The following is a 141987-nucleotide window of genomic DNA, read 5'->3' on the forward strand; positions in this document are numbered from 1 at the left end:
GCCAAAACACAATATAGGAGAAAAAATCACTCATAGTCATACAAAAAAAACTCCATACACCAGTGAAAATAGTTATAGTGTCAAACACACTACTCAATCTCAAGGGCAAAAAACATGTGCAAATTTATATCACAACGAAGAGACTACTTGCTTTTAAGGGTAACTCAAACACAAATCACCTCTTGGGTGAAAAATAAAATACTTGACTAAAGCTGGATATTGGGCACACTCCTACACTTTTTAGGTAGTGGGTCTACGCATTGCTCTAAAGTGATGAAAGTACAAGATGATAAACTAAAGAAATACTAGAGGGAAACAACTTTAACTGAAAGAAGGCGATTACGCAACATTCATGCTTTCAAATGAATCTAGGATGTGACCGTTTATTTGAAAAAACTTAGGGATAATATAATGGTATAACTAAAATAACTTAATAAATTTGACCAAGTATGAATTTTTGAGGTTGTCATAATTTTTTGGAGATGACAATGCGAAAGATACACAACCAAGAAGCAAAAATGTAAAAAATTAAAAACAACATCGAAGTAGGTTATCGATAACTTGAACAAACACAACATGGAACTATTAAGATTGATTGAAAATCTCTGATTAGAAGAGAGAGTTACATAAAAACTAGGATCTTGGGAGAAATTGAAACTCAATTCATGCAATGCAATTGAGAGATAATAGGAGAGAAAATAGGAAAAAGAGTGATTTTAGGCAAAACTGGCCTTTAATACTTATGATATCGATCTCCCATAATATAGTTCATAATCACCAACAGTTTATTGTTCAAGAAATTAGACTCAAAGAGCTTTAATCTGATACTTAACTTGACATAAAAAGTTTCGTTCTTGATTCTTTTATGACTACTTGTTCATTCTATAGCATGACCCTTAGCGACTCCAATGAGAATATTCCTTACATATAGATCAAATTGACATGAAAGTTACTCCAATGAAACTAGACTTTGATATATAGATTAGATTGACATGAAAGTTACTCCTTATAAAACTAGACGTTGATATATATATTAGATTGACATGAAAGTTACTCCTTCATAAAATATAGATTTTTTGAGAGAAATGTTTTTGATAGATTTCGTACTCTGCAATCTGGCCGTACTGAGTAGTCATTCGTCATTCTACTTTGGCCAGCATTACCATTGACTCTTACAATATTGATATCTCTCCCAGAAAACTCATATTGAGAGTTGGTTTGCTAGGTTAGAAAATAGATTTACATATCTTTCTTTTAGTATACAATTATCCATAGAAAATCTTATTCTTGATGGCAAACACCTAGAAAGTTGAAACTTTCTACTACTACTTGAACATCCTTTGCAGTCTAACCTTTGCTACATCAGATATCAATTTCTCATTGCCTAATTGAGTAGGAAAGCGGATTCAGATATCTTTTCAAAAATATATAATTTTCAATATGAAAACTTCATTATGATAGTGTGAACACCAATGAAACAATGGATACTCAGAAAAGAAAGGAAGAAAAAAGGTAGAAAATGAACTTAAACTATGAGAGTTGATAAATTAGAAAAGGCCCACTTTATCTCTATGGTTTGACAAACTCAATTCCTAGAACCCACACTAATAACATGTTAAATTTTTAGAAAAGAGAAATATTTCACTAACTTGTTATAATTTGAGTACAAGTAACCTCTTTTTATAATAGAGAAAACAAGTAGAATCCAATTACAATAAGCTACCCTTGTTCCAGTTACTCTCAAAGTTAAACACTAAAAGTTAAGTACAAGAACAATTGAACAAAATAACGTAAATAGAAGACTAACATGTTGACCGTAGGTTGACTCCCATGTTGCTTTTGATGATAACAAAACTTATTGATCTAACAATTTGCAAACCTAAGTATTTCAGATATTTCACCTTCAAGAGTCAATGCATATCAAGGTTTAAATCTTCAAAATGATCAAGCCTACACAAGACCTCAAGCATCATTGAAAGACATCTCTTGAAGAAGCACCCATAAGGAAGAAGACAACGAGAAGAGTAGAGTTCAAAAGTAAAAATTCAAATATCCAAAATTAGTAAAAAATGTAAGAGAGTATTCTAAACTCCCTTCTTTAAGCACAATTATGAAATTGGAGGCTTAGGTCATAAATTTCATATTAACATGTTTAGGAAAATCACAGGCATCACTTAGAACATGTTGGAGCACTTAGAGAAAATCATTCGCATGCTTTAAAAGTCAACATAGTTGAAATAACACTGGAATGATCGATCATCTAGAAGTGTGCAGGCAAGAAATATAAAGCATGATTGATCAACCATAGTCGATTAAAAAATCATCCAGCCATGGCCATTTCATGCTATAAAGCAAGATCGATCATCCCATTTGGATTGATCGATCAGGACAAATGCCATCTATAATAATAACCCACCATACAACACTTGCAAGCCACGAGGTACAACCACCAAGACCCAATTATGAAAATTTTAGCATTTATCGATCGACTTATCCAAGTGTTCATTATTTTATAATTGCAAGTGTTGGTTCTCAGTTTATACACATTAATACCTCTCGATAGGAAAATATTATAATAAAAAAATCAAAAGTGCAGTCAATGCTAAGGTGAATGTATGAGTAATTAAACAGTAAAACTGATATATTATTTTGTATTAAGTAGCACATAAAATCATTGTAATGCTAGTAATGCGAGGAAGCCTATGAGTTAAGCATTTAACATACAAATGTTGAACTACATACGACACGATAATCAGTTGGCACACTCTTAGCAATCAAAGGTAAAGTATTCAAAATCAGATATTCTAACTCAAGCACTGAAATATTCAACTCTATATTGAACTTAAGTTTTATCTACCTCACGAGCTTTTGAGGAGGTCCAAACTTGCAAACTTATTAAAAATCACTTCGGAGCTTTGAAATTCATTGGAGCCAAGAAGAAAACTCATTTGGGATGATTTTTTCTTAAATAGAAAACCTCCCAACATTCAAACAATATGACAATATGGCTAGCAATGCACTTTTTTGTTATGTCACAAAAGAGGTTAGAATCAATTAATAAATATGTAATAGATCTCCTTTTTGTTGGTGAACATGTAAGTAGGTTACTTACACATTTTATAGACCAACACTATCTAGAGTTGGGTCTCATAATCCCAGAAATTGAAAATTTTCGCATAAGGGGTTGACTCCATTGCTAGGGCTCATTTCTTTCTTTCTGCCATAAAATAGAAATTGGCTTCATTTGTGCTCAAAACTTACTTTTCTCAAGGATCGATTTCTATTTGTTCTATTTGGGTGGACTCTATCTTATGGGATGTAGTCTTGTTGTCTTTCTTTTCTCTAGTCTTCAGCCATATCCATATGGATTGACTCCTTTTTTGTTCTAACTTACTATTTTGTGTATTCAACCCCTTTTTAGCCTTTCGTGCCTCCTTGGAGTTGAATGTCCTTCTTCTCAGTCTGTGTGATTCTTTTTCTTTTTTTCATAGGCATCGAATCCTTTTGAACTAAAAATTTATTATCTTGATGGGATGAGTCCTTTTGCCATTGATTCTTGAATTGCTTTTGTTGATATAGTTGACTCCATTATATGGGTGGGGTCCTTTTGCCCAAATGACTGATTTGCCCTTTTTCTATAAACATTTCACACATATGCCACACTTAAATTCCCAGGTTTTTATCATCAAAGTTAGGGTATTTAGAGAAATCCTAGGACCTCATTCCAATAAAGACTCTCCCACACATACACACATCAAGTCATTGTTGTTTTTCTAAAACTGTGAATTTTCTCTATCTTCAACTCTAACTTCTATACTAAATCCTCCATCTCAGTTCTTCTAAAAACTCAATATCCTTGTTGGAAGATGGGCTCAAGCCCACAAGCTCAAGGCTAGAAGCCCACACATAAAAGGAATGGTAAAATGGTTATTTATGGTATGTTCCATAAGGATGGCATGGAGATGTAAATACATTGTCTTAGTATGTTTTTTAATCTATTGAGTTGTAATGCTAAGGGCTTTGTAACACTATAAATAAGAGCATTAGCTAAGAGGTAAGGGATTCAATCTTTCTCCTCTCTTTGGAAAAACGTCCAACCACCCTCTGTTCTTTGTTGACGCATTCTCTCCTTCCTTTAATCCAAACTCTCTTCTCAAACGTCCTTCTCCTTTCTCCATCTTCTCTCTCTTCTCTCCTTCTTCTTCCACGTTAACCTAGAGTCATTTTCATGGGGTCCTAACTTCTACATGGTATCAAATCTTGGAGGTTAGGATCCCTATTCAAGTAGTTATGTCATCCATTCAACAAGTTGTGTATAGAAGGAGTTCTGCCATGAAGAGATAGGTAAAATTTCCTTTTTTTTTTGCATATTCTCTCTTTATAGTTTCAATTTTTATTCCTCTCTTCTTGAATTATTGATTCATGTCAAGGCAAGATAATCTTCATAAACATTGTGAAGATCTATCATGTATGACTAAAAGGATATTGTAGTCTTGTTCATCTTGTAGCACAATTACATGATTTGTCAACGGTTTCTTTTTTTGGTTTGTTATTTGGATTCAGTTACCTTTATGCAATGGGAATCACACATTATTGATATGGGATTCCAACATATGTTGTTGTCAATTCTATAATCTAATGTTACTCATGGGACTATGTCATGTTGTTGGATGCCCGTTATATGTTTGATGAAATTCCAACATTCACTTATCCCTATTATTTGTTATGTTTGAACTACAACAATTGAATCTTTTGTTTTGTTGAAGTATTCCCATGAGTTGGAGTTTCTTTGCCAAGAAATTTCTCTCGGTTTACCAAGAAAGGCCTTGTCTAAAGTTGCTCTCGGTTTTGTGGTTGAGTTTGGATTAAGGATAAGAGTTGCATCTATTGTCTTCCCGATATTTTTTTTATAAATATAAGAGAAGTTGAGTAGTGGCTGGTTCTTGTTATCACTTGACAAAAACACCTATTTTTCCATGATTTAGTGCTTATTCTCGTGAAAATATTCTCTACTTAGTTTTGGTGGCTACATTGGTCTACGGGTGCTTCAAATTATGTTGTGTAATTGTTATTTGAGGCCCCTTTGACAATTGACCTTACTAGTTGATTTGCGTCAATATGGAGAGTGGACATATGAGTAATAAGAGTGACATACTTCGAATTACTACAATTCCACTAAGAGGTCTTTCCAATTAGCTCAGCTGGTCACAATCGGTACGGAGGGTTCTCATTACTCGTGACCTTCTCAATCATGTTATCAAAATCCCTCCTTCGATTGATGAAGAAGAGGAAGTCTACCATAAATGCGTAAAAAATGATAACATGTTTATCAGTTGGCATATTAATAGCATGCAAGAGCATGTTGTGGTCCACTTGGAAACTTCAAAGGCTATTTGGGACACATGTGCTAAGCTCTATTATAGTACCGCCTCCTTGCAAAGAGTATACGATGTTTTCCAAAGTATGTTGGCTACCAAACAAGGAGATAATATTCATGAGTTTCTGGCCCGATTTCGTGACCTCCTCCAAGAATGGAAAATTGCTCAACCATACTCTGTCGACATTGTTGTCCAAGAAAAACAGCGCGAGGCCTTGGCAGCGGCTATTTGCCTTACCAATATTAAGCCGTATCTAGAGGTGGCTAAGGCTCAGCTTCTTAGTTCCTCTGCTCTTCCCTCTTTTGATGACATAAGTGCTACGTTATTATGGATTCGTGATCCATCTCCTCCTTCTCCGATTGATGCTCCATCAACTATGTTCTCTGGTAATTGGGGTATGTCATCCCCATTTCGAGGACGTGGTAGAAATACAAGAGGAGGCCGCAATAGAGGTGGTCGAGTGGGTCCGACCCATCCTCGCACTGAGTCTCAATTGTGCACTTACTGTGGTGGTCAGAATCATCTTGTGGATTCATGCTGGAAACGCCATGGTAAGCCTGATTGGGTGACAGCCAATCCCGCCTCAGTTAATGTTGAGAAAAAAGAGGACAAGACTGATTCTCATTCCGAGAATGTGATTATCTCTTCGGAAGACTATGTTGTAATACAAAAGCTGAAATCCTTATTGGATCAGTCCTCTACTCCACCAGGCTCTACAGTTGCCACTACCATTGCCTCAGGTATGCTTTCTTCTACTTTAACCCCTTCCTCTTGGATCATTACTCCGGGGCTTCCGAACACTTGTCAGGTAACAAACACATGCTTCATTCATTGTCTCTATGTCTTCCTCATAAATTGGTCACTATTGATAATGGTTCCCAAACCAAGGTGCTTGGCAAGGGTTCCTCTTCTCTTACCATGTCTATTCCTCTCAAAGATGTATTATTTTTTCCTCAATTTCCGTTAAATTTGTTGTTCGTTAGTCAATTGATTAAACAATTGAATTGTTCTGCCACCTTCTCACCATCTTCGTGTATATTTCAGGATTTCACTACAAAACAGGTGATTGGTGGCGGCCATGAAAAAGGGGGTTTATATTTCACTCTTCCACCAGTAGCTGCTATTTCATCTACTACATCTGAGGCTCAAATGTGGCACAACTGGCTTGGTCATCCATCTATCTCATCATTTCGTTCTTTAGTTCCATCTCTTGAATCTTTGTCTAATTTTAATTGTGAGGCATGTCAATTAAGTAAGCATGTTAGGAGTACATATTCTTCTCGTCTTACAACTACTAGTACTGCTCCATTTGAATTAACACATTTTGATGTATGGGGCCCTTTAAAGGTCTCTAACATTTCTCAAGCTCAATATTTTGTTACTTTTGTGGATGATTTTACTCGAGTGACTTGGTTGTTTTTGTTTAAAGAACAATCAGAAATTCTTTCTATTTTTAAAAACTTTCATGTAATGGTTCTCACGCAATTTGGAAAAAAAAATATTCAAATCCGATAATGCTAAGGAATATTTGTCTAATGAGTTTAAATCATTTTGTGAGGGTAATGAGCTTCTTCATCAAACATCATGTGCCTATACCCCTCAACAAAATGGTGTTGCTGAAAGAAAGAATCGTCACCTCCTTGAGGTTGCTCGGGGCCTCCTCTACTCCATGAAGGTACCCTACTTTTATTGGCCTCATGCTATTCTTACATCATGCTTTCTCATCAATACTTAGAAATCAAACTCCGTATTCTATTTTGTTTCATGGTGAAGATCCATTTTCTCTTCCTCTTAAAGTATTTGGTTGCACATGTTTTGTTCATGATACTTCACCACATAAAAGTAAACTTGATCCTCGGTCTCTGAGGTGTATTTTTTTGGGGTATTCTCGAACTCAGAAATGATATATTTGTTATAATCCTACACTTTGAAGGTTGATGGTATCTTGGGATGTGACTTTCTTTGAAGACACTTCCTTCTACTCCTCACATGAGGCTCCTCTAGGCTTTACATCTACTCCTACCACTCCATGATCGCTTGTGCCTTTTCATGAAGATATTACTCAACCTCCTGAAGCACCGGTCGTCCCCTCACCTGTGAAGTTTTCTGATCCACCTGAGGTAAGTCTTTCTCCTCCTCCTATGTTTGGGCCTGAATCTGATACTCGGCCTATTGCATTACAAAAGGCAACCCATTCTTGCACTACGTCTCATCCAAGTACCAATTTTATGTCTTCTCATCACTTATCTTCTCAGTGTGTTCAGTTTCTTGCTTCTCTTTTGTCTGTTTCGATACCACAATCCTATCAGGAGGCCCTAAAGCATCCAGGATGGAAGGTGGCTATGGCTGAAGAAATGCATGCATTATATGAAAATCAAACATGGACATTGGCATCGCTCCCAAAAGGGAAAAGACCGGTTGGTTGCAGATGGGTTTTTTCAGTGAAACACAACCTAGATGGGTCGGTTGCTCGCCTTAAAGCACGCCTGGTTGCAAAAGGTTATACTCAGTGTTATGGGATAGATTATAAAGAGACTTTTTCTCCGTTGCTAAACTGAACTCGATACGTATAATCCTTTCTATTGATGCTAACTCATCTTGGCCAGTATATCAGCTTGATGTAAAAATGCATTTTTAAATGGTGATATATGCGAAGAAATTTATATTGTCCAACCACCAGGATATGTGATTGAGGGGGAGTCCGTATGCCGATTAATGAAATCTTTATATGGGCTTCAACAATCCCCTTGGGCTTGGTTTGATAAATTCAGTCAAGTTCTTCTACAATTTGGCTTTCATAGGAGCTCAGTTGATCACTCAATATATGTTAAAGATACTATCAAAGGGAAGATATTATTGGCCGTGTATGTTGATGATATTATCTTGACTGGAAATGATGCTCATAGTATACAAGAAGTGAAGAATATGATATGTAAAGAGTTCAAGACTAAAGATTTGGGTAAGCTCAAATATTTTTTGGGTATAGAAGTCCTTCAGTCAAATCATGGAATAGTATTGTCTCAAAGAAAATACGTCTTGGATCTTCTTGAAGAAACAGGAATGAAGGGTTGCAGACTAGTTGATACACCTATGGATGCGAATGAAAAATTGTGTGCCACAACTAGAGAAGATGTTGACACTGGAAAATATCAAAGACTTGTGGGAAAATTGATCTATCTCATGGTAACCAGGCCAGATATATCATATGTTGTGAGTGTGTTAAGCCAATTCATGCACAAACCACAAATTACTCACTGACAAGCATTGGAGAGAATACTACGATACTTAAAAGGTGCTCCAGGAAGATGATTGCTATATAAACAACATGGTCACTTAAATATAGAAGGCTTCTTAGATGCAGATTGGGCTGGATCACCCGATGATAGAAAATCTACATTTGGGTATTGTACCCTTGTTGGGGGAAACTTGGTCACATGGAAAAACAAAAAGCAAAACGTGGTTGCAAGATCTAGTGCTGAAGCAAAATACCGAGCTATGACCCATACTGTAAGTGAACTTTTATGGATAAAGACTCTTCTTACTGAATTGGGATTTTATAAAGGGGGTTATATGGGCCTACCTTGTGATAATCAAGCAGCTATTCACATTATGTCAAACCCAGTTTTCCATGAAAGAACTAAACATATTGAAGTGGATTGTCATTTTATACGGGAAAAGTTTCAAGAAGGAATAATTTCTCTTAAATATGTTTCATCTCAAGAGTAATTAGCTAATATCATCACCAAACCGGTAACGTCCCACGTTCTATCTTATATAGGTGGCAAGTTGAGTATTTATGATGTATTTTCTCCACCAGTTTGAGGGGAGTGTTGGAAGATGGGTTCAAGCCCACAAGCTCAAGGCTAGAAGCTCACATGTCAAAGGAGTGGCAAAATGGTTATTTATGGTATGTTCCATAAGGATGACATGGAGATGTAAATACATTGTCTTAGTATGTCTTTTAATCTATTAAGTTGTAACCCTAAGGGCTTTGTAATACTATAAATAAGAGCATTAGCTAAGAGGTAAGGGATTCAATCCTTCTCCTCTCTTTGGAAAAACATCCAGCCACCCTCTCTTCTCTCTTGACGCATTCTCTCTTTCCTTAATCCAAACTCTCTTCTCAAACGTCCTTCTCCTTTCTCCCTCTTCTCTCTATTCTCTCCTTCTTCTTCCACGTTAACCTAGAGTCATTCTCATGGGGTCCTAACTTCTACAATCCTCTAGTTGGTCCTAGAACAAAGTCCTTCGAATAATTAGATAAATGAAAGGAGTCAGTATACTTGATAAAAATAATAATGATATACATGAGATTTCTCTATTCTCAAAAAATACTAGTGAAAGTAAATTAAAAGTAGTGTTTGACTATTGACTTCAACTGAAAACTATTTCTTCAGTTTAGTTATGAAAGAAAAAAATGAATATGTTACAGGAGAATTTTAACGTTTTCAAAAGCCATCTGAATGGATACCCCAAGAGTACATGCACTATTTTTTCAATGATCAAACTAAATTTTTCAGCATGTTGAAATTGGGTTTTTGAAATGGGAAATAGTTGCATGCACTGGCTATTGTGATTTCTTGAGTCACATCGACACATGTTGATGTTGAGTCCGCCCTATTCCTATTAGACTCAAATGTATGGATGACCACGATTTTGTCTTAGAGAAATTGGGATCTCATTAATAGCTCTACCAATTACGATATAAGTGGAGGTTGCGTAAGATGACCAACAATAAGTAAACCATAAACATGAACAACTAATTGTGAGGAAAAAAAACACAGTCAAGATAAAGATACACACAATTTTTTGTAGTCAAAACAGATTAAAGGAACCCAACTGGGATTAGTCATCGACATTATAATGTTTACTTTCTAATTAAAGGCAAGTGGTCACAAATGCCAAATAATGCTAACGCCTCCTATTATAGTATATAATGGTTGATGAACTTGACAATTTTTTAAGTGGTAAACCACAAGAAAAGAGACTAGAGAGAAGAATAGCTTTGAAGTGCATTTTACCTATGCATAGCTTTTATAGTGATGAACGAGGGATTTTCAATGGTTGATGCAAAGAGAAACACATACATTAAGTTATGTGGTCCATTAGAGGGTAATGGTCCAACATATAAGGAGGAAGTATTGTCAACTAGGTCCCAACCAAGAAATCCCTACCAACGGGATTGTTGGAAAGATTAGTATTGTCGGCAGGATGTCCAACAACCTCATAACCGTTAACTTACTATTGTTTATTTTTTATTAAGTATGATTGTTTTATCCTTGTTTCATTTATTATGTAACTTCAAAAGTTTCCTAATGATAATTTTTCTACTACAAACTTAGATACTATAACTTCAAATATAGCATTTAGAAGTCACATTTCTCAAGATGACTAATTTGAAAATAAAACCAAAGAATCAATGCTTGAGAGATGATATCGATGGGTGTCCTAATCTATTGAGTCATTGTTGTTCCTTTGTTTGGGAAATTATAGTGGTGATTTTGAAAAAATTAATTAGTAGAGACCCCCATATTTTTGGCCTCCACCAATCATCTGTTTCATCGCTAGGTCTTTAAAAATACTAGAAAAAAGAAAATGGTGATAGAACAATTAAAATTCATAGTTAATTGGCTTACAAACAAAAGATTCAATGAAAGTTGAGGAACAAAGAGGACATCATTAAGGTGAAGGGTAGATGTAGCAGAGGTGGATCCCATTCCTTAGACCTTGGTTTGGGATCCATCTGCTATAGAAACAAATTTATCACATAGACATGGTGATAAAGATTTCAAAAGACTCACATTACAAAGGAAGTGGCATAAACCATACCTGAGTGTTGAATTTATGAAAAAGAGAAATACTTCATTGACTTCTTTAACTTATTATAATTAGAATACATGAACCTCTATTTATAATAAAGGAAGGTAGTAGAGTCCAATTACAATAAAACTACCTTTGTCCCAATTACACCCAAACTCTAACACTTAAAGATAAGTCCTAACATAATTAAATAACTGAATATAGATAATAGACAAATATAACTCAAACTTGAACTCTTCTAGGACGTGACCATAAGATAAAGATACATTTGTGAGTCCTTCTTGATCTTCCAACTTATGTGATAAGGATGCCAGCTCGTGGTAATCATGGTGGGTCCTACTTCTTATGGACTTGGGCCCATCTTGTGGTCCTTCCTTGGTCGTGTGACCCATCTTATAATACTTTTAGATATGTGGGGCTTCCTTGGTCGTGTGGGCTTCAGTCTATCTTCCAACACTCCCCCTCAAGCTGGGGGTGAGAGAACAACATGAACTCCCAACTTGCTGCAAAATATGTATAGAATCTTTTTGCATAAAATGGCACATATTCCAATATGCCTTCATCTTCCAACACTCCCCTTCACGTTGTTGCGTCCTTCCACGAGGCCCTACTGGCATAATATAAGTGAGACTAAAAATTACTTCTAGCCGGTAAGACATTGCTCTATACTCCAGTCCTAATGCTGGATGTAGGGCACACTCCAACTGTGTCTATCGGCATTGCTCTGAAGTGTCCACCACTGTGTCCCTCCACAGGACAACGACTCTCAAGTGGTTGGAGTAATAAAAGTCATTACAGGGGGTAGTGGGTTTATTTATAATGGTGTCCCAATCCGGACACCGACTCTCATGGTATTCCAACCGTGATATTTTTTAGAGTTAAATTTATTATGGTGTCCCAATCCGGGCACCGACTCTCATGGTGTCCCAACCGAGATATTTTTTGAGAGTCAAATAAATTATGGTATGAGAAAATGTACTAAAACCACCCTTCTTCAATAATAATGTCTCATCCAAAGAGACATAATAGCAACAGCTGTAATGAAACACGACCATCTTCCAACACATATAACACGAACCAAAATAATATACCTCGTAGAAGAACCCATGAAATAATCATAAACTGATATAAATATTTTTTCTTAGATGCAGAAGCTTCATCTTTTGTGCTCTCCCTTTCTTGAATATTTTTGTCACATAAACTTATCCACAACATAAGGAATAAAATACCTCTTTTTTGTACTTCTTCTACTTCTCCCCCTCAAGTTAAAAAGTAATGGCAGTGATCCCATCTTGAACCAAATATCATAGATGTATCAATAAACCCAAATAATAGAGATGTATAAATAAGCCCTCAAACCAGGGAGAAGTGAGATATTTTCTTGATATATCAACTCAAAAAGTGACGCAAAACAATTGGCATAAATTCGGATTTTTCAATACAACAGAATACCAGCATGACCTTTGATTCTTCCAATGCGAATATATCTTTAAATATAGATCAGATTGACATGAAACTTTATCTGAAACTAGAATTAAATACCTTTCATCCAAGTATAACTTCACTTTAAAAAATATAATTATCAGAAGATAAATAATCTGATATATTTTGGTCTCTGTCATCTGGCAGAACTAAGTATTGTTTCTCCTTTTTTTCTAGAAGGACCATTGACTATTCCAAGATCAATATCTCCTTATAAAAAAATCATACCGAGAATTGGTTGAATAGGTAAGAAAATAGACTTACATATATTTATTTTGATATATAATTATCCATATAAAGTATCTTTCTTGATATAAAAAAATACCTCAAAAGTTGAAGCTTTCTGCTGCTACTCGAACCTGTTTTTCAATCTGACCTTTGCTTCTTCCAATATCGATTTCTCTTTGTAGATAACTCAAATAAAAAATTGGTTGAATAGGTAAGTAATAGACTTACAAATATTTCTTTTTATATATATTTCTTCGTATAAAGTCTAGTTCTTGATAGCATAAAATACCTCAAAATTTGAAACTTTCTGCTACTGCTCGAACTTTTGCAATCTGATCTTCGCTCATTCAAATATTGATATCTCTCTGTAGATAAATCTGATTTGAAAAAATATTTTTTCCTTAGAAAGTAAACTCAAATATATTTTCATCAATATATAATTTTCAATATGAAAATCTCAGTATAGAGGTAAAAAAAATGTAAAGAAAACTACGGGTGTAGGGACTAAAAATAAAAAAATTACGAATCTTGACTTAGGGTTTAGGGTTTAGAGAAAATGATCTCATTATCTCTATGGGTTGTGGGTTGACCAAGTCAACTCACAGAACCCGCTCTAATACCATGTTGAATTTATGAAAAAGAGAAATACTTCATTGACTTCTTTAACTTATTATAATCAGAGTACATGAACCTCTATTTATAATAGAGGAAGGTAGTACAGTCCAATTACAATAAAACTACATTTGTCCTAATTACACCCAAACTCTAACACTTAAAGATAAGTCCTAGCATAAATAAATAATTGAATATAGATAAAAGACAAAAATAACTCAAACTAGAACTCTTCTAGGACGTGACCATAAGATAAGGATGCCTTTGTGAGTCCTTCTTGATCTTCTAACTTATGTGATAAGGATGCCAGCTCGTGGTAATCATGGTGGGTCCTACTTCTTATGAGCTTGGGCCCATCTTGTAGGCCTTCCTTGTTCATGTGGCCTATCTTATAATACTCTTAGATATGTGGGTCTTCCTTGGTCGTGTGGGCTTCGACTTATCTTCCAACACACAGGACTATAGTAGCAACAACAGTAGTGGAGGAGAGTTTGGGTGTGGGTACCGTCATAGTTTTCAACTTATGAAGCAACTCAAGGTCATCATCTGATATGGTTTTCTTCCTTTTTTTTGTGATTTGGTCTTCTCTTCACTTTTCTCACCATTATTGATTGAGGTTTGATTAACTATTACCCAATCTGGTTTGCCATGAACTTTCCAACATGTGTAAATTTGATGATTTATACCCCCACAGTAAGTGCACACTTGGTTATTAGTTCTTGAAGAGCTTGAACCAACTTTACCACTTCTTCCTCAGCCACCTCTAGAATTTCTCCCTCGGCCCTTGTTAGTTGAGTTTGTACCCCTATTATTAGAGTACATGGCTGATGATATCTCAACATGAGGAGTGGAAGATGGATTTGGACTTCGTAACAAAGCAACACTTCTATCATCAAAGGATGGAAGAATAGTTGAATTGAGAAACTGAGATTTAGCTACCTCTACATATGGTTTGATATTAGTCAAACAGATAGATGCTGCTAATGCTTCCCGTTGTTTCTCCTTAATCGAAATATCAGTAGAGTAAGGCTGACCAATCTTCCATTCCTGAATAAGTCCTCTAACTGAGTGAGATATTCATGCAAATTCTCCCCCTATTTTGTATTATACATTGTTTGAGAAATATCGTATAATTTATGCAAACTGTCTATGTTAGAGTATAGTTTTGCACAAGTATCCCATATTTGCTTAGCCATTTGAAGATAAACAACATTATTTGTAACATTTTCCTCCATACTATTGATCAATCAACTGATAACAAGTATATCTTCTTTGAGCCATTTATTGTAGGAACTATCTTCCTCATCTACGAGTGGAGATGGTTTGGTCAAGTCTCCTAAAAGATCCAAGGTAATAAGAAAACGCTTGACCGATCGAAACTAACTCAAATAGTTGGATAATCCTTTTAATGGAATTGTGGTAATCTTAAGTAAATCATATTTACTAGCCATATTCACAAAATCTTCAACCATCAATTGCTCAACTAACAACAAGCAAGATTTAACGACACTTGAAATATAACCGAAAGCTTTATGATATTCTCAAACTAAACTTTGCAATCGAGAGAGTGTTGAACTCACGCATGCATGTAGGATAGAATTAGGGAAAAAGAATCATACCACGTGTTGGCTATTCTTAACCAAGAAAGAATCTCCATAACAAGAAAGATATCAAATCATATCACCAAATCTTGCTCAAAATGAGGACCTATCCAAGGAAGGAAACATTCCTTCTTAAGCATATGCGTCACATGTATCATATGATATCATCCATTGAATTTCCTTTTACTCTTTCTTTATCTTAAGTAGGAAATCTATGAGTGTAACTCAGGATGGAACCTTTTGAACGTTGCTGAATTCAGAAACTTCCTCGCCAAAAAATTGAACACCCCTTCCTTGCATCAATGGAGAAGAAAAAATCCAGCCAAACAACAGCCTTCTAAGAGAGAGTCGATGATTATAATCTCAACATCGAGCATAATAGATCATGATTGCTGTAAAAAAATCGTCTAGGCTTTGTTCCAAATAAAATTTTCAAGGAAAAAATATAGCATCAAAACATATAAACAACCTCTAATCGGTATTTGCATGAATGAAGATAAACGAATAAAAATTCTTCAAGCTTCTTGACAAGTTTAATTATCAATAATCATCTTAAAAAAAAGAAGAAAGAAACTTATCTTGAATGAACACGAGGTGCTCAAACTGAGTACTTCAACCTTGATATGATGTTGATAAATTTATGATAACACCTTAACCAAGGGATCCTAAAATCATTGCTCTAATACCATGTTGATTTTAGGATCCCATGGTAATTAGATTAGGTCAAGGTAATCAAAGAGAAGAAGAAACAAATAAGAGGAAGAGATAAGTGAGAAAAAAGAAAGAAGAGAGAGGAGAGAGGGATGGCTTGCTTGAGAAGAGAGAAGTGGACATGGGGAATGAGAGGATTAGGATTGTGAGATCTTACCCTAATCCTCCCCCTTAAATTTTATTTATATGTGTAAAATAGTAACAATTACATCAATGCCCTTTACGCTAAATAGGGTGGAATAAGGACAAGAAACAAAGAACTTTTTCATCAATACCACTATACATAAATTTTATCTTGATCAATCAATGAGTTGTAAGTTTTTCAAATTGCCAAATAAGGACTAGTTTGGCTTAAGAAAGTTATAAATACCCCACCAAATGTGCCTTATAGAAGTTCATGAGCATCTATTTGCAAACCTACCATATTCAAAGCATCCAACACTTGACATTTATTGCAAAGTCTATTTTGAGAGAAAAAGATCCAACTACTTTTCAAAAATCCCATCTCACTCAAATTTCTCCTCGCACTATATTCAATCAAGCTCCAAATTCATTTCCATTCTCGCTTCAAAGTTGGACACTTAGAGATTCCAATGGAGAAGGTTGTCTCTACACCAAATACAAAGGGTGTAATCTTTTCTTCTTTTTTAGTTTTCATGTTTGTATTAGAAGGTTGATATAGGACCTTAATTCTAGATAGAAGAGCTTGTTAGAGCTAGAATCTAGCTAAATCTTAAGGGAGATTTGATGAATTTTTGGAAAAAAGAAATACTTCACTAACTTGATGTAATTTGAGTACAATGAACCCCTATTTATAATAAAGAAAAAAATTAAATCCAATTATAATTAAATTACCTTTGTCCTAGTTACACCCAAAATTAAACACTAAAAGATAAGCCCTAAAACAACTGAACATAAAAAAAATACTAACATAACTAAAACACTTTTAACTTCTTCTGTGAGACCTCCTCATATGACGCTTTTATATGACTTCACTATATAAATTTTGGCTATGTGAGACTTCTTACTGTAGGAGTCATGTAAAACTCTTCCATTTTTTCTCTTAAAAAAATTAATAGATCCACTAAGATAAATCAAATGACATCTACAACAATAATCCACAAGGGATTTAAGTACAACAATTGCTACGCATCATGAACTTGGGTTTTTGCAAAGGAATATAATTGAATGCACTAACTGTTGTGATTTCTTGAGTCACATTCCAACATGTATGGATAGTCGTGATTTTGTTTTAGGAGAAATTGAGATCTCACTAACAGCTCTTCCAATTACGAAATAAGTGGGGCATGTGCAAGATGACCTATCGGAAAAAAAACAACTAATTGTGATCAAACAAAAACCACCATCAAGATAAAAATATCCAAATTTTTTGTTGTGGTTACCAAAGACAAGAATGGCATTGAATGACATTTACCTATGCATGATTATAACTTTTATAATGGTGAAAGAGGGATTTTCCAATGATAGAAGCAAAGATTTTCCAATGATAGATGCAAAGAGAAATACATACATTAATATATGAGCTAAGTGAGGGGGTAAAGGTCTTGCATGAAAGGAGGAAGTATTGGCAAAGAGAAATACACACATCAACTTATGTGCTATGTTGGGGGGTAAATATCCTACATGTAAGAAACCACATAATTTTTATGCAAATGCCTAGAATAATGTCACTCTAACATGTATCAAACTCACTAAAAAATATTGTAAAATCCTTTAAAAAAGTCATACACCCAAAAAAAATTACTCATTCACCCTGGCATATATTCGAGTAATCAATTAATCGAGTACAAAATTATGCTTCCCATTTTGTTTTCATTTAATAAATAGTAACTTGAGAATCAAGTAAAATGAACTAAATACCGAATCAACAATTTTTTATTTTATTTTATTTCATTTAATAAACACTAATAGAGAAGTCGTGTAAATGGAAAAAATTGACACACCTAGCTATAACTAGAAAACTAATGGTAACTTAAATCTTAGTTGATGCAACTCAACCCCATCTAGAAAGTTAATAACAATGAGGAAACCCTAATGCTACTTGTTACAGCCTCGAGGCCTAAGATGATTTATTGCTTTAGACACCCATGTTTTTCTCTAAAAAAACGGCTCAAGTGTCACATTTGACCGAAGAGATAACTCTACCCACCTAAAGCATGCCCGACACTCAATGTTCCGACTCTAATTGATGCAAATAAGCCATTTTAAGTTGTCACAACAAGGAAAAATGACCTCTCATGGAAGGACAAATGATTTGGTCGTGGACAGCGTCCAACAAGACGAAAATGAGATTTGAAATTGTACCAGCCTATGTCAAGACAATTAACCTTGATTTCTCACAGTTCAAACTTGAAGATAATATGAATATAAACCAAAACAAATTATTTCTCCTATTTTTATTTATTACCCAATGCATTTATGTTGATGCTTATTTGAAAATTCTATCATTTTTATTAAAATTTAATGATAAAAATAATGACATCACCATAAATATGACGAAGTAAATGACATTTCTATAATACAAATCTAAAGTTCTAATTCCACCCTCATAGTCCTTTTGATCAATTGGCTTGGTTATGGTCCGGTTCGGCCTGGTTCAGTCGTTGGGTTGGTCCAGTTTAACGGTAGTTATTATCATGTACGTTTGCCGTTTGCTTTTGGACTCTGGAAATTTAATTTGATCTTTAAAGTTTTAATTCTTTTCATTAATTGTAAGACCTACACAAGGGAACAAAGCCAGAAGCAAGGTCCTCATGGCCTGAAGGTGTGAGGAGCTCTCTACACGATAAATGGTAAAGGTTCCATTTTGTCAAAACTGTAAAGAATAGAAAAATTATGCCCTATAATTTGATGTGCTGGTTCCTACTTCCTTTGGTCGAACTGAAATTCTATGCTTTTTCCACGTATCTGAATAGGGATAATTTTACTCTTACCTGCCCTAAATCCCTGTATGATTAGGGTTTCTTCTTCATCGTCTCTGTTCTCGAGTTTCCCCCCTTTTTTATTGTGTATTGTGGTAGCCACAACATATTCCTTGTCTATTCTGGTAATTGCTTCTGTATTTGTTCTGTTCTGTTCTTTTTTATTTATTTTTAAATGTTTGTTCTGCTGCTTTTTAAGGCATTATGTTCATCTGCTCTTGTGTATATGTACTCAGATCAGGGATGTTATTCGGTATACTTTTTATAACCCAGAAGCAGGTTTAGATCTCCAAGAACCGAGTTAATCTATTACGGTTTTCCTACCTAACCTGCTCTTAATTCTTCATATTATTTTTTGCTATTTGATTGTATTTTTGAAACGGCTGATGAATTCAGCTTCAATGTCGCAAAGGGGGATTTGAGTTTTTCAAGACTTTGCAAGTAAAGGATCTGTTGGATTTCAATCAACTTCTTTTTTTGCCACATGTTATTTATCTAAATTATGCAAATGAAAAAAAAATATTAGCTGCTTATGGTATGTCAGGCGTTTTTATTGCTAAGTTTGGTAGGTTACATGTGAATTTGGATCTATATGGTCAGATTTTAGGTAATGCTCTTGTTGGTGGATTTGTTTAATCATATATTGTTATAGCTTCTATTACCTTTTTGTCAGGACATGGTAACATTCAGTGCTTTTTCTCGTAAAAGCATGAAGATGTTAATTCAGGGGACCAAGTCTTTAGTAATGTAGTCATCTGTCTGGGGACTATTAGAAGCTAAAAATATGTAACATTGCTTCTAGATGAAACACAAAACAAACTGGGCTAGTGGGAGACTGGATTTTCAATCCGACCTGAGGTTTCAAGGGATTGTAAGCATGGATCCTTCAAATGGAAATATCTAGTTATTTGTTCTGAACTGTGGCTGTGAAAATGTGGGATTCCTTATTACTTTTGGTTGACAACCATGGATTTTGCTAATGGGGAAAGAGGCCTGATGATGATTCATTTACAGGATTCTTAATGTTTTCTTATTTGCTATGTTTTTCAGTTTCTTGTGGTGATTGTTACCGTTGCATGAGATCATTTATTCTTGATTTGAAAATCTTATACGCTTTGAACTTCTACAATCATTAAGTATTATAATCAATGTTCTGATTCCTATTTCTGTACTCATTGCAGACAAGTCTTCGGTACATACTTATGATATCTGACCCACCTCACTCATAGTTGAGCTACTTCTCCTAGAGTCCTCTATCCATTCTCATAGAATCCTTTATCCATTTATGACATCTGAGACAGAGAAACAAGGTTGAGGGGAATTTAAAATGTATTATTTACTACAGGAGGGTGCTATGGTAAGGTGTCTAATGCTGTCTAATGCAATGTTCTTTTCTGCATCTACAAACACATGATTTCCATTACTAAAACTGATACTTTTCTTTTCAGCATTGATGGGGATAGAATGCATCTATACACATGATAAAAAAGAGAAAGCTGAGATACCTTTGGTCCCACCAGGTTTTGGGTCCTCAACATCATTTGTCTTGAAGAAGGTCCGTGAGCGTATGACACCAAACATGGAGCCTTCACGCACTTCTAATTTGCAAATGGATAATGCGCATTGCAGCATAATCACTGATGATGTGAAGCTCGCAAGGACTCTTAGGCGTAAACCGTGGATAAACTACAGTGAATTTGGAAGTAGTTCAGAGGATGTATCAGATTCTGAACAGTTTGACCAGGTTAGTGATCTTTTTCAGTTTTGATGGCTATGGTGTGAAAATGACTTTGTAGACATATGTTGTCCTTTAGGTAAGAAATTTTATTTATGATTTCTTTTGGATTTAAAAAAAAATAAATAGAAATCAAGAAAAAAAAAAGGGTGAAAAGCATAATGAAGAAACATGGAATTGAAAATTTTTATTTGTTAGTGGGAATAATCCTGCTGGGATTACTAGGAAAAGTCGTGTTGTTAGTAATTGAAAAGGCCTTCTAACTTTGGATATTCATTTTTGGGATGGACCTTGGTCCAGCTTTAACATGGTAGCCAAGTAGGACATATGCTTTGTTGGGCCATGTCTTTGCTTTATGTAGTTCTATTTTGTTATGTTGTTCATGTCGCCTCTGGTTTGTTTGAGTAGGCCTGGATGTGAGGGTCAGTGTTAGAGAGAACAATGTCATATGCGTTAATATAAGAAAAAGTCATGCCGTTATAATTGAAAAAAAGACTTCCTAATTTTGGCTAGTCGGATGGACCTTGAACCCAATTTTTAAAATTGTTTGGTTTTTCCATTATGCATTCCTTTGAGATGAAAAATTTTAATTGAAAATATAAAATCTGTAACAAATTTTTATGTTATTTTATCTTCTTTAAAGAAAATCTACTAAGGGAAAAGAAGGAGAGAAGTTTTTATTTTCAAACTGATCTTTTCTTCAAATCGATTTTTTTTTTTTTTTTAAATTTATGATAGAACTACATTTTTAAGTGGATTCTCAAATATACAAGAGCAAGAGAAGTTTTGGTACTTCAAAGAGATTACTGATATCAACTACCCTGTTCATGCTTTTTCTTTTTTTTTGTTGTTGTTGCAGAATGCCCCTCCTGTAGGTTGCCTGCCGAAAGGTGTTATTCGTGGATGCCCAGAATGTGTCAACTGCCAAAAGGTGATATTGACATTGACACATCCACTAGTTCTCAAGTTGTCATGCTACACAAATTTGTTTGAGCTCTTCAATTCCTGTTTGTTTGGTATTTTCTTCATTTGAATGTATCTGATGATAATTGTACTTGGTGAAATCAGGTCACTGCCAAGTGGCGTCCAGAGGGTGCTCACCGGCCTACGCTTGATGAGGCTCCTGTATTTTATCCAAATGAAGAGGTTCTTTCTCCTACTGAGAGTGTTTTTTTCATTTGTTCCCATTTTTAGTAGCATATTTAATTTTTGTAATTATATAATTTCAGGAGTTCAGGGACACTCTAAAGTATATAATGAGTATTCGCTGCAGGGCAGAGCCTTACGGGATTTGCCGAATTGTTCCTCCCTCTTCCTGGACCCCCCCTTGTCCTCTAAAAGAAAAAACCATGTGGGAGAATGCTACATTTGCTACTCGAATCCAAAGAATAAACGAGCTTCAAAATCGAATTTCTGTCAAAAAGCTGTCCAGCTATAACAGAAATATGTTGAGGAAAAGGAGAAAACGCCTGAAAATGGGAGCTGAATGCAATGCAACTATGGAGGGCGTAAAAACTAATGACCTTGGTTACCATAATTCTGTTGAAAAGTTTGGATTTGAACCTGGTTTGCTATTCACTTTGGAAGCATTCCAGAAGTATGCTGATGAGTTCAAAGAGCAGTACTTTGGCCTGAAAGACTTCAAGTTGGATTCACAATGTGAGGGGGTTGAGCATAAAAAACAGTGGGAGCCATCTGTGGAGAATATTGAAGGTGAATACTGGAGGCTTGTTGAGAAGCCAACTGAAGAGATTGAAGTGAGCCCATCTGTTGACTTTTTTTTCCTTTTCATTTTTCATTTTTTTTCTTCTTTTCTTTGTCTATATGTTGACTTAAAAGGTCAAAATTGTGAATGTTGCTTGATTTCCATGTGATGTATGTTTTGATTAGTTATTCATAACTCTAAGAAAAAAGCTATTTCACCTAAAATGGTGGACTAGAAACCAAACAGATGAGAGTTGCTTACTTGATTAGAAGCTCAACTACAATCTTATGAATCTAGTTACACTTGGATAGGCTTTTCTAATTCATTTATTTGGTGAACCAATTTACATCTGCCTCTTATGAGAAATGGATTATTATGGCTATTTTCTTATCTAATTTAATTATGTGTCCGTATTTTCAGGTGCTTTATGGTGCAGACATTGAAACTGGCAAATTTGGTAGTGGTTTTCCCAAATCATTGTTGACGCAAGGGAGTGATGGCCTCGATGATCAATACGTAAAATCTGGTTGGAACTTGAATAATTTATCTAGACTTCCAGGTTCTCTACTTGCATTTGAAAGTGGTGATATCTCTGGTGTTCAAGTGCCATGGTTATATGTTGGAATGTGCTTCTCATCATTTTGTTGGGTAAGTTTGAGATAAAATGCCTAAATCATTTTATCAGTCACTCGGTCCATTTTATGTTAGATTGGTTTAAAGATAGGAATGCAAGATGGAATCATACTTAGCCACAAATTGGTACTACTGGTTTGATTACTGTACAACCTGTTATGTGTTTGGTAGGACTCCATTTGGGTATTGGCCTTGACTTTATGAGGTAGCATTGATTAGTTTGTGGGCTTATCTGTGTGTATTTAGTCAGCTGTGGAATTATTGGTATTATATTGGTGAAGTACCTCGCATTTTTGTATCAAAGCTTTCCGTCCCTTGTTTTGAATTACAAAAATGGTGGGACCTGTGGAAGTGACGGAAAAGGGCTTCTAAGCGCTAGAGTGAGAGACGTCTCAAAGAATAAACAGTTACTTGGTCTTCAGTGACAGCTGCCATCGAGTGTGTGGATGTTTGACGACAAAGTTTTGAAGTGGGGTGACATGTGATATTCCCAGTTGGGCACATTTAGATTTTTGGCATTGAGTTGGGTTAAGCCTAGTCTCACATTCCGAGATCTACAAATTCGGCAGCAGATGTGCTTGCCAAGCAGGGAGCATCCATTCAACATCTTGTTGTTAGGGATCTGCTCCCTCTTCCTTTGTAAATTTTCGCCTTTTAATGCAATACATCTTTTTCAAAAAAAAAAAAAAAAGTTGGGTTAAGCCTAGTATGATCTATGCTAAGGGCTTAGCTGCTTGTGTTAATCTTTTCCAAAAGTTCTCATATGATGGTTAGGTTCTGTCTCTCTTCTTCTTCTTCTTCTTCTTGGTGCCGTAGAAATTTACCGAAATAGAACTTGTTGGTGTGGCCTACTAAGTTACTGTATATGCTTATTCATGCACCTTCTTTTTGTGCTAGATTTGATGCCATCTATTTTGTATCACAGCATGTTGAAGACCATCACTTCTATTCTTTGAATTACATGCACTGGGGTGCTCCAAAATTGTGGTATGGCGTGCCAGGAAAATATGCCTTGAAGTTGGAAGAAGCTATGAAGAAGCATTTGCCTGACTTATTTGAAGAACAGCCTGACCTGCTTCATAAGCTTGTATGTGGTGACTTGTCTCTGTTCCTACAAGATGTCAATATAGTGCTTCCATTGTCAGAAAAATGTGTATTGGTTCATTTCTGATGTACATTAACAATAATTCACTCATGCTTTTTCTTGAATTTATTGCTATCCTGTTGTTCAGGTCACGCAATTATCACCTTCCATATTGAAATCTGAAGGTGTACCTGTTTGTCGGTGTGTTCAAAATCCGAGGGAGTTTGTTGTCACCTTCCCCAGGGCATATCACTCAGGATTCAATTGTGGATTTAACTGTGCAGAGGCAGTAAATGTAGCTCCTGTTGATTGGCTGCCTCATGGGCAAAGTGCTGCAGAGCTTTACAGGGAGCAGGGCCGGAAAACATCCGTATCACATGATAAGTTATTGCTTGGTGCAGCAAGGGAAGCAGTAAAGGCACAGTGGGAACTGTTACTGCTGGGAAAGAACACATTAAACAATTTGAGATGGATGGATGCCTGTGGAAAGGATGGTATTCTAGTGAAGGCACTCAAGGTACTCTTGCCATACAACTTTGTGTTTCTTGTGCTTGATACAAAGAGGCATAATAGAACACCGGTACCATACTTCGAAATTTATAATGCAGTCATGCGCCTGTGGCAATTTTAAAATTGTTCCTACCAGCTATTAGCCATAGAATAAATAATTTCCCAACTGTACTAGTCTGAATTATGTACAGATATGTGACTGACTTGATTGTATTATTGCTATAACCAATTTGGTTGTGGTTTTCAACCATGGCCTAGGCACAGCAGGACCTATAAGGCAAGTCAATATGTTCTTCTAGTTTATCTGTGTCCACTTGGTGTCCTGTTCATTGTCGATTCATTCCAGTTTTTCTATACTAAAAAATTAGTTGTAATATGACTTGTTGAATTCTGGAGCAAGATTTGTCTATCATATCTGAATTCTTGAGCAAGATTTGTCGGTCATTCTGACTCTTAGCTTTTCTCTTTGGATAGACCCGTGTTGAGATGGAACGTGTGCAAAGAGAATCTCTTTCCAGTCCTTCGCAATCAAGGAAGATGGATAGCAGTTTTGATGCTATGAGTGAGAGGGAATGCATTGTGTGTTTCTATGATTTGCATCTTTCTGCAGCAGGTTGTGCCTGTTCTTCTGATCGGTTTGTTTGCTTGAAACATACAAAGCAGCTTTGCCAATGTCCATGGAGCTCAAGGTTTTTCCTCTTTCGATATGAAATTAGTGAATTAAACATCTTGATGGAGGCTTTGTGTGGGAAACTTAGTGCAGTACATAAATGGGCATATCTAGATTTGGGACTCACATTAAGCTCCTTTGTCACGAAGGACAAATCACAAGAAGCGTCTCTCTCGATACAAGTATCGGGACAGAAAAGGCAAGAAGATGCATTAAATGCTTCAAATTTAATAGATAAAGGGCAAATGATACATAATGTGTTTAATCAAACTGATGCCCAGTTGTTGCAGAGAGGTATTCAACCTTGTCCATCTGTGTTACTTTCTAAAGAGGGACCATGTAATCAGACAAAAAATATGAAAGAAAAAGTCTGTACAATCAATCCACCTGGACTAGGTGGTATTTTACCTAAAATTAAGACAGAAGAGCAGGAATCCCCTAGCAATCAGCTGACTTTAGATGACAAATCTTTCTCAAAACCTTCTGAAAACGTTTCTATCACACTTGGATTAGCAACCTCATTATGTGGGGTCCAGCATTCGAGGAGCTCAGGTGCAACACAAATGAAAATGGTCACAGGTTCATCATTTGGAGTTGGTGATGTTATTATTCTTAGTGATGATGATGGTGAAAAACCAGTTTCAAAGGATCTAGATGTTTCCTTACGGGTAAAAGATGTGGATGATAAGGTGTCTCCCTGTAATGATCAGAAGCTAGTAGTTCTAAAAGTACCTGAGACTAGTGCTGCAGTGATGGGTGAGAAAGATGTCAGGATACTTCCGGTTGTGGAGAAGGAGAGTAATGTGCATCCATTGACCACAGAAGCTGAGGACTCCAGCAAAGCTAAGGTACCATTGGAGTATAACTTCATTATGCCAAATGGAACTTTTTTGAGAACTCCGCAAAACCTGTCTCATAATGTCACTTCAAAAGCAGTAACTTCTGATTTTGTCAGAGAGCCCTTGAATAATGAGATGAATTTTGTTGGTAGTCATTTTAAACATCCCTTATCACTTGGGACTGGAAAATCATATAGTGAGTGCAAAAATGAAAGGCTGGAACCAGGCTCTGGCTTGAGAGTTAAGGATGGTGCAGGGTCTTTAAGGGATTGTATATTAGGATCATCAAACAATGTAGAAAGAAATTTTCACCAAAAGGGTCCTCGAATAGCAAAGGTAGTGCGGAGGGTCAACTGTGTTGTAGAGCCCCTGGAGTTTGGGGTAGTGTTGTCTGGAAAGTTGTGGTCTAATTGCCAGGCCATATTTCCGAAAGGTAAGCCTCGTAGTGAGCTTAAAACATTTATGCACTGCAGGTATGTTTTAAATTCCTTCTATTTGATCATTTTAAAAATTTTCTTTTCTGTTTATGCAGGCTTCAGAAGTAGAGTTCAATACCTAAGTCTCATAGAGCCAACAAAGAAGTGTTATTATATATCAGAAATTCTTGATGCAGGGCTACTTGGGCCTCTATTTATGGTAAGTATATGCGTTACATGATTATCTTCTCTGCTTTTATATTATATTCAAAAAAATTGGCCAATATTCTCTTATTTAAAAACTAAGCTGCAAGTATAAAAAAAGATGGTGTAATTTTGTGTTTTGGTCATTTGATATGTACAAAACCAAGGAGGTAGTTAAGAGAAATTTGACAGTCATTTCATCATTTTGGTTTCTAGGTTACTGTAGAGCAGTGCCCCAGCGAGGTGTTTATACATGTCTCAGCTACTAAATGTTGGGATATGGTGAGAGAAAGAGTGAATCTTGAAATCAGGAAGCAACACAATTTGGGTAGAATTGGTCTCCCACCATTGCAGCCTCCAGGATGCATTGATGGACTAGAAATGTTTGGTCTCACTTCTCCAGTAATCATTCAGGTAATATTATGCAGTCTTATCAACAACTACCCTTGATCACTTTGTTGTAAGTATTGCTGTTGTTGTTTGTTATTCTTCATTATCTTCTGAGTGACAATATTGGCTACCTCAATGAATTGAGCCTTGAACTGTGAAAGTGGCTCTTCTCAACCTTTATTTCTGGCAGGCCATAGAGGAAATTGATCGGGATCACATCTGCTTGGATTACTGGAAATCCAGAGTGGAGAAGAGAAACTCTCAACCTTCCCCTTCGGTAATTTTATCCAATGATCTCAAACGGTGTTCTGAGGAGCCCAAGAGTAATCAAGCCTCAGCTTCTGATCCAGCAAAACAGTTATCACTAGGAGCTAAAACAGTGCTCAGAGGCCTGTTCAAAAAGGTCAACTTGGTAGAACTAAACACATTGCATAGTTTGCTGAGTGACGACAAAAGTAATTTTAATCGAGAAATAATCTGTGAACTTCTGGCAGAAGAATTCCATAACCAGCAAAAGTTAAATTCTTCAAAGCTGATTTAAAGGGTCCAGTGTTTAGTTCTCTATACTGATTCTGTAATGTGTATACTAATTGTCCCATACTGTCCTACCCTCGAATTCGCTCCAGGAGAATCCTTTGTCACAGACAAAATACTGCCTTCAAGATTTGAGGTGGCCCCTGGGGTTGTACAGGTTCAAAATAAGAAGATAGCAAAGATGAGAAGATGTATGCATTTCGTCCATTTTTTTTGGGAAAATCGGGAACCTGACCCTTTTGCATATATCGAGTATTGAAGTTATCTCATTGGAAGACCTGAGTGGATTTAAGCAACTCATTTTCAGTTCTCTGATTCAGCTCTTTTGACTGGCAAAACATCTTGGGTTGTTTGGTATTTTATCAAAATGTGAGGCTTAAGTCAAGTCTGCTATTCCTAATCTAGATATTGTAAGAAGAATTTGAGGCTACTTCTTTGTAACTATTTAATTTAGAATCTCTGGAAATTTCTATTGTTAAAGTCTTTGATTTCTTTCCATTTTAATAAGTTTCAAATGATTCTTATTTGTTTTATCAGCATTTAGAAGTCTCTTTAAGCTATCAACCAATTTCATAGTTTCACGATTGTTCTCATTTTCATTTCTCAGTCCATATCGAAGATACAACAGCGAAAAAGAAAAAAAGAAGAAGAAAAAGCAAAAGGGGAAACGAGAGTGATTGAGAACTGGTTCAATATACTTCGGCTTTTAATCTGAGTTCCAAATACTCTGAAAACCCATCTACGCCAGTTCTAAGGGAGATCATTTTGTTGCTTATTAATCTCTTTACATGTAGTTAGAACCAAAATTTGAACAACATTTGTCACCTTCTTATTGACTATTTGATGTATAATGGGGGAAACGAAAATACGAGTGACAATTTCACAGAATATAAGAACTGGACGAAGGTACAGCATAAAAATACAAAGAATTGGAGGTGACAATAGAATCAAGTAGGAATTGATGACTTTCACAATCCTGCGGATACCAGACCATGCAAGGTGACAATACCAATCACCACATTTTGATGGTCAGTTACAGGGAGGAACTGCACCGGTGATGGTGGCGACTCCATCTTCTCCATCGCCTCCACTGCCATTGCATCAGGTCCAATTGTTCTGGGGTTTCTGCAACGGAAAAAAACATCAACACAGAAGCCAGTCCTGGACTAAAATAATTTGGGTTCGGAAGTGCTTACCTGTTGCACATCTCTCCCACTGTTAGCTTGAATATTGCTTCACCACTGGCCTTGAGTGTTCGTCGTAAGTCACCATCTGTGAATGTTCCAATGAGACAATGGTTATCGTCTACGACCAGAAGACAGCCACACCCTTTGCTAGTTAGCTCCATGAGCTGATCCATTATCTGGTCTCCTTCCTTGCAAAGGGGGAGTTCCCCCTGCCTCTTCATAACATCCTTTACCTGCATAGACGTCAATTAATTGTAACGAATCTGATCTTAGTTTGAAAGTTACAGAGTGATTAATTCTGGTTATCCTTGACTGAAATACTTTAAGAAATCTCAAGCAGGAAAAGGATCCAGGTTCTCCATTAATGATGCCATTATAAATGCTACAAAAACAGAAAAATGGAAAAAGAAATAAAGGAGAACAGAAAGAGGTTGCAAGAAGAACAGGGAAATCTGAAAACAGGTTGGTTTTCAGTTAATAGACAGGATTTATAAACCTTTTGTCTTCAGAAAATGATGTTCATTTAAGTTTATGAATTGTTAATCGATCCAATTACAGGCTTGCAGCTCTCACACACCATAGAGCAAACAGATCACCAAAGGGAAAATTAGGAAAACAATTTAATAACCTCACAGAATTGAACGGAAAATTTTCTCTCTCGCGTGGGAATCAAAGTCCTATATCGCAATCGTAATTAGAAAAACATAAATGGGGAGCCCTCAAATTCAATTTAGAGATTGAGAGTAAGGTCTAAACTGTATAAAGATAAAGCAGACCCGTTTTCCGACATATCTAGGAACCAGAAAGACTCGCATTGGAATACAGAGACATCCAAATTCCTAATAGTTGAATTCAAACCATGTCATCATAGATGCGGAAGAGATTTCTTGTGAAGTTGTGAGACTTGACTAAATATCCAGTTCGGAAAAAGAATCAAAACATTAACCCCAAGCAAGTGGAGAATAAAAATAAAATCAAGAAAGAAAATTTCACCAACCTTGAAAATCAAGCTCTTCCCAATCCTCCCAGCGGGATGATTGGCCGCATAGTCTTCCTTTGTCAACTTCCTAGCCTCCATTAAGGCGATCGCCACGGTATCTCCAAAAACCATCTGAATCGCCGTGGAAGTGACGGGCGCCAGATTGAAAGGGCACAATTCCTTCTCCACCGGCAAATGCACATTCATATGGCACACATTCTCCAGCAAGTTGCCCATCACCGAGGTGATGGAGATCAAGAACACCCCTTTGGCCTTAGCGCAAGGGACCAATTTGATGAGTTCCTCGGTGTTTCCGGACTTGCTGAAAAGCACGAGAACGTCATTGGAAGAAAGAATACCGATATCCCCATGGAGCGCATCGACTGGAGAAAGGAAGGCGGAGGGAATGCCGAGCGAGACGAGGGTCTGGGAGATCTTCCTAGCGACGAAGCCGGATTTTCCGACCCCAGTGAAGAAAATGGTGCCGGAGGAGTTGAGGAGGGTTTGAGTGAATTCCAGGGTCTGAGAGAGGTCGAGGTTTTGGAAGAAGTAGTTAAGGTATTTTTGCTGGGACTGGAAGAGGTGGAGGAGATCGGTGGTGTTTATCACGGGCTGGGTCTTGGACGAGGACGACAAATGTGGGAGAGATCCCATCTTCTCCCTGGTTCTGAGATACACAAATGGGGAGAAGCAGAAGAAGAAACAGGAGAAAAGAAGAAAAGAAGGCTGAACAGTGTCGAGACTTCCACCGACAAAAGGCGTTTAATGATCGATTCCGAGTCCTGACTCGACATCCAACTATCCTGAGTCTTGACTCAATTGTATAACCTTCTACAAGGAGACCTGACAAAAAATATAAAATATTTACTAAAATATATTCATTTTGATTATATGTTCATAATTAAAAAATATAATAATCATAGACATCATTTTCTATAATTAATGATTTTTATTATTTATTATTATAGTTTTTAATTATTGATTCCTATTAATTATGTTTTAAAATTATAATATTATTAATAATTATCATTTTATTGTTACTAAAACTTAATTTTTTCATACTTATTTAGTTGTTATTATAAATTATTAGCTAAAAATAATGATAAAAAAACTTAATAGAACTAAAAATTTGCAAACTAAAGTATTTCAGATACTTTACATTCAAGAGTCAATGCATATCAAGGTCTAAAGCTTCAAAACGATCAAACATATTCAATACCTCAAGGAACATCGAAGGACATCTCTTGAAGAAGCACCCATGAAGAAGAAGATAACAAGAAGACTAGAGTTGAAGTGTCAATGTCATATATCAAAATTCAGTTACAAATATAAGAGAACTTCCCTAACTCCCTTCTTTAAAGTATAATGGTGTATATGCTACTTTAGGATATACATTGCCTATAGACATGTTAGAGCAAGTTTATAAATAATAACAATAACATGTTATATTGCTAGTCCATGATCGATCAATGAACTTTCCTAACGCCCTTCTTTAAAGTATAGTGGTGTACATGGAGTTTTAGAACATGTTAGAGTAGGACTAAATAATTCACATATTTCAAAAGTCAATTTAGTTGAACTGATATTGGAATGATCAATCAACCTTTGCCAATGATCGATCATCCAGGAGTGTGCAAGCCAAGATTATAAAGCATAATCGATCAACTTTAGTCGATTGATCGATCATCTAGAACATGGTCATATCATGCTATAAATCTCGATCGACCATCCCATTTGGATTAATTAACCAATATACTGTCTAGACAAGCAAGATTTACATGGAATGATCGATCATCCCATAAAATTGATCGATCAAATAGAATCTTGCCAATCAGGGACATACAACATGATCAATCATAGGAAATTTATTGATCAATTAGCAAATCCGTTGAGCCTTTATTCTCCATCTTGCAAAACATCTCAAAAGTGTTTTTTGAGTGAAAGAGAGCCTCAACCTTGCAAAATCATTTACTCTTTCTTCTTCATTTCCTTGCCTTTCTTATTAGACAAGCTCTCTTACTCCACATTATTCTGCAAAATAAGTTGAAACTTGGATCTCTCAAGGAGAAGGTACTCTACAAGTTTCGGGTGTAGGTTTTTCTTTATTTTATTTTTATTTTGAGAAAGGTTCATCTAGAACCTATTTAATCTAGATAGAAAGGGCCAATTAGAGCTAGAATCAAGCCAATCTCTTGGGGGAATTATATTTTTAAAAAGTGTGTATTGAGCAATACGTGACTTAAAGAGAGCCGAAATCTCTTTGTGCAAATTCCAGTTATTAGAGCTTTGAAATAGTGAAATTTTCCAAGCAAGGGTTCTTAAGCAGTGAATACCAACAAGGAAACATCGATAACCAAAATTCTCTTGTATCCTATGGCGTTTGAATGTTTACTTTTCATTGAAATTGCGATATTGCATGATTGTTTGTTTACAAGCCTTACTTTTTAATTTGAAACTCTCAATGCACCCCCCTCTTGAGAAGCCACGTGGGCCATTATACGGCTCCACTCAATAAAATTGATGTGAGGACAATCTTGCCTACCCAAGGCTTGATCCATTTTGCAAGGTTTATTTGCTTACTCTTACCCAATTCAAATGTCTCCAATACAAAGATTTAACAATGTAAGCACAATCAAATAGGTGTACCATTCCAACTACCTACTCGATGTTGTCAACAACTCAAGTAGTCCTTAATGACTTAATTTCAACTCAAGTAGTCCTTAATGACTTAATTTAAAAAGTATTAGCTCAAGGTAAATCTTGGATTGATTTTTTTAATTGGGATAAACACATAAAGTAACTCAATTAAACATATGATTTCAAAACATAGCTCACAAGTAATAATCTAACTTTAAGAAATGATTTCAAATCGTGTTGAATTTATGGAAAAGAAAAACTTCACTAACTTGTTATAATTTGTGTACAATGAACCTCTATTTATAATAGAGGAAACAAGTAAAATCCAATTACAATTAAACTACCCTTATCCAAGTTACACCCAAAGTTAAACACTAGACGATAAGTCCTTGGGTGATTTGTCTCTCTTTGCCTCTTACGCCGCCTTTGAATGAGCATGATTTTCCTTTGTAGAGAAGGGCTTTGGTATATCTTGGAATAATGCAACTTCTTGTACTTATCTTTGTATGTTCATGTTTCTTTGTTGCTTTTCTATATTTTCAAAATAAGTCATTAATGACTACTATGAGCTGTTTTCATTTTAAAGTCAAGTCATTAAGGAATATTTTAATCTATTCATTTACATTGGGAAGGTACTTAGGATTGATGTACCTACTTATTTTTGCTTCGATTTTTAAATTTGTCTATTGAGATGTAATTTACATGGGCTATATTATAAGCTAGAGTCCTTGTAATTGAGTCAAGCCTTGAGTAGGTAAGACTGACTTCATCCCAAAATTGTTTGAGAAAAGTTGTTGTGGCTGAGTAGAAGTTGAAAAGTTGTTTTTGCTACTAATACGAGCCATAGGACCTTTTATATGTAGGAGTTACTGAAAATTCCTTTGCGACTATGTTGGTGTTCCTTATGAGTTGCTAAAAATCCTTGTGGTGGTCTAAGTGTGTTGCCTAGTGAGCTGTTGGAGAATCCCTTTGTGGGTCTAGAATAATGTGCTTAGTTGTTGTAAATATAAGTGAAAGAGTGCTATTTAAAGTTGGTTAATATGGTCAATTGAGTGCCATAAGTTCCTGTGTGAGCAAAATTCTGATTGGCCTTATTGGTAATTTGTTGTCGACATTATAAGACAATCCAAGCTTAGTGGTTCCTCAAGGTGCTAATACACCTTGGGGGTTGGACTAGCAATCTGTACAAGGATTGTGAACCACTTAAAAATCTTGTGTGTGTTTTATATGTAAGTGCTTTCTTGAGTATCATCGATCATTGTGGATTAATGTAGTATGTAAAATTAAACATGCACTTTGAATTAATTAAAAACACATGAATTAAGAAAAAAGAATTAAAATTAAGAAACAACGTGAGTAACCTATTTACCATTTCACTCACCGAACATTACAAAAATTGCTTCTACATAGAATTACTCAGTTTTTGGAAAGTAATAGGACTCTAAAATCATTAGATTACTAGATGTAACATTATATTGACTTATCATTGAAGTTGACCTCACATGACTATATTCAGTAATAAAGTCCCACAACAATTTCGGGTCAAGGGATTCTCTACAGATATCCATTTGATTAATAATAAGTTCCTTCATTACTAGCTAATAATACTCGATGTTACTAGCTTTGTCTATAGCCATAATTTTGATTATAGTAATTTTCAACTATTTGGATGTTTATGCTATCCTTTCCATAAACCTTACAATACACACAAATTTCAACTCACTAGGATATAGTGATGTTCACAAAGGTTATAAGTGTTACAATTCCTCAAGAAAATTGTTATATCTAGTCACTTAAATTTTGATGAGGACATTTTTCGTTTCTAAGATATTAATATCTTTGGATACCCTCAACATCATATTATCCCATTCCTATTTGACAACATTGTGAACCCTAGAGAACGTAAACCTAGACGTGAGCTTGTAGACCACATGGATATTTCTCCAACTCTTAATTTATTAGCTCCCTCGATCTCAACTCACAAACAATCCTCTTATTGAAACCACTCAATCTAGGCCAAGAGAGTCTTCTCTAAATTTCCCATCTATGGCCTCTCGTAGTTCTTCATCATGCTCTGATCATTTTCACTTACAGATAAAGAAAAGTGAAGATTCTTATTGGGTTTTCTAAAGAAGACACATTTCACATAGATCCATTGTTTGTTATTCTTGTAGCATAAGCCCACTAGCAAGTTGTTGGGTCAACTACAATCTAACCTTTGACAATTAGACATACATAAATAAAAATTAGATAAAATTTTAAAAGAAACTATAAAGTAACACTAGAATTAGAGGGTTCTAGCATTACAAAAGGTAATCTATGGCTCTAAATAGGACCATATGCTTAGTTTGAAAGATTTAATTAAATGTTTATCAAATAAAATTTCTACCAAGTGAGGTAGACATTTCTCTATTCACTTTTACAAACAAGGGCATGTCTGCTTTACATTGATGACATTATTGCTACAAGTTCTAACTCCTTTTCTAAGATATCTCTAGCAGACTCGAACAACAATTTTCTACGAAAATTCTAGCTGAGATATTCTTTTAGGTATTATGTACTATATAAAACTTCCACAACTCATGTCTTTCATCAACACAATTAGTTATGCTATGAGCTTAGTTGCTCAATTCATGCACAACCTCTAGTGATTTTCATTGCCTTCTAGTCAAAAGAACTTTGTATAAAAGGTGCCAAGTTTGGTCTTATAATCAATAGGTATTTAAATAACGACAATCTATTGGATTCTCAAGTACTTGGTGGGGTCAACTGCACCCAACGACTAATTAAGAGGGCATCAACCATCTTGTTGGGTCAACTAATAAATATTGGATATATCATATATTAAGGATAAGTTCATGTATTGTGTTAAGCTCAAAAACAACTTCATACTGGCATTGAGAGGATTTTAACATTTGATCGAAAATGAAATTGGATGCATGAAAAATAAAATAAAAACAAAAAAAGTTTACATGGTTTGGCTCTGGAAACCTATTTCATGAATGTCAAGAGAGGGATAGACTTACTGAGTTAGATTATTTTTTAACCAATTAAATACCTATTTATAGGCAATAGAGAGATGATTTGAAACCTAAATCAAGGATATAAAATTTCTTCATTTAAACAATCAATTCCTTGAATGCCCTCTCGATTTAAGTCCATCATTGATTTTGCCAATTTATCGAATAAAAATAACCACAAAATTACAAAACAAATTCTTCTCTTAGTAGGGGCACGATAAGATAGAAGAATTCAACACATCATTGCAAGCCAACAATGTCACTAAATGAAGAGCTTCCTCAATAGCTGAGATTTTGAAAGATAATATATCAAGAAATTCTCTTATAATAACTTAGAAAGCTTGGAGGTTCACATAAATTTGTCAACAATTCATTTGGTGGATTTTTTTTCTAAAAATAGAAAATCCACTTCCAATGCTAGAATTAAAGTCATTAAAACTTTAATCTAAAAAGAAGTTTCCTAACAAGTGAATTTTGAGTTTTTCCCACCTCTCTTTGCCATCCTTTTCATCTTCCTTAAGTTTTGTCTTCTAAGTGTGTAGAGTAAAATTGCAAACTATAGACTCAAGATTCATGACAGATTCAATGAGGTAAAATTTAATCTTTAAACATTAAATTTTATTTTAATTTTATTTCACACATTTTCTAGGGAATTGTTTTTCAAATGAAGTAATTATTTGTGATAACGCGGTGCTACTGTAATAATATTACTAATAGGAGAAAACCAACACATGAGTACATTAGGTATATTAGGTATACCAAAAAACTCAATTTTAAATTCTTTTCAATTATAACTTTTAAAAATATTATGAGTTAAAAATTATTATGATAATAATTCTATATTATAAATTTACTTTTAAAACTTAAACTATTAAAAAATTATAAATGACTTTATTGATAATATTATATACTAATCCATTGACTTAAGGATAAACTATCCAAATACATTTAAGAATCTCATAATAATTGATATTTTTTTATAGAAATATTTGTTGGTCTCAAGATCTCTATTAAGATAATTTTGATGATAACAAACACTAGAGTTACTAATGTTGTTTGTTAAGTATATTGTGTAGTAACAAAATTCTTATAGGAATTTTTTTGGAAAAGAAGTATTCAACTCATACTAGAAAGTACACCATCCAATCAACCCAACAATATTGTTTAATTGAACATGGGAAATGAAGAATAATTTTTACAAATAGCCCAAAATAAAAGGCAAGAAGAATAACTCGAGCAAAAGGAGATAACCATATAGGAAGAAGTCAACCACTTCGACTAGAGAATTGAAGAATTGAAATACCAAAGGTTAAAGGAGTCATGCTCATGCATAAAAATCAAATACATCAGTGAAAAAGATGAAACCTTAAAGCAAAAAGAGAAAATGAGTGTTCGAGTATATGGAAAAAAAAGGAGCAAAAGGAGTCAACCTATGGAAGGATTCAAACCCTTGTCATGACAGAGAGAGTAAAGGAATCACATACAAAAAAATGAAAAGTTTGAAAGAAGAAGAGTAGAAGCCATTGGAAAGTGTAGAACCCACTTAGGAGGATTCAAATCCATGAGAGGATTCAAACCCATATGAGATAGAGAAGTCAAACTCATGGGAGGATTCGATCTGATCTATGTGAAACATAAAAAAAAAAAAACTAACATAAAAATTTGGAACAAAAAGGGATTTGACCCGTGCAAGGTGCCAAAGTAAGAGGAGTAGAACCTAGGGCATATGATTTGAATCCATGCTATAGAAATTAAAAATTTCTAAATGTCATACTCAAATCTAGAAGTTATTGAAGGTAATGGCTTGAATATTTTCCAATAAATGCTCATTAGATTTTATGTGAGGTTTTGTGGGGTACTTATAACTTCTCAAAGCCAAACTAACCGTTTTTTGCCCTTTTGAAAAAGTCAGTGTTTGGATTGATCAATCACTATAAAGTAATTGATCAATCAATCGTGTATAATGACTATTATTCTGTCGGGATGTGACTTATTGATTGATGGTATGATTGATCAAAATTTTCCCGTAGGGTTTGACATGTTAAGTTGATCGATCACTGCTAGTGTATGATCGATTTATCAGAATTCTCTATGGCAATGCATTAAAAGTATCATCGATCAATGAACTTTTTATGATCAATCATGATTTGTGTCCCTAACTTGCAAGATTTTGTCATGTGGGATGATTGATCATTCAATAAAATTTGTTTACTTGGACAATATTTATTGATCAGTCCAAGTGGGATGATCGATCATGCTTTATAGCATAAAAAAATCATGTTTTGAATGATTGATCAATCAACTTAGGTTGATCGATCATGTTTTTATAAACTTGGCTTGTGCACTTCTAGATGATCAATCATTGACAGAGGTTGATTGATCATTTCAATGCTAATTCATTTAAATTAATTTTAATAACATGAGAATGAATGATTCTGTGAGCTCTAACATGTTGAAAATATGTATATAATGTTTTGAAATATGTATTAATGCAATGTATGTCATAAAGCTTTATGTTTAATATTGTACTTCAAATTGAAGGAGTTTGGACAACTCTCTTTTAGATGGATTGAGTTTTGATATACATCAATGAATCCTAAACTCTAGGCTTCACTCACATTGTCTTTTTCTTCAAGGGTGATTCTTCAAGAGTAGACTTGTCATGATGCTTTAGGTCTTGAGTAGGCTCGATGCGTTTTGAAGCTTTAGACCTTGAAATGCATGTCTCTTAAAGGTAAAGTGTTTGAAATACTTATTTTTCAAATTGCCAACTCTATTAAGTTTTGTTATCATCAAAAGCAAGAAGAGAGTTAACCTATGGTCAACAATCTCTCCCTTTTGATGATGACAAAACCTAACATTGAAAAATTAAAATATACACAATCCCTAAGGATTGTAGCAAAGTTAAGAATGCAATTTTGGAATATGCTACCCCTTAATCTTTGCATAGTTCTTTTAGTCATTTTAATTTTCAAGTTTTCAATCTGTAGAATGCCTAATGGGTATAGGTCCATCTTTCCATCTTTTTCTCCCCTTTTGTCATTACTCAAAAATATTTCTAAATTAGACACAAGAGTAAGTTAAAAGTGTTGGCTCAAGGCCAATTCATATATAGATATGCAAATAGATACAACAGTGTACTAATTAAAAATACTTTTAACAAAAAAAATAAAAGTATCTAAGTAAATGTATGTACAAGGGAGGCAAAAGTATGGTCATAAGGACTAGAGAGATCTAGGCAAGTGACGGTAGACGGTTGAGGAGGGTCTCATGCATGCTCTCGATTCTCTATTGGTTCTCTCAAAATTTGATATGTCCAGCCTTCAACCTTTCTAGAGTAGTATGAATCGTCGCCAGAGTGGCCTAGACATTATCCACTGCGTCCTCAAGTGTTGAAAGTTAATTAGTGGAGGAAGATTTGGCTTTTCAGTTCTCCTCCTCTTCACTAACTCGAATTGTTGGCCTGAGGTTCTAGACTCATCTTGTCAGACATGATATTTTGAGGTGCCTCTCTCAAAATATTGTCCTTCTAAACCTATTGACCTCGCCATTTTGCAAAGCCAAACTTCCCAACCTTTGCTTCACCAATAAACATTTTCTTCGTAATATCCATGGATTCCTCATCAACTAAATCAACTTGACAATGTCAGAGGATAGACGTAATCTCTTGAACAAAGGGAAGGTCGTCTGCTCTAGAGCTAAAGGCTCTGTCTGCCATTCGACACACCATAAAATACCCAAAATTTAATTGCACCTTCTAAGTAATTGCCCTCATCCAAAAAATGTCGACAGTGGTGAGGTGCAAGTATGCCCCCTTCTTTTGATTAAGGACATGTGTCATAATCTCCATAACTACTCTCTGAGCCATCGTGAGGTCTTTGATCTTAATCACATATGAACTTCCTACCTACTACCCAAATACAGGATGACATCCTAAATGTGTTGATGGCGATCGGAGGGAAGATTGATCGACCAGTTATCCTTGACATACTAGGTCATCTCCATGAAGGTTGTGCGTAGGAAGTCATTCAGTTCCATATTGAATAGGTATGTTGGTCTTCTTCATATTGAAAGTTGTCCTCAAGTTGTTTGACTTGATTTCTTCTATCTCCAAGTTGGAGTAGAAGAGCTTAATGAGTTGTGGGTATAGGGGCTCTTCTCTTCCAAAATGCCCCTTGTAGGGTAAAAACATATCCTTGAACCATTTTATCTCCCTTTTACAAAAGGCCACGTCAACCTTACTAGGCTCCACTATGCTTTTAAAAGCGAAGCTTTGAAGATAATTACCCCTTTGAAGTCTTGTCCAGAAATGCTCCCTCCAATTGGGCATTTCCTCACAGATTTTTGGTTCCTTAGAAGGAGTACGCTTCCTTGTCATGAACTTGGTCCTCACCATTGTAGAAAGTTCAGTTTTGAGCAAAATTGAGGGTTTTAACCTTGGTTTTGAACGAAAATACATCAAAAAATGAAGTGGAAGAGGGAATAAGGCATAGGAGCTTGAGAAAAAGTTGGAATAGGGTTTTGGAATGATTTTATGTGAAGAGATTGGGTTAAAAATCGTTTGAAATTCTTCAACTTCTCATTTTGATTCGTGAAGAATCGATCATTCTATGTTGGTCGATTGATTAATCACTTAAGTTGATCGATCAATGACCTATGCAGAGTGACAAAAGTATAATATTTCATTTCCACTTCATTCTTATGATACTACTAACGTGGGATGTGTTATTTAAGCTCATATTTTTTCAGCCTAAGTAAATCAGGTGGGTTGCTCATGCCTAGTTCTCCTCAAAGCTTTGAGAAACGGTAAAATCCTAATGGCTTTGTAAAGATGTCTGCTAATTAATTTTCTATGGGAACAAATTCAATTTTAATAACCTTGGTTATAACAAACTCTCTGATAAAGTGGTCAAATCTCTATGTGTTTTGATCAAGAATGGAAAATTGAGTTCTTACTTAGATTTCTGGTGCTCATGTTATCACAATGGACTAGAATTTTTTTTTTCTCTAACCATAATCATCTAGTTGTTGTTTCATCCAAATAAGTTGAGTACAATAACCTCCACATGTAATGTACTCAGCTTTAGTGGTAGATAGTGTAATCGAATGTTGTTTCTTGGAAAACCAAAGGGTAAACATATTTCCAAGTACTTGGCAACTACCACTCGTACTCTTGTTGTCAATTTTGCAATCGAAAAAATCAGCATCAGAGTAACCTACTAGATCAATGGTTAAAGAGTTTGAGTACCAAAGACCTAAAGTGTTTCAAGTAGATAATAGAAAAAAAAAATTCATTGCCACCAAGTAAGATTCTCTAGGATCGGATTAAAATCTAGCACATAGATATACTGAGAACATTATATGTGATCTACTAGTTGAAAGGTAAAATAGGGATCCTATTATGCTTCTATACAATTTTTTAACTATGGCCCTACTGGAGTTGTCTGAGTCAAGTTTCAAGAAGGAACTTATGGGTGTACTTAATTGAGTTAAGATTTTCAATGTTGAATCTCTTAAGCAATCTCTTAGTGTATGTGAACTTATTTATGAATGTTTTGTTATCGGTTTGCATTACTTGAAGTCCAAGGAGGAATGTGAGTTCTCTCACTTTAGATTAAAATTTTAATGAACTTTAACTCTTATTGATGATGTGGCCATATTTATCCACATCTAAATCTTAAGGATATACTTCAAAATATACCATCGAGATTTCTACACTTGAAAACACATTATCTTTGTATTTCAAAGTTAACCAAAACCAAACATGCCAGTTGAATAGTATATAATTAGACCTAATGTCACAATTGGGTCTAATAAATTGGAAACATGTGAACAAAATTAAAACATTATGGTTTGACTTAGTCAAGACTACAAGCTTGCTTGTCACCCAAAAGGGGGAAGAGGCTGCCCTCTTCAATACAAATGAGGGAGGGGTAGAGAAGATGGTGAGAAACTAAAGGAGGGGTATATAAGCCTGCCTCTAATCTTTGTTTATAGATAGGAGAGGTACCCCCTCCCTCTCAATTGTTGGGCAAATCCCCTCTTCTACCTTAAAAAAGACAGCAGGAGTGGGTACAACCTATATGCTCCTTAAATCATTAGTGTGCAAAGCCTCCCATCTCTCTATAAAAAAGAGGCTAGAGTGAGGGAAGGATCACTCTTTCCCTCAAGTTTTAATTTTTATTCTGATTTTATTATGATGTATATGATGATGTTTGATTAATTCAACCACTGGTTTAATTTGTTATGGTTGGATTTAGGGTGACATTTGATGACATTTTTTTACTAAACTAAAGAGTGGATCCCACCTTTTAGCCCAATAACAAATTCACTAAAAGCTACCAGAAAAAAAAAACTCAATAAAAGTTTTTAGGGTAAATTTTCAAATATAACCCTCAAAGATATCATATTTCCAAATGTAACCTATGAGGCATGGAATTTCTTGAAAAACAAAGAAAATAGATATTACTTGAAAAGTATTTGTGTGACCATGAAACCTACATCTCACCTCTGCCGAATTGGAAAACACATCTGCAAAATAAGGAAAATCACAGTGCCGATTGCGTAGAGAGAGACGATATGCTTGTCGTCCTTCTCTGTGTTCTGTGCATGGTTCGAGGCGTGAAGAGGCCATATTGTCCCTCCGAATAAACTAAAGCTTTAGGCAGAAAGCGACCTCGAAGATGAAGTATTTGGCACTACGTCGAGGTCGTCCCTGTTGGTGCTGGTCACATTCCGAGTCTCTCAGAAAGATTTAGTGAGCAGTGGCCCTTCCTCTCGGCTGCAGATTCCATCGGATACGGGTTCACTGTGAGCAAATCCTCATGACGTCTGCATATATTCCATCCTCCTGACTTTTGTCTCCCCCTCCACACCGGAGTAAAAGAGGGAGAGGCCATGAAAGATCGCTTCGTTTCTTTCAACAAGACGTGCAACTAACTCCTTGAGAAATTGAAGAAGGTGGGTCCCCTTGCTATTGATGCTTTCGTCGAGCCAAATTTAAAATCCATGTAGCAGACGATTGAGTTACTCGATCGGCCAAGGGTAATCAGTGAAGACTTTTTGACAAACAGATTGTGTAACTCATTTGCTACCGCCATTAGTTGCAGGGGCATTTGCCATTTGGCGAAGAGGGTGAAGAAAATACGGACGGAAGATGACGATACGGGGGTCCTCCGACAAAGGGTACGGGGCTCTGTGGTGATTATTTCTCTGGATAGCCAATTACAGTCGCGGAAGAGTTAAAGCAAGGACGGAGACCTTGGCTGTGGTGGGCAGCTCTTTCTCCATGGAGATGCCAAATATACACGCCACTCTGTCCTCTACGAACTGGGGGTTTATCCTTTCACCGCATCTCAGAAAGAGTTTAGCTTCATTAACCACATTGAATTCTGCCAACAAAGATGTATCCTTCCGAAGCAGCCACATTGATGAAAATTCTCGTCTGCCATTGTTTCCCTGTTGGTTTGCTCTATTAATTAAGTGGAAACTTTATTATTTTAGGAAAGATGAATTAGGGAAAAATCATTGTATCGATATTGAAGAACCCACCATTCTGGGTGTTTCATCTGAGACTGAAGTCAATCGTATCCACAAGAACATACAGTAATATCTTTACTGTATTAAATGGAATTTCACAGAGGAAACAGATTTCATAAAATATTAGTAGGGGGATAGGATGGCCAGAGTGAGCTGAACTATGCATTTTCAGATAAGGCAAGTGACAAGCAACCTCTCTCTCTCTCGCTCTCTCTCTACTGAAGTCGATCATATCCACAACAACATACAGTAATATCTTGACTGTAATGGAATTTCACAGAGGAAACAGATTTCATAAAATATTAGTAAGGATAGGATGGCCAGAGTGAGATGAACTATGAATTTTCAGATAAGACAAGTGACAAGCCACCTCTCGCTCTCTCTCTCTCTCTCTTCCTTCAACACTCTACATACACTTTTTCATGATGTAAATGGAATATGAGGGGAAAGTGGAAGCACTTCTAACGGTTAACAAGCTTCCCCTACATTAGTTGTTTATAGCACTGAAGCGGAAAGGAAAGTTTTGATGTGCTAACTGAAAGCAAAGTTTTTGTGGACGTGCAGCTTCGTCCCACGAGTTGAACTTGTCCACGATGCTCTTTCATTCTTGGATTCAAAGGCCTGCCACTATCATTTGCAGATACATTCATTGGCACAAGTAAAATACAATAAAAAGTGCAAGTATACACCACATGAAGGCTACCTCTTTTATGTCCAAAGTTACATGGTGAGCAAGAAGATTTAGGCTTAAAGTTGAATCATTGATGTACTATCGTTTAAATTCTTACCCTTGTGTTTGTACTAATAAGCACAACATCATAACAAAGTAGCTTAAGGGGGCTGGTCAGGTCGGAGGGCCAACTTGGCCCAATCTAACTTGGACTTAAGAGTCACCAAACTCGATTCGAGTGACTAACTCAAGTTTTGAAAAGTGAGTAAGCTCAAAATTTTGGGTCAAAACACACCCTAATCTTAAACGGTACCGAGTAGGTTTTCAAGTTATTATTGTTATAAAGATTATTTCATAACTATTTTCATACCTATGAAATATTGGCTAAATATTGGCTATGAAATATACTCCAATAAAATATTATTTGACTTGTATGACTATATATCGCTACTTCAATGAGGATATACATACAAATACTATAACACCTACCTAAAATTTACTTTATTGATATAACTATTCCAATATTGTTTTTGCAAGGATCCTACATCATCAGATTAAGCTAGCACTAAATGAAGTTTAGAAGATTACAACAAAAAAAGGTATTCAAGGGATGTGAAAGATGTTTAGAATATACTCCTTTAAAGATGTAAAATATGTTACAAAGAAGTTTTTTGGGCTTGAGAATTGAAATTTATTGAAACAAAAAATGAAGTCTTTAAAAAGGAGGATTTTGCACCCTTTTCTCCTCATTTAGAACCCCTACATGAGGGAGGAGTGAGTGTAACCTACTTCCTTACTAGGTTTAAAAGAGGGGGGATGGGTATGCTATATATGATCCCTTGTTAGTTGTGTGAGGACTTAGGCAAAGCTTCCCCTACACAACTCACCCGATATCTAAACCTACTTAGAAGGTTAGTTAGGTCAATTGTGCAATCAATACTAATAACCAATTTGGTGAACCATGTTTTATTAACTCTAGGTTAAAGGTTTGTCAAGCCTAGTTGCGAACTGTTGAAAGACATAGACAAGATTGGGTGTTATTATTGTAAATATCCTAAGGTTTTTGTCTCTACTTCACTCTCTTTAGGGTGAAGAATATACTTGTAATATATTTTCTCTTGACATTTATAAATAAAGGCCAAGGGGGAGGGTTCACCTCACTTCACCTCACTTCACCTCACTTCACCTCACTTCCCTTCTTCTCCTTCTTCCATCCTCTCTTCTACACTTTAAGTTGAAGATCTTAATAGTACATCCTGAAATTAACATGGATTCGGAGAAGTGATTTCAGGTTGCAAGTAGTATCTCAACTCATAGATAACTTGCTAATATGTTTACAAAGTCAGTCAACTAAAAAATTCTCTCTTCTACATATACCGAGCAGGGGTTATACGATTTTTTTTACCACCAGTTTGAGGGGAAGTGTTGAAAGATATCACCAAGCTTGGGTGTCATTATTTTAAATATCTTAAGGTTTTTGTCTCTTCTTCACTCTCTTTAAGGTAAAGGGTATACTTATAATTTGTGTACTCTTGACATCTATAAATAAAGGCCAAAGGGGAGGGTTTAGATGTCTTCCATAACTCATATTGTTCCCTCTTTTCTCTCTCTCTCTCTCTCTCTCTCTCTCTCTCTCTCTCTCTCTCTCTCTCTCTCTCTCTCTCTCTCGCTCGCTCTCTCTCTCTCATCCGTCCTTACATCTCCTTCCCTAACTTCACCTCACTTCTTCCCTCTTCTCTCCTACACTCTAAGTTGAAGATCTTAATAGTATGAAATCCTCAAATTAACAAGGTCCTAAGTTCAATTGCACAATCCAATTCACATCTATTAACATTGCTAAAAAGGAATCATTCATGTAGATAAAAATGAAATTCACTCAAGACACCAACCAATAAATTTGTTGGTCTCAAGATATACATTGAGATAATTTTGAAGAAAAAAATACTTATTACTAATATACGTTGAGTATGTTGTGCAACTGACAACTCCCTTAAAATAAAGTTCTAGTAACTAATATGTTTGTTTGATTGACAAAAGATTATCTAAAAAATTCATACATCAAAAGAGAAAAAGTAGCTCATACTAAAAAGCACGCCATCCAAACAGTCTAGCGACACCATTTTATCGAACAAAAAAAAAAAAGGGGCCAACCTAGAAGAAGTAAAAAAGAGTAAAATAGGTAAGAGGAGGTGACTACATAGCAAGAAATTGGCCATTTCAATTAGAAAATTGAAGAATTTAAGTGTCGAATGTCAAAGATGTTGAGCCCAAAAGAGTCAAGTATATGGCAAAAAGGGAGCAAAGGAGTCGACTCTGGTTAACGAGTTAACCTCTTGTCATGATAGAGAGAAAAAAGTAGTTCATGGTCGAAAATAAAAAGTTTTTAAGGTGAATAATGAGTCAAACCCATAAGAGGAGTTGATCCTTTGTCATTGCAAAGAAGCAAAAGGAATCAACTACAGGTTATAGAAAGTTTTGAAGGTGAAAAAGAATCAAAACTATCATGAGAACTCGACCCATATAGATGTAGAAGTTAAGAGAGAAGCCAACCCCTAGCACTGAAGTCGACTCCTTTATGTGGCAACATGGAAACACTAGCTTCTAAACTTTAGTTTGAGCTTGTATTGTATCCAAATTTTTTGAGTGACCTACTGTTATGTTCAGAAGTAAAAATAGGATTTAATGTATATTGTTTTAAAAAATTGACCTATTTTGACCTAGTTTTGTTAAAAGACAAAAACATTACTTTCTTACTCGAATGGCTGGTTTTGTGAACATTGAAGAACCTTCAATTTAAGCCAAATTTGCCCCAAACTCTCCTAGCCAAAGCATTTTCCAAACCACCTAAGCCTTCACACATGATTTAATAAGATTTTTTCTTCTCCCAAGTTCCAAAGAAATTCAAAATATGTAGTTCTTTCTAATAAACTAAGTATTCTAACACCCGTTCTTTCAAATCTTGATTCAATATTTATATATCTATTTGTTAAACATGTGTCTAGTGATTTTAAGATCATATTTGATTCAAAAATTGTGTTTTAAGTGTTTGTGTGATTGACTTCCATTTGAAATAATTTTTTTTTATTTTAAATCTTTTAATGTGCAATTATTCTAATTTGGTGGGAGGTATGAAATGGGTTATTTAAAAGATTGAAATTTGGGGATAAGTTTTCAAATCCAAGTATATAAAAGCATGTACTTTGAGATTTGTTGATTATACTTGATACCATATACCAAACTATTGATATTACTCATTACAATTATTTATTAAATTTTTTATTACTCTTCTTGGGTTATTTTAAAATCAATCTTTACATTGAGTTGCTTTGTATATTTTCCCCAATTTGAAAAGTCAATGTCATCTTTGCATTGTGCATATATTTCAAATTTAGTCATTAAAAACTTTCTTGAGTTGTTGATAACTTGAGTACCTATTTGCTTGAACATAGATTGTTAACTTTTTATACTGAGAGGCAATTTACATTGAGTTATATTGTTATAAGCAAGTAAACCTTACAAATTAGGTCAAGCTGATAGACAAGACTATCCTTAAAATTAAATAAATTAAGAGAAGTTGTTGACGCTAAGTTATAGAAGTAGCAAAGTCATTATGGTTGAAGTATAAAAGTTGAAAAGTTGTGGTGGTTGAGGTGTTGAGATTGACAAGATGCATTAGCTACTCAAAATTGTGAAAGAGAAGTTGTTTGAATTGAAGTGTAAATTCTCATAAGTTGTCAGAGTTGTAGAAGTGAAGTAGGTGTGGCTAAAGAGTAGAAGTAGATAAGTGGCATTAGCTGTTGTAAGCCGTAAGCCCTTGTATAGGCAGGTTGTGTTGAAAATCCCTTTAAAAGTCTAGGAAGGTATGCCTAGTAAAATGCTGAAAAATACATTCACGCATCTTGGCTAGTGTGTCTAATGAGTTGGTGAAACATCCTTGTGTGGGTTGGGCTTGTATAACCTACCTACAAGTTGTTGGAAAATCCTTTTGCGAATCAAAGAAGATTGAATGCCTAGTTCGCTGTTGTAATCTAAGGGTGTGTTATTGTCTATTGGCTGTTATGGTCAATTGAGTGGCGTGAGACCCTATGTGAGTAGTATTATAATCGGTCTTAGAGGCAAATTGTTGTAGTTGTTGTAAAACAACTCAATCTTAATGAAACTCAAGGTGCTAAAACATCTCGAGGATGGCCTAACAATCGGCATAATGATTATGAACTACATAAAAAATTTGTGCGTAATTTGTATGAGATTTTTTTTTACATGTACCTCGATTTTTGTGAACAAACATAAATTTTATTGGTTTTTGTACAATGAATTTATTGAAATATAAATACACATATATAAAGACTAAACAAAAAAGAGATAAATTAAGAAAAAAAAATTAACAAACCTATTCACCCCTTCCTAGAGATTTGTTCTTAATAAGACCTAAAAATATTTACCTTTTTATGTTTTCTTAAAGCTCAACTAAGTTAGAACAAGTATTAGGTTCTTTACTTCAAAATCGTAAATGGCTTCGACAACCATAATGTTATTGGTTTGCATTAAAAAAATTGGGTTATGAGGTAACAACCAATTTTTTTTAAAAAAAAAGGAAAAAGCTTTATCTATCACATAAGCTGACAAACTTATTTACATCATATGTAAGTTTTTATGCATCTAGATGGATGAATAATTAAAGTGCAAAAAAGAATCTTGAATACATAGAGAGTATTAAAAGATATGAATATGCCGGAGTATCATTAATATAATTAGTTTATGTTTCATGTCTCTTCTTCATTCTTACTGGGATGAAGGGTAAATTTTAATATTATATTTTTATCAATTATAAATATAACTTAAGGGGGAGGGTTTGAAAAAATCCATTACCCTATTCTTCTTCCTATTTTCACCAAATTCGATACTCTTACTCGTTTCCTCACAAAACCTTCTTCTACTGTGATTATACATCATGAAATCCTAAGTTTCAAGACAGAGAGAAAAAAAAAAGGGTGAATAAACAGCCAGGAGCTGATCAGGTCCATTTTGTAGTTTGTAACTTTGTAGCTGAGAAGTCTGTGACAGACCGATACGTTACAAACGAAAAAACCACAGGCAATTGAATTCCAATTCCAACTTTCGTTCTGAAATCTCAAGCAACCGAGGGCACAACGACAAGACGTTTCCTTCACCTTTCTTTTCCTATAAAAAGGCGTCCGGGTGCTGCAGAATTGTTTGGGACATTTTTCCCCAAATTGTAATTTTAATTTTCCATTTTTGGCCCTTCTTCTGAAAAATCATTTCCGACAAGAAACCGATGCGACCACTCCGGTACGGACGTCATATCACTTCCGAAAAAAGAGAGAAAAAAGAATAAGAAAAGATGGGGGAAAACGGAGTGGGCGGGGGAGGGGGTGGGGGCCTAGGGGAGGCGGCCCCTCGGCCGGCAGCGATGCGGACGTGACGACGTTTTCCTTCCCAACCCCCCGCGTACGGACACCGACGCTACTTGTCGGCCCCTTCCCTTCCCGGCCGAAAGGCACCCGACATCGTCCTCACGGCCCACGTGAGACCGCACGACTGGTGGGCCCATCCGACCCCACTTACCCCGTCAACTCAAAGACCGGTCCAACTTGACCGTCAATTGCGGGATTCTCGTCCTCGCCGCTGCGATTCTCCTCTCCCTGGCTTGTTTTTCCCGCCTTAAAATCTCTCCTGTTCACAGAGACCAACCAAGCTTTTGGTATCGTAGACGAAGAACGTAGTCATCGAGCCTCCTCGAAGTGATTGGGATCGACGACGGACGGGCGGCGCTTTGATGAACAACTCGTCAAATAACAGTTTCTGCTGCTGTTCTCTTCCTTACTCTCGTTGAGGTTCAAACCCCCGATCGTCCAATGTCTCTTTGCGCCACCACGAAAAGCGTGAGAAAATTAAATGGGTGGTTCTGCTGGGAGGAGTCACGATGGCAATTTTGGACAGTCAGAAACAGTGAAATTTTGGTCTCAGAAATCGAAAACATGCCCGTAAAGGAACTGACTTTGGTCTTTGGTTTTCACTTCTATTACCTTGACGATGGCTCGTCTGGGGAAGCTGCTGCTGGAGTGCTCGACTTTGTGAGTTTAATTAATTAATTCTCACCTAAGACCATGAAAGGATCTGTAGAAAGGTTTCGTAATGAAGGAAAAGAAAGTAGTTGGTGCATGCTTAATCATCTTTGAACATTCGTGGTTATTTTTTCTGTAGCAAGTCCCGCTCTGGATGCAATAACACTTTGGATCCTCTGCAGAAGCTTTTATTTTCGCTGAAGAAGGTTGGCGACGGACTAATTAGTCAAAGTCACGACCTCCATTAATCTACCAAAATTGGCTGGAAGTCAATGAACGCATTGCGAATTCTTGTATATTTAATTAAATCCGATCGAAGAACGGCAAACTGTAGCAGATCATGGTTCTTTACCTGACTGGTTCATCTCCGATCTTTCGCAAAAACCCGAGTCACAGAATTCTGTTGAACTTCTCTTCTGCAGCCGATAATCCATGTCGCTTCAGAAGATCCGAAACAAATTTGGATGACACTTACGGACTGAAACATGATTTTGCAACAGAAGTATACAGATCAATCATATTCTTACCTTTATTCCTAAAATAATGAAACGCACTAGCTCCACTTATAATCTTATATTTCCAAAACTCGATAGCAATCAACACCTTCCTCCAATCGGAAGACCAGAGCAGGAAACACTTGAGCCTCTAACCTTGTCTCCAAACCAAAATGATTGATGTAAGGGCCCATTATTTGAGCCTCTAGTACAGTAATTATTCTCATCAGGACTGGATTTATATTTATCGATGCTTATACCAAACCTTACTCACCCAATACCACTTTAAGTAGGATCTGTGTCCACTGCTCGTTCTTCGTTCAAATGTGAAGATTATCACTGGTGCCATTGTAGCCATGCAAAAGCTATACTGGCCACAAGTGATCAAACAACCAAAGCTCGCCATGGAGGAGCTTCAATCGGCATAATGGAAGTTCTATGCCCGTCACTCGAAGCTTGCGAAAGGAAAAGCTTGTGGAATTACTCTTCCTCTTAGGCCACAAACATCGAAACGTACCCAATTTTTCATAAAAAGGAGCCAATCCGTTCACCCAACAGAAAGAACTGAAATACATTTGAAACTTCAAAGACATGATTAGATACTCGGGAAAGAGAGGAGTAAAAGAGGAGATCACCCAATCATCGTCCCACACTATTTCATCACATAGTCGGATTGTCGGCCAGATTGATTAGTAAATCGCTACTAAAGAATTCGGCTCATTATTTCATCCTCGAGTCCGTTTACTTGATAAAATAAAATCTCGAGTAATTCAGGTGTGTAGGTAGTAGTAGCCTTGATGAAAAATAGTGTCTTGTTGTCTGTTTCCTTGAATGGCCTTCTTTCATGGAAGATCTTACTAGATCTTACTAGATTCTACAGTTTCAAGGATAGTGTCAGACTGATCTCACCATTGCAGACATCAGTATATCTCTGTTGAAGAGCCATGTGATGTTGATAACACACAATACAGAAATGAGAGACGAAGAGATAGGGAAGAGGGCGTATCTCTTCTACCCAAGAAAAGGAAATAACAAGACCATTAGAGATAGAAGTGGAGGAGAATCCTGAATGTCTGCCAGACAACTCTAAACCTAATACTGAGTGTGGATCACCTCATTCTTCTCTGAAAGTCTCTTCTGAAGATGATAAAGAAAAAGCATCGATCGGCTGGGGGCCGGAAACAGAAGGCAATATATATACAAAGTGCAGCAGCAACATGGAGAAATGGAAACGCCATCAAATTGAGGGGCATAGGAAGGGAGAAGAGAGGTGGACTGACAGATGAACCTGGCTTGCTTCATCCTTTAATAAAATAAAGTGACTTTAGCCTCAGAGCAACAAAAAGGAAAGCTAGATCAGAAAGAGAGAAGAAAAGATTCACTGATCAGTTAAACTGAAATTCAATCCTTGGCATACATGAAATTTCAAGTACATTCTTATGTGAAATGGATGCCCAGTTGCCCAATGATTTAGAGAAAACTAGCTAGTACCATACTGATCACTTCCACAACAATTACTACAGCCTTTGCCAACGCTACTACTGGTTTCTTCACCTGCTCTCAGGCCAGCGCTAATGCTAGCTCTTTGTGAGAAGATGGTCAAGGAGAAGTTACAGAAGCACAAAAACAAGTAAAGTAATATAGAGAACAACATATGTACTGGAACCAGCAAATGTAGTGTTCTTCTGGGTTTCCCTGTCGACAGGAGTAAGAAGAGAAGAAAATAGGCAATTGTAAGGGAGTAAAGTAGAAGGCAGATAGAGAATCATGAAATGCAAAATTCTCCATGACGATCACGCTATATAATATGCATACCATAGCTCAGTAGTGATACCATCGATAATGCAGGTGGAAGTGTGTTGAGGCTAAGTTGCACCGGAGGGCGGAACGGGAACGGCCTCTGGCTGTGGGGGGCGTTTCCGCTTCTTCTTCTCGTAGCTGATCCCCCTGGCCTTGGCTTGACTCTCACGGACCTCGCGAAGGTAGAGTCGCACTGCGCGTGCGCCGAAGGGGTTGGCCTCAGGCTTCCCCCCATGCTCCTCGTAGGCCGCACGGAGCCGGCCGATGAGAGCATCGAGGCTGCCCCATGCCTGGCGGAGCGGGCACGGGCAGGGCGCCGGAGGATTGGGGTGGCCGAAGAAAGGGCAGATTTGGGTGTGGACTTTGGTCTTCCCGAATTGGTCGAGATACCGGAGGAATTCCAGGACGTGGGCACCGCTGCAGCGAGCAAGCGACAGCGGGGGACGGTGGTTCTTCAGGTACTGCCCGAAAGTGTTCCAATCACGACGCTTCTGCGACTCGTATCGGCTGGGAGTAGCCGGTGGCGAAGAGGAAGTAGCGGCAGTGGCGGTGGCGAGAGGGCTGTTTGTCGAGGTGCTTTCGCAATTGGAGCTTTCCGCGACCGTGATTGCATCCATTGGAATTGGATAAGCTCTCAGTTCTGTCTCACTCTTCTCTTCTCCTCAGTACTGTCTGTTGTCGGATATCGACGGGGGCTAGACCGATGGACGACGCTCTCGCTCGAGGATTTGATTATTCTTATTATGTTGCTACCGATATCGATAAGCAGCAAGCTTGCTCACTCTCGTTGCTCCTGATGCAGCGCTTGTTCGGCCGTCTTCCACTAGGGTTTGCTCCTGTTTTGTCTTTATTGGTCAACGTCAAAAGCTAAACCAGAGAGAGGAAGGGGTAGAGGGAGAGAGAGAAGGGGAACAAACCAGATATCTATGCACTTGAGTAACGAGATCGGCACCCTTATCTCCTTCTCAGCTCCCTTTTTCTTTCGAAAACACAGTTCGGTTGAAGAGATCAAGCTCCCGCTCGCTTGCTTCTTCTCTTGCTTCAGCCTTCTCCCTGCTAACCAGGTGCTGCTGTCGATGCTGACAGAGAGCAAATTAAAAGTCGCGATTTTTGGCAGAATTCTGGAGTTGGCTGTGCTGGCAAGAGAGGGAGAAAGCCAGAAGCGAAAAATGCTAAAGAGAGATGATGATCAGGTGACTCAATTCGAAGAGGAGAAAGAAGATCCTATATTTCTGCTTCGTGGGTTTATCTCAGTTGGGATGGAAGTTCGTAAATTTGGAGGGAGGCATGCTCTCAATCCAGGCCAAGATGATGAGTTTCTTTCTAAAACTGGAACAGCATTCCTTATAGAGAGAGAGACTTGTGAGCAGGCTAGATTCCAAAATCAGGAGAACAACTGAATTTCAGAGAGAGAGAGAGAGAGAGAGCTGTGGAGTGGGTGAATCCTTTTAGGGCTTTTATGAAATGGTAAGAGGCTGGCAGCAGGCACAAGTGACAGAGACAGAGAAAAGTCAGGGGTGAGAAATCAAGGGAATAACCTGATTTTTCTTTCTTCCTCATCCAGCACTTGTAATCACTGTTTATCCTCTTTCCCTTTACCCAAAATGCCATTGCTTAGTTTCTCTTTTCTCTTTCCCTTTTTATTTTTTATTCTTCTCTAGTTCTATTCAAACACAACTCATTACCTGGATGAGATTTCCTCCTCCATTAATGTCTGCTAGCTACTTAATTCTATTCAGGAAAAAAAAAAAGGGCAACTTTATTCTTTCGTAAGTGTTCAATCCCCACTGGGGGTGACGGAGGCTTAATTTCATCCCCAGAAAATGATTAATGTCATCAGTGAGCTCTGATCAGACCCAAATCTATCTCCTCTTTTCTATGCAAGAAGGAGAGTCACAAATCTCAGATATTGTAGGACCTGAGGAAACTGCTCCATTTCGACTTAACACCTGGAAATCACTGTAGACAGATCCATCTTGTTCTTTATTTATACATCCCCTTGTATCAAATATCTTAACCAGAACTTGACCCCATGAACTGTTTTATATTGATGGCTAGATCCACAAAAATGAAAGAAGCCTCTACCACCTGGAGTATTCGATAAAAAGACCAGACAAATCGTTGTGACTGTCTGATACATGACCTCACTTACTCCTAATCCTCCTTGTAACCTGGTAGACAAGTCTAAAGGCAGCAAAGGCTCAAAAGGACAAGAAGCTCACGAGTTGAGTTGAATGAGCCATGGCAATGGTTGCAGCTCTCCAGTTCAGTCCTCTCCAATTTCCCTTGTCTGTATCCCTTGTCTTCTTGCTAGAAAAGGGTTCATAGCATTCCAAAATAATTCAGGAGATTCCGTTCTGAAAAGAAACGGAATGATCACCTTAACCCCAAAATTACAGTAGATGTTGAAGCTGCATATGTTGCCGAATTTAGTGACTGCTCAAAGAGGGAAACTTCGCGGGACGATTAAAGTGACTAGAATTACAAATATGAATGGACTTGATTTGACTTAATTGCTTTACAACTCAAGCACATTTATAAACTAAGTCCAAAATAGGTGTTAGCTGATGAGTTTTCTTGACTTACCCGAATGACCCAGAAATTAAATAAACCCCATACCATAATTCAAGTCTCAGAAGAAAAAATGATCGGAATTTGAAGACGGGAAAAGCTAAAAAAACATGGCGTTCAGCAATCAGGGGTAAGAATATTTGTTGAAGAAGAAGGGAGGTAATTCCCCAAAACCTGTCTTGTTGATGATGGAGGAGTTGGATTAAAAATGAGTAAGGGATGTACGATCGGTTTCTGGTGAGACAAAAGAGAGCGGTGCCACACCAATAATGGTGGTTACTGTTGAGAAATAATATTAAGAAACAGCTTTTGATTAGATTTCCATTCGGAATTCGTTCCTGGGCGACTGTAGCAGGCTTTTATTATTAGCTTCTCCTAGAAAACAAGGGGTGGCTTGTAAATCCAGGGAACGACTGGGATAGTTGCGACCATTCGGGAAGAAAACAGAAAATGCGGTCAGTAGGCAAGAAAGAGCACGGCTGCCCGCATTTCTTTTTTCCTTGTTTTTTTTCTGGAGAAAAGCAAAACATCGTACAGATCTCTTGTCTCAACTCCTCAACCAGGCAGATCATGTGAACATTGACCCCTTCTGTATGGATTCATCGAATTCATCTACGAAGCTTCACATTTATCAAAAGTGTCTCACTGTTCATGATTTCTGTACCCAGAAACGGAAACCCTACTCTCTTCAACTCCGTCGTCTGCAAGCCTGTTACTGTGCATTTGGGTCTCACTTGGAAGAAGAGTCTGGAGCCTGGTTTGCTTCATAAAAAGACCCCCCTTCAAGCTGATCACTCCTCCCGTCAAGCTTTTCTCTGAACTTCTCAAACATTTCTGCTTCGAGTAGTGTTAAATGAAGAGATACTTCATGAAGAAAGATGTAAATTATTAACCAGCTTTTGAATCTTCTAATGAGGTGCAAAAGAAACCCTAGGCTTGTCATATTTTTCTTGTTGTGGTTGTAAAATGGCCAATCTTGCTTTTGTTGCTATATAATATGATATCTAGGTCAACCTCCTCACTACCTTAATTACATCTAGGCTTATGAAGGTTAAGTTTTTAAGAACTCTTGTATCACCTTGGATTTATTAGCTATGCTTCAGTATCCTATGTTTGCTTCACACCTCAAAAAGGATCATATGAATGAGACAAGAGATAAAGATGGAACAATCTTGAATTAATTAGATTGATTAAATTTGACTAATTCCATTATGGCATGATCCTTTAATAGTTTATGACTTAGTACATTGAAACATCATTAACATAAAATATCTCATTATATAACCTAAGTGAAAAGGGAGACACATCTATTTACCATTTCATTTTTTTAAAAATAAATATAAAGTTTAAATAATTTTGCACAAAATATATAATTATGTTAATTAAAGTATAAATGTAATTAAAATAAAAAATATAATAATATATTTAACATTTTTAATCAAATAAAAGTATTTTAAATTAATATGTCACTAACCATTTTTCAATAAACCCTTTAATAGACTTGATTTTTTTTTTATCAAGATGTGTGCATGTGATTGCAATTTGTTGATTGGACCCACTAATATTTTCTTCCTAGTTTCTAATATTTTTAATTGGGTGAACCATTTTCATTATTTTTCTCTTGGTACTCCCCCTTTGTAATGCTTATGAGATTAACTTTTATATGAAAATTAAGAGGAAGATACCCATTTGGGTCTTTATCATTTTCAAATTCACACTTGATTCCCTTGTTGATGTAGTTGTATACATAGTGGTAAGTAACATCAGTCGAGAAAGGGGAGAGGGAGGGGTGGAACCCCCATCTTCCATTGGCAATGGGCAAGGTGAGGGTCTTTCCCCTATTGACATCAAAAGGGGAAGGGTTGGGTTTCATCCCTACTCCCCCATTGTAAAGGGAAGGTTGGGGGAAAGTTGAACTAGCCTTGGTCATCTCACCCGGTTGGTTTTAATAAAATTGTTAAAATCTAATTATAATTATTAAATGATAGTAAAATCTAAAGATGAATGATTTACTTATACTAAATTGCTATTATATTAACATGAATAAATTTAATTTGATTTTTTGAAATAAATTTATTAAAATAATATATGTAACTTAAAAGAATTAAAATAATATTATTTTTTAGAATTTAAATTTAAATTATTTTAAATAAATAACCAAAAAATTATTTTTTGAATTTTTCATCTTTCAAAAATTCCTCAATTTTAATGAAATTTTAAAAATATTTTAATAAAAATAATAAATTTTAAAAGGAAAAAAATAAATTAAAAATTAAAAAATTAAAAATAAAAACTTTAAAATATAATAAAAATTATTTTAAATGGAAGAACATGATGTTGAAGCTAAAAGGTGTAGACACCTTTATAATATCTTAAAGTTTTATAAAAAATAATAAAATAAATATTAATTCATTAAAATTGCACCCAAAAAATTAATTAATTGGAATTTTAAATATATTAAATAATTTAAAATATAAAAAATATTATTTTAAATAATAAATGATTAAACCAAAAATAATTAATTTCACTCTTGAGAAAATTTCTTCCATTTTTTCTTGTGTTTCTTAGAACTTCAATTTATTTCAGTGTTTTAGCACAAAGATAATACTTTTATATTTATATAAAAATTCTTTATTTATATTTATCATTAATTATTATTTATAAAATTATAAAAATTTAATAATTTTGATGATTATTACATGCCTTAAGTGGTTTAAGAACTTTTTTGGGTTTTTTAAAAAAATTATATTACTTCTATAATACCATTTAATGTCCATTTTAACTTTGAATATGTATCAGTATTTTCTAGTAAATAAAAAAATACAATCCCATCATTTCTCTTGTTCCTTCCTTAAAAGCTATGTTAGGAATGGGCAATGATAGTTTTAACATTGAGGTAAAGGTAATTCTAGAGTTAGCAAGTCTAATTATAGCTTTAGAAAAGTTTTTTAGAAGTCCCAAGTAGTTGCAGTGAAATAAAATTCCAAAGAGGGAAGTAAAATAGGATATAATAACTATAATAATATTTTAATACAAAATTTATTATACTTTTAATAATAAATAATAATTTAAATTTAAGATAATTTCATTTTAATTATTTAAATATCAAAGTTAAATTATTTAAATGTATTGGCTTAAAGTTAATCGATCTATATTGATATAATAATTATTTCAATCATTTGACCTATAATTGATCTAATTATGGGAATTTTTATTTTTAAATGTATACAATTTATGAAATTATTTCAATTAAAGGGTGGTAAATTTCTAATATATTTATCAAGAACTTCATGATAATTTTTTTCTAAAATTAGTCAATACAATTAAGGCCCCATGATGAATAACCTCCATTATATGAAGTTTAGGTTTATATCGACTTTCAAATTTTTTTGCTAGATGATCCCTTCAAGTTGGGGCCAGACCACTACTTTTGTTTCCATTCACTCTTAAAATGATCAAAGCCTTGGTCATTGGTGAGGGGTGGGTTAAAAAATAATTTTTTATTAAATTATTGTAAAAAATAGTAATTTTAACATTGGAAAAGGGGATAAATTAAACAAGTCAAATCAATAGAAAGTCAAAAGTATAAAATAAATAATATTTATAATATTTATTTTTTAGTTTATTATATTATATGCATTATTATAATACTACTAAAATTATAATTATTATCATTGTGTATAGTTGTTATTATTATTATATTATTATTATTATTTTAGTAGAATTATAAAAAAATTATTGATCATATTATTACAATAAATAATTTATACACAATTACTATTATAATTTATTATTAGATTATTAATTTTTATTACTATATTTTTAGTAATATAATAATTTTAGAAAAAAAGATTAGACTTTTCTGATGCTTCACTTGAGCATGCATCGAAGCCACTGAAGAAAACAAAGAGGAATATGAAGATGGAGAAGTTGCGGGCCTGGGTGGCATTTAAGAGGAGGTGAATTGAGTATAAAATTAAAAATAACCGCTTAGGTGTAATTAAAAGCAAGTAATAAAAATTCTAAGCACATATACACAACCATAAAGAGGCAAAAATAAATAAAACAATTGTAGTCGATATTTCTCTAGTGGTAATCACTATCCTAGAACCCTTGAAAAAAATTACTAATTTACTCTATTAGAAAAATTATGAAAAGCTCAATTGGCTCTCTTTAAGCCAAGTGTAATACCCAAGTATATCTTCTCAATCTCTTCAAAAGAGATCTTAATATAACTAGATTGTGGCTCTACTGGACACTTTCCTTCTAGATTTAAGATTATATAAAACATTTTTCAAAATAAAGTGAAAATACAAAAGAGAAAAAAAAAAAGTTTACATTTTTGCAAAAACAACCCTATCCTAGCGAGATCCACGCTTCCAAACTCTAAGCTTGTGGAGCTTAATGAAACTAGGAATACCAAGAAATATGAAGAGAATTTGGAAATATAGGCATGTTTGATCTTTTTCTCATGCAAATGGGTAAAATTAGAAATTGAGACACAAAAACCTTTCTTCAAATGTTTGGTATGCCAATATATGCTCAGTCCATTCTCAAGGACAAGTTTGGGTCCCTATTTATACATTTCTTGGCGAAACTAGTCATTTCTTTACCATTGTTCAAAAGTCTACACATGGTTGTTGATTGATCAATCATCTCCCAATCACTATATTTTTTAGTTTTTATGGCCTTATGATCAATTATAACATCAATCAACCACTTTGCAACCTTTTGTAGATTTGATTGATTAATCATGCTTTTATACCCTTGATAGATCATACTTCAATTTTGCTTGGCAATATTTTGTAAAATCGATTATGTTAAGAGGATGATTGATCATGTTTTATAATTCTTTCCTAGCAACATTTTATATGATAGATCACGCTCCATAAAGGATGACTTACCATGCCTAGCTACTTTTAGGATTGTCACTCATGCTTCATAAAGAATGATTGATCATACATTGTAACTTAATGATTCAAAAATATTTATATGATATTTTTAAATATAGTTTTAGAAAAGATTGCATGTCCTCTGCTCCAAACATATTTTTACCTGAGAATTGGAATCTGGCTATCTATGCTTTGACATTGCTAGAGTTCTTGAGACTTTGTATGACACTTAGACTATAAATCTTCAAGTCCTTATGTTTCCACTTCATGTAGGTTTTTCTTTGCAGTAACATTTCTTCAATGATTTTTTGCTTTAGGTTTTAACTAGGCAACTTGATTTTTTCACTATCTTGTCTTGAGCTTTTGCCATAGACCACATAATTGTGTTGGGTGACATATGTCTAACATAAACCAATAACATCATTAGTATCACAATTTGATGCTACTCATTTTGTTATTAAAATAATGGACACTAACATCATTTTACTCATTGGTATAAAAATCTCCTTCTCTTTTATGATGACAAAATCTCTAGCTTGAAGTCTATACAAATAAAAACTCTTTGATGATAATTTTGGAAGTGTTATATTATTACCAATATATAATGTTTGTGTGCTTATTCCAAACTATATCAATCATAAGAAATGAAGCCCTAATTTTCTATCATTACAACATGAGAATTTAACTCCTTAAATATGGGTTTCCCCTAGATTTGTTTTTGCATGGTAACTTACTCCCCCTTGATCTACGCATTCATGGTACTTCATTTTATTTTATTGCTATTTAGTGTTGACTCCCCTTTTATCTATGCTATACTTTTTTCTCCCTTTTTGTCACCATGAAAAGGTTGGATACAACCAAACAGGTTTGGGATACATGTGTCAAATTGTACTCTAGCACATACAGTCTACAAAAGTTGTATGATGTCTTCCAAAGTATGTTTAATACTAAACAAATGAGACAATTTACATGAGTACTTGGGATTCAGAGGGGTTATTCTAGAATAGAAGGTAGCTCAACCTAACTTCATCGATGTCTCTATTCAAGACAAGCAGAATGACATCTTAGCAACCATTATCTATTTAGAAAATATTAAGCCTTATCTTGAAGTTGCTAAAACTCAACTCCTTGGCTCCTCCGCTATTCCCACATTTGATGATGTATGTGGCACCTTACTCCGCATTCTAGATTCTTCTTCCCCCTCTCCTACTTAAGTATCATCAGCCATGTACTTCGGTAATAGGGCACATCTTCTACCAACTGAGGTTGTGGTAGAAGTTATAGAGGAGGTCAAGGGAGAGGTGGAAGGACTAGTCCCCCTATAACAAACTATAAGGAATGCACTCACTGTGGGAGGTTCAACCACTCCATCGAACTGTTGGAAACTCCTTGACATGCTAGAATGGTCGATGGCTAATCAAGCCTCAGCTAGTGGCACAAAGGAGGACAAGTTTGCAGCATAGTCAGACAAAAAGACCTTCATTGATGATGAGTATGACCTATTCCACATGATGAAAACTCTTATGGTCTCTTCTCCGAGCTCCTCCACTATTATCGCTGCCACCACTGCTTCAGGCGTACTATCTGCCACTACCTCCTCTTCATCCTGGATTATTGACTCAAGGGCCTCCGAGCATCTCATAGGTAACAAAGGTCTACTATATTCTTTCTCTCCTAGCCTTTCCGATAAATTTGTTACCATAGCTAATGGATCCCAAACCAAAGATCTCGGGAAAGGATCCACCTTTTTTACCCCATCACTTCTACTTATAGATATCCTCTTTGTTCCTACCTTTCCCTTGAACCTATTGTCTGTCTGTCTGCTTACTAAACATTTTAACTGCTCCATCACCTTCTCACCCTCTTCTTGCGTGTTTCAGGATCTAACAACGAAGAGGGTGATTGGTGGAGGCCATGAACAAGGGGGCCTCTACTACCTGGACTTGCCTCAAATAAATGCAATCCCAACCAAGAACACCGAGGCAAGATTATGGCACAATCGGTTAGGACATCCCTCAACACTATCTCTTCACCTTCTCTTTTTAGCATTCAAAAATTTGTCAAATTTGAACTATGAAGTGTGCCAACTGAGCAAATACCAGAGGACCACATATTCACCTCAGATTAAACTAAAAGGTGATGGTCCTTTTTCCATGATCCACATAGATGTATAGAGACCATTGAGTGTCTCAAACATTTCCAGAGTTAAGTACTTTATCACATTTATTGATGATTTTACTCGTGTCATATAGATATTCCTCTATAAAGAGAGATCTAAAATTTTATCCATTTTTAAGTCCTTTCATGCTATGGTGGTCACTCAATTTGGTAAGAAAACAAAAGTACTCCACTTTGATAATGCCAAAGAATATCTTTCTGGTGACCTTGACTCCTTTCGTCACAAAAATGGCATTATCCATCAGATGTCTTGTGTCTACACCCCTCAACAAAAAGGTGTAGCGGAACAGAAGAACTGTCATCTCCTACAGGTAGCCTACAACTTATTATACTTCATGAAAGTACCAGACTTCTACTGGCCACCTGCCATACTTATTGTGTACTTTGTCATTAATAGGTTAACCCCATCTCTCCTAGGTCATAAATCTACATACTCGTTATTATTTTAAATGATGAACCTTTTTTGTTTCCATTGAGAGTCTTCGGGTGTGCATGTTTTGTTCATATTATATCATCTCAGCAAAGTAAACTTGATCCGAAATCTATCAAGTGTATCTTCTTAGGATACTCTCGCACACAGAAAGGTTATGTGTACTATAATCATACTCTCCAAAGGTTACTTGTGTCTAGGGATGTGACCTTCTTTGAAGACACTTCATACTACTTCGAAAATGATCCTCTAGGTCTCTCATTTGTACAAGCCTCTCCCTGATCGGTTGTGCCTCGTGCTACAGAAACTCTTCAACCCCCTGAAGCATTGGCTGATACCACACCTGCGAAGTTTATAGATCTCACTAAGGTAATTCCATCTCCACCTACTCATATTCCATTTGGACTACAATATGATACTTGGCATATCGCCTTAAGGAAAGAACTCAAGACTTGACCTAGGCCCTCTAATTCTCACCCCATATCTAATTTGGTGTCTCACCATCGTTTGTCTTCTTCATGTTGTTAATTTCTTGCATCTATCTCCTCCATCTCTATACCACAACCCTATCTGGAGGTTTTGAGGCATCCAAGATGGAAGACGACCATGGAAGAAAAAAATGCACGCACTATATGAGAATCTGACATGGGCTTTAGTTCCTCTTCCTTCAAGCAAGAAATCCGTTGGATGTAAGTGGGTATATGTTAAGGAATAATCCTACATAGATTAGTGAGATCAAAGATCTTTAGTTTCTTAGTTGGCAGAAGAGGTTTCCTAGGTTGGCTAGGCCTTAGACCCAATTTAACATGGTACCAGAGCTGGTACTCGTATGTGGGCCTCCACCCAAATTATCCACTTGCCTACATGTGAGGGCCTCCACCTAAATTATCCACGTGCCTACACGTGAGGGGGAGTTTTAAGAAATAGTCTCACATGGATTAGTCATATCAAAGATCTTGAGTTTATTAGTTAGCATAAGAGGTTTCCTAAGTTGGCTAGTCATTTTGGGATATGCCTTGGATCCAATTTAATAGTATATACAACTAAACATAATTCGAATGGATCAATTGCTCGCCTTAAAGTACGCCTCATTGCAAAAGGCTATACTCAATACTATGGAATTGATTATAAGTAAACATTCTCTTCGGTGGTAAAATTAAACTCGATACGTATATTGTTATCCCTTGCTGCTAATTCTTCCTGGCTGGTCTATCAGCTTGATGTGAAAAATGCTTTCCTAAATGGGGATATTAAAAAAAATTATATGCAACAGCTACTTGGATTTGTGGTTGAGGGGGAATCGGTATGTTGATTGAATAAATCTTTATTTGGTCTGAAACAATCTCCTCATGCATGGTTTGATAAATTTAGCCAATCACTTATTTACCTCTATGTGACAAGATCAGATATCTCATATGCAGTAAGTGTGGCAAGTCAATACATGCACAAATCGTAACTTACTCATTGGCATGCATTGAAAACAATATTTGAAAGGAACTCTAAGAAGAGGGTTTCTCTATGAAAACTATGGTCTCTTCAACATAGAAGGGTTCTCGGATGCAGACTGGGTTGAATCCCCAAATGACAAAAAATCCACGTTTGGGTATTGTACAATGGTTAAAGGAAACTTGGTTACATGGTGAAGTAAGAAGCACACACACAATCAGTGAGCTTCGATGGATCATGTCCCTTCTTATTGAACTGGGATTCTATGAAGGAGCTTCTATGGATCTATGTTGAGATAATCAAGCGGTGATCTATATTACTTAAAATCTAGTCTTCCATGAAAGAATACCACTTTATACGAGAAAATTTGTAAGCCGATATATTATTCCTCAAACATATCTCCTCACAAGGACAAGTCGTAGACATCCTCACAAAGCCTGTCACTCACAAAATCATGCCCATAATTTGTAGCAAGCTGGGCATTTATGATTTTTTCTCACCACCAGTTTGAGGGAGTGTTAGAAGATGGGCTCAAGCATACACGAGTATGGAGAAGCCCAAAGGGCTTATAGACTTTGTAACATCCTCTCAAAAACTATAAATAGAGGCGTTTGGCTTGGGATAGAGCATCAAGTCTCTCTCCCCTTCTCTCAATTCATCCAAACTCTCTTACCCTAAAGGCTCTCTCCTATCCTCTCTTTCACCTTTCTCTACCTGAATTTTCTCTCTTTGTCTCTTTTTCTCCTCTTCTCTCACTCTCTTACTTTTCTCGAGGTTCTAATCACGGGGTCCTAAATTTAACAAAGCCAAACAGACCTAGGATCGAGCCTAACTCAAACTGTTCACAAACTGGGTCAGTTCGATGCCACCCTTATGCATAGTCTTAGAGCAACAGTAAATTATAGAGCTACCACTACTCCACAAAGCCTACACAGAAGATATCCCCATTTGAATGTTGTTCACTTAGGTTTTGTTTGGAACCCCTAGAAAAGAAAAGGAGAAAGAAAGTGATTTTCTATTGTTTGGCAACAGAGAATCATGGAGAAAAAAAAATGAGAGAGATATATAGTTTCTCTCGTAGTTATAATATTTTTCATCTTAAAATGATGGAATTCTAAGAGAAAAGAAAATAAATATAAAGGGGTAGAGAAAATTTTATTGGGCTTATAAATAAAGGAGCGGTTTAGATAAAATAAAGGAGCAACTATAGATGAGATAGGAAAAACCGTTAGAATTCAAACAGAGGAATATCTACCCATTTTTCAGAATCATTCGCTATCACTAGAACTAAAACGTGGTCACGATTTGTCTAGAGTTTATGAATATCTGGTTTTCGAAACCATGTTGAGAGCATGCACATTTGCTTGGACAGGAAGTGTTTCCATTATGAGAAACTTTTAGTTTCCTTGGCATCGCCAATGAAGAGTCGGTGTCATGACCTAAAAGTTGGAGAAAAGTTTCTCCGACAAAGAAAGTGACCAGAACTTTCCATGGAAATGGGAATCAGTTTTCGACTAGGATTAGGTAAGTTAGGATTAGTGTTAAATCATGCTTAATAAAGTTAATGAAAAAGCAAATCTAACAAAATGGATCTAAAAGGCTTCATTCTTCAATCATTGCTAAAATTCCATCAAAGAGAAATTTTAAAAAATAAAAAAATAAAGATTTATCAAACGAATAAAGGAGCAACTGTAAATGAGACAAGAAAATAAGAACAAATATCTAAACTATCATCGGCCCCTCCAAGTTGGATAGATGGTGATTCTTTGTTTTGCCTTTTGTTTCTTCGTCTCTTTTCTAATGAATACTTCCTCAATCAGGCAACACTGATCATGTCTGCTTCACCAAATCCCTTCCCATGAAACCAATGAATATCTCCAGTCCACGCAGTCGACGACGTCATGAAATGTGCCTCCTTCCGATTGCCTATTTGGGTGAGATGGAATCACAGCCCTTTCCGTTGTTACCTCCCTTGGAAAGCTCACCCCTTCTTTCTACCTAACACAAGACCAGCACAGTGGTAACAATAAATATCATTTTAATCCTTCATGTATAGCCATGAATGGATGGATCAATCTAAAAAAATAGGCCTGTCTGAGAATGTTCCGAGTTTTGCTTTTTCAAACATGTGGCCTCTGTTGTAGGTTTATGTACAAAATGGAGGTAGAGAAGGTGGCATTGTAAGTGGGCACAAATGTCAACAGGAGAGAAGTGCATGCTTCTTCCTCATATGTGCATTACGAGGAAACTATAATAGATAAATATTAAATTTAGGATATGTAATCGATCCCTATACAAACTAGTTGATCTCTTTGGGTGGCAAGAAATAAGTTACATATGTGGGCATCCAAACAAGATAAAAGAAACATTTTTTTATTTTTTTCTTTTATCTTTCTTTTCTATTCTTTTCTAGTAGTTCCAAACAGACCTTTAATGGCTACATGGGTGGGTTTCGGGCAAGCTAGGGCATAACATTTCATGCACGATATCGAACCACCAAAAATCTGAAATGCAATAGACATTCTATAAGTATTATGTAACATCTTTTTTCATGGGCAGTAATACTTCATTAAACTGAGTGAAGTTTAATATTAAAATTACTACTCACTTAAGAGATTCATTGCTCAGCCTTACAAATTAATGGTCTCTCTTAACAATTATTTATGTAGTACTATTCCTGGCTAACTCTTCTTACATAGCAAAAAAAAAAAAAAACTGTATCTTATATTTGTTGAACTAGGTAGATTTGTTCTTGTCATTTTGCTTTATCTCTTTGATTCTCATTCTTTTATATGACATGCAACATAACATCCTATTTTCGATTGGCATGTTAAAAGCATTAAAATGTTCTCAAATAAAAAATAAAGAAAGGAAAAAAAAACTCTTCGTATTGAGCAAGTTTTTGAAGGATCTCCTGTTTCTTTGGCTTAACAGGAAGGAGAGTGTTAAAGAAACCTAAAGTTACTGTTCTTCTCTCCTCTTCCATGATCGCCATAAATTCTTTCTTACCTTTTGTTTTTGGTGGAGTTAGGGGTAGCTTTTTTTGTTTTTGCCAGAGCTACGGACAAAGAATATGTAAACTTCTGCAAGTTCCGGAAGCTACGTGGTATAATGGAGTGTGTTGTGGAGAAGATGACAAGCGGAGGATCCATCTTCCCATATGTCGCGAACCTTTCTTCCAAAACACATCTGGGAAGAACTTTCCTTCTCAAGCCCTCATGTTTGTTCCAGATTCAGGACTTTCAACTGGAAGCCTATTCCCTGTCTATTCAGAGCCACTTGTCCACCATTGGGCCCTTGCCGAAGAAACAGCCGAAGACCTGCAATGGATTCCCACTACGAACCACAAGTGAAACCCAGGGAAGAAAACATTTCTCAAGTCGACATCTGATTCCACGTCTGCCTTAGGCTGCCGAACCTCCTTTCAGGGCCTTCACAGGCACTAAATCTAACTGAAAAGGAAAATTTAACAAACACCTTCTGGCATGATCCGGTACCTTTTCTTGATCTATGAAACCTCTACTTGTAGCCTTTTAATGGAGGCTGCGGTGAAAACTGATGAGTTTTTTGCTTTTGGGTTTTAAGAGATTAGACTTGGGAATCTCAGAGGAGAGAGAGCCTCGAAAGGGTTGATTGCTCTTCATGATACTTTGAAAAGCAAAAAAGGGTTACCATAGAACAGCTCCAACTCAAATGGAAACACATCAAAAAGGAAGTTTGCTTTGTGGACCTTCCTCTGCTCAAACCTTAGATTATAGGGCTTGCAATAGTAAACTAACCAAAAGAGTCCATGTAAAAATGGACCTGGAACAACAACTTGTGTCTCAACTCCAAAATCTGTTATTCATTCTATTGTCTAGCAAATAGATCTAAGTAGTGACTAAACCATCATATTAGTCTAGTGATGACCTCCAACCTTTGGCAATTGGCTACTACATCCATGGCTCATTGCTCCTCATGATATCCAATTTCAATAAACAAGCCCACAATGAATCAAGTGCAACTAATGTTTCTTTTTCAGATACCTTTATACATTGATGATGCTCTCTTGTTAGGCAAGCAACATCAATTACTTTGGGTAAATATAATTCCCTCATGGTTTTGCCCATAATGTTTTTGAGTCATTGATGATTTCTTGCAACAATTAGGTCAAAAAATCTTATTCATTCATACAACTGATCAATTGTTACCCCTACTACAAAAAAAATTGACCTTAAAAGTACAAAGATTGTTCTTAAAACATATACCTTAAGCCAAATGTAATCCCCAATTATATAATTTGATCTCTCCCTAAGAGATTCAACAGAAACTAGATTGTCGATCTAGTTGACACCCCCTTTCTAGATTTCTGGCTCTAGAATACCAATTGTTTTAATGTTAACGTACCAGAGAACCTCTAATAAAGAAAGTTAAACATACAAAAGAATAAAAGTAAACTTACAACTTTCTTTTGGAAAGATAATTATTCTCCAAATATTTAAGTACGGGAGATGATGTAGAAGAGCTTGAGAATGCTAAGGGCTGAGAAACTTGAGAGAATGATGTTATTTTCCAAGACAAACAACTAGTTTTCTCTCAAATGAGTTTGTATGAAAATTTCAATTGAAAAGGCTTTTGAAGGGCATTGAATTGACAATAAATGCTCATTGTTTAGTCCAATATGAGTTCGGGGGTCTACTTATAAGTTTCCTTGTCATGCTAGAATTCTAACTCTTAGAAAATCGGACATGAAACTCCTTTAAGGTGGTAAAATTTTATTTTTCTACTTGCATCATTTTAGCCTTTAGATACTTGCCACATTATCATACTCTCAAATAAGTACTCCTAAGTTTACAAAAAGTAATAGGAATGTGCCCAACATCTAGCATGAGTTAATTCTATTATTCACCCAAGAGGTATTTTTTGAGCTACTCTGAGAAAGTGAGTAGACTCTGTGCCCACAATTGGGCTACTTTTCCGCCTTTGAAATTGTGTGGGAGTATTTTTTACTATGACCATTTGACTGGAGTATGGATGGAGTTTTGTCGTATGGTTAAGAATGATTTTTTCTCTCAGTGTTATTATTCTAATTGGGTTTCTTGACAAGAACAAAAAGATCATCAGAGGGGGTGTTGGAAGATATAATGGACTGTTATTTTATACAAGAAGACCTTATATACCATTTGCAGCAAGTTGGGCGTTTATAATGTTCTCTCACCTCCAGCTTGAGGGGGAGTGTTGGAAGATGGGCCCAAGCCCATACGACCAAGGAAGACCCACACATCCAAATGTGTTAGAAAATGGATTCAAGTCCACACATCCAAGAGAGGTGAATGATGGGCTCAAGCCCACAAACCAAGGAAGGTCCACATAGTGGTGGCATGAGGCTAAATAAAAAGTCATCTCATAAATATGACATTGATGTGATTAGTTTAAGTTTTAGGAGCATATTTGTAATATTGTATTTTGTTCATCTATAAATTGAACTTCAAGGGGAGAGTTTGGATACAAGTCCATAACCTCTTTCTTTTTCATGTTTTCTCCCAAATATGTTGTCTTTTTTTTTCCATGAGCTAATCAATGAAGCTCTGAAAATCAACAAATTTGAACACTTCAATTTTGAAATTCTAAACTTAATCTACTTTAATCAAGCTTAAATTGAGACAAACGTGAATTTTAGAAGTCATTTACCCTAAATCAGAATTGAAAACATCAATTTCATATGTTGAACCCAATTTATGCTTCTTTTCATACATAATCAAATTCGAAATATGAAATTTAAGAACCCAATTAGTTTTAATCCAAAACTTCAAACACCACTAAACACCCTCAAATCGAGCAGGATAAAATTTCAAAATCCTAACGATTTAAAATATGAGCTTAGAATGCTTCGGTTCAAGTTAAAACTCAAAATGATCATGTGACGAGCTATGAGAAGGGAAAGTATAACCGAAATTAGGAAAATCAACAAGAGAGATGGAGAAAATGAGAAGGGACAACTCAGTTTCAAACTTTAAATCCAGAGATAGAAAACGTATCATCTAACCTAAGGGAATCTAAGGCTTCTCATTTTGAAAATCAAACAAGGAGGAGCATGAAATTAGAAGGGGTCAAAGAGGAGGGAAAAGGGGGATGACATAGTTTATGACTTACCTGTTCTTCTTTTTTGTTTTCTTTTTCATGTAATTACCTAAATGCCCTTCCGTTTTCATCTTATTCCATTCATATCCTTTCAAGATATGACACCCTTCCCACTACAAAAAAAAAAAAAAAAAAAATAGAATAATTTAGTCCTCTCTGATTTTTTGTCAATAGAAAAATAACTGCTAGTTTGAGTTAGGAAAGCTATAAATACCCCCACCAACCCACGAGTAAACAGAGACATGGATTATTTATTGGCATATATTCGAGCCACAACTTTATCATGTAAATTCCCTTTCAAAAATGTTTTAGAGAGAGAAAGAGAGTGATCTTACATTTGAAAAACCGATAGTACTCGTCAAAAAAATAATATAATATTTATATGGTATTAAAATAATATTAATTATTTTTACTTTAATTAAAACTATATATTATATTAAAATAGGTTATAGTATACAAAAAATGAAATTACTCGAATAAATATTTATAGTAAGTATATTTATTGGTATTAAATTAGATTTGAGGAGTGACGCATCATGCATCCACCAACACTGGAACAAACCTGAAAGCGTCTCTTTCCTACGTGACCGATAAGTACGTGCATTCTGTCTGATTGGGTACTCCACCAAAGCTGGTAAAAGAAAAAGGAAAGAATTCTACTGTAGCAGCAAGCACAGCCGGCGTTGTTGATGACCATTCTTGTTGTTGATAAGCAAATTCTGACAAAGCACTGGCCAAAACCAACTTCTCTTCCTCATCTTCCCCGAATTTAAATCTGGATGAACGTCTCGTGCAAATGCTATGAAAAAAGCCAAACCAAAAAGCCATTTTTAGGCACTCCTCTTCTTCTCCCCTTTGTTGCTGAGAGGGACTGGAAATCCTATCGTCTGTAAGCGCTTCTGGAGGCTTCTAATTCACTTTTTTCTTTTTCGTATCTATAAAATGTAAGAAAGCACTGCTCTATCAGAGTCGGTTCATCTTCATATGCTTTTTGTGTAGGTCTAACGTGATATTCAGTTGGCGACGTATTTGTGGCCGAGTATCCGACGAGGTTTGATGTCATTTGTTAGTTGAAAAGAAGAAGAGAACCGTACTTTTTCTTGTTCGTTTTTTTCCTTTTCTCATTTTTTTTCTCTTGCTACCCACCACCGAGCGGATTCGAGGAGTCGGGAGAGCAAGAGAAACTACTCATTCAAGTAGCTGAAATTGGGAAAGTTTATCAGGCGAGATAAAAATCTTATCTGTCCTAGTTCTTTTCCTTGCTGTCAACTGGACACTTTAATCCCCTTGTGAAAGCTTTACGGTGATTCTAGATTGCTCTCAAATCTGCTCCATTTTTAGCTGTCAGACTCTGTAGTTTCTTCGTTCCGAGTGGGTATGCCTCTTTTTTTGTTTGCTCGAGTTTCTTTTGCCATTGTCGAACGGTTGGAACAACCCAGGATCAGTCTCTGAATGGTTTAAGTTGTTGATATTTGAACTCTTTTACCTTCAAACAGCATAAGGAATTGTCCAAATTATTTACAGATTATTTGTAAATATTTATCAGTAAGAGAGCGGGAGGGCATCATCGGCATAATCCAGTGGCAATGGTGACCGGAACAGTGGACCTTCGATCAGACACCGTCACAAAACCCACAGAAGCCATGCGAGCAGCAATGGCGAGCGCCGAAGTAGACGACGACGTCTTAGGCTCGGATCCTACTGCCTTCCGCCTCGAATCGGAAGTGGCGCGAATCATGCGAAAAGAAGCCGCTATTTTTGTTCCTTCCGGCACCATGGGTAACCTCATAAGCGTCCTCGTCCACTGCGAAACCAGAGGCAGCGAAGTAATTCTGGGAGACAAATCCCATATCCACGTTTATGAGAACGGAGGCATTTCCACAATTGGGGGTGTGCATCCAAGAACCGTCAAGAATAACCCAGACGGAACCATGGATTTTGACTTGATTGAAGCGGCCATTCGAAACCCTGAGGACGAGCTTTACTACCCGACCACCAGGCTCATCTGTTTGGAGAATTCGCAGGCCAAGTAAGAAAACTCACTACCTTCTGCTCCTGCAAATTGCTGAAATTATTTATTTATGGGACTGCGAATTCCTTAAAATAGTGCATGGACACCATTAACGTTCCTTTTTCTGAACTTTGGAATACAGAGTAGTAGTACCTTTCAATTTTCTATTTTTTAAACTAGGTGTGGGGTGCCCAACAGAGAATGTTTGCCTCTGCGTCCTTCAAGGGCTTTCCTTTTTCTCTTTTTATTGACCTGCTGTGAGGGTAAGAAGTTTTGGTCGAGCTGAATCATATGAATGATAAACATTGGGTGGAAATGATAATGGCATTTAAAAAGGATCCTTTGGTTTCAGGCAGTAAATTCACTGGAGCCATACAGATTCTGCTAGTCCTCTCTGGAAAAGTCTCTTTTCATTTCATTTCACTTCCCTGAAATTGTACTTGAGATCTTGCATTACAGACGTCACTCAGTGCATATTTAGTCTCAATGGCTGCCATAACCATTCATGTCATACTGATGCTAGCATTTCAAGTGCAGTTGTGGAGGTAGATGCATCTCTGTGCAATATACAGACAGAGTTGGAGCATTAGCTAAAAAGCATGGTTTAAAGCTACACATTGATGGAGCACGCATATTCAACGCAGCAGTTGTAAGCAACTGCTTTCTATGTTTTGATGATGGTTTGAATAATCTATAAGATGATCATCAAAATGAATTTGAACCCTTATTGCATACTTCACTGATTGCTGCATCCATAAGTATCTAAGTTTCTACAAAATTTTTATGCTAGGCCCTGAAGGTTCCTGTTCACAGATTAGTTCAGGCTGCTGATTCAGTTTCGGTATCTTCATTTCTCTCTTCGTGATTATTTCGACCATAGTTGATTTTCTAAATGAAAGAATTACCTACACAAGTTCTGTTTTTTTTTTTTTTTCTGGTATCTCATTTAGCACATTCTTTGCATCTGCTTCTTCGTGTGGGATTCACAACCAGGTCTGCTTGTCCAAAGGGATAGGTGCCCCAGTTGGATCCATCATTGTAGGCTCAAAAAGCTTCATTGCAAAGGTGCATGATTGTTAGATTGCTTGTATTAACTAAGTTTCCTTTAACAAACGTTTTTATTTTTTTCATAGAATTTATCTCTCTATTACTTCCCAACTTCAGGCTAAGAGACTAAGGAAAACTTTAGGTGGAGGAATGAGACAGATTGGAATACTCTGTGCAGCTGCATATGTTGCATTGCAGGAGAACGTTGCAAAACTCCAAGATGATCACAGGAAAGCAAAGGCTTTAGCAGGTTCTCTCCATTCCTTTCACTTGCTCCAAGTCCAGAAGCTAAAAGTTTTTTTTATCTGTCAATACATTGGCAATTCCTTTACAATCTCTATTGACTTCATTTGCCCTTCTGGTGCATGAAGATGAAATAGCTTTTGCCTTGATCCACATATATCAATGCCCTAACTGTCATTAGTTATTAGACTGTTCCATGAGCACTGTCAATATGCGATTCAAGTGACTAAATATAAATTTCTGCTGCCCGACATGTTGCAGATGGACTGAGTCAAATCCATGGACTTAAATTGGATACTTCAAGTGTGGAGACCAATATGGTTAGTATCATTAAGGGTAGAGCTTCTAGAAACCAGTGCGATTTTCAGCTTGTCAAAATCTTGCTCCTGCTGAATCAACTGGATGAGTTTCTCAGACATCCAATATGCACTTAGAACTTTAACTTATCCCTGTATTACATATAAATTAAAATTGAATGGTTACGTAGGTATTCTTTGATGTCGTGGATGGTTCAACCGTCAAGCTGGAAAGGCTTTGCAAGATTTTGGAAGAGAATGGTATACTAGTGATGATTGCAAGCTCGTCAAGGTGAACTCATACTGGTCTTTCCATGCAAGTCGATTCTGTTTCTAGTGAATCGCTATATCGTACATAACTTATCATATACCTAAAAGAGGTTTTTGTTCCTTCAGCATTAGGATGGTTCTTCACCATCAAATCTCAGACACTGATGTCCAATACACACTGTCATGCATCCAGGTGACTGCAGCTTCTACTCATGCGCCCCTTCCTCTGGACTTCTGATCTCTATCCCAAACATCTGATTATTCGTCTTTATTTTGCAGCAAGGTGTTCTGCAACTCCAAGCTGAAGCTTACAACAAATGAAGGCACAGTGTGAGCGACTAAATTTCATTCTAAATAAGCAAATTCTAAATAAGCAATCTGTTGCAGTCTCTGTTGCAAAAGGATAACAGAGATATTTATGGTGTAAAAGCTTTCTTAGTCAAAGAAGTATCTGTGCTGAGTCCATATTTTTGGAATCAGCCACTAAAATTTGAAGATCTTAAGCATAATTAACTTGAATTGGCGATGGACTTGCATAAACCCACTGACCACCATTATCCATTTGCTTCTTCTTTGGAAGCTACTGATAAAGCCCTTGAATTGTCAAAGCCTGATCACAGATGTTGGATGGAAATGTGAAGGGCCATCAAGTGAAAAAAACAACAATGAGAGAGTTCTTTAGAACATCAAATTTGAAGCTTCCATGGAAACGTAAAAACAGTTGAGGACAAAAAAAGTCGTCAGAAACTTCATTTGTTAATGAAAGCCTTAAAAGATTCACATTTTTCTCATTTACTTATTGTACGCATCATGGCCATGTATTTTGCCTCAAGACTTTGTTTGTTACTTTTCCAAGTGATTAAATTTTCTTCTACAGTTGTACAATAACCAGAAGTCGATTTTCTATCATTAGGTGAACCAATCCAATTTGTATATGCAAAACCTTCAACATCGATATAACCATGACATTTATATAATAATATTTTATTTAGATTTTTCTTTAAATACCATAGAATCCTCTCCAATGAGACTGACAAGGTTGATGCATAAATTGATTGATGACACTTAAAAAATAAGAGATATTTGGTCTCATAATTGTAAGATAAATTAGTTTTCTAACCAACTATTGGAATCTATCAACATCAACATTATCACCCGATTCAACACAACGGTTAACATTGAGTACTATAGGTATATCGGCCAGTTTACGCCCAAGCATTCTAGTTCCTTTTAATAGATCAAGAAGATGCTTCATTTGAGACCAAATAATGTTGTAACTGGTTTGAAGAACTTCTATACCTAGAAAATATTTGAGTAACCCTAGGTTTTTTGTTTGAAAATCCTTATTCAATTTTTTTTTTCACTTGCTGAATCCCCATAGTGTCACTTCCTAGTTCGTATGATAAGAATATCATCAACACAAACAACTTTAAGAATCATTACCTGTTGTAGTTGTTTTTGTAAAGACTGAGTGATCACTTTCACATCTTCTGAACCCAAGGTGGATACAACTGTAGAAAATTTGTTAAATTAGGCACGAAGAGACTATTTCAACCTATAAATAGCCTAATTCAGACAACATACTTTCTTCCCTGCAACTACATAACCAAGTGGTTTTGAATCATATAAACCCCATAAATCACCATTCAAAAAAGTATTTTTAACATCTAACGAGTAGATAGACCATTTAAAATTGGTTGCTAGAGAGATAAGAACTTGTATCAAATTGAACTTGGCCACTATAAAGAAGGTTTCATCATATTCTATACCGTGAGATAATTTATATCTTTTAGCAACTAGCCTTGCCTTGTATCAAGCCACTATATTGTCAAAGTTATATTTTAGTATAAACACCCATTTGCAATTAGTTGTCTTCTTGGATGGGGAAAGAGAGGACAAGTCCCAAGTATGATTTTTATACATTGCTTGTATTTCTTTATCCATGGCAACTTTTTACCTTGGATCTTTTGAGGCCTTTTCATAAGTAGAAGGTATGATAGAAGATTATATAGTAGGTAAGAAGGAAGCACAACTCAAAGACAACCAATGAGTGAATAAAAAATGTGCAATAGGGTGAGAAGCACTTGAACAGGGTTATTTGCAAAGAGCAGTAGGTTTAATGTCATAAGAAGGTCCATCACAATAACAGAAGGTGGAAGTTAGAGTACCTCGGGAACATTTTGAGACTCTACAAGTGAGTGATCAACAATGGAAGAGACAAAAGCCTCGATGTTGATGTATATGGCAGTTCTTCTTATGGAATATTGTGATCCAATGAGACAACCAGTCTGGGCATCACTGCAGAAAATGGAAATACAAGAAGGGAACTAAATGAAAAATATGGTTGATCTTCAAACAATGTGACATCAATAGAAAGAAAGGTTTTCCTCATGATAGGGGAGTAACATACATACCCCTTCTGGTTTTTAGAATAATCTAAAAAGATACACTTGATAGTCTTAGATTGAACTTATTTTGGTGAGGACCCAAAGTATGCACAAATAATATGCATCCAAACACACGAGAACTTAGGGAAAAGGGGATGCATCAGTAGACAATTTTGAGAATAGTGTATCATATAACTCACTAGAAGGCATACGATTAATCAGAAAACGAGTTGTAAGTATAACATATGACAAATAATATCGTGGGACATTCATGGATAACATGAGTACTCTGGCAACTTTGCTAAGGTGTCTATTCTTCCTTTCTAAAACACCATTCTATTAAGGTGTGTAAGAACATGATGATTGATAAATAATGTCCTTCTGTTGACAAAGAACTTGAAACTGAGATGAAAATATTCTTTAGCATTATCAGACCTAAAAACTTGAGTTTTCTTTTGAGAATATTTTTCAACCATAGTATAAAAAAATTAAAGATAGAAAACACTTCAAAACTATCTTTCATCAAATATAACTAAGTAACTCTAGTATAATCATCCTTAAATATCACAAAATACTTTTGACTGTGAAATATTCAAGACATTCACAAGTCCCCAAATATCATAATGAACTAAAGCAAAAGAACTAGAAGACACATTGTTTTGCCTGGGTTGAAAAACAAATATGTGATGTCTCTTAAATTCACAAAACTCATAAGTTAATTTATAAATGGATTTAACTAAAGGAACTAATGTTTTTAAACTCAATAACGATGTATGACCCAATCGGTTATGTCATTGTATTGCTTCTTCATTTGTTATTGCTACAAGTATTAGAATGGAAGGATCTAGAAAGTAGAGACCTCCTCTCTTATGATTGCCACCAATCACTTATTTCTTCTTGATGTCCTAAAAAGCACAATGAGAATAGAAAAAAAGTGATAAAAAATTAGTTTTTTGTTTAGTTGCCTAACAAACATAAGACTCGTTGGAAAGTGAGAGAGAAGAGAATATAGAAGAAGTATCGATACCTTGAACCTTTGTTTGGGACCTATCTGTAATAGATACAAAATGGTCCATAGTATAAGGAGACAAAGAGGATAAATTTTCAACTTTACTAGTAAGGTGTTCAAGGTTCTGGAATCAAATGTTTTAAGTTTCTATACAAAACCATAGTCCACCTCTGTAAGGACCATCTTCTCTTTAGGAGGATCTAAGGACACTTCATTGTTGGTTGTTGTTGTAGAAGAAGACGTTTGATTATCCCTGAACAAATTTGGTTTACCATATAAATTCCTGCACTTGTCTACCAAGTGGTTGTTTAAACTACAAAAAGTGTACTTTCTGTTTTGACCAAGATTTCTAGAATTATAAGTGGAATCACCACTACCTCTTCTTCTACCTTTACCACATGATCTGCCATCTCTTCCACGTCCTCTTCCATTGTTTCTATTCCCCCTTCCTTGGAAGAATGCAGAATTTAGGACTCCATAATGATATCGAGCCAAAGAGGGAGAGGAGAAGAAGAACAAAAGAAGAGAAGAAGAGAGAAATAAGAGAGTTTCAAGATGATGCCCTTGTGCATCAATTAATATCACCATAAAAATTATCAAAATTTTATTAAGAACTCAATGAGAAACATAAAATTATTTTTATATAAAAAATTTAAATACTAATTTTATATCATTTTTCATATAAACTTATGCAAACAAGTATCATTATTTTGAATTAAGATCAATTAATTTTTATAATCCAGCATTTTAAATAATCTTAATTAAATTATATTATAACATAGTTTGAGCATAATAAACCATGATAAAGACATTCATAATCATAATTAAAATCATAGTTAAAATTATTACAATAACAAAAATAAAAATCTTCTAGAAAAAAATTAACTTTTATTATTCCCAAAAATAGTTAGTATTTTTGAATAATAATGGTTATTTTTAAATTTTATTTACTTATTTTATTTTATTTTATTTTTTGTTTGAAAGATTTGAAGTGCATTCAAATGCCCCATGGACGTATGTGAGCGATTTTGGAAGAAAGATCAGAGAAAACCAAAAACTGGACACTCGTCTTCTTCGCCCGAGAGACATTCCAGAACGTGAGGAAGCGCTGTAGAAACCAAGCTTTTAGTGGTTCGTAATTCACCAACCCAACCATTCCTCCTTGCTTTTGATTTTTGCTTCTTCTGTTTTTTTTTTCGTCTCTCGTATCTATAAAATGCTAGAAATAATTGACCTCTCAGAACCATAGCTTCAGCGACGCCTTTAGGCCATAATTATTAAGCAACGCTTATGGCTGAGCAGCCGCGTCCGGACTCGTTTCGAGTCCACCGCTCTCGATAGATGGGAGGTGAATTTGTTTTTGGAGATTCTGGGTTTTTGCTTTTGCTTTTTCTCTTTTTTATTTAATTCATGCTCTTGTCGTGTCGTGTTGTCTTTTTCTCGTATTTTTTTCCTTTTGTCTTTTCGATTTTGCTGCCGACCACCCCCAGCCGATTCGATGAGTCGGTAGAGCAAGAGCAACAACTTGTTCAAGTGAAGTAGCTGAGCTGCTGAAATTGGGAAAGTTCATCTGGCGATATAGAAATCTTATCTGTTCCAAATCTTTTCCTTGCTGTCAACCGGACACTTTTACCTCTCTGTAATTTCTTCGCCCCAGTCGTATGCATTTCTTCTTCTTTCTTGATTATTAGTGCCGACGACCGATTGATTGGATTCTGGACTAGGCATATATGTTAAACTTTTGCATTTTCCATTGCTGCTTTTGCCATGCATATGTCGTCCATTGAAATGAACGCTGTTGGAGACTCAAGTGTTTGAGTCTGCGTTTTGATACTTTACTTTCTTGTTAATGCTAAGTACTTGTCGAACGCTTGGAACAACCCCAGCATCACTCTCTGAATTGTTGAAATTGTTTAAATTGCCCAAATTACTTATAGATTTATTGTTAACATTCTTTTAGTAGGAAAGCGAGAGAATATCTTCAGGACAATCGAGTGGCAATGGTGAGCAGGACAGTAGACCTCCGATCAGACACGGTCACAAAACCCACAGAATCCATGAGAGCAGCTATGGCGAGCGCCGAAGTGGACGACGACGTCATAGGCTCAGATCCTACTGCCTCCCGCCTCGAGTCGGAAGTGGCGCGAATCATGCAGAAAGAAGCCGCTCTTTTTGTTCCTTCCGGCACCATGGGCAACCTCATAAGCGTCCTCGTCCACTGCGAAACCAGAGGCAGTGAAGTAATTCTTGGAGACGATTCCCATATCCACATTTATGAGAACGGAGGCATTTCCACAATTGGCGGTGTGCACCCAAGAACCGTCAAGAATAACCCAGACGGAACCATGGATATTGACTTGATTGAAGCGGCCATTCGAAACCCTGAGCACGAGCTTCACTACCCGACGACCAGGCTCATCTGTTTGGAGAATACGCAGGCCAAGTAAGAAAATTCACTACCTTGTACTCCAGCAAATTGCTAAATTATTTGTTTATGGGATTGCGTAATTTCTTGAAAGGTTGTGCATGGGCCATGGACATTTCTTTTCTGAACTTTTCTATTTTTTTAAGCTCGGCAGGGAGTAACCATCACAGAGTATTTCTGTCTGCATCCTTTTTTTCAATAGTCAGACTATTCACGTATTTGAATATGCTGCTGTCAGTAGTTATCTAGTCAAACTACACCCAGCCAAGAGTTGAATGCGCAAAAGATTATATCTGCTCTGCTTTCCAACTCAGAAAAGACTTCCAGATTTACAATAACATGCTGCTTCTCTGAATCTTTAGTGTACAGTATGTTGTGGCATAAACAGCTTTCACTTTAGGTTCTGTTTGTCAAGAATTATTGCCAAGGCAATGCAATTGCAGATAGAGGGCTGAGGATCAATGTTGTTTCATATCCAGCTACTTTAATAAATTATAATCTGTGGTTTCCTTCCTTTTGCTTTTTTGTTGAAGAATAGGTATAAAAGAGTCTTACCTCTCATAGCAAGAAGTCTCTTAACTCTCATGGGAAGGAATTCTCACAAAAGAGGTTTCAGTTTAAAGGTGTTTCAGTTATGTTGATATTCTATTTATGTACAATTATTCAATTCTTTTAGGGCATATCTTTTAGTATTTGATTTTGGGTATAATTGGGACAATGGTAGTTTAATTGTAATCTAGTTCAACTTGTTTCCTCTATTATAAATAGAGGTTCATTGTACTTAGTTATAATCAAGTCAATGAATTAATTTTCTGTTAAGAAATTTAAGCAGGGTCTATAAATTGATACAAAGTCAATTTACAGAGTTGACTTGTTCCTCTCTCCTGGTTTTTAGTGTTGTTTATTTTTTCAGCTTTTGCCTTTCCTTAGTTTATTTTTTGTTTTGTTTTTCCCTAATTTATTTTTCCTTTTGCTTTCGTCGTTGGAATGGTATCTCTATTCCCTTTTTGACTCCGCAATACCTGAACCCCACTTACTTGCAATTGTCTGAGTTCAAATTCTATTCAACGTTTATGTCATGCTTATTGCTTCTTGAGTAAATTCATCTAACAGCAGCAAGACTTACTTATACTTCATGGGCCTATGTGCATTCCGTTTCTTCTTTTTGGCCTTTCGACTTGTCGTTACTCTTTGTTTCATGTCGATTGATATAGTTGTATACTGTTTGCTTCGAGAAGATGAGTGTGTCGTTACTCTTTGTTTCGTGTCGATTGATACAGTTGTATACTGTTTGCTTCGAGAAGACGAGTGCACTGGTCCTTTTTTTCTGGCAGAAACAACTGTCACTAAACAAAAAACTCTTCATCTTTCATTAATTCAAGACTGCCATTCTGTCTCCAAGCAGCTGGTGGATCCTACTTGCTGATAAAACTTCATAGTTGAATTCTGGTAAACTTGTGGTTGTGGATCCTAGTACTCATGGCAGATATGGGAAGCTTTAAGCCATCAGCTCGGTTCTGCAATTGCATTCAACCCAATAGCTTAAGCTCCACTGGCTGAAATCCTGTTTCCAGAAACGACATCCCACTGGCTCAACTTACATTCCTCAAACAAATCCCACACTTCCTCTGTAGATGTTCTTCTGATTCCTCTATCTCTTCTGATTAAACAAAAAGACTGGTTTCGCTTTAACTTTTTTGCTTTTTTTACATTCCTCTTTGGCTCATTCTGACTATGAACCAAAAAAAATCTTGCAACTTAGCATTTTCCTTAGCTTCTTGTTGTATCATCTTTGATTTTTGAACCACCATATCCATTAAAAGTTCTTGCTCAATAAGAACCTTGCCAACAGACTCTTCTTTCTGCAATTCCTCTTGTTCTGCTGTTGTTTTTAATGCTTCTGCCTCTGCTAATCTTGTGCTTAGGTTCTCACAAATCTCTTTGATAATCAAAAGAGATCTATACCGTTTTTCTGACAAGCTGAGCAAACGAGAATGAAATTCTCTCGCTTCTGTAGCTAAGATGGATTTCTCTCCTTTCTCTGCTACCCCTCGTACACTTGAAGTGGACAAAGGACTACAGATGCAGAATATGCCATCATCTCAGATCAAGCTCTTGCAACAGCTTTTTGAGCAAATCTTCAGTGCTGCTTTGATCAAGATTCTTTTTCATGGCTGACTTGCTTCATGACCTAATAAAGCCCCTACACGAGTTGATAAGAATACAAGAGCATCAAACCATAGCGCCTGGCAATATAATTCTGCATCTCTAGGTCCGAGATCTTGAAAATCTCCATTCTTTGTCAGTTGATGGCCTTGGAATTCTTGCTTGACCAGTCCAGAAGTGGAGTGAAAGGATCGATACAGACGGAGACACTGAAAGGAAAGGAAGGGATGATTTTAAGACAAAAGCTCAAGAGAGCATATTACAAAGGAGGGAAGCCTTCCCAAACAATGAGAGATTGCTGGAAAGTTCCGAATTTTGCCAATTTATCAGCCAAAGAGTTGGCTGATCTAGGAATGAGGTTCCAATTACAATGTGTAGAAGATACAATGTCAGCAATACTATCAGTGATGGGCCAGTGGCGCCAAGGGGTGAAGTTGTCTTTGGAACACCAACTAATAACCGTCTTTAAGTTGCCTTCAATGATTAACTTGCATGGAGATGATCCCTAAAGATTTGGAGGCCAAACAGTAGAGCACTAACTTCAGCAGCATTACAATCGGCAATGCCCACCATACCAGCATAAGAAAGAATAGAGTCTCCATTGTGACCTCTGAACACACCACCTGCTCCAGCTGTCCCGGGACATCTGATAGCACTACCATCAAAATTCAGCTTTATGCAATCGCAAGGGGGAGGATCCCAGATAGTCATACTCGGAGTTCTGCTGGGACCCCAATAGAGTGGCAAAATCTTCTTTGTATGAAGCCAGCTCGAGATGAGGCCAACGGCATGAGAAGCCGTATTGTCTGGGGTGTTAGCTTTGGAGTTGAATCTCTGGTTATTCTGCTCGAGCCAAATGCACCATGGAACATGCACAAGATAGGCCGAAAGAATTAACTTGTCCAGCCGAATCCTTCGAACCATCTCAAAGGTGCCAAAGAGGTCCTGATGTAGCTCCACTTGGAGCCCAATTTTCTGAAAGATCTTCATCCAAACTTGCCACGAAAATCCACAGTGTAAGAGGACATGTTGGACTGTCTCTTCGCACTCACCACAAAGGGGACAAGAAAGATCGGGGGCAGTGAAGCCTTTTCTATGAAGGTTGTCTGAAGTAAGAATCAGTTCTCTGATAGTTGACTACACGAAAAAATTGATTTTGCTTGGCACTAAGAGTTTCTAAGTCAGATTCGCCTTGTGCTCATGAATATCATGAATATTGTAGCCTTGCTTTCTGATATGAGAGTAAGCCGAAGTGATAGTGAATCGGCTATTATTATTGGGCTTCCAAATCAGCTTATCAATTGAGTGCTCTCGGATAATAGTATTGATGAGTTTGGTAAGGAGAGAGCAAAAAACCAACGATTCCTCATCATTTAATCCCCGACGAAACGGGAGACTCTACGAGTGATCACTCCATGAATCAGCCACAGAGCAAGAGAGGTCGCTTGCCACCCTATGCAGCCCCAGGAAGTCCTCCGAGAGGGATCGGGGGCTACACCATTCGTCCGACCAAAAGAGAAGGGTCCTTCTATTGCCTGTGTAAAACGATGTAGCATCTCTGAATACTAGAAGGAGCTTGAAAACTGATTTCCATATCGGGGATAGGAGGCGAGCAACGCCACCCTCTCTCCACCAGGCACCCGAAAACTAAAGGTAGAATTTCACCATATTCCTCCATAAATTGTTATGCTTGTTGTTGAAATTCCAAATTCATTTGAGCATAAGAGCTTTGTTCATTTCTCTTGTAGGCCGGATGGAAAGAAAGGGATGATAAGCGGATTTTTTTTTTCAAGAAGCAAGTGGAGAGCATACCATGACATTGGACATGGTCAGACTCTAAATAGCAGCAATAACGTGCGTTCAGTACCTGTTCTTGCTTGACTACTTTGAACAAGAAGTCCTTGTTGGTAAAGAACTCTGAAGAACTGGAGAAGGATTCTAACTGGGTAGCCTTCCTGGTTTTCCAAGTCAAATCCTTGTTGGACTTAGACCGGGAATAACAGCTTTGGTTGAAGCCAGGTCATTGAGGGAGAAGGACTATATGAGCATCTTTACTGATTTTTCTGAATTGAGTCCTCGTTGGAAAAGGATTTCAGAGATTATTTGGAGTGAGACACTATCAATCTCATGGTATCTATTGTATTTATTCTCATTTTTCTCTGAATTCTATGGTTATCCTATTGCTGTTTGAAGGCTTAACTTCCTTGCTGGTTTTTATTGGTTGATTTAAGGGCCTATCTTATTGATGTATCTTGCTTGCTGCTCGCTTACTTGCTACCTTATTCGAGCATCTTTCCTGCTTGCTTGCTGCCTTGTTCACTACATATGCTGGCCATGAGAAAGCTCAGATGAGATCTGGCAATGAGGCATGAAGACTGCTAGGAGTATTCAGACATCCAGTCATTAATCACCCATTCTGCCACAAATACAAAAGACCAGGAGAATTTTCCAGCACTTGCTGTTCCAAGTGGGTCAAGGAATCCTCCATTTGGGGTCTTCAAAGAATTAAAGCATGTCAAGTCTGCTGCAGGAATGTGCAACATAGAATCTTCCGGCAAGCGTCTCAGCACCCATCGGCACGAGTATCTGCTGTTCTGTTACTGCAATTGCTTGCATAATTATTGAGTAGCTTGCTATCTGAATTTTAAGGCTGCCGACTGCTACTTCCTTGAGCATATCCATTACTAATCTGACCTGAGTGTTCCATGATGTTGAGAAAATCCAGGTTACCAATCTGGTCTTCAGTCTTGCTTGTCTGCATCGGTTGCATATTTTCTTCATCATCAACTCCGAAAAATTTTGGTCAACCTCCAAAAATTCCCTTGAGGTCATACTTGGTCCAAATGGTTTGTTAAGTTATTTCAGTTCTATCTTTACAGTCTCCTTTTTATTATGGTGGTAGTTATTTTCTCTTACTTTCATCCCACAATAACCTCTTTACTCAGTTACCTTTTTCCAACCATCCTTTTTTTTACTCTTGCTTACGCCTTTGGGACAACCTCTTTGTGTGTTGCTTTGGTTGGTTCTTTTTATATATAGGTGTTTTTAAGTTAATTAAGACTTTTTTTATTGGTAAAGTTAAGGTGGTCTTATTTTTGTCCTTTGAGTGACAGACATTTACCCCTTTTAGTGATTATTATCACTATTTTGTTCAATATCCTTTGAGGTTGGTTTTAACTCTTTTTTTAATCATTCTATTTTTTATTTTTTGAGAGTCTATGTTCAATTAAGTACTTATCCTTGGACACTCTAATGGAGGAGATATTTATGACAATTATTTTTTTATTCAAGCCGGGATCATTGTCGACATCTCCCAGCTTGAGGGTGAGAATAGAAGGAGAAGTATGAAAGATTCTACAAGCTGAATCAAGCCTAGTCACTTTATTTACTCTATTGATTTGATGTACGTCTTTTTTAAAAAACTTATATAAGTAAGAATTTGTGAGTGTTGTAGTAAGTTGCGCCTCCTTCCTATTTATTTTCATTACGTGTAAGAATTCCTTTTGAAAGTTGAGTGTTGCAGTGGTTGTGTCTCCTTCCGGAATTGAAGTATGGGTGTTGCTATCATTAGAAGAAGTACAATCTACAATGAAGAATTTTACGAGTTGTAGTAATCAAATTGTATGCGACCAGAATATCTATGTTAGGTGGAGTGCAATATGAAGAATTCTCCTTGAAGACCAAGAATATTTTTCATTGTAAGTTAAACTCATAAACTCCAGTTAGAGGGGGAAGGTTGAAGAATAGGTATAGAAGAGTCTTACATGCCTCTCACCGCAATAAGTCTCACATAGTTAGAATTAATATGGTGGAGTCTAAAAGGAGTCTCATGGGAAGAGAGATCTCACAGAACAGGTTCAGTTTAAAGGCGTTTCAATTATGTTAGTCTATAATTTATGTTCAGTTGTTCTAGAGTTTATCTTTTAGTGTTTGACTTTGAGTGTAACTGGGACAAGGTTAGTTTAATTATAATCTGATTCTTTTTGTTTCCTCTATTATAAATAGAAGCTCATTGTACTCAATTATAATCAAGTCAATGAATTATTTTTCTTTTCTAGAAATTCAACACTTTTGATAGTGTTTCTCAAAATTTTGCACTTAAAAAGAGCTTCACTGAGTTGTATGGTTACTCTTAATTTATTTATGCATTGACCAGCTGTGTAAATATGAAGTTTTAGTAAGAGTAGAATCATATGAATGACAAACTTTAGGGGAAAGCAATAAATGATAATGCCATGTAAAAAAGGAATCTTGGGTTAAATTACTTGGAGACATACCTGTTCTACTAGTCCTCTCTTGAAAATTCTTTGTTCTTTTAACTTCCCTGAAAATGTACTAGAGTTAGGATTGCCATAACCCCTTGTATCATTTCTTACACTTCTCTCCAAATGCAGCTGTGGAGGGAGATGCATCTCTGTGCAATATACAGATAGAGTTGGAGCATTAGCTAAAAAGCATGGTTTGAAGCTACACATTGATGGGGCTCGCATATTCAATGCTGCAGTTGTAAGCTACTCCTTTCTCTGTTTTGATGATGGTTTGAATAATTTCTAAGATGATTATGAAGAGGAATTCTATCTAACTTTTACAAATTTTAACTCTAGGCTCTGAATGTTCCTGTTCACAGACTAGTCCAAGCTGCTGATTCAGTTTCGGTATCTTCCTTTCTCTGTTCCTGGATATTTCAATCGTTGATTATTTTCCAAATAAAGTATCACCTGATAAATATAAAAAATTATTGGTTTTATTTCTGGTATCTCATTACTATCATTCTGTGCATCTGCTTCTATGTATTCACATCCAGATATGCTTGTCCAAAGGCTTAGGTGCTCCAGTTGGATCTATCATTGTAGGCTCTAAAAGCTTCATCACAAAGGTACAGGAATGTTGGACATCTTGTCGTCACTGATTGTCCTTTCACAAAACCTTTCTTTTCTTCACAAAACTTACTTCTCTGTTACTCTCCACGTCAGGCTAAGAGGTTAAAGAAAACTTTAGGTGGTGGAATGAGACAGGTAGGAGTACTATGTGCTGCTGCATATGTTGCATTGCAGGAGAACATTTCTAAACTCCACGACGATCACAGAAGAGCAAAGGTTTTAGCAGGTCCTACTTTCACTTGCTCCTACTCCAGATGCTAAAGTTCTCTGTCTACACATTAGCAAGTCCTTTGCTGTCTCGATTTACTAATTTTGTCCTTCTCTGGCATGAAGATGAAATTGCTGTTGTCTTGATTATTGCTTAAACTGAAACTGATATGAGTTCACTAAGCTATTAGTTGTTAGATTGTTAAAAAAAAAAAAAAATACATGAATTGGGTAAGCACTATCAACATTCAATTCAAGTGACTAGAAATAAATGTTTGCTGCCGGACCTGTTGCAGATGGACTGAATCAAATCCAAGGACTAAAAATGGACCCATCCACTGTCGAGACCAATATGGTTAGTATCATTATGCTGCTCACCAGGCTTACTACAAGCTTGTGTACTTGATTGTTTCATTTAGAGCTTGTACAGGGTGCCATTTTCAGTCTGTCCTGAATCTTGCTCCAGTTGAATCAACTGGATGTGTTATCCATATATTACATATAAATTACAATTAAGGAGTACACAGGTATTTTTTGATATCGTGGATGGTTCAACTATCAAGGTGGAACAGCTTTGCAAGGTTTTAGAAGAGCATGGTATACTAGTGATACCTGTGAGCTCATCCAGGTGAGCTCCTTAAACTGGTCTTTGTTTGAATAAACATATCCTTTCACATCTTTAAAAGAGATTGTTGTTGTTTCAGCATTAGGATTGTTCTTCACCACCAAATCTCAGACAGCGATGTCCAATACACACTGTCATGCATTCAGGTGACAGCAATATCTACTCTCATTCTCCCCTTCCCTTCCACTGGATCCAAGTATCTGACAATTTGTTTGAATTTTGCAGCAAAGTGTTCTGCAACTCCAAGCCGTTTCATCCTAGCAATGTTTATAGTGTAAAGCTTTCTTAGTCAAAGAAGTATCTGTTGTGTGTCATTGTAGCCTTAAGCACTAAAGTTGATACCTACTTTTCCCTGTTAGAATAATTGACTCAAATGAATGGTGGACTTGCCCCATTTGTGAGCACCATCAACACTAGGGGAGCAGTTCAAAAGCCTTAAAACTAGGCCAAGCTATATTGTTCTATCCGCAAGGGGGAGTCTCAATCCAATAAATTGAAAACATATTTGAACAATATCAAGATTTAAGGGGTCTTAACTCAAATCCAACCTGATTTTAAACCAACGAAACATTTTTAATCTTCAACTTGATTTTATCGTTTCTTTGTGTTTTTATTAGCATAACTTGGGTGGTTCATCAATGTGCTTAAAAAAAAAAGGTTCTTTTAAAAGCATTGTCCAAATAATAACCAAAACCCAATCCAACAGTCATGAACACACACTTAGGGTTGCAAAATCCACTAACATTGCAAGCGAGAGGGGGGTTAATTCATAATCCAAATCTACCCAAATCTGAAAAAAAAAGAAAAAAAACGAATCTAATCAATAAATTAATGGATTGAATTGGTAGGTGGATTAAAAAAATTCATTTGCACATCAAATGGATGAGTTATTGGATGTGTCAGAAAGAGAATTTGATCCAAACTAATTTGGTTAGAAAATTAAAATTACAAGAAAATATGTATTAGATATATTACAGGAATTGATTTGTTGGGTGCTAAACTTGTAGACACTCCTATGAAAATCAACCGTAATCTCCATGATACATAGTCTTACTCTTAAGGATATAACATATATAGACATGCTGAGTAGGTAATTTGATTTATGTTACAATTATTATGTTAGATATATCCTTTGTTGTAAGAGTTGTGAGCCAATTCATGGAAAATCTTTAGAAAATACATTTAAAAATTATTCGAAGGATTTTAAAATATTTGAAAGGTGCACCTGGAAAAAGGTCCATTGTATACTCAAGATAGGAAAATTGATGTGCTTGGATATTCTGATGCAAATTATGTCGAGTGTAAGATGGATATACGTTCTACGTCAAGTTATTGTTACTTTGTTGGAAGTAACTTGGTATGTTGGAAAAGTAAGAAACGGATAGTTATAGCTAGGTCCGGTGTATAGAACAATGATTCATACGATTAGTGAACTTATGTAAATTTAAGTTTGTTCTTGAATTTGGTTTCTATATATCAAAACCTATAATTATTAAGTGTGACAATCAGGTTGTTATCTTCATTACAAGCTAAGCATGTATTCCACGAGAAAACTAAACAAATAGCAACTGATTATCATTTTATTAGAGTTGTAATTATGCAAAGTAAGGTGGAAACTCCAGATGTGAAATTTTCATACCAGTTGGGAGATACATTTACAAGCATTTGGGAAGACATGAAGAAGTGATCTTCTATAACAAGTTGGGTTTGTTCGATATTTACTCTCCAACTTGATGGGGAGTTTTAGGGGCATGTTGGTTATTTTTTATTTATGTTAGCTAGGTATTGTTTTTTTATTTTTATATTTCAAGTCTCATTAAAAAAAAAGGATGAATTTTAGGAGACATAAACATTTCTAGGAGCATTTCTATTATTTATATAATTCTCACTTAAACCCTAAAATAAAAGAGGAAGCTCATGCTTTTCTACATGAGTAGCTTGCTGCCAAGATTGCTTTATCCCTCTTTTTCACTCTTCTTTCTCTCATTTTCTCCCTCAAATCTCTTTCTTTTCAGCTATTCGATTACCACTCAAGTTATAACCACAAGGGTTTTAAGAGTAGGCATACCCCCATAAGCTTCAAGTGTATTTTATTTTATAGGAAGAACAACAACTTCAAGTGACTCCGAGTAGAATCACCTATATGATTAAATCTAATAGTACTCTACAATCACCCCAAATTTAAAAATAAGTTAATTAATTAATTAAATGTTTGACAAAAAGACAACTCCAATCCATAGTATATAACATACTCCAATTTTCACCCAATCTGATCTATATAGAAATGGATCAAATGTAAATTCAAAATCACCCAATGCTACTATACAGAATATCTATAGACAAATAAAAATTAATTAAATGTTTGACAAAAAAAAAAAAGACAACTCCAATCCATAGTATATAACATACTCCAATTTTCACCCAATCTGATCTATATAGAAATGGATCAAATGTAAATTCAAAATCACCCAATGCTACTATACAGAATATCTATAGGCAAATAAAAAATATTAATTCAATTAACCTGATCAATCCATAATAATAGTGTTGGGGTCATAGGGGATCCAACCCCATTTCTAGGCCTACTCAACATAGTGTAGTTGAGGCAAATCAGGATTACTCAAATCGTCCAAGTGAAACCTTGTTAAGCCAAGCCTTTGCATGATACAAGGCTTAATCAAGGAAGACAAGGGGAAGCCTCCCCCTAGCTCCATTTGCCCAGACCCTACTTCCTCCCATCAAGGAGGGAAGGGCTCCCCCCACCCTCTGCTCCACTTCTTCCTATACATCTCTATAAGGATTGTATTTAAAATTTACCAAAAGAATCAAAAAGAGGGAGGGGAAAGAACAGCCAAAATCCAATTAACTACGAAATTGAGGATCAAATAAAAGAATATATAAATATGAATTACGAAGGTACAAGAGAACCAAGTACAGAACATATTCACATGGAGAAGCCAAACCCAGGAAATCACCCGATCACTGACCACAAATAATCTACAGAAGAACCTTAAAGAAACTGTTGTCGTCGAGCACAGCTGCACAGGGCAGCGTAGGCAATCCCCCTTCGAAACTTACAAGACATGAAGAACCTGCCGCAGTGGATCTGCTCGTGATAACCAACAGCCTCATAGAATACACAAAATATTAACTGGATATCTCACATCAGTAAACCTCCCGACCCTTTTCATGACGACTTTGTCTTCCCTGTAATCCCCTCCCGCTGGTTGCGGAAATGGCTCAGAATCTGCTGTGCCTGCACCATAATGTTACTAGAGAGTCGGTGTTTTTTTACCATTATCCAGATACATATTATTATATAGCTTTCTGCACGTCATCTCCACAAGCAATGTATAAAAAACTTTGCATGAAACCTAACAATGGCGTCATTACAGTCCCTACTACAGACAGCCCTTTAAAAAGAGACATTTTACAAGATTATAACAGATTTCCTTTTTTTTTCCCAAAAAAATCATCAGGTTCCATGCTGCAGGGGCAAACTTTTAGACATTTACCCATCTAGAACTCCCAATTTTTTTGGTAAACAACGGAAAAGGAGCAACCGGCACTGCAGATTTATATACCATGTATATACATAATCAATATCTTGGAACCTTTGAGAGAAGACTTCAAAATCATGAAACCCAGTATCTATGTTACTGTTTTTACATCACCCACAAAAACAAAAGCCTGTCGAATCCAAACTTCAAGACAATTTTTAATCTCCTATTGTCTTTCTTGTCATAATGGCACTCAATAGTACCTCTAACAATTCTCTCCTCCATTCTCAAACACATGGTTGCAATTTATCTCCACCATAATTATTGGATTTAAAGAAGTTCAAGTTGTATCAAGACATTATACTCAATTCATTTTAAGTCCTTGTCTTTCTTCTCTATATTTCGTTTGATGCCATGTTTCCATGTTTCTCCAATCTCTCTTTTGACAATCAAACAAATGCAAAGAAACCATGAGCCTGACAATTAATATTAGACAGAAACTTTTGCCATGTCTTTTCTTTCTTGAGCACAATAAATTTAAACTTGTTAAGAAATAGTCCCACATGGATTAGTGAGTACAAAGATCTTGAGTTTATTAGTTGGGAAAGAGGTTTCCTAAGTTGACTAGTCATTTTGGGATAGGGCCTTGGACCTAATTTAACATGGTATCAGAGCAGGTACTCATATGTGGGCCTACACCTAAAAACTATCTACTTGTAGACCAACAAAAGAGGGCCTACACCTAAAACTATCCACTTGTAGAGCCACCTACTCCTAAATTATCCACTTGTAAAGTCACAAAATATGGTCGACACGTGAGGGGGAGTGTTAAGAAATAGTCTCACATGGATTAGTGAGTACAAAGATCTTGAGTTTATTAGTTGGTAAAGAGGTTTCCTAAGTTGACTAGTCATTTTGGGATAGGACCTTGGACCCAATTTAACAAAACTACTCACGCACAATTAAGTACACTATTCAGTTAAGGTGGCCAAAAGTACAAGAAAAGGAACCCGGTGCAGTAGGATGTAGAAAACAATGGAACTACAAGAAAGATCCTATATAAAATATAAAAGCATTATCCAACTGAGAGAGAATTTCCACAACAAGCTCTTGACAGGAATCACCATTCTGAGTCAAGGAGTCAAAAAAGTAAATCTGCACTCTTGTAAGTGTGCAAACAAATTCCTATATAACTCCTCAATCCCTGTGTCTCTACAAAAAGCACCTCAGAGGGGTCTTCTTCTCGAAACCTTACTGATAATGACCACCAAATCACCAATCTTAGAGCCAAAATGAAGCCACCAACATCTGCTTATTTTTAATAATGGAATCAAGCAGATGGTTAAGCTCAAAGAGTACTGTCTCAGGCTAAAGTGTGAAGAGTTGCATTCTCAATGGCTCAATTTGTGGGTCTCTTTATAGGGATTGACAAGGGAGAATAACCAACGATTTTATTCAACCTTCCCCGAAGGGATTTTTTCCAAAGTGCTGAAGGAGATTAGGAGACAAAAAAGAATTGAACACCAAACTTGCAAAGTAAGACACTCCTAAGTTGGAAGATGAATAGGCTAAGAATAAGAAGGTGAGTAACACTTTCTTCCTCCTGAACCTGCAGATTGAGTTCTCAATGGTTTCTCTTTATTTTATATAAGTTGGTCAATGATACCTTTTGTGGCACATCAGCTGAAAAGTTTGATTTGTGGGGACAGAATAGTCCAGGAGACTACCACAGCAGGCTTCATACCTTGGTCAAAGCCAGACAAACAGATGTACGAGGAGAAAACCATGTATGTCCTGTAAGGGCTTCCCTTCTAGACCATACTTCTCTACTCCAATAACATAAATGCTAACAAGGAGAAAGAAGGTGTTACACCCCGTTGCCTTGGTCAGTCAAAACCCACCCATATTGAGGCTCAACACCCATGATCCTCCCCAAAACATAGCAACTCTTGAATAAAATTTGAGTCTCCAACAATTCTGAGACATGGCAGAGGTCAGGCAGAGTCTGGGGGAGCTCCTGTCCTACTCCAAACACAATGCTTAAATCTGGCTTTCGAGTAGGACTTCTACAGAGTAATGTCATATACAGGTTTTGATCAAGAGGAAACAAAAATGGTCCCAATATTAACAATAAGCAAATATTAAGTTTCACCCAAATCCCAATTTTTTATTTCAAGCCTCTATTACTATTTGCACAGAAGAGTTTGATCTCTTGTCTAATTGTTCAAGCCCATAATGTCATTGTGCTTTAGCATGCAAACAGACAAAATATTACTAAAGTTTTGTCCAAACCAATTCTGCCATATCTGGTAATACATCCAACTAAAGTTTTTGCTAATTTAGGCATTTTTATCATTTTTGTCTCATGACACATGGAAAAAAACCAAAAACATTTTTTTGGAAATTAGCTCACCCACAAAGTTCCAGGTTCACTTTGGCTTGTGCTAGGATAAGAAGTTATTCAACTTCTCGGGAGCAAAAGGGTAAAAAGGAGTACAAACTTAACGTGTTTTAGCTCTTTAATAAACTAGTACCACGCTTTTTATCAATTGCACCTAGCTGTGTGTAAAGGATATAGTTTTTAGTTGCAACTGCCTCTGCCTGGATGTTCATTGTAATGTTCTTTTGTCTCATTCCCCTAGTCTATGAGATTCATCATTCAAAAAAAATAATAATGAATAATAATAAAAATAAGGATTTGCATCCAAGTCACTATAAGAATTAAAGAGTAAACTAGAACACAAGCATACCTTTTCCCTTGCTCTTGGAGTGCCTGACTGAGATAAAGCAACCAAAGGTGGCACAGCACCCTCTTGCAGTACCAAAGTACAAAACTTCTTGCTGTTAATGCATAACTGCAACAATGCCGAAGCAGCATTTTCTTGGCCTCGTTGAGAACCCATATCCACAACCTCAACCAAAAGAGGGATTCCACCTTCCCTTGTAATAGCTGTTCTACCTTCTGAAACTGTTGCTAAGTTTGCCAAAAGAGCCAAAGCTTTGTCAGTCATTCCCTTGGCTGGATCAATTAGCTCAACCAGATACTTCACTGCACCTGCTTGGACTATTCGAGCCTTGTTTTCATGAAAGATGGAAAGGTTGAATAATGCAGTTGCAGCATCTTTCTTCCCTCTAAGGGTTCCACTACCCAGAAGATCAACTAATGCCTTTACAGCCCCAGACCTGCCAATTCTAATTTTGTATTCTTCCAAGACAGAAAGGCTAAACAAAGTAGCAGCTGCATTCTCTTTGGCCTCTGGACCTCCGGACTTTAAAACATGGATGAGTGGGTCAATAGCTTCAGCTTCTGCAATGGCGGTTTTATTGTTATCATTAATAGACAGGTTTAAGAGAGCTGTAACAGCATTTTCCTGGGTAATTTCAGAGCACAGCAAAGAAACCAATGGCCCAATGGCCCCACATTTAGCAAGTATTATGCGGTTTTCCATATTATGCTTTGCAAGAAGCCGCATCTCTGCTGCTGCTGCCGTTTGGGCTTCATTGGAATGGCTAGTTAGATCCTCAACAAGTTTCTGAGCATGTGCATAAGTGGTGACATCATCAAATCCCAAGTCTGATAATGAAGAAATATTTCGATTGAAGATCCCATTCTTTTTCCCATTTTCTGCTGGTGTTCTTGCCTTTCGGTTGTGATTCTGGTTCATCGAAAGCAATCGAGAGAAACTTGAATCTTTATCTGAATAAGAAGCAGTACAACCTGACGTGGCTTCCTCTGACGCCTCATGTATATTGTCGTGTTTACTTGATTCCCTGGACACAAAATCTTCTGTAGTAGAAATGACACTTGAAACAGATTCACACCAGCTATGATTACAAGACCTCTCAAATGATGGTTCCCTTTCTGAGGTTACTTCATTCACTACTGCATTCTGGGGGGTACCCTCAAAAAGACCTTTTTCTACCAAGTTGGAACCCTGTTCACTGTTTCTTGATGAAACTGCAACCCCCTGACTCTCCACCACATGTCCAACTTCAACGGATATTCTTGAAGTGACATCACTTTGCAAAGAACCACGACAACTGTCAACGTGGCTCAAGCCATCAGCAGCTTCTTCTGATACTACCTGAGAAAAGTTATCATGGGATCCAACAGACCTGACCCACCTTATGTTATGGTCTTCACACCAGCTCGTGATCAGAGCTTTAACTGTGTAATTCGGAATCAGATTAGTATGAGATAGAGTTTGCCGACTTTTTGGACAAATTCTTAACCCTTGATCAAGCCATTTCTGGATGAATACTCTCTCATATGTTTGTCCAGAGGCTACAATGACAGGATCCTCCATCAGTTTCAATGAGAGTGGGCAGCGGAAATATGAAGGAATAACTATCCCATTAACTGTTTGAAAATGCTCGAGTTTAACAATGCCCATCCGTATGTGTGACACTAGGTCAATTATCTTATTGATGTGGGACACCTCTCCATTATTTTTCTTCAATTCAGACTTCAAAATTTCTTTTTCCAAAGCAATGCTTTCTGACAGAAGTTCCTGGTTTGATGTCAAAGACAGTGATTCAGCAATCTTTAGTAAAAGATTGGTTTCAGGAATGAGATTTTCTCTTTGATCTCTCAATGCTTCTTCTATGAATTCTGAAAGCCTCTCCTCTTGATCTAGACATTTAAGTTCCTGTATACAGAGCTAAAGTGATAAATGCAAGCATCAGTCAAATACTAACTCCATATGACAAAACTGTAAGCGACACAGAGAGTGAAGGGGGAGGGGGGAGGGAGCCGGTGAACTACTCAAGAAGACCTGTTCTGAAAGGTAAAGCACTTGTTCTTAGTTCTGAAAAGAGAAATGACATGTGGATGGTTTTCAGGATAGGGATGGCCAAGTGAATAAGAAACAGATGCTATCCACAGGACTTGCAAAATGAATATACACAGATGCTGGTATCTGAAACGCTAAATTGAAGTTATTCGAAATTACCATAAATTCTTTTAAAATAAAAGGTTCTACTAGATAAAGACAAAGGAACTTAATAGGATTAGTTATAAGTCATATATTAACTTAACTAGAAACAGTAAAAGTCAAGCTGGCCAAACAAAAAACTGACGACAGACAAATGATGGGCATGAGTATGGTGCACCCAATAAGAAGATTCTAAGGGTAGGTTGACAGGAAAGAGAAAAAGCACATCTTTATATTGTCATCCGATATTCTTTACTTACCATCCTTAAAAATATGGAGTTAATATCACTTATTTAATATTTTCAACAAATCTTAGATATTCAAATACCTGAATGCATGTTAAGTGCGATGCACAAGAAATTGGTGGTAGTAATCTAGTCAACGCATAGCATATCTGCAGTGAAGACCTCTGGACCTTCTCCACGAATGGTGTACACTGCAAAACCTGGACAAATACAAAAAGTGACAACCCAATAAGGATACCTATCAGACCAAAATTCTTCAAACATGAAGGTTTCGACAAATTCCTATTCCAGTAATTGAATGTATTAAGAAAAAGTTCACAGTTAGAACAAACGTGAAGATGTCACTCACAGTGCATATCCTGCTCATCTTTGGGCCCCATCTCTCCATGAACTCTCTAGCCTTATTGACAGCAAGATCCAACTCCTCAAACTCTCTTACTAACGACTCATCAGAAGTCATGTTGGAAGTAGCAACATCATGAAGCAAAGGCTTTAGAAGCTTAAGTGCTGAAACTATATCTCTGTAATCTTTTTGAACTGGGAAAGACTTCATGTCCTGGCATGCAACTAAGTGAATGAACCGAGAAATGCTGTTTATTAGACCTCCAAAAGTTTTGATACCCATTACCCCTGTTTTGACAAAAGATATTTTCTAAATCAGTACTCTCCATACAAAGTCCAAATATTTTTCTCAATTGAAGTTTCAGGGTACCAAGAAAAAATGTTTGTTATGTCAAGAACAACAAAATATTCAGAAGCAAATTGGTTTTCTTTTTCTTCTCTAAATAAACACTGATCAAACAAAGTAAAATGAACAGCATTTATTTATGCATGTCAAATGACATAAGTAAACATGTTTAAAAGATATAAGATAAACGGTTAGTTTTACCCATATGCAAACATCATGTCCACTAGAGATAAACCCATCTTTTCTCCAGTGGAACATAGGACCATTTTCAGAACACTCCCTTTCAAGTAAAATTTCTCACAGAGAACTCTTGACGACCTGATTTACAGCCTTTCTGGATGAATTTACACAAAGCTGACTAAAACGACTCGATCATTTCCTTTCAGCATGAAATTGGAAAAGGAAAACAAAAAAATACAGAACTAGGAAAGAAGATTCCAACTAAGCATTTTTTGTTGAACCAGTAGCAAGTGACATGTACAAAAAACATTAGATGGTCAGGCTCAGTCCATCCACGTGTACACAGGGCAGAGCTCCAAAACCCGCCCAAACCTAGGAAATGCAACTCATACGCCCAACATCCATGAGTAAACCTCAAAACACTGACAACTCAAGCACCAAGAACACTCAAGAATGCAAACACAACTAGCTATCTCCACACACACACGCACAAAAAAAAAAAGAAAAAGAGAAAAAAAAAACCAAAATCAATACCACTATCTTCGCTCAAGTTTGTTGCTGTAGACGGATGCTGATGAAACCCAAGACCTGCACGCGTCAGGTCGAAAACAGCTTGATCCCCCCGCATCACCATATGCGCTTCGGACGCTCTAGGCCTTTCACGGCTCCGTTAGAGAGAATTGCAAAACAGGCAAAAAGAAAAGTTGGGAGGTGGAAGGTGGATTCCGTCTCCTTTTCTTTTTCTTCCTCTTTGATTGGATTTGCCGGGTTTGTGATTTAATTAAGAAACAAAGATTTGCAGATAAGAAGCAAGTAATCCGTGCGATCGTTCGAGGGAATCCCTTCTTTTCACAGAAGTGAGAAATCCCTCTAGATCACAGCCCGAGCCATATTCTGACATAAAGACTAATCTGTCCTCCTCCGAGCTGTCCAGTAAGGCCTCAGCCAAAGCCAAAACGGACAGCAGCCTTCGCTGTCGCTCTCCTGTAATTCTCATTCACAAGCGGTGCTGTTTACGGTGGGGGGGCAAAAAATCAGTAGGAATCTTAATGCAGGTACTGGGCAGACGGCATCTTAATTTCATTAAGAAGCATTAGTTCAAGCATCTAGGAGACAGCCGACGGGTGGCAATGGCATCCCAGTTTTATTAAGATTTAAGAAAAATAATTATCTCACGCATTTAATAGACTGCGCGATTGGATGTTTCTAGCTCTACACACTTTTAGAATTTTAAATACGTTTATGCTCATCTTTTCATAATAGAATCTCCAACTGGCGCCACTCAGACTGGATTGGTGACAGAAATCAAGCTCAATTTACAAATAAAAACACCATTGGAGTTCTGGACACCAGTGGATAAAAGATAAAAATAAACCTTAAAAACGGGTAGTTGTTTCAGACATTGATGAAGCTTCATAAGGAAAAAAAACGAGAGAGAAAATCGTACAGACCCATTTGTCCAATCTGAACCAGTTATTCACGATTCAAGAGGTGAAAATTAAAAAGTTTAAACAGACGCAGGAAAGGTGAAGCGACTCAATTTACAGGGGAAAAGAGAGAAGAAAAAGCTACCTCTTACCGGGTCTTGAGCTCAATAATGCAAAGGGCCTTTTAAATTGAATGCAAAAACCATGCCCACAAGGTTAAAGCGGAAGAAGCCAAACGGGTCAAAATCATTAGACATCAAATCTCTTTGCATGGGGCACACTTTGCATTCTTAAATGTTTTCCCACATAACGTGGATATTGAAAAGTCAGCAGTTTTGACCGACGAGAAAATGACGAACTCGTTGATTTCAAGTCCACCGGGGACTCGGGGGCGGCATCGAGCCGAGCCGAGCCCAAACTTATTTATATTCGAATTAAATTTGATTTAAATATTTTAAATTCAAACTCGAGCGTAAAATTGTTATCAAACTCGAACCTAATAATTTTAACCGAGAGCTCGAGCTCTAACATTCATTTAAAACTTTTTAAAAAACACAAGTCTCAGGTTCATGCTCTAATATACATTTAAAAATTTTTAAAAAATACATATCAAATAAATTATATATAAAATCATATATATATTATACATAAAATTAGGAATGACCTCTATTTGGCATAGGGGTGGCATCAAATCCAATTAAGTCTGAACCTTGTTCAAGCCGATCTTGATTTAAATATTTTGAACTCGAGCTCGACCGACCCTAGCCTCAAACCTAAAATTGTAATCGAACTCAAGCCTAATAATTTTAACTGAGTTCGAACTTAACCTACATTTAATACTATATATATAATATGTGTCAGATAAATTATATATAAAACTTTGCATACATTTTAAAAAAAGAATGATAGGGGAGGTTCAAGATTGAATTTCAATAATGGATTTAAACACACCAATATTAATTTTTTTACGCCAAATATTGTCTAGCTTATTTTGTAATTTTTGAATCTGGCCATAAATTTACAATGCCCTCCTTAGTGCCCCTAGTTGAAAATTTATATTTTAGGAAAAACTAGAAATATTTTTCCTATGATGCATATTTCTAAAAAAAACCTTTAAATAAAATCCTATTACTATTAGTGACTTATTAGAAAATTAAAAGAAATATTTTAAAATTTTCTTAGGAAAGTTAAATGGACCTCTTATTACCTCTTATAGGGAAATAAATAAAAATTAATAATCAATTTAATATATTAATATACTTATCGATAAATTTTTAATCAAATAAAATATCAAACACAAAATTGCTATGAAAATTACCTCATGCCAAAAGTATTACACCATAACTGTCAAATACTTATTCAAAAAATTTCTATACGGTTTTCTAGCCCATCTTGGCAAGAAAATCTTACTTAGAAAATTATATGATTTTTTTAATAATAATATTCAATTAGAAAAATATTTACAAAAAATATGAGACACTAATAGTCCCTTGAAACTTATTTCTACTAAAATGTATTTTTAATTTCTTCAAAAGCCATGAGGAAGGAGAGTTTAAGAAAAAAAAAAAATTTCACTTTATGATTTTGTACGTGCGAAATCATCTTCGTGCGCGCAAGGAGAAGGGGGGAGTAATTTCTCCCCCCTTAACTTAGGTATTATGCTGGTTTGGTTTTCCGTTGAGAAGAGGAACAACGTCGAGGGGAAATTTCGTCAACGGAAACAAAGGCGAAGGCAAACGAGGGGGAAAAAATCGAGCGGCGGTCACAGAATCGATGGCGATGGAAAGGCAGAAAGCGGCCGACAAGGAGGCAGCCACAGCAGCTGCCGGAGGGGCTCGGTGGTGACAAGGGGAGGAAGATTTTTTTCCCCCTCGCTCCGCTCAGTGCTCCGGTCCCGACTCCCCCAAATATGAGCCGCTTGTTAAATTAATGAGCCGGCTCACAAGCTTTCAAATCGAACCTTGATTCGGTCGAGTTCAGCTCGTTAATTTAAACGAGTCGATCCCGGATCTTGAACTCGGCTCGAGATTCGAGTATATCGAATCGAGCCGCTCACGAGCTGGCTCGATTCGAAGCCACCCCTATAGAGGAGTTCTTATGAAAAACTAAAAAAAAAAAAAAAAACTCACCAAATTATAATTTTTTGCCTTCTTGTTACAATGGTTTGATTCCTCAAGGCGTCGGATCTTAATTTTTTTAAAAAAATAAGATTATTGAGCAGTTCTCCAAGTTTCTTTAAAAAATAGGGTTTATATTATCCGATTAGCTAGATAAGCTTAAACAAACTAAGCTAAAGCAAAACCAGTCAAACCACGACTGATAATTAATCCAGTTGAAGAAGCCAATTCAACACAGAAGCAGGAGCAGAAGGAATTGAAGATGCAGGCAATGGGGCGAAGCAAAACAAACCGTAAACCGTTGAAAACGTCTTCATCATTCAAAAGCAAATAGATGTAAATACGATGAGTGAACTGTATCATTCTGGAATTTCTGGATTAAACAGCTGTAAGAGAAGGAAAGAACAAAAAATTACATATAAAAACGTAAATACGGACATGAATGTACAGAAAAAAACTTTACAAGAATATTCTGTCCAGCGACAGAATATGTGACCCAACATTGACCCTTGTGTCTCTTCCATCCAATCTCTCGCCTGAAGGAACCATTTCTCACAGCTCTGTTTACCCTGCACAGACAAAATCTCCAGTGTCGGCACTCTACGCCCATATCCCTCCCTTTGTCTATTCCCTGCGCGTAATACAATAATCCTATACAGATGAAACAAATCATGACACATGCAGATCCTGTCCAAATCAACAATGGTTGGAGAAACGGTTCCACTTGCTCCCTATCATCGTCTTCAACCAGGTTGGCACACCAAAAATCCATTCTCGGTCGTCATGGATTAGGGTTTGCTTCTGGTGTTGGTTGGAGAGATACAGATGAAATGGGTTGTTGAGCCATTTTAAGATTAAGTTGCTCAATAATTTTCAATATAAATAGGCTGAATTTGACTTTTTTATGCTTTTCTATTAGATTAGAATATCTTGCCCAGAAGCAGAAGCAAAGGAGAAAAGAAAAACAAATTCAACTTACCAGTTCTGATTGGGATCTGGTGGAAATGGGAAAAGTCAGCATCATTTTCTTATCATCTCAGGAATGAGGGTCCCCCATGTTGGCAAATAGGGGTTTCGTATACTTCAGTCTCGTCAATGAGGTGTTTCTCGTTTTGGTGGGATTGACTTTGGACCCAATTTCACATAGTATCAGAAGAAATATTTAGATGTTAACTTTCACCCAAATTATCCATACGTAGAACCACAAAAGGAATGTTAAAAAATAGTCTCACATAGATTAATGAGTACAAAAATCTTAAGTCTATTAGTTGAGAACAAAAACCTCCAACTTCACACCATATACTATTTACATTGAAGATAAAACGATTCGATTTTGTTTACCTTTCGTTGTGAGAATTCAAATATCAACAGCTATACATTTTCTTCTTTAATGGTTTCCAAGTAAACTAGGAATGGCTGCAAACTCTTTGGCACGAGGCGAACCAGTTGAGCAGGCTTCAAACTCCCTGCAAATCGACAATACATACACTCCCCTAGTGTTGAGGTGGAATTATACCGTGTAGAGTTTTATAACTTGACTGATCTTGGTACGACAAACAGGACATCCCCAACCTTTGGCTTTGATATCGTTCAGACAAGACATGCAGCCAACAACATGGCCACATGGAACACAGGCCCCTTCTTTTGGGGCATCCAAACAAATCACACACCAGGCGGATGAGTCATCAGTGTCTTCTTCACCTCCGACTTGCTTTGTTTCTTCCGGTGGCATGGCTAAATCAATGGGGCTTGAATCTATAGTAGGATAGTGAACAGGGCCGTCAAATTGGATATTGTCTGGAACAGGTGGAGCAGAAGGAGTGGCTTCCACCGGAGGTGGAACATGAGGAGTTGGTACGGCCGTTGGCTGGCCACCCTGAGCAGACTGAGCCAAACTGTCATTTGGTTGTACTTCTGGGACATCCCATCCATTATATGCATTGCTACCGCTTGCCGGCTCATCCATCCAACCACTGGAACTACTCAATTTTGATGGAGGTGAAGGAGCCTCTGGGGTCCAACCATGGTGATCCACATCGGCAGTGGAGCTACCCCAACCATTTGTGCCACTTACTTCGGAGCCTAGAGGTCTCTCCTGTCTAGCTTGCTGCAAAGAAGCATTCATGGCCATTGTTAGGTCTGAATCCTCAAAAGAAACTGGTGCCCTCGCAGGGACTGGAGTAGGTACATTCGGCTGCAGAGAGAGAGATACCATTAAAACAGGTAAGATCAAATATTGCATCAGAAAATTGCTGGAAAAATCAAGTTAAAATGTTCATTGCTAAATACAAACACCATAACTAAAAGAATTCAAACATTAATCTTTATTACCTGAACCATTCCAATACAGGCACTATAAAACCAATGCAGTTGCTGCTTGTCACCCTCATTTGCCGACAAAAACTTGAACTTCGTTTCTACAAGTGATGCAGATAAACCATATATAGAAGTAATAGAAAAGTAAGTAACAGATGATAGTCACATGTAATTGCATGTTTCATAGAATTACGATTGTTGAACAAACTAGTACTCTTTTAGCACAGAACATTTCCTAGGTCGAGTTTTGTGGTTTGCACCAAGATAAAGTTAATTAACCTTTTAAGGCAAAACAACTAACAGTTCACCAATGATAGAAGAGTAAATGTAGATCATGTTGGAGATGTACATATAGATGCCACATAATGCCAGAATAAGGTCTTTATTAAGAAAAGACAAAACACATGGAAAACTTTTGAAAATCCATACATCAGAAAGCCAGCCAATGCTTTGGAGAGCCTAGGATGATGAACCGCTTTCTCTCAGAAAAACAGCAATTAAGAACAAGAACAGATTGTTGAACTAACTTACTCGTGGACTTGTCAACAATGACTAATGCAGGGTCTGAATGGTTAAAATTTGGTTCTTCAATTTTGGACTTCCAAAGTTGAATAACTGTACGCGGTTGAGCCATCTGTTAATCATCACAATCACTTTATGAACAAACAAATGTGGGTAAATTTTATAGGAAAGATCAATGTCTCTTTCCCATTGGTAGCCACATACACAACTAACAGTTTGCATTTTGGATTCAATTCAGGAACATAATATCGAAAAATGTATCTATTCCCACCTAGATTTTACTCAAAAATAATATGTAGAAAACCATAAGGGATTTATCTTCAAAAGCCAATCTTGCTTCAGGGGTACATATATCAATGGGCCCTGCAGCCTTCAACATTCAGCAGCTATTTTGTCTCCTCGGTAATTACCTATTAATACATTCTTTGAAAGCATAATAACTTATGAATACAATTCAATACCCTCACTAATAACCTGTAAATACTATTTCATCTCCTCGCTAAAAACCCATAAATAGAAGATTTGAATTGGAATCGTTCACCAATAAGTAACTATTTGTTACACATTTCATGCAATCCAAAATAACAAGAAAATCCCTATGCTACAGTAGAGAGAATTTTAGAAATGTTAGAGTTGAATGGTGTTATTACCTGATGTACTAAAAGCATTGCATGTACAAATTATTATGTATTTTTACCTAATGGAAGCAAAAGATCACACCTTTGTCATGTTTAAAACTTTTAAAGCTAAAGTAGAAACCAATTTTTGTGCCTCAAAGTCCCTTATTACTGCAAATCTGTTTATACTTAAAAGTGATACTATATTGCAGGTTCAGGTGAGACTAGGTTACATATGTATGTAATAATATATCACGATTCAAACTAATATAAGGTTACTGCACATAACTACCCTTGTCCCAGTTAGAACCAAGTTAACCACTAAAAGATAAGTCCTAGAAAAATCGAACAACTAAACATAAAAAAAGACTAATATAACTAAAACACCGTTAACTGAGACTATTTTGTAAGACCTCCTTCCATGAGACTCCTCTCCACCATATTAATTCTAGCTCTATGAGACTTCTTGCTGTAAAAATCATGTAAGTCTTCCATACCTACTCTTTAACACTACCCATCAAGCTGGAGTTTATAACTTCAGCTTGAAAGAAAAAGGATTGTCGGTCTTCAATCTTTTTTTGCTGAAAAAATTCTTCATAGATGTAAAATCTTCATCTTTCGTTCTCCTCCTTTCTTGAATATTTTGGTATTACAAAAATTACCATGTGGAATAAAATATTTTTTTTCTTAAACTTCTTCTCTTTCTCACCCTCAAGTTGGGGATAAAAAGGACAAAGACCTAGCTTGGACAAAACACAGTATGGGAGAAGAAAATCACTCCTAGCCATATGACAAAACTCCATACACCAGTCAAAGTAGTCATAGTTTGAAACATACTCCGCTCAATTTCAAAGGCAAAAAAATGTCCCCATTTTAGGGCACAACTAAGAGACTATTCACTTTTAAAGAGTAGTTTAAACACAAATCACTTCTTGGGTGAAGAATAAAGAACTTGATTCGAGCTAGATGTTGGGTACACTCCTATATTTTTTAGGTAGTGGGTTTAGGCATTGCCCTGAAGTGATGAAAACACAAGATGATAAATTGAATAAGTACTAGAGGAAAACAACTTTAACTGGAAGGAGGCGACAATGCAACTCTCATACTTCCAAAAGAATCTACAATGTGACCTTTTTTTATAGAAAAAATAGTGGAGACTATTAATGGTAGAATTGTAAACATAACAAACAAGTTGGATAGTGTGTGACATCAAAGAAATTTCTGGGAGGTGAGAATATTTTTTGGAGATCACACTACAAAAGATACACAACCAAGTACCAAAAACGCAAAAAAATTGAAAACATCATCAAGATATTGCACACCTTGAACGAGCACATCACGCAGTGATTAAGTTTGACCAAAGCTCTTTGACTAGAAGATAAATTGCCTAAAAACTACGACTCTAGGAGAAAAGGAAACTCAATTCAAGTCAATGCATGGAGAGATAATAGGAGAGAAAATAGGAAAATGGGATATTTTTGGTAAAATTGACCTTTGGTAGTTTTGATATCAATATCTCATAAAATGTAGTTTAGAATTACAAATAGTTTGTTGCTTAGAAAACTAGATTCAAAAATCTTTAATTTGATATCAAATTTGACGTAAAAGCTTTGTACTTGAATCTAGTAGGACCGCTTGATTTGCTTCATTTTGTAGCATGACCCTTACCGAATCCACTGGGAATATCTCCTTACGTATAGATCAGATTGACATGAAAATAGCTCCTTTTGAATGTAGACTTAGGTATCTTTCATTCAAGTATAACATTTCTTCATGAAATATGCTTCTTTTGATAGAAAGAATCTGGTAGATTTCAGGTTCTACAATCTAACTGAACTACATACCCTTTCTTCTTTGGCTAGTATGACCATTGACTCTTCCGATATTTATATCTCCATCTAGAAAACTCAAATTGAGAATTGGTTTGATAGGTTAGAAACTAGATTTATAGATATTTCTTTTGACGTATAATTCTCCATATAAAGTCTCATTCTTGATGGCACAAAACGCCTCGAAAATTGAAGTTTTTACTGCTACTTGAACCTCTCTTGTTGTCTGACCTTTGTTGCTTCAAATATCAATTTCTCTTTGTTGAAGAGAAGATATGAAAGTCTCTTACATGACTCTAATAATAAGCAGTCTCACAGAGCTAGAATTAATAAGGTGGAGTCTTACATGTGTCTCACAAAAGGTGGTCTCACAGGAGAGCCTCAGTTTAAAGATGTTTTAGTTATGTTAGTTTTCTATTTATGTTGAGTTATTTAATTATGCTAGGACTTATCTTTAAGTGTTAGAGTTTGGGTGTAATTGGGACAAGGGTAGTTTAGTTGTGATTGGACTCTACTACTTTCCTCTATTATAAATAGGGGTTCATATACTCTAATTACATCAAGTCAATGAAGTTTATCTCTTTTCCATAAATTCAACATGGTATCAAAGCAGTTTTGCGAGTTGACTCGGTCAACCCACAGAGATAATATGATCCTTTTCTGATCTATTATCTCTAGCAGTTCAAGTTCGTATCTATCTTCTTCTTTTTTTCTCTTTTCAATCCCTATACCCATTGTTTGCTTTACGTTTTCACCTCTATACTAAGCGAAGAACGGAGGCACTGAGCAAGAGGGGAGGCACTGCTCGTCTTCCCTGACATTGCTTCCCTCCGACTTTGTCAAATATTCCCAAAATGCATTGCTAACGGATTTATCTCTAGATGGAAACTTTTGCTGGATCGAATCGGTCTGACGCACTATAGAGAATCTTCTGATGTCTAGCTATTATCCTACTGTCTGTTTCAGAAACCAACCTTTGCACTGTTGCTTCATTCCTGCCGATCTGGCCAGTTACAGAATGATCTCCTTGCTGTCATTGCTGCGTTATTGCCTCTGCCAAGAATAAATATGCAAACAAAAATTTGCCGACGCTACTGATTTCTCGGTTGATGGATGGAATTATTTCCCGCCGTGTGAAAATATCTATTGCCGTTTTTGGACGTCTCCATAGCTGGATTAATCTCTATTATTCAGGCTTCATCACGTTGTTGATTTCCCGGGAGTTGGTTTTTTTCGGAAACTCCTCCATTGTGCATCTCTAGTTTCCTACTTGATTGTCGGTGTTGTTTCTTATTACGGGAAACTTTCTGGCTCGTCTCCATCGCCCGTTAACACCAGCTTCGTTGCAGTCCATTAAAGATTTTGAATTTCCTGTAGTCGCAGCCATTTCGGAAACTCTCTGCTAGATTGATTTTTCATTCGGAAAGGTCAACCCACTCGAGTTAATTACTGCTGAGTTGATTACTCTACTAGACCTGTTGGATAAGATCTTATTTCTATCGTTGCTGCTATTTTTTTCAGAAATCACAGAGCTATCCCTACAGCTCATCCTGCTCTGCTCGGCAATCACCAGGAGCCGCTTTGGGAGGACGAAGACACTGGTCCAGCCTGCCAAGTTCCATTTCTGACTTGTCTTCCGTTTCTAGCTCGCTGGTTCATCGCCAGCTATTCGGAAGCCAGCGCCGCGGGACGACTCTGTTGTTTAGTGCCGTGAGGAATAAGACGCACTTTTGCTGAATTAAAGTTTCCCTAAGTTGGAACGAGCGGAACAACCGAAGATTCAACTCCAAAGCTAGTACCCCAGACAACACGGCTTCTCATGTCGTCGGCCTCATCTCGAGTTGGCTTCATACAAAGAAGGATTTTGCCACTCTTTCAAGGGTTTCCCTTCGGAAAAATTGGAATTTGATCCCTCACATGTCTAGCCCTAGCAGAGCTCCTAGAATGGCTATCTGGGATCCTCCCCCTTGTGACTGCATAAAGCTGAATTTTGATGGTAGTCCTATTAGATGTCCTGGTCTAACAGGAGCAGGTGGTATATTCAAAGATCACTATGGAGACCCCATTCTTTCTTATGTTGGTCCGGTGGGCATTGCCGATTCTAATACTGCTGGTTAGTGCTCTATTGTTCGACCTCCAAATCTTCAGAGATCATCTCCATGGCAAGTTAATCATTGAAGGCGACTCGAAGACGGTTATTAGTTGGTGTTCCAAAGACAGCCTCCCCCCTTGGCGCCACTGGCCCATCACTGATAGTATTGCTGACATTGTATCTTATTTGCATTGTCAGTGGAATCTCATTCCTAGATCAGCCAACTCTTTGGCTGATAAATTGGCTAAATTCAGAACTTCCCAGCAATCTGTCATTGTATGGGAAGGATTCCCTCCTTTGTAATTTGCTCTTTTGAGCTTTTGTCTTAATAAAAATCCGCATCATTTAAAAAAAAAACAAGTTTCCCTAAGTTAGGAAACTGGTTTTAATTGAGCGTTGAGCCCAACTCGGACCAGACAGTATCGGGTCAACTCAGTGAGCCAACTCAGGTCCAGGTCAACCTGACTCAGCCCACTTATTTTCTGCCTCAGTTATACGGGTTTAGGTCCCGAGTTCTATACATATTTCTTCTGCGACTCAATTATATTAGTCTACTATTTGACTAGGTTCGACTTGGTTCTCTATCTCCAACTGGATTATTAGCTTAGATTATTACTCGGTTCCAACATATTATTTGGTACAACTTCCTTACTTCCTGATGAACTCGCTGCGAATTATTTCATGTGTCCTTATTACTCTTAAGGACTTTCATTATTTACCGGTTATCTACTGCTATACTATTGCAAATTTGGTACATGTTATTTGGGCATTGGCCCATTTCTGTTGCTGCTATTGTGTCTCTTTGATTGAGACATTATTTTTGAAAAAGAACTCCTCGGTTGCTTGCCTTGGGTTCATTATTTGCTGATTGTTGTCGAAATAGGTTCGTTTGATGCGGAATTTGAATTTCTTAGAAAAATAAAGCACATGGTGGCCTCAGCATCTTATCTTCCTCTTTACCCATTACCCATTACCCATCAGTTATTTGGCAACCTTCCTCCTACCATCCTTTATTTGACTCTCACATGCCCCTTTGGGCCAACATGCCCCTTTGGGCCAACCTCTTGTGTGTTGCTTCGATTGGTTTACCTTTATATATATCTATATATATATATATATATATATATATATATATACGTGGGTCTTTTATCTTCATATTGTGAATGACAGGCATTACCCACTTTGTTCAAAATCCTTTGAGTTTGGTTTCGACTTATGTTTTATCACCCATTTCTACCTTTGAGAGTCGGTGTCTGGTGTTGGAACACCGTGATGGAGGAGCTTATTACTACATATATGTTATTTGGTTCAAGCTGGGATCATTGCCATTACCCCCCAGCTTGAGGGGGAGAAGTAGAAGAAGAAGAAGTACAAGAAAGAGGTATTTTATTCCATATGTTGTGGTAATTTTAATGTGACAAAAATATTCAAGAAAGGGGGAGCACAAAAGATGTAGTTTTTGCATCTAAGAAGAAATTTTTGCAACAAAGAAAATTGAAGACCGAGAATCCTTTTCATTGCAAGCTAAAGTTATAAACTCCAGCTTGAGGGGGAGTGTTGAAGAGAAGATATGAAAGCCTCTTACATACTCTCACAGTAAGCAGTCTGACAAAGCTAGAATTAATATGGTGGAGTTTTACAAGAGTCTCACAAAAGGCGGTCTCACAGGAGAGTCTCAGTGTAAAGGTGTTTTAGTTATATTTTTATTTTATTTATGTTGAGTTATTTAATTATGCTAAGACTTATCTTTAAGTGTTAGAATTTGGGTGTAATTGGGACAAAGGTAGTTTAATTGTAATTGGAGTCTACTACTTTCCTCTATTATAAATAGGGGTTCGTGTACTCTGATTACATCAAGTCAATGAAGTTTATCTCTTTTCCATAAATTCAACACTCTTTGTAGAAAACTCCAATTTCCAAAATTCTTTTTGCATTGGAAAGACTAAAAGATCTTTCCGTCAATACATAATTTGCAATATGAGAATTTCAGTACGGAGGTACAAATGCCAAGGAAACAACGGGTATTAGGATAGGGAAGAAAGAAAAAGGTAGAATACGAATCTAAATTACTGCAGATGATAAATCAGAAAAGGATCGCATTATCTCTATGGATTGATTGAGTTAACTCACAAGACCCGCCCTAATGCCATGTTAAATTTTTGGAAAAGAGAAATACTTCAATGACTTGTTTTTAATTTGAGTACAATGAACCTTTATTTATAATAGAGGAAATAAGTAGAATCAGATTACAATTAAACTACCCCTATGTCCAACTCACATCTTAAGTCAAACACTAAAGGATAAGTCATAAAACAATTGCCCAACTAAACATAAATAGAAGACTAATATAACTAAAACACCTTTAACCGATACTCTTCTGTGAGACCTCCTTCTATGATACTCCTCTCCATCATATCAAATTTGGCTCGTGAGAGCCATATAAGACTCTTCCATACTTGTTCTTCAACAGATTTTTTTGCTTAAAACTTTTGACCATAACCTAGCATTATAAGTTGGCTAGGTCCCATCGGGATTATATTTTTTCCTAAAATAGCCACTTTCAACCGATAGGTATAGAACCTTGAGGCAAATCCACTAATACCCAAGTACTGTTTGACATTATAGAATCCATTTTATAGTTTTTTTTTTTTTTTTTGAGAAGAAAAAAAAAAAAACCATAACAGAGAATCCATTTTATAGTTAATGGCTTTTTTCAGAAAAGCTAAATCTCTAGATGTGATTGTCTCACTATAAGTCTTAGCAACATCATCAATGTTCAACACTATAGGTATTTTATGTAGTATTGTTTCTCAGTTTCTCTATCTCCTTCTACTAGAAAACTATAGATTAAATGGAGATAAAATCTGAACCTCAAGTTTTCTCTTTTCTTACTCTTGACTTTTTTGGGTTCCAGAAGTTTATTAGTATCATCTCCTACTTATATAGAAGTAGCCTTAGTAGATTTACTAGATTCACCATCATTGACATCCAATATAAATTTATTTTCTAGAAACTCATCATCTTTAAATTCAAAAATCTTAATGAATACTTTGTCATCGATATGGCTTCTTCAGAATCAAACGTGACATCACTCAAAAACATAAACCAAAGATCTTGTGAAACTATATCAAATTGACAGGCTAACAAAGATGAAGTTTCTCCTCACCCCCTTGAAGATCTCATACATACTAGACCCAATACTAAGGTAGAACAAAAGAAATAGGAGGAAGACAACTTATTGTGTAAAAGCCACATCTTAAAAGTCATTTCAGATCGACTCTTTTAACAAATGAAGTCAGAAAAAGAAATATGAGATCCTCTGGAATTCAAATACAAGATAGAAGAACAAGGTACAAATAAATATCATATCTCTAAGTAATTCAAGAGACATGAGAAAACAAGAGAAGAATTCGCAATATTTGGCAACCACCTGCACAACAATTATTTCATTCTAAGGTCTATGATAAATTGGGCTTTTTCCCACCCAAAATAACTAGCTAATGTTGAGAAACCTCTCTGCAGATAATAAGCATGGGGTCTTCCAAATCTTCAGCTAAAAAGGGATATTTACCCCATTACACCCCCTGTCATGTCCAGGTTCAACCAAACAAACAAAATTCAGGTTCAGCCCTGAGACATGGAATATTAAGGTTGGGATATAGAACAGAAACAAAATTGGACTTGCACTTGCCTTGGAACATGACAAATTAAGCTGGCTCTTGTACTACATTGTAGATTACTTCACATCTACAATGGAATATTCAGGCCCCCATTATGATTCTTAAGACATGGATAAACTTGGTGAAGGTCCCGAAACCTGCTCCACTACTATGATAAGTTGGGCTGGTTCAATTCTAAACTGACTAGTCAATCTCAGGTAGCCTAGCCCCCATCAAATAAGACAAGGATCTTCCGACTCATGGCCAATGTGGGACTTTTACTAATTGACTATCTGATTAAGCAGACATATTTAGTATCACATTAAATACGCAAAGATCCATTTGGTAGTTTCTTATCTACAAAAAGTGAAAGCATTCACTTAAATACCATAATGAATGTTCCAAAACAGACTTCTAGACACTAATTTAAAACAAGGCCATAAATCCTTCTCTAGCTAGCACATTCAAGCACCATTTTAGGCAATAAAATTGGTTATGGCAATAACTGTCTAAAATAGCTCTTGGTAAAACCGTACAATGGCTATTATGTAGAAAGATGTAAGACATTAGATCATGGTAATACCTCTAGTCCTGAATATATAACTAGCTCAAATTTGTTTGGCATCCGAGGATTACGAGATCCACAAGGAATGACCACAGCCCAACTGCAAGTATCCAAATATTTATTAGGTCCACCAATGAAAAAATAGTCTTCACATAACTTGTGTTTCCAAATAGCTCCAAATAAGCATAACTTTGTCTGATGAAGCTATTGAACACATTAAACAGTGAAGAAGAGAAAAAAGTGCACGTAGATTACCCACATTCTTTTGGAAACCCACTGAGGGACCAATGCTCCTAGAAAACCTGGCAAATTAAGCTCCCGGAGCCAACCAGAGAAATGACATATGTGAACCTGAGATATCAAGAATAAAAGAAGAATAAGTATCTTTGAATACAGCGTAACCCGTCCAACACAATAAAGCAGCAATAGTGGAATTTATAATTATCCTTGGAAGAGTTTCAGATCATTCACATACCTCAATGGCACGAACAACATTCACATGCCCCTTTGCTCTAGCCAAATCAAGAGGATTTTGACAATCATCATTCATGACAGTGGCATTTGCTGAAATATTTAACATTAACAGTTTGTTACTGAACAACATTGTGAACAAAAAGGATGAAATCCCCATTTGTCCCCCAATAAATCATGTAAGAGAACACTCTTTACCAAAGTCGTTATAGAGCCTTTTCAGAACAAGCAGTCTCAGGGCATTCTAGAAATTTGAAAGCTCTACTGAGTTTCCAGTGATCTGGGGAACTTTCAGAAAGAAAAACAATATAGTATACAGCCTCACAATGAGTGTAATGTGCACATGCATTCAGACATGCATGTATATGGGGGACCTTTAACTCCACCAAGCATAAAAGGTGTTCATAATACAAAAACTTCCAGAAAAAGATATAAGAGTATAAACATCCACCAACAAGTTTTCTCTATGAGTATAGTTGTTCATGTGATGAGACATCCATTTATATGCAGGACCTCAACTCCAAAAAGCATAAAAGATTTTCATATTGCATATAAGAACTTCTTTCCTATCAGCAGCTTGTCACTTAGTTTTGCCAGCAATTGATTGAGTCAGCAATACAATTTTTTGTATAGTTACTTATTAGCAAGCCATTTCTTGTAATAACTAATAACAATGTAATAAGCATAACAAGTAATCCCTTTTCAAAAAAAAACAAAAAAAGCATAACAAGTAATCACAGAAAACAGAGAAAAAGAAAAATAAGAACCAGCAACATTTTATCTAAAAAATTTAGAATGAGAAAAATTTTAATGTCCTTTTTGCTTATTCAGATCTCCCCGTATTTTAACATATTTGGAAGTCTAACAAAGACAATGTGAAACCGACACCAGAAAAACACACTTCAGCCACTATGTCTGCAATGAGTTATACCTCCATGAGAAAGAAGTAATTTCACAGTCTGCTCAAGGCCTCTTTTGGCAGCATGGTGTAATGGTGTGCCAGCATGAGAACCTGCAGCACACAATAACATCTATCAGAGACAGTAACTTATTAATAGTACACCTCCAATGCTTCGTTTATATTAAAAAAAAAAAAAAAATCCAAACGCATTGTTGACTAACCAAGAAAATGTCTGAGTACATCACAAAACAGATCCACAAAAATATCTAGGACTGATAGAGTTGCATCGCATCAAACTTCAAAGTTAATTAGACCATCAATCCACAACCAACTCCAATGATAAATATTTAACTGTCAATCAAACTCGCAAGGATTTTGAGAAGGCTTGCATCAATTTGACAGCAAGCACAAAACCTTGTGAGGCACTAAAATATGACTCCAGATCCTTGTTGAGTGTAAGAAAAATAAAAAAAGACACATAGGAGATCACTTTTTTGTTTCATACTAGAGGGATAAATAATGAATGAAGTTTTGTTCTTTCAATGTTTTTTAGGAAATCAGTTTTCTACCATTTGACAACTAATTGAGAAACATTAAGAGGATAGCATTCCAAATAATTCAGATCAGAAACTATAACTATTCCAACACAATTAGTACAGGCAATTTCTCTGGATTTAAGCTGCACCAAGCTTAGGCCCATGTTGGAACATATCATGAATGATCCAACTGCTCATATACACAGACATACCCTTGGTACGTGTCTTTGTGGAAGACATAATGTTCACCAATAAATTTAGAGACAAATTCAAAAGAATAATAATATATAAATTTAGAGAACATATAAACAGAAAGCCAAAAATATAGACGGGCCTAGAATTCAAGGGATCCAAATTTTGAAGGTACCCCAAGCTGACAAAATTCATGAGACAAGAGTTTGGTACAAGTTGAGAACCAAGGTCAACAAGTTTCTTTAGACTGCCCAGGCACAAATTTTCAGGAAGGGTATCAAGAAGGATGCCGCTCATCCCTGCAATACTACATGACCCACATATGCCAATAAAGTGGACCAAAAAATCTGAGAGATAGTCAAGTATTGAAATATATGTAAAAAAGCAGTATTTTAGTCTTTCCCCATGCTGGTATGTCCCTCATAGGATAGTTGTTAGCTTGTCTTTATGTTAGATTTATATGGTTAAAATTTCAGGTCATTCTGAGTTGTAATTAGGGAGATATCAGTAAGTGTCGAGAGGCATATATGTTTTTTTTTGTAATCTTTTTCACTTAAATGAGTTTATAAGAGTAATTAAGGTTGACCTAAGACCTGACGGCTACTGCTCTCTTAACGTAGCCTTTTCTAGCTTCTTCTCGTCTTTCTCCTTTCCCTTTATTCTTCTATCTCTCCTTGTTTCTCAAATTTTACATGGTATCAGAGCAATTGATCTGATTGTTGTGGGATTTCAAGTAAGAATCTTCTCCTCCTCAAGTTTACACATGTTAGACATTTAAATGGTACAGCACAAGAGAGTAGGCTTAGTCAGTTTCACTTGATGGGCCACCAAGTAGTTGAAAAGACAAAGACAAAATAAACCAGGTGGTGAGAAACGTCTGAAGAAGCCAGCCTAACGAAGGATCAAGAAAATGATAAATTAAAATGTAGAAATTGGGTCCAAATAATTGACCATGACATAGTTGGTCAGGGACTAATGACAGCAATGAGAATTATGAGATCTGAGAATAAAGTCCCACATCCAGTTTTTTATGTAAGAAAAAATATTGTAAAGATGTGTTTATATTAGAGACGGAGAGGGAGAATTTGGTGAAGCGAGGTTTATTGAGAAATGAAAAATCAGAGCATTAAACACAACACCTCATGCTAAGAACACTCTACCCACCCACCCCTGTTTCTTCCCCCCCTTCGGCCATTAAGCAAAATGCTCAATCCACACAAACACGATTTCATTTGTAGTTTTTTCCACCCAGATCATTCCATTTCCACTTGATCCGCATGTACATCAAAGACACTGAACCCAAAAATGAAAAAAGGAACAGTAGTTTAATCGACTTTAGTTACCAAAATTCCATGTGAACTAAACAAGGCAGCAGATATGCACATTAGATGCACGGTTCTAAACAAACAAAATAAGGGAAAATTTAATGAAACATGCAAATTTTAACTTCAGTAGTAGGTTTCGTACCTGGCCGGTAAGCGTTTATGTTTGCACCAAGTTCAATTAGAGTCTTCGCCACATGCATGTAATCAGGTTTCATGCATGCTACAATAAGAGGAGTCTTTCCTTCCTTATCAATCCACTACATAGATTATAAAACGTCAAATATCGTCCAGAACAATATTTTTTACATAAATAACAAACTGACTTAATTAAGCTTCTCACCGGAACTACTGCAGATAATACATGCTACTAACACTTAAGGAATTGACAGTCTAATCGAATAGAAACTTTTAGAACATGCTATCATCCGGAAAGCGAGTAAATACCTCTAGTCCAGCACCTTCGCTATAGAGTGATCGGATCCCTTCTATGTTCCCGTAGCTCACCTGGTGATAAAGTAGCTCCTCTTTGGACTGATTTAGCCCCATTTTCAGCAAAACTGAAATCGAACTACAGAATTCAGGGATAACTATCCCTCAAACAGAAAAAATCTTCGACAGGATGCAAATAAAAACTTTTGAGCTTTGACCATAAACTTCACGACAAGCACAACAGCATTTAATCGAGAAAACAAAACACCACAAAGATACGTTTCCAGTCCCCGAAATTCGGACTTTCTAGGCCAATCACCAAATCAAAAGATACGCAACTCAACCAGGCCAAAAAAACTTAAAATCTGAGTGACAAAGGGTACCGTACTATAAACGCACAAAAAATAGCTCAACGAATAACACAAATTGCGTCTCTAACCCGGAATCAAGTCAAACGCTCTTAATCCTAACGTCGAAAAGAGGGCCTGAAATAAAACCAAACTCATAAATGAACGACTGCACAAAGAATATGCAAGTTAAACAAAAACAGCATTACTCTACTAGACGACTCCTGGAGCTCGAGAGAGGGAGGCCCTCCGTGAATCAAAATTTATTTACAAAACCCAGTTCTCGGTTAAGAAAAGAAAGACAAGCCGCTTCACAGAATGCAGCAGCAGATGAATTTCCTTCTCCTACAAGAAAAAAAAATTCACCGGAAGCTTCGAGGAAATCGAACAGAACTTCTCAAATTAAAAACGTTTCGTGTATAGGAAGGCTTACAGAAAGTAGTGTCGGAGCAAATGCCCCAAATCTAGAATTTTGACGTCCGTAAGAAGCGGAAATTGGACATTACTGCAACTTATTAATCCTTTTTTTTGTAAAACAATAAAGATGTTAAAGCTGTAGCCCGTAACTTTCAAACGTTAACTTTTCACCGGTTACAACCAATCAACCATCAATCTATTTGCCGTATAATTCAAACACGATAATACGAAATATTTCCATGAACAAATGTGTAGTCAACAAATTTAACAGAAACTGCACAAAAAGACACTCGGGGAAGGAGACAGGGGAGGCGAACCGCTGAAATCTACAATCGGAAATGGTAACATACTAATATCCAATTCAACTCTATTAGGCATATATCTCAAAGGAAATTTAGAACTTACATGACAGTCTCTAAAAATTAAAGAAAATCCTAGGTAACAATAGAAAGTAAAGGAATGAATTGAATGATGGTTATGTATATGTAATGGATTTGACTTTTTTGTTATGTCTTTTTTAAATTTTAATATTTTAATATTAATATTGTTCCACATAAATTTTATCATAAGGATTCTCTAAGATAAGGTTCATGGGATAGTTCAAATTTATCTTTGCAATTCTTCATATTTTCCATATAATACGATAGCTATAAATTATCATCTATCCTATTCAATTATATAAATGATCATATGCACAGGGACCAGTTGGTTTCCCAATCGTGTTCAGGTTTTTTTCAGGTTTAGGTTTCAGAGTAAGGGTTTGGGGTTGGGTTCAAGTTTTGGAAAAACTCGTCCCTGACTTGACCCATGTCCGCCCCAAATTACGACATTAGTTGTTCATTTTGATTTAGATTTACATCAAATGCATGTGAAAATCGTATTCCTTAATGGAGACTTAAAGGAAGAGGATTATATGAAATAACCAGAAGGCTTTACCTCCTGTGATGGTGGTCATTTGGTTTACAAGCTTAAGAAATCCTTAGATGAATTAATACAAGCATCCCGTAAATGGTATTTGAAATTTCATAATATTATCTCTTTATTCAATTTTGTTAAAAAATTTATGCTCCAATGTTTATACTACAAGGTTATTGAGAGTAAAATCATGTGTTTGGTTTTATAAGTGGATAATATTTTGATTACAACCAATGATATGACTTTGTTGAATATAAGGTGAAAGTTTGTCTCATGCAACTTTGATATGAAAGATATAGGCAAAACATCTTATGTGTCATTGACATTAAAACTCCACAAAGAAAAATCACATGGTATCTTGGGATTGTCTTCAGAAGCCTATATCACTAAAATACTTTGGAGATTTAGGATGTAAAATTGTTCACCAAGTGTAGCACCACATATTATTAAAGGTGACCAGTTTAATTTGTACCAATGTTCTTAAAATGACCTTGAAAGGGAACGAACATTTCTTATGCTTTAAAACTTGCAAGTCTTATATGTCTAGGTCTATACTGGACCGGGCATTGCATTTATAGTAGGAATGTTAGGTAGATATTAGATTAACCCTAGTATGGATCACTAGAGAAGATTGCAAGGAAAATCATGCGACATCTCAAAGAGACCAAGAACTTCAATCTTATGTATAGATGATTTGACAACTTGGAGATGTTGGATATTTAGACTCGAACTTCAGTGGGTCTGTTGACTTCCATTCAAGTTGATCAATTTGTTAATAATGTTGAAAAAAATTGCAAACAAACCCGTTTTGTATGATCCATAAGGGTATTTGCATAGCTAGAATTTTGATTGTCAAACACTATAGATGCAGTAGCAATCTCATCCGCAATGTTGCTCTCCAAGTGACCACCATCAATTTTGTAAGCTGCACCTGAGGTGGTCAAATTAGAGGGAGGCCGAGAGGGGACACAAATTGAGAGGAAGTGAGGAGCCTCTTTCTCTCCTCTTCCTATTTTTTGAAGAAAAAAAAGGTAATTAAATAATTATATATATTTTTTATTAAGATGTATTAACGGTGTTAACTTAATTATCCATTGGATTTAAATTACAAGGCCATATACCAAAAATATTTATCTAGCTGACTAAAACAATCAGTGTAATTAATTTAGGTTTAATCAGACATGATATGCCTCTACTAGCTCTAAAAGCACAAAAATTAGATCGGTAAGAAACTCAATTAACCAGGTCGGTTTTGCCAGTTCTGTGAAACTCGATAGCTAACAAAAATCCTGCGAGCAGAAGAGTTCTAAACTGAAAAGCATGGTATAGGAGAAAAGATAGAAACAGGAAGGTGAAAAAACAGGATTAAACTACTGGATGCTCTCTCTCAGACAGTGCCTTCGTCTAGTAATGAAACAAGTTCCTTCTTTTTGAGCTTGGAATACCCTTTCAAGCCCCTAGATTTTGCAAGATCCTTCAATTCTGATAGTTTCAGTGAGCTCAGGTTGGTAGGCAATGATGCTGATGATTGTTCTATACTCCCATCATGGGTTTCATCAACATCAGAAGTGACAGAAAGCTCATCCACTTCATCATCCATATCAGAAACCTCTTCATCATTCACACCTTGGAACTCATCCACTTCATTGTTCACGTCTAGGGAAACAGGTGCTGGATCCAGCTCCATTCTTACAGTCTTCTTTTTATTTCCCTGGGACTTGGAAGGAGTGAGTAGACTTTCTTCAGTGGAATAAATTGGTTGGTATCTTACTCGGGGAACTGGAGATTTACGCCGGAAATTTGAAGCAGGTCTACCAAAAGATGTGCCTCTTGGTTCTTGCACCTCATCCCTTGCAATAGAATTTGAACTTAAGAAGTCTGAACTTTGGCCATCATCGAATGAGCTGTTTGTGTCCTGCTGATCAAGATTATAATCTTCTGATCCAGATCTAGTTTTCCCTTGATCAACCGAGTGTTTCCGTAAGAGCTTGAGAAGTGAATCAACAGTTCCTCGCTCTCCTTGTCCCTGCAAGGCTTCAATCTTCTTCTCTTCTTTAATGGCAGCCCTTTCTCGAAGCTGCGCCTGGACCTTTCTGAACAGTTCTACAATTTCTTTCTCTCGTGGTCCTGGAGTAGCCGTAGCTTGAAACCTTGGACTACCAGACAGAGAAAGTAAAGGCCCATTTTTTGATGTTAGAAGTTCTGTCTCTTCAAGGTTATCAGAGTTATCTCTATCATCATTTTGCCTATTCTTGCCTCGAGAGAACCCAAGCCCTCGTTTGCTTTGCCTAGAGAAATCAGGGTTTCTTTTTGGGCCTCCTGAAGTTGCCATACATGTCAATGATGCCCTTTTGGAACAGCCAACATAGCTTCCTCTCAACAAGATCTTGACTCTTGAAAAAGGTTTCACGCTGCCATGACAGGAATGAGATTGTAAAGCTGCTGCTCCAGAAATTCCAGATCCAGGAAGATATCTCCCTTCAGGTAGACCATGCCCTGCATGAACAGCCCATATCTCATGCATCCAAAATTTGATGCTCATTTGGAATAAAAGCATACATCATAAATTTATTTTTACTGCTCACTCAATTTTTATGAAAATTCTAAAAAATGCACTTGTCTAACACCTTCAGAAAGTTACATCTATTAGGGATTATGTCAAGAGTCCAGAAGTTTTTTTCATTAAGAGAATAACTATATAAAAAATAAAAGTCCTATATTTTTTTATCCAACCTCTTAAAACTGGTTAACATATCATCTTTACAAGCTTAAACAATGCCAAATTGTCAGTTATTCTTCTTCTTCTTTCATTTTTGTAAGAAACAGCGTACAACAAGAGAAACATAAGACAGGTGAGGAATTCATAGCAATAGATTAGTAGCTACAGCATTAAGCCAAGACTCAAAAAGAAATGAACAAATACCAATAAATCTTCAAAAAACTTGCCGGTCTACATTTCATAAGAGCTACAATCAGAATCCAGATTTAAGATCTCTCTTGAGGAGACAGAGCCGAGGAGCCAAGGAGCCAGGGTTTGAACAGAGACATTCTAAACAAAGGAAATCTCCCACCAGTTCTTCCAGATAGCAGTACTTTACTGATAAATGAAATCAGGAGGGCAACTTTCCCAAGACAGAATGAGTTCACTATTTAGGCTCTTAACTAACTCCACCGGCTGACTTGACCTTGCATGCAAAAGTCTACTGGTTCTGCGAATTCCAGTGGCACCAGGGAGGAGTAACAGTTAGAGAATTCTTCCAAGGGATTATCCTTTCCAACAACAAGCGGTGACCAACTAACTTGGAGATCAAATCCTTAACAGTAGCAAAAAGCATAGATGGAAACTAAGGTGACATAAACGTGAGCCCTAATCCTAAGCACATTAGCACAGTGCACAAAAAAATGATCAATAATCTATTCTGATTGCACAATTTAATATCATGCCTTCTACCTGACTCACTAGCTGATGGAGAATTGTTATTTTTCCATTGACAGCACACCAAAAAAAATATAGGAATTTGGGTGAGAGTCTCTCAAAAGAAAGGAAGTTGGTCAAAACCTTGGAACAGGGTTAACATTTTGAAAATGCAGTGGCAGTATTATTTCCATTTGGAGTCCATTTCCAGACAATTTTCTAATCCAATTGATCACAAGAATAACATGTACCAAGCAAGGAAAGCTAACAACAGCCAGCAGAGGCTTCCCAATGCATGAGATTTCTTAGAAATTCAGGTTTCACCTCTGATGGAAGAAAGAATCATGCACATAACTAAGCAGAAGATCCACGTCATAGGCCAAAACATAAAGAGTAGGAAACTCATCCTCTAGGAGAGGACTTGCCTGATCAGAGACCAGAGCCAGAATTAAAATTAGACAAACACCAGGCAAGGAGCACTTCAGTTTACATATGGGTCTCCAAATAGAGGATTGGTGCCATAGTACTTGCAGAGACGATTTTCCTCTACGAGGCAAATTTCTCCACTCTAAAGTGCCAAAACTATTTAGCAAAAAAATGCCAAATTCATTTCTCATAGTCCACTTAATCCCATGATCCCCCTGATTTTGGAGCAGACAAACTTCTTCCCAGCTAACAAGATGATATTTTGACCTGTGTGGACGAACCGCTTAACACCAAATGTCAATCAATTGCCTCCATTTTATTGGCCACAATCTTAATCCTCGTCAAATCCACCCTAGCTAGCTGATGTAGATTAGTTAATCATATTTTCTTAGTCCTAGTATGCAAAGAACTAGAAAGCAACCTTCTTTTTATTCAGAAGGTAACTCCATGTAGGTAGAGTACAACCAGATTGGCTCTGGTGCTGGGAGCAAAAAAAACCAAAGACACCACTTAAAATGAGCAATATATCATGAGTTCGTCCACTTCCATTCGAATACCTTGATACTCAGGAGAGCAAGAAGTCACAAGACGCATAGCACGTAACATACCCTCTACCTCACCAAACAACAAAACTACTCGAAGAACTCAGGGACGCGCCTCCGGCCATTTGCACACTAAGAGAACCCCAGGAAGCCACGAAAGTAATAAACTTGTACATTATTCAGCTTGTGGATTGTAGAAAGAACTCGTAGCTAACACAAGTTCTCATGACCAAGTTTCTCCGAGTGACAACATTAAAGATAGCAGAAGTAGACCAAGGAATGTCTAGTAGTTTAAGATGCCATTAATGGTGAGAAGTGATGTAGTTGAAAGCAACGATGGCAGGATTAATATCGCATAGAGGTAATCGAGAAAGAAACAAAAGGTTAAAAAGAAGGGGATAAGAAGAGCTAACCTGCAACATTGCTGGAGAGAAGACGTAGTCCGCTCGACATCGCTCGAACTGGGTACAGGGTTTTAGTGGCGGTTGTGCATTTTAATGGGTTCTCTGGTTTCTCCCTCCTCGTGTCTGTTTATAATCGATAAGGGCCTTTTAGGTTTCATCATTTCCGTCACCTCCCCGGAAAATCGCTTATTCAGATACATCCTCAGACAAATTTTATTTATAGTCACACCCCTGAAAATCTAGGGACGTTTGTGTACTTTAATGAGATGTAGAAAACATAACACTCACTAGTGACAAATTCTTAATGATTATAATTAATCAGGTTTATAATTTATTGCTAAAGTAAAGAATCACTCAACAAGATGTTTGAGGTTAAATTATTCCGTTATAAATACGTGAAACTTGGCAAAAAGCCAAGGTTGATAAAGCCAACAGTATTGCTAGATTTAGGATCCCATGATAATACCGTAAATAATCAGCACAAGAGAAAGAAGAAACCGAAGGTGAGGTAAAAGAGGGAGAAGAGGAACGAGAGGAAGGAGAGAGAGAGAGAGAGAGCGAAGAAGAGAGTCTGAAATTGAGAGAGAGTTTGAGAGAGGACGGAAGGAGGATTAGGTTAAGTGACATGCCTAATCCTCCCCCTTAATGTATTTATAATAATGAGTAACTCACTTTATAATTACATCGATACCCTTTTCAATTATATTACAAATGTAATATATTTACAATGTGTCCTTTAAATAAGTAGGGTATAAATTACATTACTTTAATATTGAGAAATTTTGGATTACTCATAAGGCACAGGAGGTTGGTGAATAGGCAAATGAGTGTGCCATTGTGTATGGTGTTCAAGGAGTTACATCTAGGTATGTTAAGGGGTTGGGTTTACCTTAACCGACTGTAGTTAAGATGGCTCGATCATCTTCATCTTAGTCGATTGCACATGTGGAGGAGGAGTTGTAGTGGACTAAAGAGGCGTTGACCCAAGGTCAAGAGCAGCTTTGAGTGTTGTGTTGCAATGTGATTGGATAATTTATGAAATAACCACGAAAATAAGATAAAAATCATCAAGGATAAGATGAATTACTTCTTTCAACGGATATAGAGTCAGAGTCGTCCACCTTTAGATACTCCTGTAAACAAAGTATAATTTTTTTATTATTTTTGTATAATTTGTAAAAAAATTGGGGATTTTATTGTATATATTCTCTTTTATATACATTTGATTTTTATAATTCAATTGAATATTTTTATTCTCATAATTATATTATATTTATATTGAATTGGGAAATATCGATTTTAAAAGTAAAATTCTAATTTTTTATGCTTTTCCTAGTGAAATTTAAATTTTCGTTGAGAAAGCAGCATTGCGCTTTGCCAGTGAATTTGTAAATTCACTAGCAAAAGTTTTACCAATGAAAACGTGCTAGCGAATTCTGCCAGTGGATTTTTCGCCGAAAGAAGTCCATTTTTTTGTAGTGCCACATAAGATCAACAACTTAAAAACCGAGGGTTTGTTCTATGTACACTTTTTTGTAATTACCATGAAAGAAGGTGTTTATAACATCTAGCTGATTAATCTCCCAATTAAAAACTATTGCAAGAGAAAGTGGGAGATACACCATCACTATATTGACTATTGGAATGGAATGTTTCATCATAGTCAAGGCCAAGTTTCTAATTATACCCCTTGGTTCTAATCTACTTTGTAATTTTCAACTAAGACACCAAAGTTTACACTTTCAATCAACAATCTTCTAGGTGTAATTATGATGAGGCATGAACACATTTACAATTGTGAACAACTTCTCAATAATGAATGGTTTCAAATATTTTTAATGTGATACTAACCTATAGTGTTGTGGATTGATGTAAAACCACTCTTTAATCATGTACCTTTTTGCTAGGCATTCATACTCCTTTTGGGAGATTCAAAATTGTAGGTTTGGGAATAGCAAGAGCCTTTCAAAGGGTAGAAATGCTTAGGACTAAGGAGCCTATCAAGCTATTATAGTAGTGAAAAAGAGCAAATAGAAGTACTTGGGGCTCTTTCGAACATGCTAGCACCCTCTTCTATCAGACTCCAGAAATTTTAATATTATTTCTACCTGAACTAATATTTTCTCTTATGTGGGAAGTTCAAGTTGACTGTGTAATGCAACTGCAAGAAGCTTGTTGACAGAAACAGTGAATGTGAATGCAACGGTGGAAATTGTTTACAGAAGTAATAGGTTTCTTTTCATGGTAAACCTCCAAAGAAACATCTTTTCAGTATCCTGGACCACATGATATTTTGCCGTTAAAACACTCTTCAATCTCTCTCACCTGCCATAAACAGAACACAGCCAGAAAAGTGAAGTGCTCTGAGCCTGTTCCAGGACACTACCTACCTGAGGCTTCAATAACTAAAATAACACTGGGGAGATATGCTTCAAAGTACAATCTCATCTTCAGTCAGTCTCAAAGAACCTCACATCCTGAATGTCCTCCTTATCGAAAACCCACAAAGGAAAAAGTAATATCAAAGTGCCATTTATTTTCACCACCCCTTTTTCTTGTATCTTCTTTGCCGTCTTAAAAGTCTTATGCTTTGTGATTCTTTGCCATCTCATCAACATCTAACTCCACCGCTAACACTGGTGAATCTTTGTACATCCCAAAACGACTGATGTATGCGTGTGAGAAGTAAAGGCAGCAAAATTCAGAAATCCTGATGAGGAGAAAAAACTGACAGCAGTTTGTAAAACAAATTAGAGCTGTGCCAAATTACCTGTTTTGTACAGGACCGTGATCGACAGCTGTTCGTAATGAATATATGACTCTACCAACAATATCCGCCAGACACACAGGCCCGAATGTTCGACTATCCCTAGCTTCCTGCTAAAAAATATAAAAAAGGTCTTGTCATATGGCAGAAGAAAAATCAATTTAGCCTCAAAAACATTTGAGATTAGATACATTCCAATTGAGACCAATTGGGAACAACACAAAGAGAGTAAGGACACGTTTGGACATCTAAACATAATCAACCTGATTTTAATGTGGACTAGAACAAGTCAACCAGTTAAATAAAACAATCACAAATATATGAAGATGTGAGCAGAAGAGATACCTTTGGTTTCAATGACTCATTGTCAGACAACACCCAACATTCGTCCTTCTGAAGAACAAAAGGCTCATCTTTCTCATCATTAGATACCATTTCATACCCTTCAACAGCAACCAGCCTTCTAACAAGACAGTCATCTGCTTTCTCAGGGTCCTTCATAACAACAATGTCTCCAACAAAAACATTCCTGTCACAGAACTGCAACCATAAGTGCCAACCAGACTAAGAAAAAAATGAGGGTGAAAGTGATATTGAACTTTGAAAAATGGTGAGCAACTGGATTTAATAAAATCTTTCACAGGCCTGCAGACCTTCATGTTAGGGACAAGAGTTTGCCCGGTGAACTTTTTTTTTTCTTTTTCTTTTCATTTTGAATGACGGAAAATGAACCATTTTGACAATCAAATTGTGATCCAGCTCACATTATTAAAAAGCTACTAAATATTTTTGTAATAGCAAAAAACTCTTTTTATCACAACAGACAACCAGAAGAAATACAATATTGCAAGACAACCACATAAACCGATATAATTTTTTTAAATGATGAACCAATATAGTAGGAGGGGTGGCAGTACGTTGGATCCACATAAGGCAATTTTCGAACAAGAAGAGTTCCACCCTGGGCTGCTACTGTTGGCGCCATCTCTTCACCTCTGTTCCAATGCAGGTACGTCAATTTGCCTTGAAATACATTTCTCCAAATAGTGTCCCCAACATCTCTTTCGGTAATTTGACCTATTTTATAATGCTGCAACATTATGCAAATTTCATTAAGACTTAGAAAGAAAATTACAAAGCACACTAAAATTTTACATTTACTAAGAGAAAAAACAGTCAAACTACTCAGATATGTTCAGTCTTCCTAGAGTATTTTTTAGTTTTCAATCATTTAAATTTGAAGAATATTCTTTTCTCATTTAAAAAATAAAGAATATTCTTTTCATCATCAATACAACCTTTACAAACAAACAGAAAGGGAAGGGCATCGTAAAGCAGAATATGGATCCACTGCTCTCCAATAGCGAGAAGTGGGAGGCACTATATAGCCAAATAACAGGGAGGAGACAAGGCAATGCATACAACAAAAAGACACCAGACAGTTTACTAATTAAATGCAACAGAATGTGTGCATTGGATACAAGTTCTTTCAGCCTGTCTATGGTAATTATAGAGAGAATAACACGCGATTTTATGCTTCATGATTCCTACAAGGTCCTACAAGGATGATCATCCAGAATATTGTCTTTACATTAATGATACAAAATCAATGAGACTTTTGGTATTGAGATACTAAAGTTTTCTCCAAAGCAATAGAGACAGAATGGTCCTGGTAGAGAGAGAGGGTAAAGCCTCTTTGTCAGGTGTTTCCCTACTCTAATTTGTCCAATGATGACAGAAGAAACAAATACCTTGAGCCACCAAAGCAGTTCAAGTCCACCAAAAGCTTGCTAAGATAGTGAATGCCTCATTTGGTGTTAAAAATTAGAAAACATAGCGGCCGTTACTTTGGAAAGAGCTGAAAAAAGGTCAACTCATGTTTCAGATGGTTTCAGTTTTAAATGACTTGGCCTTACCCCTTCAAGGGCCCACACAAGGATGCTGAAGATGGGTAAGCCTCTCCTCTCCAGTCTCTCTTGAACAGTATGCATATCCAAATTCATTATTTGTTTGCTTAAGGTTTTCAAAAAGTGTGTTAGGTTCTAGGCAAGACTTTTTTCTTAGTCATAAATCCCCAGTTATCACAAGTTTACAGGCAATTCTATATTGTACAGAAGATATCAGATTTACAATATTATTATACACTAGGGGCACGTTAGTCCCAACTTGGAATAATTTTCCCTGTGGTGATTTTGTTGGAAGCTGAGAATCTGGTAAATCCTCCACCTTCTGAAAGCATAAGCCAGTGAAGGGCCAAAATATAACTCCCAAGAAGAGCTAAGATGTTGAGTCCTAAGAGAAGTCATAAACATCTCTATCGAACAATCCGTCTCACAAGTTAGAAGGGGAAGCAACATATGCTCGACAGTCCACACAATTAAAGAAAACATTTATTTGAGCAGAACCAAAACAAAGGAATTTACTTCCCAGTCAATTTTAGGATTAAGGCAGAAAATGAAAAAGGGAAATTTCCCTGGAAAAGAAAAGCAATCTAAAATCCAAGTGAAAATTTTTTTAAAGCCTAAAGGATTTCTTTCATGAGGCCGGATTCTCTTCTCCAGACAAAACCCCATGAAATAGTTTGGTGCCATTAAATTTCTCCTATGTTACTATTTCAAAAAAAAAAAAAAAAATCTCCCATGTGCACAAACAAAGAAAAAATCATCAAAGAGTAATTAACACCTCATTTTGTTTGCACAAGTAACTAATACAGCCTCACATGGACAATTTATGTACTTTTATTTAGCGAAGTGTGCATCAAATACAAGAGTCCACAAACAGGGCAGACAAGAAAGACTACCTTGTATGATCCTTCAAGGTGATTTTTGTCTAGTGTGACCAAGTAAGGATTACTAAATGGCAAAATCAAGCACATCGTGCATATGCCAACATGTGTTTTCAGAAAGCAAACAGAATTTGCATCGTTTGAGGCGTTATAAAAAGGAGAATGGTTCAGATTCAGTGACATCACCAGTCCTTGGAAAAACAACAAAAGGCCTTTCAAGGTGAAGTTGCTCTGGAAGAAAACAAACTTTTTTTTTTTTAATGCTTCCAACAATCAAGATGAGAATCAAGAATTTCAAGGTTGCTAGGGAAATTGAAGAAACTTGACAATTGGCTCATTCAGAATTGTAATAAATATTTAGAAATATTAATGCAACTTATTTGACTACTTTAAAAGTAGGTGAACAACTGCCAAAGGTGACAAGAGAGCTGAGAAAGAGATTATGCATAAGTACATGGAGGCTCAAAACACCAACAATATGGAAGTGGTTTAATCACTTACCTTGGCCTCTGCAACTCTAAATGGAACCAATGACATTGTACTACAAATATAGTAGAATACTCAGTATTAATCACTGTGGCCGGCAACTCTTAACGGAATCGGTGACATTGTATAACAAATATAGTAGAATAATCTGAAACTTAGAAAGTAATAATCTGTTGCCGTAGGAAAAAAAAAATGGAACTGAGAAACCGCAACTGTAGGCTACCCTGAAGCCAACTATGTTTTGTTTGTTTTCTTTTTAATAGTGAAGTTGTGATTAAAGGAAAATAGAATACAAAAGGGGAAGAGAGGCAAGCCTTACGCCTCAGGAACAAGGGGAAAGCAGCAGGCACAAAGAACTGTTGATGGGTTAACGTCAGAAAAAAAAAATTGGAACTGAGAAACCGCAACTGTAGGCTACCCTGAAGCCAACTACGTTTTTTTTGTTCTCTTTTTAATAGTGAAGTTGTAATTAAAGGAAAATAGAATACAAAAGGGGAGGAGAGGCAAGCCTTAAACCTCAGGAACAAGGGGAAGGCAGCAGGCACAATGAACTGTTGATGGGTTAACCTCGGAAAAAAAAATGGAACTGAGAAACCGCAACTGCTGGCTACCCTGTAGCCAACTACGTTTTGTTTGTTTTCTTTTTAATGGTGAAGTTGTGATTAAAGGAAAATAGAATAAGCCTTACGCCTCAGGAACAAGGGGAAGGCATCAGGCACAATGAACTGTTGATGGGTTAACCTCTGTTTGGCTAAATAACGGCAATACAGGTAGCTTCTCTTAAGGTGTGATTCTAAAAAAATGACAAGGAGCTACAGTTGTCCACAATCTATTGAAAAAAACGGTCAAGTATAAAGTCATCCATGTTGGAAACACAAGTTTTGTAGCAAATGGCTTGTAGTGTAGAGCTCATGTATTTAAACCATGCTTCCATAACATCCATTCATTTCTAAAGTTTCACTTTTAAGCATGACTCATTTAGGTTTAACTCCAATGTTTATGCAGTGGTATTAAGCATGGCTGACCAACTTGCCAGGACCCACGACTTGGCCAGGTTGACCAGGATTTGGAGGGAAGCCAGTAAGGTTGGGGGTTGGACTTGTCCCTTCTATTTTCTGCAAGTTCCCCTGACTTCCCCAAGGTCCCCTTGACTTGCCCCAAGTCCCCCTGACTTGTCCCAAGTCTGGAGTCTGGATTTGGGGAAAGCAAGGGAACTAGGGAGCCACATCCCAGTTTACACCCAGGTCACAACACCTTCATATAAAGGATAAGGCAACAGTGCAACTACAAAACACCAATTTATTGACCATAATACATAGGTTCATATCAGGTATAGAACCTACATGTCCTACTCAGCCAGAAGAAACTTGGTTTGACCATAACTGCATTCTCATCTGCTTCAGACACCAACAAAACCAGATATTTTTAAAACATAATATGCGTTGCATTTAAAAAAAACATATAATATATACCTTAAGATCATATTTGTATAGGTGCAAGGTGTTATACAAGTTGTTTTTCAGGTACAAGCACTAGATCCCTTTGAATCATGTTGTGAACTTTATCAATCTTCTATTAGGCAGGCATCAAAAGATCTATATATTTGTACCTTATACAAAAGTTTTCCTTCTAGTGGTCAGTTTTGTTTTATGTCAACACAAACTTTTGCATTCCGTGGACTGCAGCGCAGGACTCCTTGTAACCAGGTAAGTTCTTAAGATTAAACACCTTTTAGTTGGGCTTTAAACAGAAGTTGCCAAGAGATTCCACTAAGCAATGCACCAAAGAAGAGTTATAAGTTTTAGTTCAACATGTTTGAGGCACAAATTTTAAATAGGAAAAAAGAGAATTGTAACGGATACATAAATTACTAGAAACCAACTGTTATGGAAAAATATGAAAAATAAGGAGCATCATAACAGGTAGAATTCATACAAGACATCAAAGACCTCATCGAGATCAAGATGAGCTTGCAGCAAAGCCAACCAGCAATTAACGATGAAAACCACATTGCAATCTACCGGCGGTTAAGGCAGAACGATAAATCAGTCTAATAGCTCACCAAATTACAGCATGGAGGCGTACTTTAAAGTAGAGAAAAATAATGCTCAGACCTTGAACACGCAGCAGAGAAAAAAAAGGAAAAAAGTAACATATCAAACGAGACAATTATCAGAAACACAAAGAGCAAAAAAAGGAGAACCAATTCATACTTTATATGAAAAGGAAACTATAAAAAGATGAGGCTGAAACCAAATTTTAATAGCAAAAAAGAAAACAACGCAACAATCAAAAGTCGCACGACTCCGGATAAGGCAACAATCAACAAAACCCTCCGCTGAACAAGAACAGGAATGTTTTCTAGTTGGTAAGCACAGCACGGGAAGCAAGAAAATGGAACAGAAGAAGAATCAAACTCAACAAAAATAAAACACACCTATTTCCAAAACCTTCAAGAACTGAACAAATTGCACAATCAGCAGAAAACCCAAAAAGCAAACATAGAAAAGGGCAAAGGGAGAAATAACCTTCCAGCTTAAAGTAACCGAGTACTCGAGTTTGTGTGCCATGTATCGGAACCAAGTCGGCAGCGAAACCATCTCAAGCTCGCTATTGTGAGCCCACTCAACTCTGCATTCCCTTTCCTTACGTCCCGAGAGATTCGTATCAACTCATTTATAGAATTGTATCCAACGGATGAAGCTGAAAAACCCCAGGTTCTCGTAAACTGTAAAACTTCAATGAAGAGAAAAAATCTTGTTCATGGGGAACATTTATGCACTTTAAAAAATGAATTACGAAATTGAAAATTTATTATTATTATTTTTGTATTAGTTGGTGTCATGGAAAATATTTTTTTATATTAGTGTATAGTGAAAAATATAGTGAAAAATATATAAGAAATTTATTAATAAAATATTCTAATAGATTTAAGTTTTATAAGATAGTTTTTTTTATTTTTTTATTAATAAGTTAATATAGATTTTAACTTGTCTAAATTAATAAATAATAAATTATTTATTTATTTAAGTATTTAAAAATAAAATGCTTAAACAAATTTTACTTTTACAATATCCAAATGCTTAATCTAATTATTACTGTTTATGGGTAAAAAATTCCCACACCAAATTGAGAATCTCTTCTCTTTTGTTGTTTGCAAATTTACTTCATGGCTGAAGAAGTGTGTTTTAACATAGGTGGTAAGAGTGATTTGCTTAAGATCACTACCATTCTTTTAAAAAAATTATCAAATTACTTAAGTTGGTCTCGATCGATTAAGAGATTTTTTTATTACTGGACACCTACTAGATCACCAGGTAAGCCACCTCTTCTTGTGGATGAGGAAGACATTTATACAACAATTAGCATAAGGAAGATACACTTATTATTAGTTAGCTGCTTTAGAGTATGGAATGAAGTGTTGTAAATAATGTAGTTCATCTTGAGACAGCCAAACAAGTATGGAACACCTATGCAAAAGTATAATCCAGTACTGACAACTTGCAAAAATTATATGAAATGTTTTAAACAATGTATAATACGAAGTAGGGGGAGAAGGAGAACTTGCATGATTATTTTGTTCGATTCAGTAACCTTATACAAAAATGGAAAATTGCATAGTGATATTCCGCTGGTATTTCAGTTCAAGAAAAATAGCATAAAGCATAAGCAATTTCTATTTGCCTTGCTAATCTGAAATCTTATCTTGAAGGGTCTAAGACTCAAAAATTCTTAGCTCAACTACTCTTCCCTCATTTGATGATATATGTTCCACAATGCTACATATTCGATAACCATCCTCAGTTCCAGCCATTGATATATCATCAGCTATATACTCCCACAATAGAAGAGGTGGTCAAAGCTCTCAAAGGAATGAAACTTCAAATCGAATTTGTACTTATTGAAAGACCTAGTTGAGACATGATGGAGAATACATAAGAAACCAAATTGGGCTGCAAACTAATCAGGTTTCTACAAATAATGCAACCCAGCGTTAAGGGAAAATTAATCCCCGAAAAAGTAAACAAACAATAACAGATGAGGATTTTGTATTACTTCAAAAATTAAAGGCTATGATGACATCGACCTCCCAATCAGGCTTCTACCATTGTTGTGACAAGTTTGGTTTATACTATTTCTCCTTGGAGCATTGACTCTAGGGCCTCCGAACATCTGACAAGTAATATTAATCTCTTAAATTCCATATCTCATTCTCTGATAAAGAAGTTTGTGTCTGTAACAGAGGGATCCCGAACTAAGGTTCATAGGATGGTATCTACTTCTGTTACTCCCTCCCTTCACTTAAAAGATGTCATCTATGTTCATCAATTTCTTTTAAATGTATTGTCTATCAATTAGTTAACAAAAAAAACTAATTGTTCAATTACTTTTTCTTCCTACTCATTGTGTGTTTCAAAGATCTAAAGATGAAACATGTGATTACGGGAACTCCCAACAATCACTACTATAACAAGCTCACACACAAAGGCTATTGCATGGCACAATAGATTAAGACATCCCTCACTTCAAGCTATTCAGTTTATGTTTCCTTCAAGAGCACACAATATGTCTATCAGTTACACATAATGCTTTTAATTATGAATGTAAGTTGGTTGTGGAAAAATACCATCATAACTAAAAAACTAGATGTTCTACTCATGGTAATCAACCCCATTTCAAAGTCATTTATAAAGAAATTTCATGGATGCAGGATACTTCTGATAATCAATTTTGGGAAACCCGACCCCGGCCCACGACCTCATGGCCATGAAAAACCCCTGACCTACCAAACCCTTCCCAACCCTTTCTTTGTTTAAAAGAAAAAAGAAAAAAAAATCATTAACTCGTGCATTTGTTTCCTTGCAACAAAATCTCATACACTTCCCAAATGCCTCAAGACCACATTGGCCTTTTCCGTCCCGAGAAAGTCACATCTTGGGCAGTTCGAACCTTTATCAACCCAGGGGGGTATGGATGGGCTTAACTCAAGACCGTTGCCCCAATTTTGACAGCAAAAATTGGCAGAGAATATGACCTCTAGAGCAAAGCAGTGACTTGCTGTAATCTGCACTACTACGAATCACATCTTCATCTATAATACGAAGCCAAGATGTAAAGCATGATAGAAGTTGCCGCAGTGACTATGAGTTCCTGTTCATCCAAGCAAAAATTCCATCAGAATGCTGAGCAATTATCGAGTAATGAGAAAGAAAGATGGGGACTAACCCACATTCTGTGTAAAAGAAGGTTCCCAAAAAAGACAAATACAATGCAAACATATAGTAGTAATAAATCAGAGTTCCAGAGACAAAAGTTTGAAGCTTCCACACTTGGACAACATTCTTTGAGTTTCCTTCATTATCTGAGAAAGAAATGACCGGTTGCACAAAAGACTTTCTGCTATTAGGAAAATAAACTCCATTCCATATTCATTAAGTGGACTCATTTCCCATTTAGTCATTGGATTTAGGTGTAATGCTCAAATTTCATTATTTAGTATTTTATAGTTTTTATTTTCCAATGCAGATGGTAGAAATTCATTCGATAGTTTTTTGTCTTTTTTTACTTTTCCAAGAATCTAGTTGCAGCCAAACTTCATTATACTTTGACTCCAGCCTCTTTGGCCAAAAAATTCAAATTCAACCAACAAGTGCAACGTCATACCTGATTATTATAAAGAAAAACAGGTATATATTGGCCAAGAAACTCAATCAAGTTGAGTAGCCCAGTGTATGCCTGCAAAGAGCATCAATACCATTAATCAGATCATCTGAAAAAACTAAGAGAGATGAAGAATATTTAGAAGAACAATCATTACGCAAGCTCACGGTCTGATCATTGCATGCTTATGTCCAGACTAACCTCCTGCCCCTTAAAACAAGGAGGAATTGATTACTTTTTCCCCTTGACAATAGGGATGGTAATCAACTTAGTGAACTGCACAAGCAACTGCTTCCGTGTATCTAGACTTCTAGCAGATTTAAATAGATTTTGACAAATTGCATAGATGGGATTAGCATGCGCAATTATTCCTAAAAATAGTTCAAGAATGTTGAAGAGCAAGTATGAAAGAGTCTCACATGACTCTCACAACAATAAGTCTCACAAAACCAAAAGTATTATGATAGAAAATTACAGGAGTTTCACAACAAAAATTAAGTTAAAGGTGTTTTAGTTATGTTAGTCTTCTATTTATGTTTAGTTGTTCAATTGTTCTAGGACTTATTTTTAGTGTTTAACTTTGAATATAACTTGGACAAGGATTTCCAATTGTTTCCTCTATTATAAATAGAGGCTTATGTACTCAAATTACAACAAGTTAGTGAAGTATTTTTCTTTTTCAGAAATTCAACAAAAAATATCTAACATAGAGATCTTTCCGGATCATAGGCATCAATGAGAAATAAAAGGCCTCTTAATTGAAATCATCAATCTCTGGCAGCCAAATGGCTGGTCATACCAAAGACGAAAGAGCTACACAGCTAAACACCAATGTGAGAGAGCGAAGGAGACGTTTTCCCATCCGCAATGCTCGTCCTTCATCCTCAATCTCAACACCATCTTCCTGCATCCAAGAGCAAATATTTAAGTAGCATCTAAGGATTTGATATTCCAATCTGTTGGAGCTACAAAAGAGAACATAGAATTAACCAAGATGCAGGGAGAACAAAAATTGTTCACTTAAATCTAGATCATACAAAAGCACATATAAATCACACATCTGAAAAGTATTTTACTTCAAAAAAGGCAAAATGAACTCACAGTATAGATGGGAGAAGATTGCGACTCAAATGCTTTCAACTTCTCAAATATCCGGTAAACAAATGCAAATGCCAAAAACTGCAAAGGTTTATATTCGGCGCTGCGCTTGATAAAAATCCAGGCTGTCTGCAGGCAAATAGAATAACAAATCAGAGGACAATGAGTACTCTAAAAAATTTTGTGAGTCAAATTCTACAAATGAGGCAAGTCAAAGTGTGAGATGCATTAGGAAGAAGAGATGTGGAATCGTCGTTGTCATCATTGTAGACTTATCCAACTAAGTAGAGAAAATGGCTCAGGAATATGGGTCGTTATAAGTGCAACTACGGCTTTGTAAGCTTTCGCTAATGTAGCTCAACTCTCCATTGCTCAACTTTTCTATTTTACAAGTTGACAAAAGTTGAGGCTTTAGGAACATCTTCAGGTACATGAGGAAACACCAGGATTGTCCTTTCTTATGGCTGACTGGTGAGGTTAGACTTGGATCAAGGACTCAAAAGGTAGAGAACACAGATATCTCACTGTCCCGATGATTAAAAATGGAAGAAACAGTACAGTTACGTCATAGAAACTCAGGATTGAGTACATGCAAAATCTCTTGCAGCAATGAAAATATAGAAACAGCAGAAACCTAATATATGTTTCCATAATCTACTTAAACAACTTTGAGGCAGCAGCTCAGAAATGCTCATGCTCTATGAAGACCGATTAGCAGTACACGGTAACCCCCCCCCCCCCCCCCCCCCAAAAAAAAAAGTAAATAAATAAAACTATAGTCATAAAGTACTAGCTACACAACTCTAACTTAAAAAAAAATTGCAGAAATCGCCATAACCTGCAAATAGTACGCAACCCCCCCCCCCCAAAAAAAAAAAAAAAAAGCAAATAAATAAAAGTTGACTCATAAAGTTCTAGCTACACAACTCTAACTTACAAAAATTGCAGAAATCGCCATATTGATTTTCACATCTTTATTGCTAGACTTTGAGAACCTGCAAATGGATGGAGTTAACAATTTATAACAAGAATTTTGCATAGAATAGAATATTTCCATGTAAGATACGATTGCAAGAGATACCTTGGTCCCCAGGGTACAATTGGCTGCTTGTCAGCATATTTAATATCTTTTGAGACCTGTAAAGGAACAAAATTATCATGTACAAGTGACAGAAGTTCATTAGTAAAAAAATGGCACAGGCGAGTCCACAATATGTCTTTTTTTTCTGAAAAGGGGCTACTAATCTTTTTCTTCTTGACTTTTCAAGAAAAAAAGATAGAAAGGACATAATGCATTGGCCTAGTAATATTCATGTTCATAACCTTAGATAAATCTTAAGTATTTCTTCATTTTTTTCCAGAAAAAGCTACCATATATTCAAATATCTCCACTTAAATGTATGTGTGTGTGTGTGTGTGCGTCATACCTCTGTCATTTGCTAGCGGTATTTACCATTCACAAAAGAGAACTATATATAAATGACATAAATGTGCATCAAGCAACTCAAATATCTCCACTGCAATGATATGTGTGTGAGTGAGTGTATGTGTGTGTGTGTGTGATAGAAAAAGAGAGAGAAGGAAAGAGTGACAAAGATCTACAAGGATATGCTGATATGTTAAAATAATGAGAACAACTATCAAGGTTCAACCTTTTAGATGCCAAATACAAATTGATACATTGATTACTCATCCATAAGGATCATACCAAGTACCAAAACAAGAGACAAAGTACATACAGGATATAGGCTTGTACACAGGTTTTGAGGACAATTGAATCTCACCAGCTCATGTCCACATGAGTACCAGACAATTTTAAAGTTGACATGGATAAATAAAAATAGCAAACTTAATTTACCTGAAATGAACCAAATGTAAGCCCTTTCTTCCGATTTGTCAGCTGAGTCATCATAATTTTATCATATGCCCTTTCTAACTGGGAAGAATATCCACAATTCAAAAATTCTAGAGGACGTATAAGAAGCAGAGACAATCAAATTAAATAAAGCCCAGAACTTTCTAAAAATCCAAATTATATGACCTACTCGCTCTAAATATGCCTCGTCTCCTCTTCTTTCAGCATCTTTACGTTTTCGCGTATACGCGGCTTTAATCATATCAAATCCTTCTATAGGGCTGACACCGAGAACCTGAAACAAAACCGGATAGTAAAATCCTACCACAATATCTACCAAGTTGGTACACAGCAACTTGAATGAATGATACCGCGATGTATAAACAATCACCTCGTATGGATTGTCGTTGCTACCAGCCTGCGAACTCCCGGCAGCTGATGATGCAGAACACAAGATATGGCGACTGGGGGCTCCGCTTGTAAACCTGTGAGCATCAAGCACCACTACAAGTAAGCCCCTCGACGAAATGCAGAAATGGTTGTCACGAGGAGACAAAGAGAAGCGAGTTGATATCTAACTCTCCTCTAGGAGCAAAATTATTCATGACAGCAGACAGCAAATGTAAGGTAGACCGGATTAGTACAGCAAATAGTGCTACAAATGAAGAACCGGTTTGCCAATAACACTTCAATTTCAGCCAAAAGTCGAGAAAACTTAGCTTCTCCGACAACACACCTAATAGAAGAGAATCGGGGAACGTTCGGGCTGGAAGCATGGGAGGAGCAACTGCCGCGGGAGAAATGAGGCCTAGGGCACAAAAAGACGTTCGAAATTGTCATTGCCATAACTTCAGGTCAAGTTCCTGCAGAAGCAAGCAGGACGACCTCTTCTGCAAATGACGTCCTAGCGTGTCCAAATTGTACAAGCGCTTAGCAGCTTGTAACCACTGCCGAACGATCTGTCAAAAAGTTTCAATCAGAAATTCGATACTTCCTCAGACTGCATTTTATCCGAGAACAGAAAACGCGCGGCCTGCAAATCCGAACCGCAAGGTTGCCGAAAAAGAGATGATGGTAACGGATACAAGATACCATCTCATCCGTCAATCCAAAGGACCAGTCAAATTTGCTAGGTATCGGAACCTGTGTTTTTCACATAGAGGTGTTTCCACTGTCTAAGAAATCAGTCGGTTACAAATGGGTGGTTTACAAATGGGTGTTTGCACTGAAATACAAGGCAAGACTAGTTGCTAAAAGACTAGTTGCTAAAAGTTATCTGCAGTCATATGGTATTGACTACGAAGAGATTATTTCCAATTGAATTTAGTTCGGGTTCTTATTTCTCTTTCAACAAATTTTAGATGGTCCAGTTAGATGTTAAAAATAGTGATTTAATAGAGGAGGTTTATATGATTCAATCACTTGGTTACGTGGTTGAGAAAGAGAAATTTATGTTGTCTGAATAAAGCAAACAATCCAAACGGACCTGATTTGACAAGTTTTACAATGGTTGTTATTAACGTTGAGTTCACGAGGCGTAAAAATGATCACTTTGTACTTAAAAAAATAACTACAAAAGTTATGATTCTTATGACCGTCTATGTTGATGACATTATTGTCATAGGGAGTGACAATGGGAGCATTCAATAGGTGAAAAAAGATTAGAACAAAGAATTTCATACTAAAGACCTAAGATTACCGAAATATTTCCCGTTTATAAAAGTTATTCAATTTAGTTACAACATAAAGTTGTATAAAATAAAGTATGCCCTCGATCTATTAAAAGAAATTGGAATACTTGGGTTGTAAACTAGTTGATATTTCAATGGATCCAATGTTAAGTTATGTGCATAATCAAATGACACTGCTAAGCTTTGTAGATTCCAACAATTGGTTGAAAATGTTATCAGCTGATTTATGCATCAACCCCATCAAGTACATTGGATGGCATTAGAAAGATTTCTCAAGTATTTGAAGAAGGATCTAGGTCAAGGATTGTCGAATACGTATCATAGGCATATTGATATCGAAGTATTTGCATATGCAGATTGAGCTAGTTCTCCTATTGATAGATTGATCAGTTGGAGAAGTAATAAATAAAGTGTTGAGCCCCAATATAGAACCACGACACATGCAATGAGTGAGTTATTATGGCTTAAATCATTAATGTTAGAACTTGGGTTAAAAAATAAACAAGCCGGTGCAACTTCATTGTGACAATCAAACGGTGATTCATGTTGTGGCCATTCTATAAAAGAATAAAACATACTGAGATAGACTACCATTTTATTCGAGAAAAGTTACAAAGTTGAGTCATATCTATGTAGTATATTCCTTAAAAAAAATCATCCGGATGATATTTCACAAAGGTTATTGCTTTCTGCAATCTTTATATTTTTATACCGGAAAAAGATACACTTAGGCATGTAAATTGGAAACTAAATATTTACTTTCCTATTTTACAAGATTGTCTTTAACACTCCCCCTCAAGTTGGAGTGTATATTACTCCCTCAATATCGTCTTTACCTCGGTGAGAGGGCTTCCATGGGTTACCACGTCACAGACTAACTACTTTCACCCGTGACGTTGCAGGTACACGTGGCAAAACTCTTCGCGGAAACCACTTCCCGTGGTTTTCCTGGGTGGAATATAAATATGCTGGAGCGAGTGGCTCTTTGGCCTACTGGAATCGCGCACATAATCAGAGGTGTCCGCGGAATGTGAACAGCGATGGTGTGTTCCTTGAATGTTTCTCTGACTCTGCTCCGTGATTGAAGTAATCCAGTTGATAGGAACTCACGAGCAAGGGCTTCACAACACTTGCAAAGGAATGATGGAGAAGATTTCTGCAGCCTGCGCCATGGAATGGAGCATTCAGCTGGAGAAAGGCCTTCGCTCCAAAAGCCCCAGTAAGTGCTCCTGCTCCTTTATCTTAATGGGCAACGTGGTACCTACTGAATATTTTGGAAGAAAGAATTGTCCTAGCATGTCCATCATGCCTTATTATATGCGCGTAGTGTTTCTCTTTCCATGTTGCTGGTGATGGCGCTTCGTTGTTTAGGTGGATTTCATTCATGAGGCTATACATCAGTAGTTTTGCAAGGAGAGCACTTTTGGTTGCATTATGCTGTTATTTGGTAAAATTTCGTATTTTTTAAAAGGAATTTCCTGGTCTAAACTCATTATTCAAAGTAAAACGTACACGACAGTATCTTTATGTGAAACAATTATTTTTTCGGATTATTTTTAGCTAGCATGTGGAATTGTAATATAGGATGTCTATACTATACATAATATCAATCTCCCTTTTCCTGTTTGTCACAAGCATGTGAAAAGACAGCGGAATGTTATGGAATGATTATTCCAGAAACATATTTCATTTTTGTTTCTCTTGTCAGTGTTTGCTAACTTTACTTATTTCTATATTTATTTGCTGTCGTCCAAGACGATATCCTAGCGACAGTTTTTGATGCATATGGTCAATTCTGGGAGGTACTCAGCAATGCATCCGAGCTTCCTTGTAGTTCTTACCTCTTGTTTCTGGCTGCCTGTATTTTGCAAGATACTATTTGATTTCTAGTCAGTTAATATTATATGTAAACATTTGCAAAATTTAATTCTTTATGAACCCACTATCTCATTCTCTTTTATTGTTTTTCATTGACTTTTGTTATAGTGCGTTGTTAATTTTATTTATAAAACAAGTGTTTTCAATTTGTTTTAAGTGATAAATGTTCATGTACACTAAGTTTAAATCCATTATGTGTTCAAAAATCCCTCTGCCTTTTTTAGGCTTTGCCTCTCTCTCCGCTTTGTATTGTTTCATTCTTTCTTGCTGATAAAATTTCATATTCCTTGTATGCTTTTAATTACAATAAGTCATGTTTTGTCTTCATGAAGCAGTTCTGTCCATCATTGCAGGTCAAAAGATCGAGGCAGTACTACAGATTGGGCCTAAACTCCAGCAGTGGAGCAGGGAACCACTCATTACAATGGCAATGACAAATATGTTTGGATTAGTCACAGGGGAGGATAGGTTGTTTGCAAACACAATTCTTCTACGTCTTGCAGATGCATTTAAGAATGGAGATCACATCATGAGGGTCAATGTTTTAAGGATATTTCTCCTTGAGTTGAGGCAACGGAGAAAAATGCTTAAACGGTATAATGGCATCTTAACCAAGCAAAGGGTTCCCAACTATGTAGAGCTTTTGAGAAGAATAAAAATTGTTTTTGATACTGGTGATGTTAAATCAAGAGCTTTATCTTTACGTGTTCTTGGCTGTTGGGCTGATCTCGCAAAAGATAGTGCTGATGTACGGTTCATGATACTATCATGTTTGGACTCATGCCATACCCTGGAGGTGAGGTTAGCATATAATGTCCTTTAACTTGTACAAGAGAATTTTAATGTTTTCAGCACGAGTATTCTTTTCCATTTTGAACTCTTTCCTGACTGGATTTTTTTTCCTTATACTATCTACTGCCTAACTGAGGAAATTTTCTACTTAATAGCTTAAGCTCATGAATGTTTGGTATTGCATCTTTTACATTGCATGTACTGAATCATTATGTATAACCATCCTTTTGAAATTCCACCTCTTAGAAGGGGCAGTAAGTCCTATAAAGTTGGCGTATGGTTACTTTCTTATCAGAAGATTCCACCTGAGGAAGTTTAGTTGAAATTCTGATTGTATCCAGTCAGCTGCGTGAATGGTACTAAAAAAATTGAGATATCCAATTTATTATGAATTCAATTCAAACTTAGCTCAATAAGTTAGCCTTGCCAAGTCTCATCTTGTCCTATTGAGTTCTCAAGTTATGTTTGTACTAGCAGGTCATTCCTTCACAAATTATAAAGTGAGATGCAAAGGAAAAAGGAGTTGTATGTTTTTCTGTTTTGAGCTTGTGCTCTCAGTGCAATCGAACCACTCATATGCCATAATTAATCCCATAAATGGTGAATAATGCAGGTAAAAGCATCTCTATTTGCTGCTGGATGCTTTTGTGAACTATCTGAGGATTTTGCATCTTTTGTTCTGGAGGTGCTGGTTAGAATGTTAACCTCATCAGACACTTCTTCTGGTGTGAAGCAGGCTGCTGCGTGTGCGTTTTCTACAATGAGAGCCTCGTGTTTTATCATGTGCAGAGCTTATGAGGTAATACTGTTCTTCCATTCTGGAACATGCTTAGGGAGAATCACCTCTATTTCTC

The 141987-nt window shown here is 36.4% G+C and overlaps 12 protein-coding genes across 34 annotated transcripts in view; 5 read left to right on the forward strand and 7 right to left on the reverse strand.

Moving 5' to 3' along the window:
* The first annotated feature begins 5349 nt into the window (after positions 1-5349).
* LOC137949006 (uncharacterized) lies at positions 5350-19854 on the forward strand. Its single transcript, XM_068795261.1, has 3 exons — positions 5350-6118; positions 7434-7498; positions 19825-19854. Exons 1-3 carry the CDS (start codon positions 5350-5352, stop codon positions 19852-19854), a joined length of 864 nt encoding a protein of 287 aa, XP_068651362.1.
* LOC137951630 (putative lysine-specific demethylase JMJ16) lies at positions 18582-27677 on the forward strand. 3 transcript variants are annotated; one of them, XM_068798429.1, is made up of 13 exons: positions 18582-18645; positions 19956-20131; positions 20223-20518; positions 21369-21440; positions 21578-21655; positions 21739-22266; positions 22635-22862; positions 23773-23934; positions 24080-24448; positions 24916-26383; positions 26483-26586; positions 26787-26984; positions 27151-27677. In XM_068798429.1, exons 3-13 carry the CDS (start codon positions 20228-20230, stop codon positions 27499-27501), a joined length of 3849 nt encoding a protein of 1282 aa, XP_068654530.1. In that variant the 5' UTR covers positions 18582-18645; positions 19956-20131; positions 20223-20227; the 3' UTR covers positions 27502-27677. The 3 variants fall into 3 exon arrangements, with proteins under 3 accessions (XP_068654530.1, XP_068654539.1, XP_068654547.1); XM_068798438.1 differs by lacking the exon at positions 18582-18645 and adding an exon at positions 18811-18899; XM_068798446.1 differs by lacking the exons at positions 18582-18645; positions 19956-20131; positions 20223-20518; positions 21369-21440 and having other exon boundaries at positions 21614-21655; positions 21783-22266.
* Positions 27678-28264: 587 nt separating this feature from the next.
* LOC137961837 (probable arabinose 5-phosphate isomerase) lies at positions 28265-30370 on the reverse strand. The gene is made up of 3 exons (XM_068808442.1): positions 29679-30370; positions 28691-28914; positions 28265-28619 (listed from the first exon to the last, which is right to left on the reverse strand). The coding sequence occupies exons 1-3, from the start codon at positions 30312-30314 to the stop codon at positions 28463-28465; spliced, it is 1017 nt and encodes a 338-aa protein (XP_068664543.1). The 5' UTR covers positions 30315-30370; the 3' UTR covers positions 28265-28462.
* A 20641-nt stretch (positions 30371-51011) lies between these two features.
* On the reverse strand, positions 51012-53338 carry LOC137951645 (protein G1-like5). 4 transcript variants are annotated; one of them, XR_011112153.1, is made up of 3 exons: positions 52824-53338; positions 51922-52742; positions 51012-51409 (listed from the first exon to the last, which is right to left on the reverse strand). XR_011112153.1 is itself a non-coding variant. In XM_068798460.1 (2 exons), exon 2 carries the CDS (start codon positions 52521-52523, stop codon positions 51972-51974), a length of 552 nt encoding a protein of 183 aa, XP_068654561.1. In that variant the 5' UTR covers positions 52524-52742; positions 52824-53337; the 3' UTR covers positions 51466-51971. The 4 variants fall into 4 exon arrangements, 2 of the variants coding, with proteins under 2 accessions (XP_068654561.1, XP_068654573.1); XR_011112149.1 differs by lacking the exon at positions 51012-51409 and adding an exon at positions 51466-51801 and having other exon boundaries at positions 52824-53337; XM_068798460.1 differs by lacking the exon at positions 51012-51409 and having other exon boundaries at positions 51466-52742; positions 52824-53337.
* A 16839-nt stretch (positions 53339-70177) lies between these two features.
* On the forward strand, positions 70178-74286 carry LOC137961848 (low-specificity L-threonine aldolase 1-like). 6 transcript variants are annotated; one of them, XM_068808466.1, is made up of 11 exons: positions 70348-70432; positions 70543-70998; positions 71090-71572; positions 72092-72203; positions 72345-72395; positions 72548-72619; positions 72719-72851; positions 73106-73164; positions 73332-73432; positions 73537-73603; positions 73690-74286. In XM_068808466.1, exons 3-11 carry the CDS (start codon positions 71130-71132, stop codon positions 73729-73731), a joined length of 1080 nt encoding a protein of 359 aa, XP_068664567.1. In that variant the 5' UTR covers positions 70348-70432; positions 70543-70998; positions 71090-71129; the 3' UTR covers positions 73732-74286. The 6 variants fall into 6 exon arrangements, with proteins under 6 accessions (XP_068664555.1, XP_068664567.1, XP_068664575.1 ...); XM_068808474.1 differs by having other exon boundaries at positions 70543-70918; positions 71068-71572; XM_068808460.1 differs by having other exon boundaries at positions 70543-70918.
* A 3548-nt stretch (positions 74287-77834) lies between these two features.
* On the forward strand, positions 77835-87622 carry LOC137961893 (probable low-specificity L-threonine aldolase 2). Of its 6 annotated transcripts, none has more exons than XM_068808520.1 (10): positions 77835-77937; positions 78767-79249; positions 85792-85903; positions 86002-86052; positions 86202-86273; positions 86371-86503; positions 86781-86839; positions 87012-87112; positions 87189-87255; positions 87335-87622. In XM_068808520.1, exons 2-10 carry the CDS (start codon positions 78807-78809, stop codon positions 87368-87370), a joined length of 1074 nt encoding a protein of 357 aa, XP_068664621.1. In that variant the 5' UTR covers positions 77835-77937; positions 78767-78806; the 3' UTR covers positions 87371-87622. The 6 variants fall into 6 exon arrangements, with proteins under 6 accessions (XP_068664621.1, XP_068664630.1, XP_068664654.1 ...); XM_068808529.1 differs by lacking the exon at positions 77835-77937 and adding an exon at positions 78067-78154; XM_068808553.1 differs by lacking the exon at positions 77835-77937 and adding an exon at positions 78268-78445 and having other exon boundaries at positions 87221-87255.
* A 2368-nt stretch (positions 87623-89990) lies between these two features.
* On the reverse strand, positions 89991-97645 carry LOC137951660 (U-box domain-containing protein 3-like). Of its 2 annotated transcripts, none has more exons than XM_068798495.1 (5): positions 97191-97645; positions 96138-96418; positions 95872-95988; positions 93360-95258; positions 89991-90365 (listed from the first exon to the last, which is right to left on the reverse strand). In XM_068798495.1, the coding sequence occupies exons 1-5, from the start codon at positions 97288-97290 to the stop codon at positions 90297-90299; spliced, it is 2466 nt and encodes an 821-aa protein (XP_068654596.1). In that variant the 5' UTR covers positions 97291-97645; the 3' UTR covers positions 89991-90296. The 2 variants fall into 2 exon arrangements, with proteins under 2 accessions (XP_068654596.1, XP_068654587.1); XM_068798486.1 differs by having other exon boundaries at positions 93360-95270.
* Positions 97646-101368: 3723 nt separating this feature from the next.
* On the reverse strand, positions 101369-116469 carry LOC137951674 (probable E3 ubiquitin-protein ligase XBOS34). Of its 6 annotated transcripts, XM_068798516.1 has the most exons (11): positions 116435-116458; positions 116094-116346; positions 115670-115782; positions 115368-115482; positions 113203-113283; positions 112276-112364; positions 112060-112151; positions 111819-111900; positions 103048-103150; positions 102532-102617; positions 101369-102394 (listed from the first exon to the last, which is right to left on the reverse strand). In XM_068798516.1, the coding sequence occupies exons 2-11, from the start codon at positions 116158-116160 to the stop codon at positions 101711-101713; spliced, it is 1512 nt and encodes a 503-aa protein (XP_068654617.1). In that variant the 5' UTR covers positions 116161-116346; positions 116435-116458; the 3' UTR covers positions 101369-101710. The 6 variants fall into 6 exon arrangements, with proteins under 6 accessions (XP_068654617.1, XP_068654608.1, XP_068654651.1 ...); XM_068798507.1 differs by lacking the exon at positions 116435-116458 and having other exon boundaries at positions 116094-116425; XM_068798550.1 differs by lacking the exon at positions 116094-116346 and having other exon boundaries at positions 101370-102394; positions 116435-116469.
* Positions 116470-118472: 2003 nt separating this feature from the next.
* On the reverse strand, positions 118473-122241 carry LOC137961921 (rho-N domain-containing protein 1, chloroplastic). Its single transcript, XM_068808565.1, has 2 exons — positions 122130-122241; positions 118473-119829 (listed from the first exon to the last, which is right to left on the reverse strand). The coding sequence occupies exons 1-2, from the start codon at positions 122167-122169 to the stop codon at positions 118721-118723; spliced, it is 1149 nt and encodes a 382-aa protein (XP_068664666.1). The 5' UTR covers positions 122170-122241; the 3' UTR covers positions 118473-118720.
* A 2276-nt stretch (positions 122242-124517) lies between these two features.
* On the reverse strand, positions 124518-130881 carry LOC137961928 (mitochondrial ATP-independent inner membrane protease subunit 2-like). 2 transcript variants are annotated; one of them, XM_068808588.1, is made up of 5 exons: positions 130687-130881; positions 125805-125977; positions 125233-125416; positions 124891-124997; positions 124518-124785 (listed from the first exon to the last, which is right to left on the reverse strand). In XM_068808588.1, exons 1-5 carry the CDS (start codon positions 130756-130758, stop codon positions 124704-124706), a joined length of 618 nt encoding a protein of 205 aa, XP_068664689.1. In that variant the 5' UTR covers positions 130759-130881; the 3' UTR covers positions 124518-124703. The 2 variants fall into 2 exon arrangements, with proteins under 2 accessions (XP_068664689.1, XP_068664680.1); XM_068808579.1 differs by having other exon boundaries at positions 124891-125000.
* A 1909-nt stretch (positions 130882-132790) lies between these two features.
* LOC137961941 (protein CHLOROPLAST J-LIKE DOMAIN 1, chloroplastic) lies at positions 132791-137817 on the reverse strand. Its single transcript, XM_068808599.1, has 10 exons — positions 137509-137817; positions 137164-137257; positions 136963-137067; positions 136776-136853; positions 135999-136054; positions 135855-135912; positions 134921-135046; positions 134619-134723; positions 133823-133894; positions 132791-133309 (listed from the first exon to the last, which is right to left on the reverse strand). Exons 1-10 carry the CDS (start codon positions 137616-137618, stop codon positions 133247-133249), a joined length of 867 nt encoding a protein of 288 aa, XP_068664700.1. The 5' UTR covers positions 137619-137817; the 3' UTR covers positions 132791-133246.
* Positions 137818-139480: 1663 nt separating this feature from the next.
* The window catches only part of LOC137961950 (uncharacterized), a 7445-nt gene continuing 4938 nt past the window's right edge, over positions 139481-141987 (forward strand). The window contains exons 1-3 of the mRNA XM_068808609.1: positions 139481-139682; positions 140695-141137; positions 141747-141932. Of these exons, the coding sequence (XP_068664710.1) occupies positions 139604-139682; positions 140695-141137; positions 141747-141932 (708 nt within the window). The 5' untranslated portion in view covers positions 139481-139603. The remainder of the gene's footprint in view (positions 139683-140694; positions 141138-141746; positions 141933-141987) is intronic.

The sequence above is a fragment of the Aristolochia californica genome, unplaced genomic scaffold (genome assembly GCF_029961685.1).
Source record: "Aristolochia californica isolate CCGP_79_NKW_82.1479 unplaced genomic scaffold, dmAriCali1.0.hap1 SCAF_1, whole genome shotgun sequence".
NCBI lineage: Eukaryota > Viridiplantae > Streptophyta > Magnoliopsida > Piperales > Aristolochiaceae > Aristolochia > Aristolochia californica.

Coding starts and splice junctions, on each gene's coding strand:
- LOC137949006 (XM_068795261.1), top strand. CDS start 5,350: ATGCAAGAGCATGTTGTGGTCCACTTGGAAACTTCAAAGGCTATTTGG. Junction 6,119..7,433: donor TGCCACTACCATTGCCTCAG/GTATGCTTTCTT, acceptor CTTTTCATGAAG/ATATTACTCAACCTCCTGAA. Junction 7,499..19,824: donor AGTTTTCTGATCCACCTGAG/GTAAGTCTTTCT, acceptor TATGTTTTTCAG/TTTCTTGTGGTGATTGTTAC.
- LOC137951630 (XM_068798429.1), top strand. CDS start 20,228: ATGGGGATAGAATGCATCTATACACATGATAAAAAAGAGAAAGCTGAG. Junction 26,587..26,786: donor TACTTGGGCCTCTATTTATG/GTAAGTATATGC, acceptor TTTGGTTTCTAG/GTTACTGTAGAGCAGTGCCC. Junction 26,985..27,150: donor CTTCTCCAGTAATCATTCAG/GTAATATTATGC, acceptor TATTTCTGGCAG/GCCATAGAGGAAATTGATCG.
- LOC137961837 (XM_068808442.1), bottom strand. CDS start 30,314: ATGGGATCTCTCCCACATTTGTCGTCCTCGTCCAAGACCCAGCCCGTG. Junction 28,915..29,678: donor GGAAGAGCTTGATTTTCAAG/GTTGGTGAAATT, acceptor ACGTCTATGCAG/GTAAAGGATGTTATGAAGAG. Junction 28,620..28,690: donor GTGGGAGAGATGTGCAACAG/GTAAGCACTTCC, acceptor TTTCCGTTGCAG/AAACCCCAGAACAATTGGAC.
- LOC137951645 (XM_068798460.1), bottom strand. CDS start 52,523: ATGGATGCAATCACGGTCGCGGAAAGCTCCAATTGCGAAAGCACCTCG.
- LOC137961848 (XM_068808454.1), top strand. CDS start 70,323: ATGAACGTCTCGTGCAAATGCTATGAAAAAAGCCAAACCAAAAAGCCA. Junction 70,433..71,089: donor GACTGGAAATCCTATCGTCT/GTAAGCGCTTCT, acceptor AATATTTATCAG/TAAGAGAGCGGGAGGGCATC. Junction 73,604..73,689: donor ACACACTGTCATGCATCCAG/GTGACTGCAGCT, acceptor TTTATTTTGCAG/CAAGGTGTTCTGCAACTCCA.
- LOC137961893 (XM_068808520.1), top strand. CDS start 78,807: ATGGTGAGCAGGACAGTAGACCTCCGATCAGACACGGTCACAAAACCC. Junction 86,504..86,780: donor AAGAGCAAAGGTTTTAGCAG/GTCCTACTTTCA, acceptor GACCTGTTGCAG/ATGGACTGAATCAAATCCAA. Junction 86,840..87,011: donor CCACTGTCGAGACCAATATG/GTTAGTATCATT, acceptor AGGAGTACACAG/GTATTTTTTGATATCGTGGA.
- LOC137951660 (XM_068798486.1), bottom strand. CDS start 97,290: ATGGTGATGCGGGGGGATCAAGCTGTTTTCGACCTGACGCGTGCAGGT. Junction 95,989..96,137: donor AGATGAGCAGGATATGCACT/GTGAGTGACATC, acceptor GTATTTGTCCAG/GTTTTGCAGTGTACACCATT. Junction 90,366..93,359: donor CTCCAAGAGCAAGGGAAAAG/GTATGCTTGTGT, acceptor ATTATGGTGCAG/GCACAGCAGATTCTGAGCCA.
- LOC137951674 (XM_068798516.1), bottom strand. CDS start 116,160: ATGAGTTTGGTTTTATTTCAGGCCCTCTTTTCGACGTTAGGATTAAGA. Junction 115,483..115,669: donor GCGAAGGTGCTGGACTAGAG/GTATTTACTCGC, acceptor TAATCTATGTAG/TGGATTGATAAGGAAGGAAA. Junction 102,395..102,531: donor CCTGTATTGGAATGGTTCAG/GTAATAAAGATT, acceptor CTCTCTCTGCAG/CCGAATGTACCTACTCCAGT.
- LOC137961921 (XM_068808565.1), bottom strand. CDS start 122,169: ATGTCGAGCGGACTACGTCTTCTCTCCAGCAATGTTGCAG. Junction 119,830..122,129: donor TCTCTCCAGCAATGTTGCAG/GTTAGCTCTTCT, acceptor CTGTTCATGCAG/GGCATGGTCTACCTGAAGGG.
- LOC137961928 (XM_068808579.1), bottom strand. CDS start 130,758: ATGGTTTCGCTGCCGACTTGGTTCCGATACATGGCACACAAACTCGAG. Junction 125,001..125,232: donor ATGAGTCATTGAAACCAAAG/GTATCTCTTCTG, acceptor TATATTTTTTAG/CAGGAAGCTAGGGATAGTCG. Junction 124,786..124,890: donor CACGGTCCTGTACAAAACAG/GTAATTTGGCAC, acceptor CGCATACATCAG/TCGTTTTGGGATGTACAAAG.
- LOC137961941 (XM_068808599.1), bottom strand. CDS start 137,618: ATGGCAATGACAATTTCGAACGTCTTTTTGTGCCCTAGGCCTCATTTC. Junction 137,068..137,163: donor GCAACGACAATCCATACGAG/GTGATTGTTTAT, acceptor GTTTTGTTTCAG/GTTCTCGGTGTCAGCCCTAT. Junction 136,854..136,962: donor ACGAGGCATATTTAGAGCGA/GTAGGTCATATA, acceptor TATTCTTCCCAG/TTAGAAAGGGCATATGATAA.